Source organism: Passer domesticus, chromosome 28 (assembly GCF_036417665.1).
Source record: "Passer domesticus isolate bPasDom1 chromosome 28, bPasDom1.hap1, whole genome shotgun sequence".
In the NCBI taxonomy this organism is placed as follows: domain Eukaryota; kingdom Metazoa; phylum Chordata; class Aves; order Passeriformes; family Passeridae; genus Passer; species Passer domesticus.
In genome coordinates, this window is record NC_087501.1 from 3,434,332 (window position 1) to 3,570,647 (window position 136,316).

The 136,316-nt window shown below is 54.9% G+C and overlaps 8 protein-coding genes, 2 long non-coding RNA genes and 1 other non-coding gene across 16 annotated transcripts in view; 7 read left to right on the plus strand and 4 right to left on the minus strand.

Moving 5' to 3' along the window:
• The window catches only part of LOC135287188 (uncharacterized), a 5,385-nt gene extending 1,596 nt beyond the window's left edge, over window positions 1-3,789 (plus strand). Inside the window, exons 2-3 of the long non-coding RNA XR_010351011.1 lie at window positions 1,213-1,365; window positions 3,361-3,789. This is a non-coding gene — a long non-coding RNA (uncharacterized LOC135287188). The remainder of the gene's footprint in view (window positions 1-1,212; window positions 1,366-3,360) is intronic.
• A 22,249-nt stretch (window positions 3,790-26,038) lies between these two features.
• Window positions 26,039-33,098, plus strand: DUSP26 (dual specificity phosphatase 26). Its single transcript, XM_064400518.1, has 4 exons — window positions 26,039-26,178; window positions 29,319-29,591; window positions 30,750-30,958; window positions 32,752-33,098. The coding sequence occupies exons 2-4, from the start codon at window positions 29,413-29,415 to the stop codon at window positions 32,949-32,951; spliced, it is 588 nt and encodes a 195-aa protein (XP_064256588.1). The 5' UTR covers window positions 26,039-26,178; window positions 29,319-29,412; the 3' UTR covers window positions 32,952-33,098.
• A 2,250-nt stretch (window positions 33,099-35,348) lies between these two features.
• On the plus strand, window positions 35,349-43,561 carry RNF122 (ring finger protein 122). The gene is made up of 6 exons (XM_064400569.1): window positions 35,349-35,398; window positions 40,524-40,680; window positions 41,143-41,188; window positions 41,358-41,399; window positions 42,543-42,625; window positions 43,237-43,561. Exons 1-6 carry the CDS (start codon window positions 35,374-35,376, stop codon window positions 43,340-43,342), a joined length of 459 nt encoding a protein of 152 aa, XP_064256639.1. The 5' UTR covers window positions 35,349-35,373; the 3' UTR covers window positions 43,343-43,561.
• A 738-nt stretch (window positions 43,562-44,299) lies between these two features.
• On the minus strand, window positions 44,300-44,394 carry LOC135287230 (small nucleolar RNA U13). The gene has a single exon (XR_010351043.1). It is a non-coding gene; the product is annotated as a small nucleolar RNA U13 (small nucleolar RNA).
• Window positions 44,395-44,838: 444 nt separating this feature from the next.
• On the plus strand, window positions 44,839-49,375 carry TTI2 (TELO2 interacting protein 2). Of its 5 annotated transcripts, none has more exons than XM_064400444.1 (8): window positions 44,839-44,991; window positions 45,143-45,836; window positions 46,048-46,234; window positions 46,989-47,081; window positions 47,369-47,553; window positions 48,058-48,201; window positions 48,631-48,793; window positions 49,249-49,375. In XM_064400444.1, exons 2-8 carry the CDS (start codon window positions 45,265-45,267, stop codon window positions 49,327-49,329), a joined length of 1,425 nt encoding a protein of 474 aa, XP_064256514.1. In that variant the 5' UTR covers window positions 44,839-44,991; window positions 45,143-45,264; the 3' UTR covers window positions 49,330-49,375. The 5 variants fall into 5 exon arrangements, 4 of the variants coding, with proteins under 4 accessions (XP_064256514.1, XP_064256515.1, XP_064256513.1 ...); XM_064400443.1 differs by having other exon boundaries at window positions 44,889-45,112; window positions 45,154-45,836; XM_064400442.1 differs by having other exon boundaries at window positions 44,889-45,836.
• Window positions 49,344-54,018, minus strand: MAK16 (MAK16 homolog). Its single transcript, XM_064400446.1, has 10 exons — window positions 53,849-54,018; window positions 53,481-53,530; window positions 53,181-53,290; window positions 52,872-52,936; window positions 52,425-52,576; window positions 51,250-51,304; window positions 51,093-51,167; window positions 50,294-50,410; window positions 50,118-50,174; window positions 49,344-49,900 (listed from the first exon to the last, which is right to left on the minus strand). Exons 1-10 carry the CDS (start codon window positions 53,861-53,863, stop codon window positions 49,712-49,714), a joined length of 885 nt encoding a protein of 294 aa, XP_064256516.1. The 5' UTR covers window positions 53,864-54,018; the 3' UTR covers window positions 49,344-49,711.
• A 458-nt stretch (window positions 54,019-54,476) lies between these two features.
• On the minus strand, window positions 54,477-64,284 carry SLC18A1 (solute carrier family 18 member A1). Its single transcript, XM_064400447.1, has 16 exons — window positions 64,132-64,284; window positions 62,529-62,726; window positions 61,829-61,970; window positions 60,832-60,890; window positions 60,584-60,667; window positions 60,258-60,350; window positions 59,430-59,519; window positions 58,295-58,338; window positions 58,134-58,194; window positions 57,926-58,021; window positions 56,428-56,506; window positions 56,281-56,332; window positions 55,429-55,492; window positions 55,230-55,349; window positions 55,022-55,155; window positions 54,477-54,731 (listed from the first exon to the last, which is right to left on the minus strand). Exons 1-16 carry the CDS (start codon window positions 64,280-64,282, stop codon window positions 54,618-54,620), a joined length of 1,581 nt encoding a protein of 526 aa, XP_064256517.1. The 5' UTR covers window positions 64,283-64,284; the 3' UTR covers window positions 54,477-54,617.
• A 3,136-nt stretch (window positions 64,285-67,420) lies between these two features.
• Window positions 67,421-77,619, plus strand: ATP6V1B2 (ATPase H+ transporting V1 subunit B2). The gene is made up of 14 exons (XM_064400389.1): window positions 67,421-67,578; window positions 70,397-70,452; window positions 71,065-71,163; window positions 71,800-71,893; window positions 71,989-72,066; window positions 72,555-72,694; window positions 72,799-72,900; window positions 73,359-73,456; window positions 74,174-74,297; window positions 74,782-74,932; window positions 75,192-75,274; window positions 75,357-75,461; window positions 75,934-76,063; window positions 76,159-77,619. Exons 1-14 carry the CDS (start codon window positions 67,437-67,439, stop codon window positions 76,293-76,295), a joined length of 1,539 nt encoding a protein of 512 aa, XP_064256459.1. The 5' UTR covers window positions 67,421-67,436; the 3' UTR covers window positions 76,296-77,619.
• Window positions 77,620-82,127: 4,508 nt separating this feature from the next.
• LZTS1 (leucine zipper tumor suppressor 1) lies at window positions 82,128-101,200 on the minus strand. Of its 2 annotated transcripts, none has more exons than XM_064400399.1 (4): window positions 101,048-101,200; window positions 86,784-87,166; window positions 85,629-86,453; window positions 82,128-84,548 (listed from the first exon to the last, which is right to left on the minus strand). In XM_064400399.1, the coding sequence occupies exons 2-4, from the start codon at window positions 87,105-87,107 to the stop codon at window positions 83,889-83,891; spliced, it is 1,809 nt and encodes a 602-aa protein (XP_064256469.1). In that variant the 5' UTR covers window positions 87,108-87,166; window positions 101,048-101,200; the 3' UTR covers window positions 82,128-83,888. The 2 variants fall into 2 exon arrangements, with proteins under 2 accessions (XP_064256469.1, XP_064256468.1); XM_064400398.1 differs by having other exon boundaries at window positions 85,629-86,456; window positions 101,048-101,199.
• Window positions 101,201-101,298: 98 nt separating this feature from the next.
• LOC135287082 (splicing factor 3A subunit 2-like) lies at window positions 101,299-104,552 on the plus strand. The gene is made up of 2 exons (XM_064400400.1): window positions 101,299-101,590; window positions 102,933-104,552. Exon 2 carries the CDS (start codon window positions 103,488-103,490, stop codon window positions 104,394-104,396), a length of 909 nt encoding a protein of 302 aa, XP_064256470.1. The 5' UTR covers window positions 101,299-101,590; window positions 102,933-103,487; the 3' UTR covers window positions 104,397-104,552.
• Window positions 104,553-118,283: 13,731 nt separating this feature from the next.
• LOC135287204 (uncharacterized) lies at window positions 118,284-128,341 on the plus strand. Its single transcript, XR_010351030.1, has 3 exons — window positions 118,284-118,795; window positions 124,326-124,417; window positions 125,737-128,341. It is a non-coding gene; the product is annotated as an uncharacterized LOC135287204 (long non-coding RNA).
• The last annotated feature ends 7,975 nt before the right edge of the window (window positions 128,342-136,316 follow it).

Sequence of the window (136,316 nt, forward strand, 5' to 3'; positions counted from 1 at the left end):
GTTATCAAACCTGTTTTGGTGTTATCAAATCTGGTTTGGTGTGAAGAGCAGCTTTGGTGTTATAAAATATGTTTTGGTGTTACCAAAGCTGTTTTCGTGTGAAGGGCAGCTTTGGTTTCATCAAATCTATTTTGGTGGGAAGGGCAAGTTTGGTGTTACCAAAGCTATTTTCGTGTTATCAAATCTGGTTTGGTGTGAAGAGCAGCTTTGGTGTTATAAAATGTGTTTTGGTGTTACCAAACCTGTTTTGGTGGGAAGGGCAGCTCTACAGCCTCACAAGGTGAGATTTTGATGCCTCAAGATGGATTCAACACCAGGAGCTCCTGAGGTTACTGATGTGTAAAAAATCCACGATTTTCCAGAGGGGTGAGGATGACAGGAATTGTTTATTCCTGCATTCCCAGCTGCCCTGAGTGCTGGCTGGAATTATTCCAGCGTGGGAGCTCTGCAGGATCCAGACTCAGCTTCCAGCACCTCTCCTGGAGCACCCTCATCCCTCTGGGAATATTCTGCTGGGAATATTCTGGATTTTCCTCCTCCTGCCCAGGGCGTTGACCCAGACCCAGCAACATTCTTTTTTTTTTTTTTTTTTTTGGTTTTTTTTTTTTTTTGGTTTTTTTTTTTTTTTTTTTTTTTTTTTTTTTTTTTTGTTTACACAGCTCTGGTCTGCAGTGCTTGAGAGCACAAAATTGCCTGTAATAACAGCCATCAGCAGAGCTCTCAGGGTAATTAACAACCTGACACTCCAGGCAGACCCGGAGATCATTCCAGCACGGAATTCATGTGTTGTTCCTGCCCTTTCCCCGAGGAATCCTGCGAGGGTCAGCAGGGCCACCCCATGGCTTCGTTTTGGGCATTCATCAGTCAATAAATCCATTTATTGGATGAGTTTTTGCCGTGCCTCCTGTCGCCTCAAGCCCCATCTTTGTGAAAAATGCGTATTTTATGATTGCCTTTTCTCAAATATTAAAGTGAATATTATGTGTGTTATGGTAGAAAGTTGTGCTGTATTAATTTTCTTAAGTAGTGTGTTAAATATAGTTTCAGGTAATAACATAAAGTTAAAATAGAAACTGTATGTGGGATATTTTTTTAAAGAGGGAAATGAGGTACTCGCACCAGAGAGGAGCCACAGGACACCTAAATCTTTCAGAGAAAAAGAATTTATTGCCCTGTTATCAGAAGAAATTAACTTCTTCTTGCTTTGCTCAGCCCTGAAGATGCCGTCAGGATTCAGAAGAAGTTAACAGAAAATAAGAAAAATAATTTCTGTATTTCTCAAGCCCGTATGCATTTGAAAACTGGTATAGATAGAAATCTTGTTACAAGGCTGGCTCTCCTTTCTTCCCATTGACCATGAGAGAGGTTGGTTGGATTTTTTCTCTGGATCTCCAATATCCTTTTACACTGACATAAATTCTTTCTAAATAACACTGAAAACCCCATAATATTTTAAATAATCAGAGTGGTTTAGTATATTGGCTTGTGCTGCTAAATATATTAGTGTAAGTTCAGAACAAAATCAAAGTGTGGCTCTTCAGAGAATAAAATGAAATATTACTTAAATAGCCTGAAATCTTGTAAATTGTAAATAGTGCCTTTGTTCACTTGTGTAGAGCAACTTCAAACTTCTTTCTCAGATATGCAGCTCCCCTAACCACTTTTTAAGAATTACTCTTGTAAAAGTTACATGATCAGTGTTTTTCCAGCATTGAGAGTGATTTTTACTCATATTGATGAAATTTATTTATGTTTTTTTAATATATGTTTGGGAAAAAAGCACCAGTTCTTTACCAGTTGTTAAAATTTCTCAGGAAATTCTCTTCATGTTCCTTTGTTTGAATGGAATTTATGCATCATGAATGAGGTGTATGAGTACACAACAGGCTGTTGCTTGTAAGGGTTAATCCTCTGTTAATGTGGATCCTTTTTTGGGCTTATTTTGCCCAGAAAAAGGTACCCTGACTATCTGTAACTCTTTGTTTTTATTGTCTCATATTGTCCTAATCCTGATTGTCCAAATTTTTATTACTCTAATTTTATTACTGTTTTTGTAACCATTTTATTGGTTAAATTTTTAAACTTTAAAATTTTAAATTTTAAAAACAAGTGATTGGCGTTTTTCACACCTTGAACAGCACAAACCTTCAGTGTCCCACACTCCCAAGAACTCAGGAAAAGCTTTGCTGAACTGGGATTAGGGGTGAGGGCTGAGGTTGGAGCAGAGGAAGAACAAATCTGCGACCTCAGAACTGCTTTGGAACAAAACCAACACTGATGAGCCATGGCACTCTCACCAAAATGAAAATAACTTTTCAAAAAAAAAAAAATTAAAAATCAAATTTAAAATATAAATAATAAAATGAATAAAAATTTAAAAATAAATAAAGAAAATTATAAAAATAAAATAAATAAAATAGAAAGTATAAAAAATAAAATAAATAAAATTTAAAATAGAAAATATAAAAAATAAAACAAATAAAATTTAAAATAAATGAAAATATAAAAATTTAAATAAATTTAAAATAAAATAATTTTTTAAAACTCAAACAAAAACCCTGAGGCTTTAAAAAGTGTCATTTTCTTGCCCTTCTGACCCCTGTAATGCATCATTTTATCTCGCTGGCTGTTTTGCTGTCGCTGTGACCTGTTGTGCAGCTGGCAGAGGAGAATATTGCTTTATTGTGACATTTCAGATGAGAACTCCCCGCTCCTAACAGCTTCCCAAAGAGGCTCCTTCAGCCTGGCAGCTCTGATGTGCGCCAGCGAGGGGGAGGAAGGGGTGGGAAGGACAAAAAAAACCCCAAAATGGGCGCTGGGATGGTTATTTAGCAAATGAGCTGCTCCATTAGGGCAGCAGGGAGGGAGAATTGCCTCCCCAGCCTAAATGGCACTTGGCAGGGGGGTGCCTTTGTGCTGAAATTACAGCCGAGGCAAACAGCTCCCAGTTCGTGTGCGAGGCTGAATTATGCAGCCGGCAGAGTGTGTTTAGGGGGGAAAAAAAATACCACCCTGATGTCAATAGATTGCTAAATTGCCACGAGATTTAAGGATGAAAATAGCAGCGAAACGGGAAAATTGAAGCCCAGACAGGCATTAAACGCCAGGGTTCAGCGCTCAGGGGGAGCTCTTTGGCTCCTGAACGCCCCAGGAATCATTGCCTGGGATAAAATTGGCCAGAAGTTTCTGATTTTTGTGGTTTGGGTTTTCCCTGGGGTCCTGAAGTTCCCAGGTGTTTTAGAGAAATGTGGTCAGAAATGCCCAGGGTGTGGTGGGGAAGGGTTTGGTGGCGTTACTGGAGTGAGAAAACTTCTTTATTTGAGTCAAAAGTGAATCCCTGACTTGCTCTGCTTCCAACAGATTTGTGTCAGGAGGGAAAAAAATGGAAAATGACAACCAAGGTGCACTGGCAGAACATTTCCCTCCCATCTCACTAAAAATATTGATTAAACAAAGCAAAGCCTGCGGAAGGTGGTGGAAAACAAGGCCAAAGAAGCTAAACATTGATAAACTTAATTAAATTTCTAATGAAAACAGAGGCGGCCTGTGGTGATTACTCTGTGTAACTGAGACTAACACACCAATTAGGGTAATTCATCCCTTGGTGCTCTAAACACAGCTCGAAACGGAACCCGTGCTTCTTCTCACGTGTCACCAGCCCATTCCTGGCCCCTGCAGCTCCTGGCGTGGCCAGGGGAAGCTGCAGAGACTTTTCCACAGGAGCAGCTCCAGGAATTTGTTTCCTTTCCTTCATCTCCCACACTCAATGAAACCACTGCAAATATTATTAATTAGCGAGTCCAGCACTTGGAAAATGCTGTTTGTGCTGGGGAAAAGGCACAATGGATTGAGAAATTCCTTATTTTCTGGGGTGAGCGAAGCCTCCTGCACCAGGTGAAGCTCAGACCATTTTTTGATCTCATATTTTTGGGCCTGGTGTTGAAAACTTGGCCAAGACATCAGGGTCAGGCACAGCAAAACTGAGTTTATTTCTAATGATATAAAACTCATGGAATGTTGAAATGCTCTGGTTCCAGCTTTATTTCAACAAAATGTCTCTGGGGAGCAGCTCCTGGGCTGGTTTGGAAGGAGAGGAGCAGAAGTGCAGGAGCAGTTTGAGTTTGGGACCCTCACGGGGCAGCTCTGGGCCAGATCCACCCCCTTTGGTGATTCTGCAGAAGTTTTGGGAAGTTTTCTTGGAGCCTTTTCTGCACACAGATAAATCCAGCCCAGGTGGTGGAGAGCTCAGGGATGGCCTGAGGTACCTCAGAAACAAATCCTGGGTGGAGGAGAAGGAAAAACAAATTTATTTAGCAACTCTGCCTGTCAGTCTGCAAACTTAGCCCAGCCTCGGTGCAGTGGCTGTTCCAAACAAACACTATCTCGGGCAATTAGCAACACTTAATTTGGAAAATTAGCTAATAGAATCGATGATGTCTTTTAATTTGCCAGGCAGTATTTTACAGGGATTCATTTTCTGCCTCTCCACCTTTCAAATTATCTATCAGGTGCTGTTTGGAATGTTTATTTTGGAACGATCAGCGCTGAACGTGACCCCCCTGCAGCCCCCACGGAATGTCACAGGTCCCTGGGGGCAGGGATGGTCCTGGCCCGTAAAAGGGGCTCCAGTTTTTCCCTGTGCCACCAAAATTGGGGTTTTTCAGCTTTTTCAGGCTGGCTCTGAAGCTGCTCTACTGCTCTCCGCACCACGAGGCTGGTGTTGGATTTTCTCCATTTCCTTGAGGATTTTCTGCATTTCTTTGGGGATCTTTATTTCCTCCAGGATCTTTTCTGTTTCCTCAAGGACTTTCTTAATTTCCTCAATCATCTTTTCCATTTCCTTGAGGATTTTATCCATTTCCTCCAGGATCATTTCTGTTTCCTGAGGAATTTCTCCATTTCCTTGAGGATCTTCTCCATTTCTTGGAGGATTTTTTCCTCAAGGATCTCTTCCATTTCTTTGAAAATCTTCTCCATTTCCTCAAGGACCTTCTCTATTTTCTCAAGGACATTCTGCATTTCCTGAGCATCCTCTCCATTTCCTTGAAGATTATTTCCATTTCCTGAGGATTTTCTCCATTTCCTTGAGGATCTTCTCCATTTCCTCAAGGACCTTTTCTGTTTCTTCAAGGACCTTCTCCATTTCCTCAAGGACCTCCTCCATTTTCTCAAGGACATTCTGCATTTCCTGAGCATCCTCTCCATTTCCTTGAGGATCTTCTCAATTTCCTCAAGGATCTTCTCAATTTCCTCGAGGATTTTCTCCATTTCCTCAAGGATTTTCTCAGTTTCCTCAAGGATCTTCTCCCTTTTTCCCTTTAGGCCCAGCAGAAACCCCACCACAAACCCAAACCCACCAAACCTGCTCCACCTTTCCCAGCTCCTCATCCTGCCAGGCCCAGCCCAGCTCACAACTCCCAAGGACTTTCCTGTAAATTAAACCAAGAAAAATTCAATTTTCAGCAGGGAAAACTCGGTTTTGGCAGGAACAGGAACTCCTCAAACACCCTCAGACCAGCAGCTGCCCCAGAGGTCCCAGCCCAGCTCGGAGCCACCTCCCAAGCAGCTGCTGAAGTCAGGAACCCAGATTTGAGCACATTCATAATTTTAAGTCAATTTACAGATCTCCTAAACCACAGGAATTAGCAAGCAAAGCCCAGAGAATTCAAAGAAGAAATAAATAAATTCTCTGTCAGGATTGGGTGGGACTCCACCTGAATTTGGTGAGGAACAGAACACAGCATCTATTTTTATGATGACATCCTTAAGGTCAGAGCAGCACCGGGGAGGGGGAGGAATTAAAAGGTATTTCCTCTGAAGACACTATTTTACAACACTTTTCGCTTGTAGCTCGTTAATTTTCACAGCAGAGTTGCCTTTGCAACGTGAATTAAAGAAACAGATGAAAAAAGTCTGCTGCCTCTAACTGTACCAAGGGCCCTGTGCACACTCCTGTGCCTTTGATGAGAAACATTAAACATTTTTAATTTAGCACATCAATTTGAAAATCTAATTTTTTTTAATGCTTTGTAGCAGCAGACGCTTTTCACGGGGCTGTCACGACCACAGAAGAATTATGAGAAACTTGAACCGCGAAAAGTAAATTAGAAAAATCTCATTTCGGTTACTCTAAAAAAGAGGGGAAATTAGATTTTGATTAAAATCACTCACACATACAATTTTAGGTAAACTAATTTAGCAAGACTGACTATATAATTTTTTTTTTTTTGCTTGCCTCTGCGTCCTTTAACAGCGGCTGAATGGCCTTGGAATGGCCAAGGAGAGGAAGCTCCTGGTGTTCTCCTTGACCACGGCCTGGCAGGTCGTGGAAAATGGATTTAATTAAGGAGCAGGGAACAGGAACGGCGCTTGTTTATTATTAAAAAAAGTTTACGTCATTCCTTGACGTTTAAGGAGCAGTGAGGAGGAACCCTGAGTTCGCTGAGGGTCCTTGGAGATTTCCTGATCCCCGGGAATGCCACAGAAACAGGGCAATGAGGAGGAAGAGGAGGAAGAAGAAGAGGAAGGGGAAGGGGAAGAGGAAGAGGAAGAGGAAGAGGAAGAGGAAGAGGAAGAGGAAGAGGAAGAGGAAGAGGAAGAGGAAGAGGAAGAGGAAGAGGAAGAGGAAGAGGAAGAGGAGGAAGAAGAAGAAGAGGAGGAAGAAGAGGAGGAAGAGGAGGAGGAAGAGGAGGAGGAAGAGAAGGAAGAAGAAGAAGAGGAGGAGGAAGAGGAGGAGGAAGAGGAAGAGGAAGAGGAAGAGGAAGAGGAAGAGGAAGAGGAAGAGGAAGAGGAGGAAGAAGAAGAAGAGGAGGAAGAAGAGGAGGAAGAGGAGGAGGAAGAGGAGGAGGAAGAGAAGGAAGAAGAAGAAGAGGAGGAGGAAGAGGAGGAGGAAGAGGAAGAGGAAGAGGAAGAGGAAGAGGAAGAGGAAGAGGAAGAGGAAGAGGAAGAGGAAGAGGAAGAGGAAGAGGAGGAGGAAGAGGAATAGGAGGAGGAAGAGGAAGAGGAGGAAGAGGGGGAAGAGGAGGAAGAGGGGGAAGAGGAAGAGGAGGCAGAGGAGGAAGAGGAGGAAGAAGAAGAGGAGGACGAGGAAGAGGAGGAGGAGGAAGAAGAGGAAGAGGAAGAGGAACAGGAAGAGGAGAAAGAAGAAGAGGAGGAGGAGGAGGAGGAGGAAGATGAAGAGGAGAAGGAACAGGAGGAAGAGAAGGAGGAGGAGGAGGAGGAGGAAGAGGAAGAGGAAGAGGAAGAGGAAGAGGAAGAGGAAGAGGAAGAGGAAGAGGAAGAGGAAGATGCGCAAAGCTCCAGCACCACCCAAATTTGGGATTTCAGCCTCAAAGCAACTCCAGGGCTGCGAAAGAGAAGAACAATTCAACAATTTCCAGCTTTCCTGCTTGTTGGAAGCCCCACTGCCTTTTGGAAGCCGTTCCCATGGAATTACCATGGGATTGCCATATGTGTGATTCATGATAATCTATTATTTATTACAATACAGGAACGGTCCATACTGGGGCTGACCCCTCTGCTGATCACCTCCCCGGCCACTTTTATATTTCTGTTCCACACCTGCAATTAAAGCAAACAGACCCCGAAGCAGATCCCATCCCTGTTCCCATCTTTTCCCAGCCTCGCTCTGTAATGTCAGTTTTTGCCACTTAAAAACAAATTCTCGTTGCGATCATCTGGGACTGTTTCAGCAAAAACATCCCTGAATTTCACTGGGGAAAACTTCAATAATCCTCAGCGCTTACTGCTTAAATTCCTTCTCCTGGAAAGCCTCCCTGCTGCAGGTGTTTGCCTAAATTTGGGTTGGATTTACTCAAAATGTGCAATGGGAAATTGTTGGCCAAGTGTGAGAGGCTGGAATTTGCATTGGGAATGGGAAATTCAGGGAATGCTGTTGAAGAAAAAAAAGCTGCAGTGCCTTCAGGTGGAGTTCTGCAATATATATTATTAAAATAATCAAAAATATATTATATTATATTATATTATATTATATTATATTATATTATATTATATTATATTAATTACATTATATTACATTATATTATATTAATTATATTATATTATATTATATTATATTATATTATATTATATTATATTATATTATATTATATATTACATTATATATTATATTATATTACATTATATATTATATTGTATTATATTATATTATATTATATTATATTATATTATATTATATTAATTACATTATATTACATTATATTATATTAATTATATTATATTATATTATATTATATTATATTATATTATATTATATTATATTGGTATAATTATTAGATAATAATATTGTGTACTATTCTATTAGTAAAATAATCCAAATATTAATTTGAACACTGAATTCTGAATACAGCAAATCCTTCCCCACCTCCCTCTGCAGAGTCCCTGTGACACTTCCCTGCTCCTCCTCCCGTGTCCTTGTCCCTCCTCCCCTCCCAAACCCCGCGGTCTGTCCCTTCAGCAGCCAAAATCCTGAAATAAACGAAAGAAAAAAAATAAAAAAGAAGAAAATGAGCTCTGTCAGCGAATTCTCGTGGGCGTCACAGCACGAGCTGATGATTTAAAAACTAAAGCAGTTTCTGCTTTTGGAGGAGGAGACAGAACGCGGAGTTTTTTTCATTTTTCATGGTTTTTTCTGAGTCTTTCAAAACATTTTTTTAAACATTTTTTATTCCAGACTCTCTGCAAAGTGGGTTTGGGAGCTTGGAGCTCCTGGGTGACCTCAGGAGGCTCTGGAGGGTCGGTCCTGCCAGTGGGATTTGGGATCACAGCTGGCCAAGGAGCTGGGAATGTCACCTACAACCTCAGGAATGTCACTCTCAATCCCAGGAATGTCACACCTAGACCTGGGAATGTCACCCCCAATCCCGGGAATGTCAACCCCAGTCCTGAGAATGTCACCTCCAACCTCGGGAATGCCACCCGCAATCCCAGGAACGTCTCCCCCAGACCTGGGAATGTCACCCCCAATCCCAAGAATGTCACACCTAGCCCAAGAATGTCACCCTCAGCCCCAGGAATGACACCCTCAATCCCAAGAATGTCACCCCAATGTCCCCCCCCCACACCAATCCCAGAAATGTCAACCCGATGTCACCCCAATCCCAAGAATGTCCCCCCTCATCCTGGGAATGTCACCCCCAGCCCCAGGAATGTCATCCCAAATCCCGAGAATGTCACCCCCAATCCTGAGAATGTCACCCCCAACCCCGGGGATGTCACCCCAATGTCCTCCCCAGTCCCAGGAATGTCACCCCGGGAATGTCACCCCACTCCCAGGAATGTCACCCCCACGCGGCATGGCCAAGGCGCGCACGCTGGTGTCAGGCTTAGCTGCTGGAGCTTAGCAAGGCCCGGCTTTATGTCGGGCCCATCTCGTTGAAGTTTTCCTTCCCCAAATCCCCGATTTGGCGGAGTTTGGGACGGCTGCGCAGCGCCACCCAGGGGCGGCGGATGAAGATTTTGAATGATTTCACTCAAAAATTAATTCCCGCAGAGCTCCGGGATCCTGCCCGCAGCTCTGGGATCCTGCTCCTGTGTCCAGGAGTTCTGCACCAGGGGCTGGATAAACACAGATCCACATGGCTCATGCAGGGCTGGATGAACACAGATCCATGTGGCTGATCCCAGGCTGGTTCTGTCCCTGTGTTGGATGAACACAGAATTTGCAGCTCATCCAGGGCTGGTTCTGTTCCTGTGCCTGGGAATTCTGCCCCAGGAGCTGGATGGACACAGATCCACGTGGTTCATCCAGAGCTGGATGAACCCAGATCCACATGGCTCATCCAGGACTGGTTCTGTTCCTGTGTCTGGAATTTCTGCCCCAGAGTTGGATGAACACAGAATTTGCAGCTCATTCAGGGTTGATTCTGCTCCTGTGTCCAGGAATTCTACCCCAGGAGCTGGATAAACACAGATCCACATGGCTCATGCAGGGCTGGATGAACACAGATCCACGTGGTTTATCCAGGGCTGATTCTGTTCCTGTGTCTGGAATTTCTGCCCCAGGAGCTGGATAGACACAGATCCATGTGGTTTATCCAGGGCTGGTTGTGTTCCTGTGTCTGGAATTTCTGCCCCAGGAGCTGGATGGACACAGATCCATGTGGTTTATCCAGGGCTGATTCTGTTCCTGTGTCTGGAATTTCTGCCCCAGGAGCTGGATGGACACAGATCCACGTGGCTCATGCAGGGCTGGTTGTGTTCCTGTGCTCCCTGGGGTGGTTTGTGTTCGTGTGGATTTATCCTGCACAGTTCTCATGCTTGGTTAAGGATCTAATCCCTGCAGAACTCCCCGTGTACGTGGGAGTGTTTGCACAAACACCAGTGAATTTTAAAAACTCCAGCAGAAGTAATTGGACTCATTTATTACTGTCAGTGCACTCAGGGAGGGAGATTCCTGCCCACACCAATTTCTCCCCCTAAGAAACAGAACAAAACTCCAAATAAATGAAGGGAAACGCTGCTGCTTTTATTGGGAGAAGGTGGAATCCAAACCTTGTTAGCCCTTGCTCCTCCACACGGGCTGGAAGCTCACTAATCACCCCGAGCCCAGCCACAGGAGCGTTGCTAACAAGCTCCAGACTGACAGCAGGATTTGGCAGGGCTGCTGCTCCACCAGGCTCAAAGTCTTCAAACCTTTGGGGTCATTATCCCCTGACCCTGGGAAAAACCCTCCCCACCAAGCACGGGCGCTGCTGCCCGGCCCTCGGTCCTAATTGCACATTTGGGGTGTGAGGAGCAGCGGGGCTGGATGGACCCTGGGGTTCTCACGTGTCTGTGCTGTTCTTTTTTCCCAGAACAGAACAGGTTGTGCCCAGGGTGGTGGTCAGCCCCACACCAACCCCTGGGTGCCACCCCAGAAGTTCCCCTGGAGCCTGGCCCTGTCCCTGTGGGTGTTTGAGTGTAATAAACCCCAGCCAGACCTGGGGCTCGATGCCCACAGGATCTGCAGGGATCAGCAGCCCCCAAAACTCCTCAGGGTCACACCCAGCCCTGGGAGCTGCTCCCTTCATGTTCAGGACATTCCAGTCCTTCAGCTCCACCATCCTCGATTCCATCCCTGCTCCTCTCTAGTGTCCTCTGTCCTTCCTTCTTCCCAGAGTGGCTCTGACACCATTCCATCACTGCTCCTCTGTCCTTCCTTCTTCCCAGAGTGGCTCTGACACCATTCCATCTGTGTTTCTCTGTCCTTCCTTCTTCCCAGTCAGCCTCTGGATTCCATCTCTGCTCCTCTGTCCTTTCCAGACTGGCTCTGACACAATTCCATTCACTTCTGCTCTGTCCTTCCTTCTTCCCAGACTGGTTCTGACACAATTCCATCACTGCTCCTCTGCCCTTCCTCCCAGTCTGGCTCTGGCACAATTCCACCTCTTCTCCTCTGTCCTTCCTTCTTTCCAGACTGGCTCTGACACAATTCCACCTCTTCTCCTCTGTCCTTCCTTCCTCCCAGAATGGCTCTGGATTCCATCTCTACTCTCTGTCCTTCCTTCTTCCCAGCCTGGGGACAGGACACACCTTGAGAGCTCCCTCCCAGGGATGGGAAAGAGGGAGAAACTACTTCCAGACATTTTAAGGAAAAGAGGCATGGAATGAAGTGGAATAAAAGCTTCAGGACAGCCCTGACTGTTCTGCTCCGCTCAGAACCAGAGCCAGAAGCGCACACGAGTGCAGGAGCCATCCCAGGGATGTTTCAGGGAATATCCTGACTCCAAGAATTAGCTGGAATTCCACAGGGATGCACAAACAACCTTGGCAAAACGGCGTGAGCAAAAGAAAAAGGGGACGGTGGGAGAAAAAACCCAAATTCCAGGGCTTCAGAGCCTCTGATGCCATTTTGTTTTTGGTGTTTGTTTTCTGCACGGTGCCAGCAGTTTCTGTCAGCTCTGCTGCACGCTGCCAAGTCTATTATTCGGCCTGATTCCTGCTCTCAATATTTTTAGCAGCAGCGGATCTTTAATCACGGGGAAATTGTTTTTGGGGGCGGTTATTTTATTTTCTGCCTGCCCAGAAGCAGAGCTGAAGGTCCTGTCCGAAGGATCCCGCAGCCAGAGAGGACAAAGAGGGAGGGACGGGACAAGCTCAGAGGCTGTTTGGGAGAAGGATGTTTAATTTAGCTGCAATTTCATTCCCTGCCCTCTGCTCCATCCGCTGGAATGATGAATCCCATCTGTGACCAGGCAGAGCAGAGCCCCCTCCGCTACCCAAAAAGCTGGAAATTCACTTTTTATGCGACTGCAGGAGCAAATCCCAGCCACAGCCAGGACTTTGCGGCGCTCGGGGCTCCCATTGTTGTGTTTAAAGGCGGCGATGATTTCTGGGGGCTGCGGGGCTCCTCTCCTCCCCCGAGGGATGCAGAGTCAGGCTGGGCTTTGCATCCTTTCCTTTTCCAGATCCCGCAATCAGAGCCTGGTTCGAGGTTTAAAAACCTCAGCTAAGTGAGACGTTGACCTTGAATTTGTTCCCCTTTTAAGGTGAATCTCGCCCAGAAAACGCCGATTTTGGAGCACAAAGCTCCAGAAAATTTCATGGATTTTGCTGCTGTGTTGGTGTGCACGTGAGAAACGCGTTTAACAACGGAGCTCCGGGATCAGAGGCTTCAGAGGAGCTCAGAAAAATCTCCCGTGATTATCTGGTTTAATTCGGGAATGCGAAATTGGACTTTGCAGGGGCGCAGCTGCTCTGCCAGCCCATCTGCAGGGCTCCCATTGATCATTATTGGTGCGAAGGCAGAACCTGTTGGAATTCCAACCAGGCGTTTTTCACTCTCACACATCAAACCCACAGCCAGGCCCGGCTGCAGAGCCCAATCCTAGAAAAAAAAGGAGATTTTTCTCCTCAGAGCACCCACAGGCAGGTCCAATCTGGTAGGAACCAAGTTTTTAATTCCTGGTCGGTTTTGGTGGTTTTTTTCCTCTCAAAAAACCAAATTTTCTCCAGATGGAATTAACGCTGCTTTCAAGTGGCAGAGGGCAGGGATAAGATGGGATTTTGGGAAGGAATTCCTCCCTGTGAGGCTGGTGGGATGGAATTCCCATGGAATCCGTGGCTGCTCCATCCCTGGCAGTGTCCCAGGCCAGGTTGGAGCAGCCCGGGATGGTGGGAGGTATTCCCATGGGATGGGATTTAGGGCAGATCCACGTCCTGGAAGTGCCCCCTGCCCCCCCTGAACCCCAACAGTGGATCCAGCTTCTCCCGGGTAATTAAAAGGATAATTATCCCCTGTCCAGAACATTTCCCTTACTTATATATAGCCCGTGGAAGGATTAAAGTTGATTAAACACAGATGCTGCTGGTGGGGAGCTGCTCCAGTCCCAGATGGAGCGAGGAAGGGGCAGCAAAGGGAGGAGACATTTAACGGAATATTCTGCAAACACAGGAGAAAGGGCGGCTGAGAAAAAGCTGATCCTGACAGAACCAGAGGGGGAAAATGTTATTTGGAATTATTTCCCGGTGTTTTCCTGCATGGGGAATTTGCTAAGCGAGGTCTGAGGGGTGTGTATAGATATTTATATATAAATAAATCACATGTTCTGTGCACAAAAATCAGCACAAAGCTGTGGCAGTTCGGGCCTGAAGGAGAAGGAAACTTTGCAGGAGAGAAAGAAACTCATTCCCCACGGCTCTCAAAGACTTTTATTTAACCAGCGCGAAAACGAAGCCAAAGCAAAGCAATTTCCTCCTTCCCCAAACCTCCCAAGGCCCCCACAAATAAGGACCTGATGGATCCTGAAAGCATCAGAGGCGAAAGGGATGGAAATCGCCCTTTCTTTCAGCGGGTAATTGCCTGCACTCCGGCTGCGGAGGAACTGTGCCTTTTCTAATTTGCAGCGCTCGCAAAGTCTGGAATGCTTTGAAATGTCGCTTTTTTGGAAATGTCGCTTTTTTGGAAATGTCGCTTTTTTTTTTTTCTCTCGCCGTTCCCCGGCCCGGCAGAAGCGCTGAGGTGGGATTTTCTGTGCCCGTAAACAGGATGAGTTTTATCGCCCTGGCAGCAGCTCCGAGCGCTGCACAAAGGAGCAGAGCGAGGATCGGGGCTGGACAGGGGGACAAAGCCGCGCAGATTGGATTTGGGATTTTGGAGGCGGCAGGGGAAGGAAGAATGGGAGCGCCGGTGTGGAGTGAGGTCTGCGAGCACCTGAGAAGGTGCGGGAAGTGCAGAGAGGCTGATTTTAAACAGCTGGGGGCTGACAAAGAGCTGTCCTCGCTCAGAATTGACTGCCTTGGCTCCTTTTCCTCAGGAAAGTTCCCCAGAGGAGCCGGGAGCGCCCTCCTGCCCCGGGGACGCTTCTTGGGGTGCGTTCTGTGAGGTGGAGCTGCAGCAGCGGGGGATTGCTGTCCCTCCTCTGTGACCCCGCAGTTCCTGCCCCTCCCTGGCCGGGGTTATCCCAGGGCAGCTGGAAAGGAAAATCTCTGTCCCCACCTCAGCCCTGCACAGAGCCCGGGGATGTGGCAGCGGCTCTGCCCGGGCTGGGGACCAGGAGGGGACAGCAGGATCCATGGAGAGGGGACAGCAGGACCCATGCGTGGGGATCACCAGGATCCATGGATCCCCAGGGATCTCAGGGAACAGCAAGATCCAGGAGGTGAAGGAGAAGGAGAAGGAGAAGGAGAAGGAGAAGGAGAAGGAGAAGGAGAAGGAGAAGCCCTTCTGCTTTAGCTGAAGGCAGAACAGGAACAGACTGCTCTCTGCTTCCCTAAACAAACCCATCTGCAACACTTCCAATTTGAATCCAAATAATCTCTGGGCTTTGGGATCCGGCAGCAAACCAGCTCAGGGTCCATAATCCCAGAGCCTGATGTTTGGGGGTGTTGGGATTTGGAGCTAATTAATTCAGCCACCTGTAATTCCTGCTCAGATGTGCTGTCTGCCTTTTCCTTGGATGTATCGTATGGTTTGGAAGGCTGCAGACGGAGCTGGCCCGAATCCCAGTCCCTCCGTGCAGCTTTTTTCCCCCAAATCTTCCCCTTTTTTTGTTTATTCAAGCTTTTCCTCGTTCTTTTTTCTTTTCTCCCACCTCCCTCCTGCTGCTCTCTCCCTCTTCTGGGTCCTTGCTCAGAAAAAGCCCAGCAACAACAAAAAAAATCCGACATTTAATGAGCGGTTCAGCTTTTCCTGGATGGAATGGCCTTTTCCCTTCAGGGCTGGCCGCAGGATGATGCTCCCAGCGCTGTCCCCGTGCCCCTGGCTGGTTTTATCTCAGCACAAAAGCTCCAGAGTTCTGTCAGCAGCAAGGCTCCAGGTGATAAATATTGCAGGATTTAGAAAGCCCAGGAGTCCTGTCCTGATTTCCGTCCCTCGGCGGGGAAAGGAGGGGAGAAGAATGAAAAGATAATTAGTTTGGGGGTTGGAGAAATTAACTGGAAAAGGTTAATCCGTTCTTTTTAAGACTCAGGGAAAACTTGGCTGGAGATGCGTGGGCTGGAAGGTTCTGGAAGCTGAGATGTGGCCACAGGACTTTCTGCTCCTTATTCCCTGTGGGAATAAATCCTTCCAACAGCTAAAGCTGGAATGGGATTTCCCACAGCTGTAGAGCCTGGAACTGGCCTTTGCCAGAGCTCTGGTCATCCCTGGGGCCAGGAGAACCCAAATCTGGGGATATTCAATGAAATCCATCATTTCCCTGGTCTCTGTGCTGTGATGAGTTCCCAGAGTGATCCATGGCCATCCCTAGGCTCGGGAGAACCCAAATCTGAGGATTTGCCATGAAATCCATAATTTCCCCGTTCTGTGTGCCATGATAAGCTCCCAGAGCTGTCTGTGACCATCCCTGGTTTCAGGAGAACCCAAATCTGAGGATTTTCCATTAAATCCCTTGTTTTCCTGTTCCAAACCCTGGGGCAGGAGATCCCAAATCTGAAGATATTCCATGAAATCCATCATTCCCCTGGTCTCTGTGCTGTGATGAGCTCCCAGAGCTGTCCATGGCCATCCCTGGGGACAAGAGAACCCAAATCTGAGGATATTCCATGAAATCCATAATTTCCCTGTTCCCATCCCCAGGGTCAGGAGAACCCAATCCCACAGATATTGCATTAAATCCATCATTCCCCTGGTCTCTGTGCTGTGATGAGCTCCCAGAGCTGTCCATGGCCATCCCTGGAGACAAGAGAACCCAAATCTGCAGATTTTCCATGAAATCCATCATTCCCCTGTTCCCACCCCTAGTTTCAGGAGAACCCAATCCCATGGATATTCCATGAAATCCATTGTTCCCCTGTTCCCATCCCTGGGAAAGGAGCTGCTCCAAGGAGTCCTGGGCACATCCCAGGAGCTTTGGGAGCTCTGCCTGTTGGGCTCTGTCTGGAGCAACTCCTTCAGGAGGCTGCACTTAATTAAAACTCCCAAATGAAGCAATTAGCCAGGGCTGGGAACTTCCTGCGGCCCCGGCTGAGTGGAACAGCAGCTTCCCAATCTCCCCATTTATCTGGTGGTGGATCCACAACCATCAGCTCCAATAATCCTCCCGACTTTGATGGGTTCATTTGGAAACCACGCGGACGACAACGGGATCATTTCACTTTTAATTGCATTTATTTTGCCTCCCCTTCCCTCTCAGCGCTGCGGGGGGTTCGTGCTCTGCTCTCAGAGGATGCAGGGTGGGCACCAAGGCTGGGCAAAGGGCAGGGGGATGATTTGTGGCACTTTTCAGGTGAGTCCCAGCCATGCTGCTCCTTCCAGCTGAGGGAAAACACGCAGCAGAGTTTGGGGCTGGGAGCAGCAGCCGAGCTGTGGAGCCTTTGAAGGCCAAAAATTGATATTTTTCCAAAAAGAAAAAAGCTTCCTGTCAGCTCTCACTGCAGGCAGGGGCAGTGGGGGCATTTTGCTGTAGTCACAGCTGAAATCTGGACTAGGGGCTGGCAGGGCTGGCACCAGGCTGGCCTTGGCAGGGGTGGCACCAGGCTGTCACTGCTCTGTGTGCCCTGTCCCTGCTCCGTGTCCCCTCTCCCTGGCAGGGTGGCACCAGGCTGTGCCTGTTTTGTGTCCCTGGCAGTGGTGGCATCAGGCTGCTCCTGCTCCGTGTGCCTGGCCAGGGTGGCACCAGGCTGTCGCTGCTCTGTGTGCCCTGTCCCTGCTCCATGTCCTCTGTCCCTGGCAGTGGTGGCATCAGGCTGTCCCTGTTTTCCATCCTTGTCCCTGGCAGGGCTGGCATCAGGCTGTTCCTCCTCTGGCCAGAGTGGCACAAGGCTGTCCTTGCTCTGTGTCCCTGGCCAGGGATGACACCAGGCTGTCCCTGTTTTGTGTCCTTATCCCTGGCAGTGGTGGCACCAGGCTGTCCCTGCAGCAATCTCTGGGCTGGGATTTCACCTTTTCCTTTATTCCTCCATTCCTTCACTCCTTTATTCCTTTACTCCTTTATTCCTCTATTTCTCCATTCCTCCATTCTTTTATTCCTTCACTCCTCCATTCCTTCATTCCTTCACACCTCTATTCCCCCATTCCTCCATTCCTCCATTCTTTTACTCCTTCACTCCTCCATTCTTTCATTCCTTCACTCCTTTATTCCTCCATTCCTTCACTCCTTTATTCCTCCATTCCTTCACTCCTTTATTCCTCCATTCCTTCATTCCTTCACTCCTCTATTCCTTCATTCCTCCACTGTAATTGTTTCATTAAATTCTGCTGTGAGTTGTTTTGACTCTTGAATCAATCAGAGCCAAGCTGTGTCCAGACTCCAGAAAGAGTCACAAGTTTTCATTATTATCTTTTTAACACTCAGTAAATATCCTTTCTGTATTCTTTAGTATAGTTAATATAGCATTCTTTAATATATTATAGTATCATAAAATAATAAATCAACCTTCTGGAAACAGCAAGTCAAATTCATCATTCCTTCCTTCGTCAGAACATTCCCAACAAATACAATAGTGTCCCAATATCCCAACATCTAACAGGACTGCTCTGTTATTTTAGGACACAAAATAGAAAGGAATTTTTTAGGTAAAAAGAAAGAATTTTTAATTTTGATTCTAACATTTATAGATTTTTAAAAGTGACAGTGGATTGGAGGGTGAAAGTGCCACCTCTCCAAAGACACTGGACAAATTAACAGTTTATTAAATTTCTTTTCTTTTAGAAAAAAAATGCAAACCAATTAATTATTTACATAAAGCCTGTGAGAAAGTTCGTTACAAGAATATAAACATTAGAAAGTTTAGAAAAACTCAAAAAACCAAGGTAACACTGCTCTGTTCCAGGTGACAGCATCACCCAGGGAAGGTGACAGGAAAGGTGAAACCCCAAACTGCTGCAGCATCCACACCCAGCACAGCCCTGGCAGTGCTGCTGCTCCTCATTTCTCCCAAATATACATGGAGATGGGATGTAAAAACAAGAATTATGTGTCAGCATAAAGAGAAGGCTGATTCGGTGATCAGAATCCCAATTTATTGTGGACTACCTATGCTTATATTCTGTTTTAGGAACAGTAATTTTTAGTGATGTTTCCTCCAAAGGTTAGGTTAAAATCACACAAAATCACACACAAACTTATGCACATTACAGCATCTCTTGCTTGCAGAGATTTTCTTTTCCTGATAAACCTGATTTAATCTTCTTTTTATCTTCAAAGTTTGCTCTTGCCAAGGCATCAAATCTGTTATGCTAACCAGGTCCAAAGTCCATCATGTGTCTCGTGTCCCAATATCCCAATATCTCAACAACTATGGATTTCTGGCTGTGCAGGAACCCCCTCAGCAATATTTCCTGGGATGTCAGCGGCTTCTCAGTGAAATATCCGACACCTCCCTGCTGTAAATCCGCCTGGTGGCACGGGGGGAGCTGCTCTGATTTACACCAGCCTTCATTCATTATCAGGGCCCGAAATTAATCAAGCAGAGGAGTTCGGGATGCTGGGATGCTTTGCTGGGAGTGTTTATCCAAGCCAGACAACTTCCAGAAACTCGGGGAGAGGAAAACATTGGGCTGAGGCGAGGATGAGTAATTGAGGCTGGGGATGGGAAGGTGTAATTACAATTAGCTGCACAAGAGCGTTAATCACGGCAATAATTACACGTCAGCGCTTTCCAAAAGGAAGGAGAGCGGTGATGAAGTGCCCGAGTGGGTGACAAAACCCAGCAGGGAGGGGCAGGAGGGGAACAGAGGCCAAATCCTGGATATTTCCCCTTGCTTCCAAGGAGAGCAGAGGGTGGGTCAGGCCTGAGCTCTGTCCGGGGGTGCAGAGGGTTTTTCCAGCAGGAAATCGGGATTTGGGCTCCCGGCACTTGGATTTCTCAGCTTTGTTAGGCCGGGCTGCCTCAGTTTGCAGGAGGGTTAAGCTCGGACCTGCAGCCACCTCCCCTCCTAGGATTCTGCAGCCACATGAAGATTTTTTTATCCCAAAAAGAAGGCAGACCCAGGTTTTAGGAGATTTTTGTGCAGCACAAGCCTCAGTTCCCCTGGGCTGCTCTGGGGGCTCACTGGGAGTTTGGTGCTTTTTGCTTTTACAGGAATTTTCATTCCAGCTGGGGCTGGGTGCAGGCCCCAGAGCAGGGCCCTGTGCCAGGGATGTGACCCAGACCCAGCTGTGACCCTGGGTGACCCTGAGTGACCCCTGAGTAACCTCTGAGTTATCCCTGAGTACCCCCTGAGTTATCCCTGAGTTATGTCTGAGTTACGTCTGAGTTACGTCTGAGTTACCCCTGAGTTACCCCTGAGTAACCCCTGAGATTCCCCCGATTAACCTCCGAGTTACCCGAGTTATTCCTGAGTTATCCCTGAATTACCCCTGAGTTATCCCTGAGTGATCCCTGAGTAACCCCTGAGTTATCCCTGAGTGACCCCTGAGTAAACCCTAAGTTACCCCTGAGTTAGCCCTGAGTAACTCCTGAGTTATCTGTGAGTAACCTCTGAGTTATCCCTGTGTTATCCCTGATTGATCCCTGAATTACCCCTGAGTTATCCCTGAGTTTCCCCTGAGTTATCCCTGAGTTATGTCCAAGTTACCCCTGAGTATCCCCATAGTAACTCCTGAGTTATCCTTGAGTTACCCCGAGTAAACCCTGAGTTACCCCTGAGTAACCCCCGAGTAACCCCTGAGTTACCCCTGAGTTAGCCCTGAGTAACTCCTGAGTTATCTGTGAGTAACCTCCGAGTTACCCCTGTGTTATCCCTCAGTGATCCCTGAATTACCTCTGATTTATCCCTCAGTTACCCCCGAGTTACCCCTGAGTTAGCCCTGAGTAACTCCTGAGTTATCTATGAGTAACCTCCGAGTTACCCCTGTGTTATCCCTCAGTGATCCCTGAATTACCTCTGAGTTATCCCTGAGTTACCCCTGAGTTACCCCTGAGTTACCCCTGAGTGATCCCTGAGTAAACCCTGAGTTACCCCTGAGTATCCCCCGAGTTACCCCAAGCTCTCTCAGGTTCCAGGGCAGGCAGGGTCCTGTAATTCATCTTGCATGAAATGAGCCCTTCTGAACGGCCTCAAAAGCCAAGCCGTTAATTCAGAATCGCTCCTGGACTCTGCAGAGCTGCAATTCCGTTCTGCACATCCGCTGCTGTAAAAGTTATGGGATTTTAATGCCCTTTTTTTATTATTCTTTCATTTTTATTTTGTCCTGCTGCAGTCACGGCTCCGGCTGCCCCTGAAAGCAGCTTCACCTCAGCAGTCACCTGTGAACAATTGAATAAGTTTGCAGAGTGTAAATCCTCGTCTTTAAACTCGTTAAAGTGTGCCCAGCCTCTCCAGGAGCCATTTGACAAACTCTCCCGAGCAGCAAAGTCGTGTTTATTACGATTATTATTACTATTATTATTTTTCTCTCGGCTCCATCTGCAATATAAACACCATTACCTTTTAATTATCTGTTTGAAGAGGAGATTTGAGAGTGAATCCTGCGGGAACCTGGCCGGAATAACAATGGGAATGTCCCTGGAGGGGAGAGGGAGGCACCCAGACGTGACAGGGTGAAGGTCAGGGCCATAAATCCCGCGGAAGTGGGGCTGGAAGTTGAGGAATCCCCCCTTCAAGAGGGGTTTTCCAGCTTCATCCGCAGTTAGGGGAAGGAAGGGGCTGGCGGAGGCTGTTGCTGTGGTTCTGGTGAAGGATGATGAAGGTGATTTATGCATGACCAGAGCAGCCTCCAGTGGCTGCATCCGTGAACTTTTCCAGCTGCGCCTCCATCCCATCCATCCCATCCCAACCCATGGACCCCATCCCATCCATCCCACTGATCCCATCCCATCCCACCCCATCCCATCCCATCCCATCCCATCCCATCCCATCCCATCCCATCCCATCCCATCCCATCCCATCCCATCCCATCCATCCCACTGATCCAAATCATCCCATCCCATCCCATCCCATCCCATCCCATCCCATCCCATCCCATCCCATCCCATCCCTTCCCATCCATCCCATGGATCCCATCCCATCCATCCCATCCCATCCATCCCATCCCATCCCATCCATCCCACTGAACCCAATGATCCCATCCCATCCCACCCCATCCCTTCCCATCCATCCCATGGATCCCATCCCATGGATCCCAATCCCATCCCATGGATCCCATCCCATCCCATCCATCCCACTGAACCCAATGATCCCATCCCATCCCACCCCATCCCTTCCCATCCATCCCATGGATCCCATCCCATGGATCCCAATCCCATCCCATGGATCCCATCCCATAGGTCCCAATCCTATCCCATGGATCCCAATCCCATCCCAAATCCCATAGATCCCAATCCCATCCGATGGATCCCATCCCACAGATCCCAATCCTGTCATAAATCCCATCCCATAGATCCCAATCCCATCCCACAGATCCCGATCCCATCCCACGGATCCCAATCCCATCCCACAGATCCCGATCCCATCCCACGGATCCCGATCCCATCCCATAGATCCCAATCCTATCCCATGGATCCCATCCCATCCGTGGCCCCACCAGCCCCAAGGACCCGGCTGTGCAGGAAGCTCAGCCCTGGCACGGGTCCGGGCTCCTTCCCAAAGGGATTGGCCTGGAAAATCCCTGCACAGGGGAGGAATTCCCAGGATTTGGGGAAATTTAGGGTATTTCCTTGCCTTCCTGTCAAAGTTATGAGGGTGTTCAACCCATCCCATCCCATCCCATCCCATCCCATCCCATCCCATCCCATCCCATCCCATCCCATCCCATCCCATCCATCCCATCCCATCCCATCCCATCCCATCCCATCCCATCCCATCCCATCCCATCCATCCCATCCCATCCCATCCCATCCCATCCCATCCCATCCCATCCCATCCCATCCATCCCATCCCATCCCATCCCATCCATCCCATCCCATCCCATCCATCCCATCCCATCCCATCCCATCCCATCCCATCCCATCCCATCCCATCCCATCCCATCCCATCCCATCCCATCCATCCCATCCCATCCCATCCCATGGAGCAGAGGGTGCCTCTCCTTCCGTGGCCCCAGCCACAATTTTATTTCTTTACATTATCAATTAAAACAAAAATCTAAAAAATATTCTAAAAGTTTTATTCTAATTTTTATTGCTCTTTAATTACTATCAATAGATTTTTCTTTATACCCTTTTAAAGTTTTAAACCTACTTTACCTTTCTCCTCATCCTACCTCACAACAAAGAGCACACTAATAATTAACCAACACTAAAACCCACCACGCTCATTAATACACCACCCAAACAAACCCCAGAATTAACAAAATCTCAAATTAACAAACCAAAACCACCACACAAAATTAATATTTCCACCCCATTTCAAACTAAACCCGCCACCCCATCAGCTCTGAAATTCCGTTATCCGAGGAGCGCTCCCGGCCTCTGCTGGGGACTCCTGGCTGCCCCCCGAGCAATCCCGGCTTTGCCACTGCAACAAAACCAGAATTACCACTAATCCCGGGCCTAAGTGACCTCCAGCTCCCTGCTGCCAAAACATTTATCCGCCTCATTTTCTTCGTGTAGTTTTTTAATCTTTTTTTTTCCTCTGATTTTTGTTTTGGTTTTGGGGGTTTTGTTGTGATTGCTGTTGTGGTTTTTTTGTTGTTGGTGGTGGTTTTTTATTTGTTTGGGGGTTTTTTGTTTGGTTTTTTTGGTCTGTTTTTTGTTTTGTTTTAGGGGTTTTTGTTGTTATTTTTTTATTGTTGATATTGGTTTTTTGTTGGTGGTGGTTTTTTGTTTGTTTGTTTGGGATTTTTTTGTTTTGTTTTTTTTTGGTCTGTTTTTCATTTTGTTTTAGGGTTTTTTGTTGTTGTTGTTGGTTTTTTGTTGTTGGTTTGCTGTTGGTGGTGGTGGGTTTTTTTGGGTTTTTTGTTTTGGTTTTTTTTGGTCTGTTTTTTGTCTTGTTTTAGGGTTTTTTGTTGTTTATTGTTTTTTGTTGTTGTTATTGTTTTTTGGTGGCGGTAGCGGCGTTTTTTTGTTTGTTTGGGTTTTTTGGTGGTGGTGGTTTTTTGTTTGTTTGTTTGGGTTTTTTTGTTTGGTTTTTTGGTCTGTTTTTTGTTTTGTTTTAGGGTTTTTTGCTGTTGTTTTTGTTTGTTGTGGTTGTTATTGGTTTTTTGGTGGTGGTGGTGGGGTTTTGCTTGCTTGAGTTTTTTGTTGTTGTTGTGGGTTTTTTGGTTCTTTTGTTTTGTTTTGGTTTTTTTTTAAATTCAGATTTAACCTTTTGTGCCAGGCCTCGCAAACATTTCTTTTCCCAAACTGCAGGGAATGGAATTCCCCGGGGCAGGGCAGGCCCAGGGCAGCTGCTGCCACACCAGAGCTCCAGACAGAGCCCAGGGATTCCCTCCCGGTGCTGGCTTTTGTGAAAAACACCAATCGCTTGTTTTTAAAATTTTACTAGTTTAATAGTAATAAAATGGTTATAAAAATAGTAATATAATTAGAGTAATACAATTTTGAACAATTATGATTTAGGACAATATACAAGACAATAAAAACAAAGGTCCGGGTACCTCTTTCTGAGCAAAATAAGCCCAAAAAAGACACACAGGGGATTTGGGGCAAGGTTTGGGGGGACTGAGGGGGAAATGGGGCAGGAAAAGGGGGATTTTGGGTGGCAAAGGTTAACAGAGGATTAACCCTTAAAAACAACAGCCTGTTGCACATTCATACAGCTCATCCTTGATGCATAAATTCCATTCAAACACAGGATTCTGGCTGGTCAGCGCCAACTTCTTCCTCTGAATCCTAAAGCTGAGCCAGGCAGGAAGAAGTTTCTTCTGATAACGAGCAATAAATTCTTTTTCTCTCAAAGATTCAGGTGTCCTGTGGCTGCTATCAGGTGCGAGTACCTCATTCCCCTCTAAAAAAATATCCCATATACATAGTTTCTATTTTAACTATATTTAACACACTACTTAAGAAAATGAATACAGCACAACTTTCTACCATAACACATATAATATTCATTTTAATATTTGCCAAAAGCCAGTCATAAAATATGCATTTTTCGCAGCCAGGCAGACGTGAAAACTCCAATTTTCTGCAGGTTACGAGTAACCAACCACATTTCCCAGGGTTCAGGGGGGTTTTTCCCCAAACTGGAGCATCCCAGAGCTGCAAATCCCCATGGGCTCAGTGGGAACAGAGAAGCAGCCCCAGCCAGGACCTCAGGGATAATCCGGGATTAAATCCGGGATTAAATCTGGGATTAAATCCGGTATTAAATCCGGGATTAGATCCGGGATTAAATCCTGGGATAAACACAGGCTCAGCTGCAAAGAGCCAGGAGGAATTCCTGGCTTTCCACCAAGCACGAGTGGGGGAATCTCGGCATTCAGCCTGGAGCAGCTCATTTCCATTTTTCCCGGGCTTGTTTTTCCCACCACACCCCCACTTTCTGATCTGAGTCAAACTTTTCACGAGGAATGCAGCGCTTCAAAGGGAAAGGGGGAATATTCAGCCTGGAAAATGTTTAACTGAAACATTGCAGGGCTTGTGAAATCAACAAAAAAACCCCGCTTCAATCATTCCCTTTTTTTTTTTAATTTTCCTTTTTTAAAAATTGTTCTTGATTTTAAAAAAAAATTATTTCTTTTAAATTTTTTTAAAAATTTTAAATTTTTAAATTTCTTTTTTATTTTTCCCCTCTGGAAAAAAAAAATATTCCCTGCCTTTGACAGGAATTTGTAAATTGTCTTAATTTGGAATGGAAGCACAGGACCATGGAAGGAGGTGACCTTTAAGGTCCTTTAAGGTCATTCCTTGCTTTGACATCCCCACATAAATCCCGGGTTTATTTTCTTTGCACATGGAGAATTTTCTGCACAGAGAAGGGACAGGGGGACACAGGGAAGGGACAGGGGGACATGCTGAGCCATGGATGTACAAAAAGGGAGGGGGGGAAGGGGTCAGATGGGAAAAAAACCCAAGAAAACCTCTCCTGGGAAGGAAAAATACAAAAAAAAAATTTCCAAAATAAAAAAAAAATTGCCTTGGAAGGAAAAATGCAAAAAAATACAAAAAAAAAAAAAAGCAAAAAAACCCCCAGTGCCTGGGAAGAAAAAAATACAAAAAAAAAACCAAACAAACAAACAAAAAAAAAGAAAGGAAAAAAAACCCAATAAACATTGCCTGGGAAGGAAAAATATTAAAAATAAAATTAAAAAAAATAAAATTGCCTTGAATGGAAAAAAAAAAGATTAAAAAAACCCATTGCCTGGGAAAAAAACGTAATTAGAAAAACATCACCTTGGAAGGAAAAATACAAAAAATACACAAAAAAAAAAAAAAAACCACAAAAAAAACAAACACTGCCTGGGAAGGAAAAGTATAAAAAAAATACAAAAAACCCCAAGTGCCTGGGAAGGAAAAATACAAAAAAAAATTTAAAAAATACAAAAAATAATTACCCTGGAAGGAAAAATATATTAAAAAAATACAGAAAAATCCCAAAACGCATCTCCTGGAGACGGCTGGGAGGGAAACCACTTCCAGCAGAATCTGGAATCTCCTCCTGTCCGTTCTCCCCCGCGGCTCCGGAGGGATGCGGAGGAGCCCAGCGGACGATCCGGGGACGCTGTCGCTGTCGCGGGGCCCCGGGCGCTCCGCGGCGTCCCCTCCGCGCCCAGCCCGGCACGAACGCCGCTGCCTCTGGCCATGTCATGCCTTAAAATAGCTGCTGCTCCATCCGCCTCCCGCAGCCGCGGCAGCGAGACATGGCCGACCGCGGCTGATCCCGCCGAGCCCCGGCTCCCGGCCCTCGCCCAGGTACGCCCGCCTCGGCCGGACCCTCCCCGCCGCTCCCGGGGCGCGGAGCCCCGGCGGGGATCGCTCCTGCAGCCCGCGGGAGGAATGCTGCGTGCTACGGGGTTATTGCTGCGTCCTACGGGGTGATTCCTGCACCCCACGGGGTTATTCCTGCGTCCTGCACCCTTCCCTGCACGCCGAAGGATCATCCCTGCACCCCATGGGATGATTTCTGCACCCCATGGGATCATTCCTGCACCCCACGGGATGATCCCTGCACCCCATGGGATCAATCCTGCTCCCGACGGGATCAATCCTGCACCCCACGGGATGATTCCTGCACCCCATGGGATCAATCCTTCTCTCCACGGGATTATCCCTGCACCGCACGGGATCAATCCTGCACCCCACGGGATTATTCCTGTGTCCCACGGGATTATTCCTGTGTCCCACGGGATTATTCCTGCGTCCTGCACCCCTCCCTGCACCCCACGGGATCATTCCTGCATCCCTCACCTGTCCCTGCACCCCACGGGATCATCCCCCCCATCCCCCAGGACCATCCCCCATCCTCCAGGTAAATCCCCCATGCCCCAGGACTATCCCCCCCCCATCCCACGGGATCATCCCCCAGGACCATCCCCCCCATCCCATGGGACCATCTCCCCATCCCCAGAACCATCCCCTCCCTCTCCCAGGACCATCCCCCATCCCCCAAATCCACCCCCCCCCCCCCCATTCCCCAGGATCATTCCCCCCATCCCACGGCTCCATTCCCCCACCCCACGGGACCATCTCCCCATCCCCCAGCTCCATCCCCCCTATCCCACGGCTCAATCCCTCATTCCCCAGCTCCATCCCCCATCCCATAGGACCATCCCCCCCATTCCCAGCTCCATCCCCGCTCCCAGCCGGGCACAGGGGCGGGGGATCCGGGATAATCCTGCGGGGTTCAGGATCCCCGGCTCTGCCCCCGCCCGGGGCCAGCCCTGCCCGGGAGGTGCCGGGGGCCGCTCCCCGCTCCGGCCGCGGGGCAGAGCCTCTCCCGACCCTCGGGGGCTGCCGGGGCCCGGGCTGGGTGGGGATGGTTGTTTTCCCAGCCAGCTGTGGCCATGGGAGCGCTGGAATTCCGCCGCTCCAGCCCTCCCCACCATCCAGCCGCTGCCTCCGGCGCTGCCACCAAGGTCACACAAGGTTCCGGGAGCTCGGCCCTGCCCGGAGCCTGTCCCGGCCCCAATTCCCAGCCTGGAGGAGCCCAGGCTGGGTCACAGCAGGAGCAGCCGGCCCTGGGCAGGGCTGCGGGTGCCAGGCAGGGGCTGAGCAGGGAAGGGACAGGGGGACATCCCCGCGTCTCCCTGGGCTCCCTGAGCTCCCCCCTGCCCTTGCCGCGTTTCTCTCTGCGTTGCCAAGACATGGCTGGAGGCTCTGGGGGCTCCTTGCTCCTCCTCGGCTGGCTGGAACCCCGGGAATGTCACAGGGTGGGGACCGAGGGGGTCCCGGGAATGTCACAGGGTGGGGACCGAGGGGGTCCCGGGAATGTCACAGGGTGGGGACCGAGGGGTTCCCGGGAATGTCACAGGGTGGGGACCGAGGTCTCGTCGCGTCCCCAGCCCAGCCGGGCAGCGCTGCGAGGAGAGGCTCAGCTGCTCCAGGGCAGCTCCAGGGCAGCAACAGCGAGGTGAAAAGGAGAATTTCTCATTTCTCCTCGTGAGGGAGGGGCAGCAGCGAAGGGAGCCCCAAAAAGCCGCTCTGGCCACATCTGGCAGGGGAGCTGCCCGGCCTGGCAGGGTCCTTGCAGATGTGTGATGCAGGTCCGGGAGCAGGGCCGTGCCCTGCAGGAGCTGCTGCTCAAAGCAGCTTGCTCATGCCTGCAGTTAACCCTTCGCAGCCCACAGCAGCCCCGGGTGCTGCCGAGCAGGGCCCCTAGAGGGTTGATCCTGCCCGCCCTCCCCGTGGGGATCTGTGCCGGGGCCAGGCTGCCCGGTGCCATGTGGAATCCTCCACCTGTTCGGGGCTTTTCCTGCCCGCTCCTGGTGCCGTGCCCAGGCCTGGCCGCCTTTCCTCTCCTCCCAGTGCGGGTTGGCAGCGCCAGCCCCGAGCTGGCAGCGTCCCCTGGCAGCAGAGGCACGGGAGGGGCTCCTGGGCAGGGCAGCTCCTGCCAAGGTGGCCTCAGCCCAAAGCCGTGGGGCTGGAGAGACGCTGGGCCTCCGAAGGCTCTGGCAGCTGGAAGTTCTCCCCAGCCCTGGCAGCTGGAAGTTCTCCCCAGCAGTTTTCCTTCTTGGAAGTCTGAGAAATGCTACTTGTTTTCAAAAGATTTTAAAAGGTTTATTCAAGCCTTATCAAACAATACAGCAGAAGACTGGATAGAGAAAACATTACAGCGCTGGGAGCAGGGGATTTTCCCCACCATGTGCTGCTCCACACAGTGGAGGTTTTGCCTTTTAACCCTTTAGCCCCTCCCAAATTTCTGTCCAGGGGTGTCATTAAACCTTGATTGGAGGTCAGCTGTTGCCATGGTAACGAGCCAACTCTCCCAAATGTCCCAAACCCAGGGCACCCCATAATAAAAACACAAGGGGGTTAAAACATAAATATAAATCTATAAAACTTCCCCTAACACAAATCCATGCCATTTACCCTTTAATTGTGAGACTCAGCCATGGCATTGCTCACCTGTCACAGCGGGGATGTAGGGAATGCTCTGGGTGGGCATCAGCAGGGTGGGACCTGCCTGCCCTGGGCCAGATCACAGCACCACACAATCCAAAATCCCTGAGGCTGGAAAAGCCCTCCAGGATCATCGAGTCCAAGCTGTGCCCTTGTCCCCAGCCCTGTGCCACCTCCAGTTGTCCCTTGGTGACTCCAGCACCTCTCTGGGCAGTTCCTGAGCCCCCTTTCCATGCAGAAATTCCTGCTGAATCCACCCTGAGCCTGCCCTGGCCCAGCCTGAGGCCGTTCCCTCTGCTCCTGTCCCTGGGATAAGATCCCAAATCCCCCTGGCTGTCCCCTCCTGGCAGGAGCTGTGCAGAGCCACAAGGTCCCCCCTGAGCTCCTCCTCTCCAGGCTGAGTCCCTTCCCAGCTCCCTCAGCCCCATTCCCTGGACACCCCAGCCCCTCACAGAGCACTTTCTCCTGACAGCCTCTCCTCTGCTCCCTGACAGGACCGTGGGTGGCAGCAGCAGCACAAGTGACCCCCAGGCCCCCGTCCGGCCTCCCCGTCCCCACAGGCATGCCTTGTGGGGCTGGGCAGCGCCCATGGCTTTCCTGTCCAGGCTCTACAGGAGCAGCAGCAGGTCCCCGAGCCGCGCCCCGCGGGACGAGCGCGGCAGCCACCCCATCCTCAGCGTCTTCGAGCTGGAGCGGCTGCTCTACACCGGCAAAACCGCCTGCAACCACGCCGACGAGGTGTGGCCAGGCCTCTACCTGGGAGACCAGTAAGTGTGGCTGAAGAGACACGCGGGATAAACAGAATCCACGCCCTGAGGTAGTCATGGAGTGGGGATGTGTGTCAGAGCCTGGCACACGTGAGATAGGTCTGTGAAAACTTGTGCCCCGAGCTTCGGTCTGTGTTTGAGGGTGCCAGGACGAGGGAAGAGATGAGAATCTTGACTCCATGTTTTATTATATTATATTATATTATATTATATTATATTATATTATATTGCTATACTGAAACTATACTAAAAATAATAGAAAGAAAGGATGTCCCTCCCTGCTGTCCCTGAAGAGATTTCAATGGGACAAAGGAAGAAGGAGGTGGCAGAGCCGTACAGGGAGGTCACAGGTGGGGTGTCCATGGAGCAAGGGCGGTGAGATCTCCACAAAACCCACAAAAACCAAGAATCAAAAATCCGTCAGGTTTTTACATCCAGCTCCCTCAGCCAGAAACATTTACGCAGGACAGCCTTTCCAGTGTTCTGGGACACTTGTAGTGCTCTGAGGTGTCCCTTCCCTGCTGTGCCTGCAGAGATTTAGCTGGGACAAAGGAGGAAGGAGCTGGCAGGGCTGTGCAGAGACAGTGTCCATGGAGCCAGGGCCGTGAGATCTCCATAAAACCCAAGAATCTCAAAAATCCCCCAGGTTTTTACATCCAGAAACATTTATCCAGGACAGCCTTTCCAGTGTTCTGGGACGCTTGTAGTGCTCTTGAGCTTTCCCTCCCTGCTGTCCCTGCAGAGATTTAGCTGGGACAAAGGAGGAAGGAGGTGGCAGAGCTGTACAGGGAGGTCACAGGTGGGGTGTCCATGGAGCCAGGGTCATGAGATCTCCATAAAACCCAAGAATCTCAACAATCCACCAAGATTCATCTCCCTCAGCCAGAAACATCCAGGACAGCCTTTCCAGTGTTCTGGGACTCTTGCAGTGCTCTGAGGTGTCCCCTCCCTGCTGTCCCTGCACAGATTTAGCTGGGACAAAGGAAGAAGGTGGTGGCAGAGCTGTGCAGGGAGGGTGGCCATGGAGCCACCATAAAACCCAAGAATCTCAAAAATCCGCCAGCTTTTTACATCCAGAAACATTTACCCAGGACAGCCTTTCCAGTGTCCTGGGACGCTTGCAGTGCTCTGATCTGTCCCTCCCTGCTGTCCCTGCAGAGACATCGCATCCAACCGGCGGGAGCTGCTGCAGCTGCGCATCACCCACGTGCTGAACGCCTCGCACTGCCGCTGGCGCGGCGGCGCCGACTACTACGAGGGCACGGGCATCCGCTACCTGGGCATCGAGGCCCACGACTCCCCCTCCTTCGACATGAGCCCCTACTTCTACCCCGCCGCTGACTTCATCCACCAGGCCCTCAACGAAGGTCCCGGGGCGAGGGGAGGGGGAGGAGAGGGAGAAGGGATGGGGGGAGCGGCCCTGGGAAGGTGGGGAGGTGGGGTGGTGGTCTGGTGGTGGTTGTTGTTAAGGATCCTGGGAAACAAAGGTGTTTTGAGGCTGGGATGGTGTCCCATGGATGGGACCATCCTAATGGTGTGTCCTCATGGGATGGCTCCCATGGTGTCCCTTGATGGGATCACCTGGATGGTGTCTCTTCATGGGATAATCCCAATGGTGTCTCCTTGTGGGATCACCCCAATGGTATCTCCTCATGGGATGACCCCCAATGGCATCCCCGGGATGGGATCATCCTAATAGTGTCTCCTCATGGGATGACCCCAATGGTGTCCCCTGGATGGGATCACCCTGATAGTGTTTCCTCATGGGTTGACCTCTGTGGTATTCCCTCATGGGATCACCCGGATGGTGTCTCTCCATGGAATAATCCCAATGGTGTCTCCTTGTGGAATCGCCCCGATGGTGTCTTCTCAGGGGATCACCCTGATGGTGTCTCCTTATGCAATGACCTTGATGGTGTCCCCTGATGGGATCACCTGGATGGTGTCTCTTCATGGGATAATCCCAATGGTGTCTCCTCATGGGATGACCCAATGGTAAATCCTCATGGGATGACCCCGATGGTGTCTCCTCATGGGATCATCCTAATGGTGTCTCCTCATGGGATGACCTCGATAGTGTCCCCTGGATGGGATCACCCCGATGGTCTCTCTTCATGGGATCACCCCAATGGTGTCCCCTGAATGAGATCACCCCGATGGTGTCTCCTCATGGGATCACCCCAATGGTATCTTCTCATGGGATGACCTCAATGGTGTCCCCTGGATGGGATCACCTGGATGGTGTCTCTTCATGGGATCACCCCAATGGTATCTTCTCATGGGATGACCCCAATGATGTCTCCTGGATGGGATCACCCCGATGGTTTCTCCTCATGGGATGACCCCAATGGTGTCCCCTCATGGGATCATCCTAATGGTGTCTCCTCATGGGATGACCTTGTTAGTGTCCCCTGGATGGGATCACCTGGATGGTGTTTCCTCATGGAATGACCTCAGTGGTGTCCCCTGGATGGGATCACCTGGATGGTCTCTCTTCATGGCATCCCCCCAGTGGTGTCCCCTGCACGGCATCACCCCCTCTGCAGAGGGCACCGTCAGGATGAGAGCACTGTCCCCTCAGGTCACAGCCCCGGCCTGTGTCCTGAGCACTGCTGGGCCTGTTCTGTCCATTTTGGGCTGTCAGGACCCTCTGACACCCTTGGCCACGAGGTGATCTCAGTTCCTCACAGGCGTCACCCCCCACCAGCTGCTGCCCACCTGCACCTCAGCTCTGGGTGCTCCAGGGCACAGCTGGGTGCTCAGTAGGATTTTTGGGCTGAAAATGGGGGGGTTTTGGCCTGATTTTTGTGCTGAAAATATGGGATTTTTGGGCTGAAAATATGGAATTTTTGGCCTGATTTTTGGGCTGAAAACGTGGGATTTTTTTGCCTGATTTTCGGGCTGAAAATGTGGGATTTTGGGCCTGATCTTTGATCTGAAAACGTGGGATTTTGGCCTGATTTTCGGGCTGAAAATGTGGGATTTTAGGCTTGATTTTTGGTCTGAAAACGTGGGATTTTTGGCCTGATTTTTGGGCTGAAAACGTGAAATTTTTTGCCTGATTTTCGGGCTGAAAATGTGGGATTTTTGGCCTGATTTTTGGGCTGAAATCGTGGGATTTTCCTGGCTCTGCCGTGACGCAGCCGCCGTGTCCCCGCAGGGAGGATCCTCGTGCACTGTGCCGTCGGGGTCAGCAGGTCGGCCACCCTGGTCCTCGCCTACCTCATGATCCGCCACCACATGCCCCTGGTGGAAGCCATAAAGACGGTCAAGGACCACCGCGGGATCATCCCCAACCGCGGCTTCCTGCGCCAGCTGGTGGCCCTGGACAACGCCCTGCGGCTCAAGAGGAGCTCCTGAGGGGCTGGCACTGTGTGAGCTCTGCCTGTGGGTCCCCCCAAAGCCTCCCCCCAGCTCAGGGGGTCCCCCCGTGGTCCAGCCCAGACCCTCCACCTGCAGTTCTGCCATGGCCTCCTTCCCAGCCCGCTCGCTCCCAGACGCCTCCGGAGGGACTCGGCCCCACCTCTCCGCCTGCTCCATCCCCGTGGCCTCCAGGGAGCCTTCAAGGCTTTGTTGTCCCCCCTGGCGTTCGTGTCCCTCGCTGCCAGGACGGCTCTGTGTGTCCCCTGTCGTGCTGCCGTGTGTTTGTGGTGATGTCGGGTGTGGTGTGTGGGCTCAGGCCAGCTCCTGCCGCGGTGTTTGGGTGTTCTCCGTGCCTCGTGCCACCCTGTGAAAATAAAGGCAGAGCTAAGGAGCAGCCTGGACTCGCCTCGTGGGGCTGGGGACAGCTCAGAGTGGCAGCTGGCACGGGACTGGGGGACAGAGCGTCACCCGAGTGCTTGGGCTGAAGATGGACCCGAGTGCCCCCAAATTCTCAGTGCAGGGATCAAACCTGAGACCCTGCCCAAATCTGAGATCCCACTCAGTGCCCAAACCTGAGATCCTGCCCAAACCTGAGACCCGGCTCAAATCTGAGATCCCGCCCAAACCTGAGATCCTGCCCAAACCTGAGATCCCGCCCAAATCTGAGATCCTGCTCTGTGCCCAAATCTGAGATCCTTCCCAAACCTGAAACCCTGCCCAAATCCGAGATCCTGCTCCATGCCCAAACCTGATATCCTGCCCAAATCTGAGATCCTGCCCAAATCTGAGATCAATGCCCAAACCCAAGCCCCTGCTCAGGGCCTGTCCTGGGGTCACCCCCTCTTTTTCCCAGCAGTGGGGACAAAGTGGGGGTTCCTGGTGGGAGGCAGAGCTGGGCTGCCAGTCCCAGTGTCCCCCAGCTGGGCTGCCAGTCCCAGTGTCCCCCAGCTGGGCTGGCAGTGCCAGTGTCACCCATCAGGGCTGGCAGTGCCAGTGTCACCCAGCCGGGCTGGCAGTGCCAGTGTCACCCAGCAGGGCTGGCAGTGCCAGTGTCACTGTCCAGCACGAGGTGGCCGTGCCAGCGTCCCAAAGGCAGCTCCCAGTGGCCACCCCGGTGTGACAAACACGCCCAGGAGCAGCAGGGCTGAGCCAGGAGGTGCCAGCGCCGGGAAGGGGTGTCCTGGTGGCCCGGGTGGCCCCGGCCCTGGCGGCTGCCAGCCCTCATTGTCCTCCGGCTCCCGTTATAGCTCCATTCTTCCCGAGCTTCCGGAGAGCGCCCGAGCAGCGCTGGGCTGCAGCTGGGCCCTGCGGGGAGCCTGGAACGGGGACAGGGAGCTGGGAGCATGGAAAAGGGGGACAGGGAGCTGGGAGCATGGAAAAGGGAGCTAGGAGCCTGAAACGGGGGGACAGGGAGCTGGGAGCCTGGAACAGGGGGAACAGGGAGCTGGGAGGCTGGAAAAGGGAGCTGGGAGCCTGGAACGGGGGGACAGGGAGCTGGGAGCATGGAAAAGAGGGGGACAGGGAGCTGGGAGCCTGGAACAGGGGGAACAGGGAGCTGGGAGCCTGGAACGGGGGGACAGGGAGCTGGGAGCATGGAAAAGGGGGGACAGGGAGCTGGGATCATGGAACAGGGGGGACAGGGAGCTGGGAGCCTGGAACAGGGGGGACAGGGAGCTGGGATCATGGAACAGGGAGCTGGGATCATGGAACAGGAGGGACAGGGAGCTGGGATCATGGAAAAAGGTGGACAGGGAGCTGGGCGCCTGGAAAAGGGGGGACAGGAGCTGGGGATGTGCTGGGATCATGGAAAAGGGGGGATAGGGAGCTGGGAGCCTGCTGGGATCCTGGAAAGGGGGACACAGGGACCTGGGGACAGCTTCATGCGCTGGGGCACACCAGGACCAGTGCCAGCACCCCCTGTGTCACCGCTGGGCTGGCTGGTGTCCCCGAGCCTGGGCTGGGTGTCACAATGCCAGACTGGTTTGGGTTGGAGGGACCTTAAACCTCATCCCATGCCACTCCTGCCATGGCAGGGACACCTCCCACCATCCCGGGGATCCAGGGGCAGCCGCAGCTGCTCTGGGAATTCCGTCCCAGCCCCTCCCACCCTCCCCGGCAGGAATTCCCTCCTGCCTTTAGCAGAGCAACGCGGAGAGGAAAACCCTTCCAACAACGACATTTTCCGGAGTATCTAACTTGTGGCGTCCCAAACCTCACACCGAGCCCCCCGCGGACCCCAGAGGCCCAGGCCGGGCTGGTGCCACCTGCGCCAGGTGATGCCCTGGCACCGGGACCCGCCGGGGCCGCGGCGGGCCGGGGGCGGGCCGGGGGCGGCCCCGGGGGGGCTGCGGGGCCGGGGCGGGGTTTGGGGGCCCGGCCATGGCCCGGAGGAGCAGCCGCGGCCCCGCGGAGCCGCCCGATGCCCCCGTTCCAGTGGTGCCACGGTGAGCGCGGGGAGGGGCTGGGTGGGCAGGGGGTGTCCCCTCCCTGCTGCCCGGGGAGGGGGGCATCCCCCAGGCACCTCCGGGCATTCCCTGGGCATCCCCGGGCATCCCTCGGGCATCTCCGGGCGTCTCCAAGCATCGCGGGGCACCCCCGGGCATCCCCCGGCCATCTCCGGCCATCCCCTGAGCATCTCCGGGCATTCCCGGGTGTCCCCCGGGCGTCCTCGGGCATCTCCGGGCATCCCCGTGGGCATCTTCAGGCATTCCCCGGGCATTCCCCGGCCATCCCTGGGCATTCCCCGGGCATCTCCGGGCATCCCCGTGGGCATCTTCAGGCATTCCCCGGGCATTCCCCGGCCATCCCCGGGCATTCCCGGTCAGTCCCGGCCGCTCCGTGCTCCGGGCGCTCCCTCCCCGCTCCTCCCTCCGCCCCTCGGTGCCCCCGTTGTGCCCCCGTTGTGCCCCCGGGGGCGCGTCCTGCCCATTTCTCCAGGAGAAAGCACCCGGGGCAATGGGCTGGCTGCTCACACCAAAAAAAAAAACCCACCTCAAACCTTTGGTGTGCCCACAAAAGTGGGGCAAACTCATTTTTGGGGGCTCCTGGCCGGGAGGAGCCCTCAGGAACACGAAGCTGAGTTGAGCTCACGAGAGCCGGGTTATTTCAGTGAGCCAGGAGCTGCACTGGGAATTCCATCCGAGCCCCAGCAACAAAGGCTGGGCTGCTCGGATTTATGGAATGGCTGCAGCCTTTGAAGCTAAATATAAACCAAGCAGCAGCTCTTCCTGTGCCCTGACACGTCCCTGCCGTGTCCTGGTGGCGTGGGGGACACTGGGCAGAGTGGGGGACACGGAGCCACCGCTTCCCCAGGCAGGGAAGGCCCCACAGCAGCTCCAGGCTTGGCTGTGCTCAAGGATCCTCCAAAATCAGAGAGATTTTGGCCTTCCCTGGCTCAAGAATCTCCAAAATTGGGGACTCTCAGCTCTGTCTGGGCCTCCCGAGGCTCTGCGGACAGCAGGACAGAGCCCAGCCCTGTCCCCAGCCCTGTCCCCAGCCCTGTCCCCAGCCCTGTCCCCAGCCCTGTCCCCAGCCCCAGGCAGGGCTGAGTGTTCACCTTTGGCTTCCAGCCCCACAAATATTTGATAACTCAGAGCTTGGTGCTGTTAAAGGCCTTCACAGGGCTGCTGGAAAATCCCATTTTGACCTGAAAGGGTTTATTCAAGGGTTTATAGGGCCGAGCTGCTGCCTTGGAGCTCAGCTCCTCCCTCGCAGCCCAGCTCTCCCTCCTGCTGCTCACCTGCAGCTCAGGACTTTGCAGACCCCTGGGATTTTATTTGGGGGAATTTATTTATTTATTTTAGCTCCTTATCCCCGCGCTGGACTTGGCTTCGGGGCAGCTTTTTGCAGGGAAAAAGTTTTGGGTTTTTTTTTTCCTTCATCCCAGCAAAACCCATAGGGAAACCACGCTCAGATTTCTGGTGCAAAGCCCAGCTTTTGTGTGGGAGGAGAAGGAATGGTTTTGTTTAATGACCTGCTGAGCTTTCCATGGGTTTTACTGAACAAGAATCGGGGTGAGGGAGAAGCAAAATCCCTGCACAATGTGTGGGGGGGAATTTGTGTGGGTCCCGAGTGGAAATACATCAAAACGTGGGGTGTGAGGGGCCAAACTGGGCTTTGCTGGAGCTCCAGGGGTTTGAGGAGGGCTGGGCTGTGGGGTTGGGGTCGGGCTGTGGGGTTGGTGTGGGGGACGGGGCTGGGGCAGCTCTGTCAACACAGGGGGTTGGGTTAAATCTATGTGAGGAAGAGGAGGAGGAAGAGGAGGAGGAAGAGATGCAAACCACAGCGCTGATGGTTTGGCCTGGGCTCCTTCCACGAGGAGCTCTGGGAGTTTGCATGAAAAACACTTCTCTGGCCAAGCTGAATCTGCTCCCCACGAGCATCCTCAGTGCAGCAGCCCAGAGGGGCACCTGCGTGTCTGCAGATCCCTCTTTTCCCGTTTTAAAATAATTTTTTAAATTAAATTAATGGCTCCGGCCCTCGGGGGTTTGGTTCTGGTGCCAGACTGGGCACCTGGAGCTGGTGCAGGGGGCGTTTACTGGGTTAAACTGGATTTGATCCGTTCCCCTTGCAGTGAAACCACAGAGGGCAGGGGGGTTTAATCCAAACCAGCCGGGGAGGGAGAGGGGGCTGAGGGACCCCTGCCCCAGGTCCTGGAGCTGCAGAGGGAATTTCCCTGGAGCCTGGGAGCTCCTGGAGGCTCATCCCGCCCTGCCTGGGCTGGTGAGTGCCACAGGGGCCCTCGGGGGGTCACGGGTGGGATTTCTGCCCCAGGATGGGGCAGAGCACGGGGGCTGGAGGAGGAGAGGACAGGGGGTGCCCGGGGTGGTTTTTGGGGTCCTGAGCCGGGTTTGAGCCCTCAGAGGAGCCCAGAGGGATGTGCTGGCCACCAGGTGCTCCAGCATTGCCTCACATCTCACTCAGTGGGATTTTGTCAGAGCTGTATTTGTTTTGGTTTGTTCTGTGGTGGTTTTTTGGGTTTTGGGTTGTTTTTTTTTTTCAGAGCATTTCTCAATCATTTCCAGCAAGGAAACAGCAAAATATAATGAACCTTTCCTATTGTCTCACCCTGCACCTGGTGGCCTCAGGAGCAGCGGGACCTGACAAACAAACCCTCCCTTTCCCACTGTGCCTCGGGAGATGATGGATTGTCTCCGGTGACTGCAGGAGGCCCGGGGCAAGTGGCAGGAAAATCCCATTTCCTGCAGCCCCGTCCCCAGGGCCAGGTGGTGGCCAGGCTGGGACACGGCTGGGACACGTGAACGTGACACGGCTGGGACACGTGAACTCAGCCAGGCCACCACGGCAGACACCTGGCACTTGTATTTGCGGGGTTTCCAGACAAAGTGAGGAATGATGAATCCGACTCTGTGTTCTTAGAAGGCGAATTTATTATTTTATTATCTATATTTATTAAATATTAAATTATATTATTGTATATGATACTATATTATATATATTATATATATAATATAGTATCATAGTAATAATATTATATGCATTATTATATTATTATATATGATACTATATTTTATATATTAGATTATATATTCTTTTCTATTATATTAATATATTATATATTATATAATATTGTATATTAGATTTATATATATTATATTATATTATATTATCATGTTATATCATATCATATTATATATAAAAATACAATATATAACATATAAAATATAATATATCATATAATATATAAATATAATATATACTATAACATTAATATAATATAATATAATATAATATAATATAATATAATATAATATAATATAATATAATATGATATAATATAATATAATATAATATACAGAAAGGATACTGAAAGAAGGCTAAAAAGATAATAATGAAAACTTGTGACTGTCCTCAGAGTCCGACACAGCTTGGCCCTGATTGGCCAATAAATAAAAACAATTCACATTAAATTCACATTAAACCAAGGAAACAATCACCTGTGGGTAAACAATCCCCAACCACATTCCAAAGCAGCAAAACACAGGAGAAGCAAACGAGATAAAATTGTTTTCATTTTTCTCTGAGGCTTCTCAGCTTCCCTGGAGATAATCCAGGGCAAAGAGATTTTTCAGAAAATGTGACGGTGCCACCTGGGGACAGCTGGAATTTGGGAGTGCCAGCCCAGAGGTGCCACCTGCTTGGGGTGCCCTGGCTGGCCAGGTGTCCTGCTGTCCCCTGGCACGGCGGGGAGGGCACAGCAGCCCTGGGTGTCCCCCGTGGTGCCGGAGGCTCTGCTGCTCCCCCCGGCCCCTGCTGGCACATTCCAGCCTCTCCCAAGGAACGGGCTGTGATTAAATCCAGGAGGAATGGTGTAATTAAATGCAGGAGAGCTGCAGGAAGAGCTGTTTGATGAGGAGCAGGGTGCAGGGCAGAAGGAAGGGGCTGGGGGGGCACAGATGGGGCTGGGGGCTCCTCTCCTTTCCAGGGGAGCTGAGCAGAAACCAAAGCCCCCTCCAGGGGGGTCAGAGCCGTTCCCAGAGATAAAACTGGGCTTAGTCCATGTCAGGGCCCGGCTTTGCTCTGTGAGACCCTCCTGGGGTGGCTGTGCTGTCACCAGCCCTGTGTGACACCCCCGGGGTGGCACCTGTGGCTCTGCTGGGACAGCAGCAGCCGCTTGCTCCTCCTGGGGCGATGCCAGCCACGAGCTGCTCGTGGTTTTTGAGCTGGTTCTCAGCTCTGTCCTTCCCTAAATCCCTTCCTGGCCTCTGTGCATCCCCTGGAGATGGAAACGGGGCACCCCAACTGCCCGGATCCTGCTGGGGGTGCTGGTGGACAGGGGCTGGTGGCTGTGGAGATGCAGCTGCCAGTGCCACCCTGGGCTGCTCGGGCCACCCTGGCCCTGCAGGGACATTGCCACTCCCTGGGGACAGGACAGTGTCCTTGTGCTGCTAGTGCCACCCTGGGCTGCTCGGGCCACCCTGGCCCTGCAGGGAACATTGTCCTGTCCCCAGGCAGTGGCAATGTCCTCGTGCTGCCAGTGCCACCCTGGGCTGCTGGCCCTGCAGGGACATTGCCACTCCCTGGGGACAGGACAGTGTCCTTGTGCTGCTAGTGCCACCCTGGGCTGCTCGGGCCACCCTGGCCCTGCAGGGAACATTGTCCTGTCCCCAGGCAGTGGCAATGTCCTCGTGCTGCCAGTGCCACCCTGGGCTGCTGCCCTTGCAGGGACATTGCCACTCTAAAAACACAGGACAGTGTCCTTGTGCTGCCAGTGCCACCCTGGGCTGCTGTCCCTGCAGTGGACATTGCCACTCTCCAAACACAGGACAGTGTCCTCGTGCTGCCAGTGCCACCCAGGGCTGCTCCAGGAGCTGCTGGCCCTGCAGGGGACATTGCCCTCCATGAGGACAGGACAATGCCCTCGTGCTGCCAGTGCCACCCTGGGCTGCTCTGGGGCTGCTGCCCTTGCAGGGGACATTGCCACCCTCCAGACACAGCACAATGCCCTCGTGCTGCTCTCTGCCCGCTTGGCACGCTCCGCAGGGCACAGAGCCTCTCTCTGCTCTCACTTTTTCCCACCTAAACGCCGAATTTCTCCTCCCCACCAAGGGTGCTCCTGCAGCCTGGGGCTGGTTTATCCCGGTAAACCCTGCACGATGCCGCCCATCACCTTCCAGGACCTGCCCCTCAACATCTACATGCTCATTTTCGGCACCGGCGTCTTCATCTTCGTGCTCAGCCTCATCGGCTGCTGCTACTTCATGGGGTGAGCCGGGGGCTCGTTGTCCCTGGGCACTCCCAGATCCTGTTTTGTCCCAGAAAGCAGGGACAAACCCCCCGGAGCAGGGCAGGAAGCGCAGGAAGGGGCTCCTGTGTTCCAGGGAGCGTGCGGGGGCCGCATTGTGCGGCCAGGGAAGGGGAGGAGAGGGAGGATGTGCCTTTCCCTGCTCTCCCTGCTATTTTTAACCCCAAAAGCCGAGGCTGCAGCTGCTGCTCCTGCAGGGCCGGCTCAGCCCTGCCCTGCCTTGTCCCCTGCATCCCTCGGGCGGTTTTGGGGCCGGGGCTGGAGCCGATCCCGTGTCCGGTGCTCCAGCTCGGGCTGCCCCCGCGCAAACGGAGCCGCCGCTCCCAAATCCCGGGCGGGAGGGGCGCGTTCCCCTGGGTTTTGGGGAAATCCCGGGTATTTTTGGCTGCCAAACTGACGGTGCCTTTCTGTCCCCCCTCCCAGCAAGCTGCGGCAGCAGGCGCAGAGCGAGCGCTTCGGGTACAAGGAGGTAAAGCCGGGGATGAGCGGGGACACAGCGGGGACACGGCGGGGACCGATCCTGCTCGTTCCAAAGCGCTGGAACGGGACCCCCTGCCCGGAACCCCCTCTCCCGGGCTCATCCCGCTCCTGCCGGGGCCGTCCCGGTGTGAAATCCTGCCCCTCCTTCTCTCCCGCAGGTGGTTCTGAAAGGCGATGCCCGCAGGCTGAGCGTGCACGGGGTGAGCGGGCCGGGGATGAACCGGGATAACCCACGGGACAGGCCGGGGATGGAGCTGGGATGAACCGGGATAACCCTCGGGACAGGCCGGGGATGGAGCTGGGATGAACCGGGATAACCCTCCGGACAGGCCGGGGATGGAGCTGGGATGAACCGGGATAACCCTCGGGACAGGCCGGGGATGGAGCTGGGATGAACCGGGATAACCCTTGGGACAGGCCGGGGATGGAGCTGGGATGAACTGGGATAACCCTCGGGACACGGGACAGGCCGGGGATGGAGCTGGGATGAACCAGGATAAACCACAGGACAGGCCGGGGATGGAGCTGGGATGAACCGGGATAACCCTCGGGACAGGCCGGGGATGGAGCTGGGATGAACCGGGATAACCCACGGGACAGGCCAGTGATGGAGCTGGGATGAACCGGGATAACCCTGGGGACACGGGACAGGCCGGGGATGGAGCTGGGATGAACCAGGATAAACCACAGGACAGGCTGGGGATGGAGCTGGGCTGAACCGGGATAACTCACGGGACAGGCTGGGGATGGAGCTGGGATAACCCTCGGGACACAATCCCTATGTTCAGGAGCAGGGACAGGCCGGGGATGGAGCTGGGATGAACTGGGATAACCCTGGGAACAAGGGACAGGCCAGTGATGGAGCTGGGATGAACCGGGATAACCCTCGGGACACATTCCCTGTGTTCAGGAGAAGGGACAGGCCAGGGATGGAGCTGGGATGAACCGGGATAACCCTGGGAACAAAGGACAGGCCAGTGATGGAGCTGGGATGAACCGGGATAACCCTCGGGACACATTCCCTGTGTTCAGGAGAAGGGACAGGCCAGGGATGGAGCTGGGATGAACCGGGATAACCCTCGGGACAGGCTGGGGATGGAGCTGGGATGAACCGGGATAAACCTCGGGACACAGGACAGGCCGGGAATGGAGCTGGGGTGAACCGGGATAACCCTCGGGACAGGCCTGGGACACGCTCTGGGGATGTGCGGGCTCGGATCGGGAGCGAATCCCTCCCCGCGGCTGCTCTGGGGACTGGGCTGAGCTCGCGGCTGGCAATTCCCGGGATTTCCCGAGCCGCGGCGGTTCTCGCCCGCCCCCAGCCGCGGTCTCACCTCCCACAGCAGACCTGCGCCGTCTGCCTGGAGGATTTTCGGCTGAAGGAGGAGCTGGGGGTGCTGCCGTGCCAGCACGCCTTCCACAGAAAGTGAGTGCGCCGGGAGCGGCATCCCCGAATTCCTAACAGCAGGAATTCCCGGTGCGAATCGGCGTTCCCGAATTCCTAACAGCAGGAATTGCGGGAATTCCCTGCGGAATCGGCATTCCCCAATTCCTGCCCACAAGAATTCCTGGTGGAAATCGGCATTCCCGAATTCCTGCCCGCAAGAATTCCCGGTGGGAACCGGTATTCCCGAATTCCTACCAGCAGGAATTCCTGGTGGGAATTGGCATCCCCGAATTCCTAACAGCAGGAATTGCGGGAATTCCCAATGGGACCCGGCATTCCCGAATTCCTAATAGCAGGAATTGCAGAAATTCCTGGCGGGAATCGGCATTCCCGAATTCCTAACAGCAGGAATTCCTGGTGGGAATCGGCATTCCCGAATTTCTGCCGGGAGGTGCCTGCAGTTCCCGGTGGAAATCGGTATTCCCGCATTCCTGCCTGCTGGAATTGCGGGAATTCCCGGCGGGAACCGGCATTCCCAAATTCCTAACAGCAAGAATTCCCGGCGGGGATCGGCATTCCCGAATTCCTAACAGCAGGAATTGCGGGAATTCCCAGTGGGAATCGGCATATTCCCGAATTCCTGCCCGCAGGTGCCTGGTGAAGTGGCTGGAGGTTCGCTGCGTGTGCCCCATGTGCAACCAGCCCCGCACACAGCCCCGCGCCGGCATCGGGACCCTGCTGGACGAGCTGCTGTGAGCGGCCCCGCTCCGGGATCCGCCGGGATCCGCCCCGATCCGCCTGCCCGGCTCCCTCCGCAGGGATCCCGGGTGGAATTTTCACCCCCAAGGCTTTGGGGTCTGTCCCCGTCCGGGCTGTGCTCCCCGTGGAGCCGGAATTCCCGGCGGGACGCTGAGCCCCGGGTGCGGGTGGGGGTCTCAGAGCCCCCCTTTGCGGAGTTGTTTTTGTGTCCCCCGAGGTCCCCACGGGGCAGAGGGATTGTACAGTTTGGTGTAAAAGTGATTAAATGGGTGTTTTTTAGCCCGTCTGGGCTGTGGGTGCTGCGGGGATGGGGCAGGGGTCCCCCCGAGGGGACCGTGACCCCTGGACGTGGTGACAGAGTGCCCAAACCAGCATCAAATGCCCCCAAACTGTGCCCGAGTCAGGGCAGAACGCCCCGAACCTTCCCGATTTCCCCGATTTTCACACGTCCAAGAGGTGATGACGTCAGTGGTGACATCACTGACCCCTCCAGGGCCGGCCCCCCCCCCCCCCCAGGCTGTGCCCGCATCGGGGTGAACCCCCCGGATTTGCCCATTCCCGGTGATTTTTGACACGTCCGAGAGAACGTGACATCAGCGGTGACGTCACAGCCCGGGGACTGTGCACGCTCTCTTTCATTCACTCATTCCCACTGATTATCGACACGGGAAGGGGATGACGTGGGGGTGACGTCACAGAGCCGATCACCAGGCGCCTCACACACCATGAGGATGACGTCAGCAGTGATGTCATACACCCATAGCATCCTCCCAGCTATCAAATTTCACTGGTTTTGACGTGTGACATGACAGCAGTGACGTCACAGAACCAGTTACGTCGTCCCTTCACAGGGATGACATCAGCAATGACATCACCCATAGCAGCCCTATAGTTGGTCTGTATTTTACGTAAAGCCATTAAAATGACGTCAGGGTGACGTCAGGACCCCCCGGCGGTCAGATGGGACTGTGCAATGTCGTAACAGCAGGGCGCACACGTCACGCAGCCGCGTGCCGCTCCCATTCATCATTTCCATGAACCGGAAGGATCGCCGCGATGGCGGCCGCGCCCGCACCTACCGCCGCGCCATTGCTCTGGCGGTCATGGCGACACCGCTGCCCCACCCAGCTCTCCCCGGTTTTTGTTTTCTCCTCTCTAAGCCGTTCTTCCTGACCCTTCCATTCCTATTTTCCGTTCCTTTTTGCCCCGCACCGCCGGTCTTTCCCCGCTCCGCGGTCGCGAATTAGCAATGCTAATTTATGCACACAAAACCACGCCCGCTCCGCCGTCGGCTTTACGGCAAGCGGGGGGTTTTGCGACAGTTTGCGCGCGTGGTGCGGGTGGCGGCGGCGCCGCCGCGGTGACGGGACCGGGGGTGCTCGGGGGTCTGTGAGGGATCCTGGGGGTCTGTGAGGGATCCTGGGGGTCTGTGAGGGGATCCCGGGGGTGCTCGGGGGTCTGTGAGGGGTCCCGGGGGTCTGTGAGGAGATCCCGGGAGTGCTCGGGGGTCTATGAGGGATCCTGGGGGTGCTCGGGGGTCTGTGAGGGATCCCGGGGGTATTCGGGGGTCTCTGAGGGGTCCTGGGGGTCTCTGAGGGGATCCCGGGGTGTTCTGGGGTCTATGAGGAGTCCCAGGAGTCTCTGAGGTGTCCCGGGGGTTTGTGAGGGGATCCCGGGGGTCTCTGAGGCGTCCCGGGGGTGCTTGGCGGTCTCTGAGGGATCCCGGAATATTCGAGGGTCTGTGAGGGGATCCCGGAGTATTCGAGGGTCTGTGAGGGGATCCCGGGGGTCTCTGAGGTATCCCGGAGGTCTGTGAGGGGATCCCGGGGGTCTCTGAGGTGTCCCCGGTCCCCGCTGCCGCCGGACGCTGCTCTCGCAGCGATGTGTGTGTGCTCGTAGCGGGGTTTCGGTGCGAGGCCATGGCCGGCAGCAGCAGCAGCAGCAGCAGCAGCCCGAGCCCCTCGGCCGAGCAGGCGCTGCTGCGGGCCGGGCTGGCGCTGTCCGAGCGGCCCGGGGCGCTGCGGGAGCTGGGCGCGCTGCTGGCGGCGGCGGAGCCGGGCTGCCTGCTGGGCTCGGCGGGCCCCGCGGCGCTGGCGCAGCTGGCGGCGGCGCTGGTTGGGCTGGCGGCCCCGCCGCGCCGGGAGCAGGACGGGGCCGAGCCGCCGGGCCGGGACGCGGCGCTGGCCGCCGTGGCGGAGCGGGCGGAGCGCGTTGGCGCCGTGTTCCTGCTGCTCCTGCAGAAGCTGGAGGATGCCCGGAGCCAGCAGCCACCGAGCAAGGTGCTGGGACACGCGTTCATCTTTGCTGTCACGCACAAAGACGAGAGGCCCTGGACCACGGCGAGGAGTCGGGCGGTGGCTCAGGAGGTGCTGGAGCGGCTGGTCCGGGCTGCGGGCTGCGGGTCCGTGGAGGAATTCCTGCGGGGGAAGGAGGAGGATGAGGAAGGAAGATTCGGAGTGGTGATGGGGATCCTGAAGCAGGAGTTGACCAAGTGAGTGGGGAGGGGAGTGTGCCGTGGTTGGAGGGTCTCTGTAGGAAATACTGGGAAATTTCTGAGGCTCGAGATGTGATAAATATGAAACCAGGAGTTTTACAAATGGATGGTGCTGGGGGATGATTGTCAGGGTTTGCTGCCAGCCGAGAGCCTCAAGTGGAGGGTAAATGAGTACTGCATGTTCCCTGAGCTGTGCCTGTCTCCCCAGAGACACCTGGAAGCGTAACCCTGCCTCCAAAGACGTGTTCTCCTGGGCTCTGCTCCGCGTCAGCCGGCCCTGGCTGTGCCCACACCTGGAGCGGGTCCTGCCGCCCGCGCTGCTCCTCTCCGACGACTTCCAGGAGGAGAACAAAGTGCTGGGCGTGCGCTGCCTGCACCACATCGTCCTCAACGTGGTGAGGGAGGGTGAGGAGCCCTCTGGGCTGTTGTGTGAAGGGAGGGACAATCCAGAATGTCCTGAGCTGTGTGGGACCCACAGGGACCCGAGTCCAGCCCTGGCCCTGCTCAGACACCCCAGCAATCTCATCCACGAGCGTTTCCTGGAGCTCTGGTGGCCTCTGGGCTGTGCCTGTTCCCTGGGCAGTGCCCAGCACCCTCTGGGGAAAGAACCTGTCCCTAAAATCCAGCCTGATCCTTCCCTGACAGAGCTCCAGCCGTGTGGGTCAGGTTCCTAACTTCTCTTGCTGGTGAATGGCAGGGTTAACCTGTATTTCCAGCAGTTCCTTTCACTCCCCAGCTTTGGGAAGGCCCTGGCAGGGTTTATCCTGCATTTCCAGCAGTCCCTCACATCTCTCAGGCTTTGAGAAGGCCCTGGCAGGGCTAGCCTGCATTTCCAGCAGTTCTTTACACCTCCCAGGCTTTGGGAAGGCCCTGGCAGGGTTAACCTGCATTTCCAGCAGTTCTTTACACCTCCCAAGCTTTGGGAAGGCCATGGGAGGGTTAACCTGCATTTCCAGCAGTTCCTTTCACTCCCCAGCTTTGGGAAGGCCCTGGCAGGGTTAACCTGCATTTCCAGCAGTTCCTTTCACTCCCCAGCTTTGGGAAGGCCCTGGCAGGGTTAACCTGCGTTTGCAGCAGTCCCTCACACTTCACACAGGGTTTAGGCTCCTGTGGTGCCCAGCAGTCACGTCCTGCCCTCTGCTGTTGCAGCCAGGGGCGGATCTGTGCCAGTTCAACAGGGCCCAGGTGGTGTTCCACGCCCTCTACAACCACCTCTACTCACGGGAGGCCCCTCTCATCCAGGTAGGACGGCTGCCCTGGGCTTCGGGGTGCCTCGGGGTGGTGGCAGCCCCTCAGGTTGAGGCAGAGCCTGTTCCCTGTCACAGTGCAGCCAGGCTGTCACCAGCCTGTGGACAAAGTAACTCAGTGGATTCCAGGAAAACACCACAGAGGGAAGAGCTCTTTGCTCCTGCCCATTCCAGGTGGGCAGGGAGCAGCTTTGAAGCACTCAGCTCAGCGGGTGGCCACAGGGCTGGGATTTGTTTTTTGGAGAGAACACGAGCTCACATTCATCCCTGTCCCCAAACCAGGCAGTGCTGCTGTGCCTGCTGGACCTGCTGCCCGTCCTGGAGCGATGCCAGCGGCGCCAGGGCCACGGCAGAGCCACCTCCCCCTGGGACCAGGTGCTGCAGCTGGTGCTGACCCACATGGAGGCCGAGCACCGGCTGGCACTGCGCCGGGTCTACGCTGGGACCCTGCCTGCCTTTGTCACCAGGTGGGACAGAGGGGACAGCGGCACCTGGGGCCCTGCCCACCTTCCTCAGGGGGTGGGAGCTGCACCTCAGGGTCCTGGCCACCTTCCTGAGGGGATGAGAGCTGCACCTCAGGGTCCTGCCCACCTTCCTGAAGGGGTGGGAGCTGCACCTGGGGCCCTGGGCTTGGTATCCAAGAGTATCCTCCCTGCTCAGGGCATGTTTTTGGGATCCAGGGGATCTATCCTCCCTCCTCATGGTGTGTTTTTGGTGTCCAAAAGTATCCTCCCTCCTCAGGCTGTGGTTTTTGAATCCAAGGGATCTATCCTCCCTGCTGAGGGTGTGGTTTTGGGATCCGGGGGGGTCTATCCTCCCTGCTCAGGGTGTGTTTTTGGGATCCAAGGGATCTATCCTCCCCCCTCAGGGTGTGTTTTTGGGATCCAGGGGATCTATCCTCCCTGCTCAGGGTGTGTTTTTGGGATCCAGGGGATCTATCCTCCCCTCTCAGGGTGTGTTTGTGCCACCAGACTGGGCATCCTCATCGTGAGGCACCTGAAGAGGCTGGAGCGAGTCATCCTGGGCTACCTGGAGGTCTCTGATGGCCCCGGGGAAGAGGCCAGACTGGGAATCCTGGAGACCCTGCAGTGCACCATAGAGCATGCCTGGCCCAGGTACCTCTCTGGGGGGATTGCACACAGAAAAGCTGTCCTGGAAACCTGTCCTGATGTGAATGTTTCATTCCTATCCTGGATGTTTCTGCTTTAAGACCCAAAGTTACTTCTTCTTGAGGAAAATGCCCTGAAATCCTAAGGGAAAATTGTCCCAGGAAGTACTCACTGCTATTACTAAAAAACCTGGGTCCAAAATTAAGCTGGGTCCTCATTTTGACCCAACTTGTGCTTATTCCAAATGCAGAAATTAAACCAACATGGAGTAAACCCTGTGCTGTGGACTGGGCTGTGCAGTGCCAGCATCCCCAGCACCATCCCGAGGTTCCTGCCTGCCCAGGGCTGTCCTGGCAGCAATCCTGCCCCAGAGCAGCCCCAGGCTGTGCTGTCCCTGGCTGGGGACGGGTTTGGGATGAGCTGTTTCCCTTGCAGGATGCCCTGCAGGCTCCCCGTGCTCCTCAAGGCCCTGCTGAGGCTGCTCTGGGACGTTCACACGGAGCGGGGCCCGACCCCCGAGCCCGTCAGGGCTGCCCTGCTGCACAGGGCCACCCAGTGCCTCATCCTGCTGGACCGCTGCTGCCAGGGCCAGGTCAAGGTGAGCCAGGGCTCCCTGGGGCTGCCAGGGCCAGGTCAAGGTGAGCCAGGGCTCCCTGGGGACTGCCAGGGCCAGGTCAAGGTGAGCCAGGGCTCCCTGGGGATGCCAGGGCCAGGTGAAGGTGAGTCAGGGCTCCCTGGGGGTGCCAGGGCCAGGTCAAGGTGAGCCAGGGCTCCCTGGGGGTGCCAGGGCCAGGTCAAGGTGAGCCAGGGCTCCCTGGGGCTGCCAGGGCCAGGTGAAGGTGAGTCAGGGCTCCCTGGGGGTGCCAGGGGGCTGCCAGGGCCCTCTTCCCTCCCAGCCCACCAGGAGTTTGGATTCCCCCCCTCCCAGCAGCACTGAAAGTGGCTCGGTAGCTGTTGATGGGCTCAGTGGGTGCTGTGCTCCCCCACAGGGCTGGGGAGGGCGGGTGACACCATGAGTGCCAGGGCACTGGCAGTGCTGCTCTGCCCCTGCAGGTGCTGCTGGCAGGGGTGCACAGCAGCTGTGAGGAGGACCGGGTGCGGGAGTGCCTCAGGAAGGTGCAGGAGAGCACCTGACACTGCTCACCCCCTTTTGTACAATAAAATGTTGTATTTATTGAAAGTTCTGTCGTTCTTGTCCCACCTGTGAGCCCTGCACCTCCCCTAGACACAGCTGAGGTTTCTCCAGCCTTACAGGAGCAGCAGAGCCCCCCAGGCCAGGGGCAGAGGTTGGGCTCAGCTTTTTGAGGGGAGGTGGGAGATGTTCCCTCGAGCTGGGCCTCACCCAGTTGTACAAACTCACTGCAATTGCCTGGGCTCGGGACACAAACCCCAAAAAACATGTGGAGTATCAAACCAGGAGTTCTGAGGGTCTTGTGAGGTGGGTGACAGATGCTGGAGTCCCACTCTGGTGACACATCTGGGTTTGTCAGTCAGTACAAAATGGGGTCAGGGGGGCTCAGGCTGCTTTTGTCTTGGTGCTGGGCTCTGTTTCCTCTTCGTACTCGATCTCGATGTAGGGACGTTTCCTCCTGGCTGGGCCCTTCAGGGGTGTTTTCCCTTTAGATTTGGAGTGGGAGGCTTTCTTCTCTACTTCTTCCTCCTTTTCCTGCTCCTCTTCACTGCTTGTCTCCAGCTTATCCATGTCCTGAGGAAGAATTGAGTGAGCAGAGTGATGTCAGAGCAGGTTGTGCAACTAAACCTCCTCTTTCCCCAAAATCACCTCATTGCAATCCCACTGCACAATCCCTGGCTCCAGAGGAGCTGGGCTGGGCTCCCACTGTCCAATTCTCTTTGACAGCTGATTTTGCTGCCTCTTACCCATTCCCAGAGAGCCCCAAGGGTGGAGTTTGTGCTTCACCCACCTCGAAGTCGCTGAGCTCGCTGTCCTCTGCTTCCACAAACTCCCTTTTGTCCACGTCCTGCAAGGAACAGAGGCAGGGACTGAGCAGTGGCATGAAGAGCCACCAAAAGGTTTTTCTGAGCTGTCCCAAGTTCTTCTCAGCCCAACTCAGCACCAGGGCAGGGCTGGAAGCTTTACCTCATCATCATCATCATCTTCTTCCCTCTCTGCATCCGACTCGCTCTCGCTCTCTGCATCTTGCTGCTGGAGAGCCTTGTCAAAGGCGTGGATGGGGAAGTTGTAAATGTCTCCATACTGAAAGGAAAAATGGGATTTTCCATAAGCCACAGGAGGAAGATGGACTTTGGGCTGGGGAGGCACTGCATGGGGCAGCATCAGCCTGAGGTGTGGATCAGCCCCTTCCCAACCCTGAGCCCACACTCCTGCAGGAGGGGAGCCCTCGTGTTTTGGGGCTCAAGCAGGAGGGCAGGCCTTGTGTTTTGGGGCTCCCTGTGCACAGGACAGGAGGAGAGCCCTCGTGTTTTGGGGCTCAAACAGAAGGGCAGCCCTCATGTTTTGGGGCTCCGTGTGTTTTGGGGCTCCCTGTACACAGGAGGGGAGCCCTTGTGTTTTGGGGCTTCCTGTGTTTCGGGGCTCCGTGTGTTTTGGGGCTCCCTGTGCACAGGAGGAGAGCCCTCGTGTTTTGGGGCTCAAACAGAAGGGCAGCCCTTGTGTTTTGGGGCTCCCTGTGCACAGGACAGGAGGGCAGCCCTCATGTTTTGGGGCTTCCTGTGTTTTAGGGCTCCCTGTGCACAGGACAGGAGGGGAGCCCTTGTGTTTTGGGGCTTCCTGTGTTTTGGGGATCCCTTGTGTTTTGGGGCTCCCTGTGCACACAGCAGGATTGCAGCCCTTCCTTCAGGGGCTCCCTGTGTTTTGGGGAGCCAGGCACCCCATTCCCCCAGGGCAGCTGACACCGTGAGCTCCGTGTGACCCTCACCGTGTCCTGCTTCAGCCTTTCCAGCAGCTCCTTCTCGATGGCGTTGTCCAGCTGGGCAGCGATCAGGGCTTTCTCCTAGGGAACACAGAGCAGCTGTGTGAGGCCAGGGGCAGCGGGACAGCAGCAGTGGCACGAGGTGACACGGGGCACTCCTTACCTCGCGCCTGTTCTCGCGCCTCTCGATCTTCCTGCGCAGCGGGACGAGCTTCCTCCTGCAGGGAACACACTGGGAGTGGCACAGCCAGCAGCTGCAGCATTCCAGACGGGGGGAACCTCCTTATCTCCCAGGATAAGAAAGATCTAAAGCTGGTAGAGGGTGCCCAAAGGATGGGGAAGGGTCTGGAGGGGCCACAGGAGGAGCAGATCCTCCCGAGGGACAGCTCTGACCTCGGCGCTCTGTGACAGGGAGTGGCTGGAGCTGGGGCAGGGCAGGGTCAGGGTGGATTTTAGGGGAAGATTCTTCCTCCAGAGGGTGCTGGGCACGGCCCCGAGGCTGCCAGAGCTCCAAGATGGACACTGCTCCCAGGGGGGCACAGGTGGGGTTGTTGGGGTGTCAGTGCAGGGCCAGGAGGTGGGATCAATGATCCATGAACTGAGATCAATGATCCCTGTGGGATCAGTGATTAATGAGTTGAAATCAATGATCCATGAACTGAGATCAATGATCCCTGTGGGATCAATGATCACTGAGTTGGGATCAGAGATCCTTGTGGGATCAATGATCAATGAGCTGGGATCCATGATCCCTGTGGGATCAATGAGCTGGGATCAGTGATCACTGAGCTGGGAACAATCATCCCTGTGGGATCAATGATCAATCAGTTGGGATCAATGATCCCCAAGCTGGGATCAGTGATCCCTGTGCGATCCCTGAGCTGGGATCAATGTTTCCTGTGGGATCAATGAGCTGGGATCAATGGTTCCTGTGGGATCAATGATCTGGGATCAATGATCACTGAGCTGGGGTCAGTGATCCCTGTGGGATCAATGATCAATGATCTGGGATCAATGAGCTGGGATCAGTGATCCCTGTGGGATCAATGATCAATGAGCTGGGATCAATGATCACTGAGCTGGGATCAGTGATCCCTGTGGGATCAATGATCACTGATCTGGGATCAACGATCACTGAGCTGGGATCACTGATCCCTGTGGTCCCTCCCGCTCAGGACATTCCCTCAGGACATTCACACGCTGCAGCTCATCCGTGCCAGATCCATCTAAACCCCCCAGGAAAACAGGGACCAGCTCCGTGTCCCAGCGGCTCAGGAGAGGGGCAGTGGCTCCAGCAGCCACCACAGGTCACTCCACGGCCACTGGTGTGTCCCTTACTGTCTCTTGAGGGTCAGCTTGCGGATGCGGATCAGGTACTGCGTGATCTTGGTGAACCTCTGCTTGCACTTGTGCCGGATGAAGCGCGGCCAGTAGATGAGGTTCTCGTCGATCTGCTCCAGAGCCTTCTCGTAGTTCTTGCTCAGCAGCACCTGTGGGGACAGGGCAAGGGCTGGGTGACAGAGCAGGACGAAACAGGGACGCCTGGGAGGGGCTGCATCGCCTCCAGAGTCACGGAATCATTTAGGGAAAGCCCCCCAAGGGGGATCCCCACCTCGCCCCCAGCCCCGAGCACTCAGTGCCACCCCCAGGATGGGAATTCCAAACCTCCCTGGGCAGTTCCATGCCTGAGCAGCCTCTCCATGGAGACATCCCTGCTGCTGCCCAGCCTGTCCCTGCCCTGGAACAGCCTCCCTGCCACTGTCCCTGCCGTGTCCCCGAGCTCACCCGCTCCCAGAGGCGCCGGGGAAACGCCGCCCGCTCGATGGCCTTCATGTAGAGATAACAGCGACCTGGAACAGGCAACAGCCCCCTGAGCCCCTGCCCAGAGCCAGGCTGGGCAGGGGTGGCAGTGCCCGCGGGCAGGGCACTGCCACCCACTGCACCCCAGGCTGAAAAGACTCCCCAGATAAATCCAAGCTGTGACCCCCAGCGCCACATGCAGCATTGCCGTGGCACTCCGGGGATGGGGGCTCCAAACCCCCCTGGGGGCCCTTCCTAGGGCTGATCCCCTGTCCCTGCAGGTCCTGCTCCCACCTTTCTCCTCGCGCACTGTGGCGTACTGGCTGTTGGCCAGCGGGCAGGAGGAGCGGTTGCACAGCCCCGTCAGGTTGTACTCGTTCCTGCAGAAATTCTGCGTTTTGGTGCTGCGAAAAAAGGGCAAAGAGTTCATGAGGGGAGGGCAGGAAGACCCCACCACTTCCCTGTGACTCTCTGTGTGGCCGCGGTGGCGCAGAGGGGACACTTTGGGTGTACCCGAGCGTGTCCCTCCCGTTCCTGTCCCTGCTGGGTCCCCCAAAACCCTCCCGGCTCAGCCCGCCCCCAACCCAAACTCACGTCATCTTGTAGGAGCAGAACTGCCTGTTCCCCAGCATGCTCCAGACAACCTGCGGGGGGACAAACAGCGGGTGACACACCGCGACACGCCTGCCCCGCCTGTCCCCGCTCCGACCCCACAGACACCGCGGTTCTCCCGGTGTGCCCCGGCACGGAGAGCAGGCACAGCACGTGGGCTGCTGCCAGGTCCCCGCTCACACCCGCGGTGCCCCCGGAGCCACAGCGGTGCTGGGGACAGACACGGGACAGACAGGGGACAGACAGGGGGACAGACAGGGGACAGACAGGGGACCGCGGCCACGTGCGGCGGGGACACGGCCGGGCCCGCCGGGCGTCTGACACGGGGCCGAAAGAACGGTCGGACTCACATCGTCCGAATGCATGGTGGCGGTGACAGAGGTGGCGGCGGTGGCACAGGCGGCGGTGGCGGTGACACAGGTGGCGGTGACAGCGCGGACTGACGGTACCGGGAGCGCCGGCCGCGCGGGCTAGGGCGCCGCCATTACAGGAAGGGGCGGGGCGCGTGAAGTCTCGCGAGAGCGGCGGCCCTGAGGGAGGGGAAAAGGGCGGGAAGGAGGGAGGGCCGCGCTGTCATGGCGGCCGCGCCCCTCAGGGCGGAGATCACAATAACCCTTGTTTAAACAGGCGCTGAGGGGCCCCGAGCGGTGTGTTTGGAGCAGGTTAAATCTGCACTCTGGAGCCGTGGGAGAAAATGCAGTTTCTCTGCTAAGCTCTTCCCTCAGAGCTGACAAAGCCACATTAAATACAGTGATCTACCTGGCTCTGTTGGCTGAGTCTAAACCTTATTCCCACCTCAGTTCCTTTAGAGCTCTTCAAACGAGTAAATGAGTTTAATGCACGTTGGGAAGGACACACGAGCAGCACAGACACAGCACAATACATCAGACTACACCACAAACAAATTAATTGTTTTTAGCATCCTCAGAGGAGCGGTGACATGAGTGACATTTTAGTGCCGGCTGATTCCATGGCTGAGGGAATGGATGGAGCCTCCAAATCCAGGAGCAGAGGCTGGAGATTGTTGAGTCTGGGGCAGGCTGGGCCGGCAGTGGCTGCCCTCACATCCGTGTTCTGTCACCATAATTACAATTCCAAAGCAGGGCAGACATTCCTTGGCTATTCCACGTTTTCCGCCTCCCCGTCGCTCTCCTCCGTGAGGGGCGATTCCCGCTGGGCTTCCTTCGTGCTGTAGCTCTTGGGTTTCATGGCGCACTCCTGGCTCAGGATGGCCTGGGTGAAGCAGAGCAGAAATCATGCTTTAATAAAAGTAATTCTTAATTTGATCAGTTAACAGGAGCGTTACCACATTGGGAAAAAGCCAAAGCAGACTTTTCCCCAGGGAACACAAGCTGTGAGCGCAGGGAAGGACCCTCTAAACCTCCCTGCTTTTATCTCAGTTTTTTTGTCCATTTTTGAGGGCGGCACGGAGCCCAACAGGGAAGACACAACCCCTGGCAAATTAATTCTTAATTCCCTCAGATCCCTGTGATGTGGAACCCCAGGAGAACACCCTGACTGACCATCTTCTCCTCCGTGGCCGGGGGGCTGCGCAGGAGCCAGCAGAGCGGGGCGTAGGCCACGTTCAGCACGCCCACCATCACCATCAGCCAGGGGAAGCCCAGGGCTCGCGCGATCGCCCCGCCCGTGGACGGACCTGCGAATTCCGGTCAAAAAAAAGTGACAAAACTCCAGGGAGGTGCACCTCCACTGCGAGTAAAACTCTCCTACCGACAGCAAAGCCCGTGCAGAAGGCCACGTCGGCGATGGCGTAGACGGTGCCGTAGGCTGAGGTGTGGCGCAGGTCCACCAGGTAGCCCATGATGGGCATCATGGAGGAGTCCACCATGCCTGCCCGGGGCATGAGGGGCTCCTCAGTCCCCCTGCCCCGGGGAGCTGCGCCGGGGCAGCCACAGCACCCCCAGCTTACCTATGGCAAAGCCCAGGCCGGCGTTGGGGCCGATCAGCCCGTAAATGTTGGTGGCCAGAGGGACCTGGGGAGGAGAGAGGGGAGGAGTGAGGCCAGGAGGGCTGTGGGAGGTGGGAAGGTGGGACACAGGCCATGGAATTGTGGGATGGGAGCTTAAAGGTCTTTGTGTCCCAGCCATGCCATGGGCAGGGACATTTCCCACTCTCCCAGGGTGTTCCAGCCTGGCCTTGGGCACTTCCAGAGACCCAGGATCAACAGCTCCTCTGGGATATTACATACTTCTATTTAACTACACGCTTGTAATTTTAGTGTTATTACTTAATTTTGGAAGGTTTTTTTTATGGCTTTAGGTTAAATATACTATTCTCTTGGGAGTTAGTTAGTATAGAGAGTTTAAAATTTTTAGTATTTAGAACTCTAACACCATCCCAGCTCCTCACCACCCTCACAGGGAGGAATTTTTTCCCAATGTCCCACCTAACCCTGCCCTGTGTCACTTTGAAGCCGTTTCCCCTCGTTGTGTCCCTCCATCCCTTGTGAATCCAGGCTCCCTTTGGGTCCTGGACAGCCACAGGTCACCCCGCAGCCTTTCCCAGGCTGAACAATCCCAAATCTCAGCCTGGAGATCTGGAGATCTGCAAGCCCTGAGCACTGGCTGTGGCAGGAGGGTGAAAATCCCTGCAGGGACACCTCGGATCCCCTTTGTGGGGCAGGGCTGTGGGATCCCACCTCAGATCCCCCTGTGGGGATCCCACCTCAGATCCCCCTGTGGGGCAGGGCTGTGGGGATCCCACCTCGGATTCCCCTGTGGGGATCCCACCTCAGATTCCTTTGGATTCCCCCCGTACTCACACAGAGGAGGCTGATTCCCACCACAGCCATCCCAATCATGGAGCACAGCCACCTGCAACGTGAGCACAGGGCGGGAGCTCTCAGCCTCGAGCAGAACATGCTGAAATTTGGGCTGGGCTGAGCCCAAATCTTTAATATCCCGCTTACCTGCCCATCCTGTTGGCCAGAATCCCAAAGAGGTTGGTGCCAATGAGGTAGGAGATGCTGGCAGGCAGGAATGCCATCCCTGGGAGACAGAAAGGATTTAAAAGTGTCTCGTGCCCAAGAAAACACAGATATGCCCAATTTTTCACTCCCCAATGGCCTCATTTTGAGAATATAACGAGCTAGGCCAGGCACGTGCACATCTCCTGCCACAATTTCTCCCTCTTCCACCTTTCCACCTTTTCCCTCACTAAATAAACAGGAATAAAGCTGCTTAAGTAAAAAACTCAGGGATCATTATGTAGCTCACAATTAAATATTTGCTCTCCCTGCTGCTTTACCAGTTGTTTATTTTTCATATCCTCTCCTGCTGACAATAAATAAAAGTGAGCAGCTCCATTTCCCTGGACAGCTTCCTTATTGGAGCACGCTGATTCGTGTTTAATTTCCTCTCCTCTAACAGTACACAACCTGGTTAATCCTGCAGGTTTACCCCGAGCTCTTCTGGGTTATTTTTCTCAGAATTGTGGGTGAAAGAGACCCAGTAAAGAAGCCCCTTGAGTTCTGAACAGCTCGTGAGAGGGGTGGTGTTGAACTCTGAATCCAAACTGCTCTCAAATCTCAGGCACCTGAACACCTTAGTGAACATACTGGGATTTTCTTCTGTTAAATCACTTTGACAAAATCCCAAATACATTCCCCAAGGTGTTCAGGTACCTGTGATTTCCCATGGTGACGGGGGAGCCCTGAGTGCTTTTTCCCTGGGTTCTGCCCCTTCTCCCAGTGCCAGGATCCCTGGGTGCTGCTTTCCTTCCTCTCTCCAGAGAAGCTTTCAGCACCTGCTGTCGCTGAGGATAACTCAATCAGGAGCAATTCCAGCCCCCTGCTCGCAGCCTGCAATCCAATTTGGGATCTAAGTGCAGCCCAGGGGGTGATTCCTGCTCCGCTGGGGTTTTATCACCATTTCTGGTTGTTTCTGCAGCGAGCACAGGCGCTGTTATCTCCACATCCCATTTTCCGGGCAGCTGGCAATCAGCAGAGCCCGTCCTGCCCTGCCTGGGGTGCTGGGCACGGCCCCAGCTCGCTCTGCAGAGCCCATCTGGCCTCCCCAGCCCCGGCCCAGCACGAGCCCTGCACCACATGGGCTCCCTGCCCCGTTATTGCTCTGCCGGGCAGCAAATCCCACACAATTCTTGCAATAACAGAGCAGAGCAGCCACCACTGAGGACATTTCCAGCTGGAATTGGAGCCGTGCCCAGCCTGGGATCGCTCGCTGCACGGGCTGCAGGGCAGATGTTTCCTTCTCTTTTGGTGGAGTGATAGAAAAGATGATTCAACCCCTCCTGCAGTGCCCAGGCAGGGCCAGATCTTGGTCCCTGGAAGTGTCAGGGCTGGGATCAGTGACAGGCTGGACCTGGGGGCTCCTGGGGGTTTTTTCTGGGGTTCTGAGCTCTCTGGAGCTCTGGGGAAGAGCAGGGGACCTACCGAGCAGGGGACCTACCGAGCTGCCACTGCGGGGAGCACATGGTCTGCAGCATCCAGATGGGCAGCGTGGGCTCCAGCATGGCCACCCCCATGTTGGAGAAACAGAGGGCTCCTGGAAAAGGGAGAAAAGGGAGAAAAGCTCTGGTTTAGCCCTTTTTGTTGCTATTGCAATCAGGCACAAGGGAATTTTTAAAGTGGGGACAAATTTAAGGCTCCACCTTTACCTGCAGCCACCAGGATGTAGGGGTCTCGCAGCAGGGTGGATACAGGGGTGGCTTTGGTGCTCTGCAGAGGGGGTGACGTGGGCTGGGGGCTGTGCCCTGCTGGCCTGGCACAGCCCCAGCCCCGGGCAGTGCCCACCTCCCCCAGCCGGCGCCGTGCTCACCTCCGGGGAGATCCGCGAGGGCTGCAGGATGCACAGCTGCAGAGCTGGGGAGAGAACACGGCTGGGGGCTCCTCCTGCAGGCACCACTCCTTCCTTCCTTCCTTCCTTCCTTCCTTCCTTCCTTCCTTCCTTCCTTCCTTCCTTCCTTCCTTCCTTCCTTCCTTCCTTCCTTCCTTCCTTCCTTCCTTCCTTCCTTCCTTCCTTCCTTCCTTCCTTCCTTCCTTCCTTCCTTCCTTCCTTCCTTCCTTCCTTCCTTCCTTCCTTCCTTCCTTCCTTCCTTCCTTCCTTCCTTCCTTCCTTCCTTCCTTCCTTCCTTCCTTCCTTCCTTCCTTCCTTCCTTCCTCCATCCGTCTGTCCGTCCATCCATCCCCCTGTCCCTCCCCTCATCCCCACCCAGCCCAGAGCTCAGCCCCAGCTGCAGGAGCTGTTTGGGGCTGTGCTCGGAGTGGGCAGGGCAGGAGGAGGGAGCCCCAAATCCGCCTGGAGAGGTTTGGAAGGGTTTTGTCAACCCCGAATGCTCCCCTCGGGCTGGCGGCTGCGGAGCTGGAGCGGGACAGGAATGGGACGAGGAGAGGAAAAGGGTTCAAGCAGGAACTTTGATGGGCACGAGGCCCGTGTTTCATTCCCCGCGGCTCTCGCACGCTTCATTAGGGATATCTTGCTTTACAGCCAGACGAGGACGGTAACTGGGGCTGTAATTTAATTAGTTCCGTGCTTCCCACTGCAAATGCAGCTCCTGCTGGCTGGGACTTTGCCGTGGCACTCGGGAAGCTCCCGTGGCCTCTGTGCCATCCACGTCTGCTGGCAAAGCCGGGCTCCTTCGTGGCACCGGGAGGCTGCAGACAAGGGTGCCTTGCCAAAGAATTCAGAGTTCAGAGAGCTTCACTGAACGGGCTGCTGGAGCCATCACAGCAGTCAGGGGGTTATTGAAAAATGAGGGATTTGTTCCTGCTCTGCTGCTGTGCCAGTCAGCTGGAGATGGCCAAAACGGGATTTAATACTCATTAAATGATGATGATGATGGAATAAGCAGTGCTGGTGGTGTCACCCACCTGTGCTGAGGTGCCTCTTCCGCCCCACATCCACATTCCAATAATTTCCTTTATTTCTGGGGCTCCACCCTTTGGTTTCTCACCTCCATCCAGGAGGGCGAGGAAGGCCAGGACCAGGAAGGGCGACGCCTTGCCCACGAATTCGTACATGATGCTCCCGAAGGGCGCCCCGACTGCAAGGAAGGGCTGGGTCACACCCTGGCAGTGCCACCGTGCCCAGAGCCTGGCAGTGCCACTGTCCCCAGGGCCTGGAGGTGCCACCGTGCCCAGAGCCTGGCAGTGCCACTGTGCCCAGGGCCTGGCAGTACCACTGTCCCCAGGGCCTGGGGGTGTCACTGTGCCCAGGGCCTGGAGGTGCCACTGTCCCCAGAGCCTGGAGGTGCCACTGTGCCCAGAGCCTGGCAGTGCCACTGTCCCCAGAGCCTGGAGGTGTCACTGTCCCCAGGGCCTGGCAGTGCCACTGTCCCCAGGGCCTGGAGGTGTCACTGTGCCCAGGGCCTGGAGGTGCCACTGTGCCCAGAGCCTGGCAGTGCTACCATGCCTAGAGCCTGGAGGTGCCACCATGCCCAGAGCCTGGCAGTGCCACTGTCCCCAGAGCCTGGAGGTGTCACTGTCCCCAGGGCCTGGAGATGCCATTGTCCCCAGAGCCTGGCAGTGCCACTGTGCTCAGGGCTTGGAGGTGCCACTGTCCCCAGGGCCTGGGGCTGCTCTGAGTCCCTGCTGGGTGTTTGGGGAGGTGTCAGTCCCACATGCAGTGCCAGGGAGGGGACAGGGGGAGGGAGGGGAGCACCCAGCCTCTGGAAGGTGGCATTGCAGGTCCAGGTGACTCAGTGGAAGGTGGCATTGCAGGCCCAGGTGACGCTGTGGCCATGTCCCATTGGGGGGACACAGGGCACACAGGGGCTCCGTACTCAGCACTCCCAAGGCCAGGCCTCCCAGGGCGATGCCCATGGCGCTGCCCCTCTCCGCGTCGTCCGGGTACACGCTGGCCAGCAGCCCCAGGCCTGGGGGCACACACAGAGCCCACCTCAGCCTGGGGGCTCCTCTGCCATTCTGGGGGTTCAGCTGCTCCCTGGCTGGGGGTGGGGGCACTGAGGAGGAGGAGAAGGAGGAGGAGAAGGAGAAGGAGAAGGAGAAGGAGAAGGAGAAGGAGAAGGAGAAGGAGAAGGAGAAGGAGAAGGAGAAGGAGAAGGCAGCCAGGGGAGCTGATGCAGGGACGGAGGTGCAGAACCTTCACCTGCCACCGATGAGAAGGAGGAGCCGACGCCCTGCAGGGCTCTGGCGGTGAGCAGCAGCGTGTAGGTGCCTGAGAAAGCAAACACTGCAGAGGGAGGGCAGAGCTGGGCTCAGACTGGGCGAGGCTGGCCCCAGCCGGCTCCGGAAGGGGTGAGAGGGCAGAGGGATCGTCCTTGTCACCCTTTCCTGGGCCTGGGGGCTCTGCTGTGTCCTTTCTGACACGGAGCAGGTGATGGGGAGGGTACTCACTGATGGTGGAGAGGAACATGATGGTGAAGCCCAGGAACATGGGGATGTGGTACCCGATCCTGGAATGGGAAAAAAGAGGCCCCAGCTCAGGAGGGCTCCTTGTTCCCCCCTGGGGAATGTCTGTGGGCTGGGAAGCAGCTCCTGAGGGGGTGCTGTCCCCACAAGTGCTGCTCAGAGGGACCCCAGTGCCCCCCAATAACTCTGCAAACCCCCCCAGAGCCAGAGCTCTGCTCCCCACCCCTGTGCCCAGCCCAGCTCAGCGTCTGCAGGAGGGAAAGAAAACCTGAAAATAACATTTTATCCATCCACAGCGGGTTGAGAGGCTGCGTTTGTTTATCCCCTGCTTGCTGGTATCAAACAGCACCTGCCAGCACCTGAGGGGAGCATCAGAGAGCTTTATGCTGGGACACAAACCCACCAGGCACGTGCAGGCTGCCAGGAAAGCTGTCAGTGCTGCCTTTTGGGTGGATACATTTCACCTCTTGCTGTTTCCCTCCCGGCAATCCCTGCAGCTGCAGGCCATTCCTCAGCTCCTGCTGCTTCCAGCAGCCGAGGAATCGCGAGTGACAGGTGAGCAGTGCCACGGCTGAGCCTCACAGTTAAAGGGCAAATGGCATGGGTATGTGTTAGGGGAAGTTTTACAGATTTATAGTTGTGTTTTACCCCCTTTGTGTTGTTATGGGGTGGCCTGGGCTTGGATATTTTAGGGAGTTGGCAAGTTGGATATTTGGGAGTTGTTACCATGGCAACAACTGATCTCCAATCAAGGTTTCATGAAGTGACCTCCACCCCTGGACAGAACTTTGGGAGGGGCTAAAGGGTTAAAAGGCAAAACCTCCACTGTGTGGAGCAGCACATGGTGGCAAAAACCCTCTGCTCCCTTTAATATTTTCTCTATCCAGTCTTCTGCCGTATTTTTGATAAGGTTTTAATAAACCTTTCACATTTTTGAGAGCCACTGTCGTTTCTCACCCACGGAACCCCAGCTCTGACCTACCTGTTGGTCAGCACACCCACCCAGGGGTTGACCAGCAGCTGCACCAGAGCCTTGGAGGCGAAGAGCAGCCCCACGCGGGTGTTCTCCTGCGCCAGGAACTGCCCTCCCTGCAGGCAGCTCCTGCCCGGGGCTGGGGGGTGCCCTGGGGGGCTGCTCGGGGGGTGCCCGGGGCTGCTCTGGGGGTGCCCGGGGCTGCTCGGGGGGTCCCCGGGGCTGCTCGGGGGGTGCCCGGGGCTGCTCTGGGGGTGCCCTGGGGTGCTCGGGGGGTGCCCTCGGGGGCTGCTCTGGGGGTGCCCTGGGGTGCTCGGGGGGTGCCCGGGGCTGCTCTGGGGGTGCCCTGGGGTGCTCGGGGGGTGCCCTGGGGGGCTGCTCTGGGGGTGTCCTGGAGGGCTGCTCTGGGGGTGCCCTCGGGGGCTGCTCTGGGGGTGCCCGGGGCTGCTCTGGGGGTGCCCTCGGGGGATGCTCGGGGGGTGCCCTCGGGGGCTGCTCGGGGGGTTCCCGGGGGTGCTGCTCTGGGGGTGCCCTCGGGGGCTGCTCGTGGGGTGCCCTCGGGGGATGCTCTGGGGGTGCCCTCGGGGGATGCTCGGGGGGTGCCCTCGGGGGCTGCTCGGGGGGTTCCCGGGGGTGCTGCTCGTGGGGTGCCCTCGGGGGATGCTCGGGGGGTGCCCTGGGGTGCTCGGGGGGTGCCCTCGGGGGATGCTCCCCGTCCCGTTGCGCGGCCCCAGGGCGCTGCTGAAGCCCCGAACGGGCACGGTGGTGTTGTCAAAAGAGGAGGGCACGGAGGAGAAGGGAGGAGGAGCCCCCGGGGCTGCGGGGCTGGGCTCGGGCACGGCCGGGCTCGCGGAGCTCTTGGCGCCTTCGTACTCGGTGGTGTAGAGGAAGGTGGGGACGATGGGGACTGTCAAAAAAAGCCGGGGAAGGGATTAGTGAGGGATTGAGGGGTTTTCCTGCAGTTCCTGGCTCGGGTCCGAGCTGAGCGGTGCTGGCCAGGTGGGGTCCTGGAAGGTCACCTGGGCAGGAGCCCCTGGCATCGCCCAGGGACTGATGGAGCAGGGTAGCCAAGCCCTGAAGAGCTCCACGCTGTGTCCCCAAGACCCTCACACTGCCCTGAGACAGCCTTAAAAACCCTACAGTGTACCCTGAGACAGGGCCCCAAAGAAACCCACTCTGTGTCCCCAGAGAACCCCACAGTGGCAGCCCCAAAGAGCCCCACAATATGCCCTGAGACAGCCCCAAAGAGCCCCACATTGTACCAATGAGACAGCCCCAAAGAATCCGATATTGTTCCCACAAGACAAGCCCAAAGAACCCCACACTATACCCATGAGACAGCCCCAAAGAACCCCACACTGTGCCCCCAAAGAACCCCACGCTGTGCCCCCAAAGAACCCCACATTGTACCAATGAGACAGCCCCAAAGAACCCCACACCATGCCCAGGCAGCCCCAAAGGAACCCCACAATGTTCCTCCAAAGAATCCCACAGTGCACCCATGAGACAGCCCCAAAGAACCCCACACTGTGCCCCCAAAGAATCCCACACTGTCCCATGAGCAGCTCCAAAAGCACCTCACACTCTACCCCTGAGACAACCCCAAAGAACCCCACATTGTACCCCTGAGACAGCCCCAAAGAACCCCACAATGTGCCACTAAAGAACACCACACTATACCCAAGAGACAGCCCCAAAGAATCCCACAATGTGCCCCTGAGACGGCCCCAAAGAGCCCTGCTGTGTATTCACAAGCAGCCCCAAAGAGCCTCACAATGTGTCAATCAGACAACCCCAAAGAACCCCACAATGTCCTGTGAGACACCCCCAAAGAATCCCATATTGTTCCCACAAGACAAGCCCAAAGAACCCCATGCTATACCCATGAGACAGCCCCAAAGAACCCATGCTGTACCTCTGAGACAACCCTAAAGAATCCCACATTGTACCCCTGAGACACCCCCAAAGAACCCCACAATGTACCCCCAAAGAATACCACACTATACCCAAGAGACAGCCCCAAAGAGCCCCACATTGTACCTCTAAGACAGCCCCAAAAAATCCCATATTGTTCCCACAAGACAAGCCCAAAGAACCCCACACTATACCCCTGAGACAACCCCAAAGAACCCCACAATGTACCCATGAGACAGCCCCAAAGAACCCCACAATGTGCCCCGAAGAACCTCACACTGTGCCCCGAAGAACCCCACACTGTGCCCCAAGGACCCCCATGGTCCCCAAGTCCCCCCACAGCCCCAAGACCCCCCACAGCCCCCAGGCCCCCCAGCCCCCCGGCAGCCCCGCCGTACCCACGACGGTGAGCAGGATGTTGTCCAGCAGCAGCGCCACGAACACCACCCCCAGCACCAGGCGGGGAGAGGCCCTGCCCGCGGCCAGCCAGGGCTGCGACACGGCTGGGGACACGGCTGGGGACACCCCTGGGGACACCCCCGGGGACATGGCCAGGGCACAGCCAGGCTCCTGCGGGCTCCCGCGCTCAGGGCTCGAGGCTCCACAGACCTGCCAAGAGAACATTCCAGGTCAAACCTCCCTCGGGCCGTGGCTTCTCCCGTGGGAAGGCAGCTCCTGGGGTCACTCAGTGTGTCCCCAGATAAACAAACAAACAAACAAACAAATAAATATATATATAGATATTGTAGGTAATATATATGATTATAGATTAATTAAAATTATTACGAATCATTATGAATTATAATATATATAATAGATTATATATGTTATAGATAAATCAATATATTTTATTATAATTATATATTTTATTATTATATGTTTATTATATTTATTATAATATATAGATAATATGGAAATACAGATTATAGATTAATTAAAGTTAATTATTATTAATTATTATGGATTATAATGTATATAATATATTTTATATATTATCGATACATAAATATAGATATTATAGATAACATAAATATATAGATTATAAATTAATTATAATGAATTATTATTAATTGTAATATATAATAGAATATATATTATAGATAAATAAAGATTAAAATAAATCTAGATTTAAAATTAATCTAAATTTTAAATTTAGATTTAAAATAAATATAGATTAAGAAAAATGAAATATCTAAATTTATAAATAAATTCAGGACAGAGGGAGCAGAGGCAATACCGAGCCGTAGTTTAACGTGTCCAGCACAAGCCCCGTCCCTTTCCCTGCCCCGTGGAGCGGAGGAAAGGAGGGAATTGTTCTTACCCCGGGAATTGTCCCACCCCGGTGGGACCGGGAGCCGCTGCCGCCGCTCCCCGCTCCGCTCGCCCGGGATCGCGGCTCCCGAGAGCAGCGGGGGAGGAGTGGCCCCGGCCCCGCGGGTGTCACCGGAGCCCCGCCGGTGTCCGGGAGCTCCCCGCGCGTCAGAGGGGCCGGGCCGGGGCAGGAACGGACATCGGGGATCCTGCGGCGGGGCTGGGCACCGGGAATGAGCCGGGAACAGCCCGGGATGGGCACCGGGAACGAGCCGGGATGGGCACCGGGAATGACCCGGGATGGGCACCGGGAATGACACAGAATGGGCACTGGGAATGACCCGGGATGGGCACCGGGAATGAGCCGGGATGGGCACTGGGAATGACTCGGGATGGGCACCGGGAATAACCCAGGATGGGCACTAGGAATGAGCCGGGATGGGCACCGGGAATGACCCGGGATGGACACCGGGACTGCTCCGGGATGGGGCACTGGGAATGCCCTGGAATGGGGCACCGGGCATCGGGAACGACCCGGGATGGGCACCGGGAGTAACCCGGGATGGGCACCGGGCACCGGGAATGCACCGGGATGGGGCACCGGGAATCCTGCCGGGATCGGGCACCGGGTCCGGGATTCCGGAGCTCTGGGGCGCTGTCCCCAGGCGGTTTCGGTCCCCGCTGTCCCCGGGGCTGTCCCGGGATGCTCGCTCTCTGTCCCGGCAGATCCGGACGGGCAGTGCCCCTCTCTGTCCCTCACCACTCCTGTTTCCCCAAACCTCCGACCCCCGGCTCCGTGATTTCCCTCCCAAAGCCGAACCGGCTCCATCCCTCACCCAGGACACGGAGATCTACCGCGGGGAGAGGGAATAAATCCTAAATGCATTCCCACATAAATCTGCCACATAAACCCGGGGCCATTCCTCTGCCAAACCTGCCCCAACCCCCAGACGAGCACATTCCTGCCGGGAATGTGAGCACTGAAGCGGGATTTTGGAGCATTTTCGTGGATTTGGGGAGCGGAGGGCAGCGCGGCGGGGCCGGAGCGGGGCAGCAGCACCCTCTGCTGCGGGAGCGCGGAGCTGCCGCCGCGGGAGCGACCCCGTTCTTCCCCTTTTTTCATTTTTTCCACCTCTTTTTCTTCATTTAACCCTTTCTGTGCAGTTATCTGTTCCTTTCCCTCCGCCTCCTCGCTGCCCCGGGCAGGATCTCCCGGATCTCTCTGCAGATGTTTTCCCCAAATGTTTCCAGTTCTGAGCCAGCAGGAGCGGGGGATTGGTTAAAAACCCCAATCCCTTCTGTCTCACTGCTCTTTCTCACTTTTCCTTCCTTTTGATTTTTATTCTTCTTTTTTGCTATTTTTCTGTCTCTTATTATTTTAATGGGTTTTTTTAGTTCTTTCCTTTTCCTCGTTTTCCTCTTTTCTCTTGCTTTTTCTCCTCCTACCTTTCCCTTTTTGACTTTTCAATTTTTTATTCTTATCCATTAACCCATTCTCTTCCTCTTCCTCTTCCTCTTCCCATTTTCATCTTCCTTTTAATCTTCCTTTCCCTCTTCCCCTTTTCCCTTTCCCTTTCCCTTTTCCTATTTTCCTTTTCCTATTTTCCTTTTCCTCTTTTCCCTTTTTCCTTTTCCTCTTTTTCCTTTTCCTTTTCCTCTTTTTCCTTTTCCTTTTCCTTTTCCTTTTCCTTTTCCTTTTCCTTTTCCTCTTTTCCCTTTTCCCCTTTTCCCCTTTTCCTCTTTTCCCTTTTCCTTTTCTTTTCCTTTTCCTCTTTTCCCTTTTCCTTTTCCTTTTCCTCTTTTCCCTTTTTCCTTTTCCTTTTCCTTTTCCATTTCCTTTTCCTTTTCCTTTTCCTTTTCCCATTTTCCTTTTCCTTTTCCCCTTTTCCTTTTCCCCTTTTCCTTTTCCCCTTTTCCTTTTCCTTTTCCTTTTCCTTTTCCTTTTCCTTTTCCCCTTTTCCTCTTTTCCCTTTTCCTTTTTCTTTTCCTTTTCCTCTTTTCCCTTTTTCCCTTTTCCTTTTCCTTCTCCTTCTCCTTTTTCTTCTCCTATTTTCCTTTTCCTCTTTTCCTTTTCCTCTTTTCCCCTTTTCTTTTTCCTCTTTTCCCCTTTTCTTTTTCCTCTTTTCCCCTTTTCCTTTTCCTTTTCCTTTTCCTTTTCCTTTTCCTTTTCCTTTTCCTTTTCCTTTTCCTTTTCCTTTTCCTTTTCCTTTTCCCTTTTCCTTTTCCTTTTCCTTTTCCTTTTCCTTTTCCTTTTCCTTTTCCCTTCCCTTTCCCCTTTCAGGACCTGGGACAGCTCCGGCCCCGCCCCTCCCCGCCGGTGGGCGTGTCCCGCGCGCGAGTGGGCGTGTCCCGCGCGTCACTGGGCGTGCCCCTCTCCCCGCTATAACAGCGCATGCGCGGCCGCCCCCTCAGCAGCCGGTCCAACATGGCGGCGGTGCGGGCGCTGCGCGGGGCCGTGAACGGCGCCGGGCCCGGCGGGCCCCGCGAGCAGGCGGCGGCGCTGACCCGCGACTTCCTGTCCCAGCCGCGCCTCAGTGAGTGCGGGCCGTGCGGGGGAGCCCGGGGGGCTGCGGGAGGGGGGATCCGCCCGCCTCGGGGGCGCAGCTCCGGGCAGGCCGCAGCGCCGGATCGGCCGCCCGCTCAGAGCAGCCCGGGCTCGGGCTGTAATTAACACCGTGATTAACCCGGGCGGATGGGTTTAACCCGTCCCGTGTCGTTCTGAAAAGCCGTGGTTTGTTCCGGGAGCTGGGAGTGGTGGGGGTGGGATGGAGTCTGTGTTTAACAGAAATTGAGAAATCGCGTGAAAAAGGGGAAATGCGGGGCTCTGGTGAAATCCCTTTGCGGCAGCGCGGTGCGGAGAGATCAGAGCGCGTGAAGGTGTTTTTGCTGGCTGCAGTCCCGCAGAATGGCTTTACCTGGCCCCGAGTGGCAGCGGGGCCTGCGGGGCTGCCCTGGCTCACGGAGCCTTTGGGAGCCAAAGCCGTCACTGCAGCTCCGGGCTTTTCCAGGGGCCGAGGCTCCTGGCAGGGCTGGGGCCGAGGTGGCTCCAGCGTTTTCCGTGGAGATTCTGGATTTTCCCTGAGCTGGGGGTGGGGAATGCTCCGGGCTGCTTTGCTTTGCCGCGGAGCTGCCCGAGAGGCTGATTGAGGAAGGAGAGCTCACGAGGCAGTCACGGGGTGAATGCCTCACCCGGGGTCAGCTTTTCCATTCCCTCTATCCTGGTCCCATTGCTGATTATCCCAATCCCACTCCCTGTTCCCATCCCCTAGATCCCAATCCCATCCCCTAGATCCCATTCTCACTCCCATTCTGTGTTGCCATTCCCATTGCCACAGTCCCAATTATCCCAGCCCCATTCCCTGTATCCCCTTCCCAATATCCCAATCCCATTCCCTGTTGCCAACGCCATTCCCTATATCCCAGTTCCCAGCCCCATTCCCTGTATCTTGATCCCATTCCCTGTGTCCCATTCCTATATCCCAGTCCCATTCCTGGTTCCCAATCCTATTCCCTGTTGCCATTCCCAATGCCATTTCCAGTCCCTCTCCCAGTTCCCATTCCCTTTATCCTGGTTCCTTGTCCCATTCCCTGTTCCTGTTCCCAATGCCATTCCCAATCCCATTTCCTATGTCCTGTTTCTAATCCTATTCCCCAATCCCATTCCTAGTTCCAAATCCTATTCTCTGTGTCCAGGTTCACATTCCCCATTCCCAATGTGATTCCCCATTCCTAATCCTGCTCCCAATCCTATTCCCTATGTCCCATTCCTTCTGTCCTATTCCCATTCCCTGTGTCCCGTTCCTAATCCCATTCCTCGTTCCCAATCTGATTCCCCATTCCTAATCCCATTCCCAATCGCATTCCCTGTGTCCTGTTCCCATTCCCAATCCCATCCCCGTTCCCAATCTGATTCCTCATTCCTAATGCTGTTCCCAATCCCATTCCCCATTCCAATCCTAATCCCAATCCCATTCCCCGTTCCCATTCCCCCCCGGAGCCGTTTCCTCCTCCCGGCTGCTCCTCGTGACCCTCAGGGGGCTCTGACTCAGATTTCCCTCTCTGGGGCTCAGCTGATGCCTTTTCCCTGAGCTGACAGCAAAATCCTTCCTTGGAATCACGGAATCATGGAATGGTTTGGGTTGGAAAGGACCCAAAGCCCACCCAGTGCCACCCCTGCCATGGGGACACCTGCTGCTGTCCCGGGGGACACAAACCCCTCCAGCCCGAGCAGGGAATTCCTGTCGTGGGGAGTGAGCACTGGGATCGTGTCAGTGTCACCTGCAGGGAGCAGGGAAAGTGATCCAAGAATTCTGTCATGGAGAGGGAAACACTGGGATCGTGTCAGTGTCACCTGCAGAGAGCAGGGAAATGCTCCAAGAATTCTGTCATGGAGAGGGAAACACTGGGGTCACCTGCAGGGAGCAGGGAAAATGCTCCATGAATTCTGTCATGGAGAGGGAAACACTGGGATCACTTCTGGGAGCAGGGAAAATGCTCCAAGAATTCTGTCATGGAGAGTGAACACTGGGGTCATGTCAGTGTCACCTGCAGGGAGCTGGGAAATGCTCCATGAATTCCTGTCATGGGGAGGGAAGCACTGGGATCACCTCTAGGAGCAGGAAAAATGCTCCATGAATTCCTGTCGTGGAGAATAAAGACTGGGATTGCCTCAAGTAGCAGGAAAATACTCTATGAATTCCTGTCATGGAGAGGGAAACACTGGGATCACTTCAAGGAGCAGGAAAAATGTTCCATGAATTCTTGTCCTGGAGAGGGAAATACTGGGATTACAAAAGTGTCACCTGTAGGGAGCAGGAAAAATGCTCCATGAATTCCTGTAGTAGAGAATAAACACTGGGATCATGTCAGTGTCACCTGCAGGGAGCAGGAAAATGCTCCATGAATTCCTGTCATGGAGGATAAACACTGGGATCACCTCTAGGATCAGGGAAAGTGCTCCATGAATTCCTGTCATGGAGAGGGAAACACTGGGATCGTGTCAGCGTCACCTGCAGGGAGCAGGAAAAATGCTGGACACCCAATCCTGTCCCTCATCCTCCTTGTGGAGCTCCTAATAAACAGAAATCAGGTCCCAAATCTGAGCCTGGTGGCAGGGATGGAGTGGGAAATGGGATGTGGGCAGGGATGGAGAGGGAAATGGGATGTGGGCAGGGATGGAGTGGGAAATGGGATGTGGGCAGGGATGGAGTGGGAAATGGGATGTGGGCAGGGATGGAGAGGGAAATGGGATGTGGGAAGGGATGGAGAGGGAAATGGGATGTGGGCAGGGGTGAAATGGATTTTTGGATGTTCCTGAGGAAGTGCCTGACTCCTGCCTTGTGTTTTTTGCAGCTTACAAAACCGTGTCGGGTGTGAACGGGCCCCTGGTTATCCTGGACCAGGTTAAGGTAAATTCTCAGCTCTTCATGGAGATTTTGGGGGGAGAGTTGCCAGGAAAAGCTGGGAAAGGTAAAGTCCAGACTGCTTTGGAGTTCCCCAGAGCCATTTTGGTACATTTCTGACTGCTGGGATGAATGGGAGTGTGGGAATTCCTCTAAGGCAGGAGGGGAGGGAGAGTTCTTGGGGAAGGAAGGAAGCAGAGTTTGAGTTTTACCAAAGCCCTGGAATGCTGATGCAGTTCCAAGCTGAAGTGAAGTGTTTGCTTTGTTCCCAACCTTTCTGTTTCCACATCAGTGCCCTGCAAAAGGAAGCTGTGGAAACTCCTGGCTTCTTTTCAGGCTGCTCTTAAGGGCAAAGCTGCTGCAGGTATTAATTCTTGTGCAGAGGCTGCACCGGAGCTTTCTGCCACTATTTGGAGTTTTTAGAACTGATTCTGGCAGCTCCAACCATCCAAATATTATTTATTCCCACAAAAATAGCTTTAACCTGGGTGATTCCATATCCTGGGCAGGCGTTTGGTTCTGTGGATGAAATTATTCTTAAAACCTGAGTGGTTTGCAGGCTGGGAGTGGTGATTTTTGTTTGCTGGCTGGAGTTTGATGCCTTCTCTGCCCCCTCAGTTCCCCAGGTACGCCGAGATCGTGCACCTGACCCTGCCCGACGGCACCAGGAGGAGTGGGCAGGTGCTGGAAGTCAGTGGCTCCAAAGCTGTGGTTCAGGTAGGAGCAGGAGGCTCTTTTCCCCTCACTGATTAATCAGGATGAGCCCCAAACCAAATCAAACCTGTCAGGAGATGTGTTCTTTTTCAATGGAAACAGCAAATCACCTGCTTGCTCCCATTGCAGGTGGCATCGATAACTTTAGGAGATTTCTGGCAGTGCACAGTGACAATTTTATTTCCATCCCCCCTGGATGTATTTCCATCCTCCCCTCGATATATTTCCATCCCCCTGGATTTATTTCCACCCCACTGGATTCTTTTGCTGCTGGATTAAAGGAATCCCCAGGAATTTGCAGTGTTGGGTTCCACATCAGCCCTGTGCTAAGTGGGTGCTGGTGTTTCTCCTAAAAAGCTGTTTCTTGTTCACATTATTGCATCTGAAGGACTTGGCAGGAGGAAACACTTGAGATCAAAGGAGCTGCACCAGGTTTGGTGTTGTTGCCGATAGAATTATTTATTTTTTTTTTTTAAATCAGGGTTTTGTGGTGTTTTCTACCAGCTCTTGAAGCTCTTTCCAGAGCAGCTCCTGCTTTGTGCCCTGGGGCTGCAGGTGAAGCAGCATTCAGGAGGTACTTTGTGGAGCACAAAACTCCTGTCCTGTGATTAATTTTTCTTTTTCCTGCTGCATTTGCAGGTATTTGAGGGCACTTCAGGGATTGATGCCAAGAAAACCTCCTGTGAGTTCACCGGGGACATCCTGCGAACCCCGGTCTCGGAGGACATGCTTGGTGAGGATTTGCCTGTGGATGTGAGCAATGAACAGATTTATCCAAAATCAACTGCTTTTCACAATAATTCTCCTTTTTATTGCTGTTTCCTATAGGCAGAGTGTTCAATGGGTCAGGAAAACCCATCGACAGAGGCCCCATTGTCTTGGCTGAGGATTTCCTGGACATTATGGGTTTGTTTATAATCCTTTTCTGAAGGGGAGGTAAAGTCAAACCTGGTGTGTTTCAGCTTTCTGAATTTATATATTTGAACACAAGGGCTAACTCTATGTATTAGAACACAAAATCTAACTTGGGAGGAGCTTCATCTCATTTTTGAGTATGTGTATGGCACCAAATTCTAATTAAATTACCCAAGTGCAGGGAGATAAGGGAGCAGAAAATTTTCTGCAGTGTTTGAAAGATGCTCTTTGTTACTTGTAGACTTAATTCTACAACACCTAAAGGTGAAAAGCTGATAACCTGGCAGGGTTTTAAATCATTCTTACCACTGACATGAACATTTAACAGCAGTCCTGGGCTCTGGAAGGCTCAGTGTGACCAGGTGCAGCTGAAGATCTGTGGGTGTCACAGTGGGGTTTGTACCCATTTATCAGGGTGTTTGATAAAGCTCCCAGCATGTCCAGGGAGTAACATTGTGTTCTCTCCAAAAATCCCACAGGCCAGCCAATCAACCCCCAGTGTCGGATCTATCCAGAGGAAATGATCCAGACTGGGATTTCTGCCATAGATGGCATGAACAGTATTGCCAGGGGCCAGAAAATCCCCATTTTCTCAGCTGCTGGGCTGCCCCACAACGAGGTGAGGCCTCAGAGCTGCTCTGAACCTTGTGGGAGCCAAAACCAAATTTAATTCTGGGCTGTGGGACAGCATCAGGTGCAAACCCTGGGATATTTCTTGCCTAGATTGCTGCTCAGATCTGTCGCCAGGCTGGCTTGGTGAAGAAATCCAAAGATGTGATGGATTACAGCGAGGAGAACTTTGCCATCGTCTTTGCTGCCATGGGGGTGAGCCCACGGTGCTGGGGGAAGGTGGGGCTGGAGGAATCAGAGAGATTCTGAGAGTGGCTGAAGCCTGAGCAGCTTTTGTATGCGTGGAATTAAAGAATGGGTGAAAATCCCAAAGGCTGGAATCTGCCTCAGGAACAGCTGTGGCTGCCCCATCCCTGGAAGTGTCCAAGGTTGGATGAGGCACCCTGGGATAGTGGGAGGTGTCCCTGCCCATGGCACTGGAGGGGTTTTTGGGGTCCCTTCCCACCCAAACCATTCCATGATTCCAGCAAAGTGTGGCTGATCAGGATAAAATATCTCAGACTTGCTCTCCAGCCTGGAATTCCCGGAGTTCCTCACTCTGGGAGTGTAGAGGACCCTGATGGATGGAGATCTTTGCTGTGGGTTATTAATGAGCTCACCAGCCCTTAACTGGCTGGGAAATGTGCCAGGTCAAGCCCAGAACTGTGCTTTAGGTGAACATGGAAACCGCTCGCTTCTTCAAGTCGGACTTTGAGGAGAACGGCTCCATGGACAACGTGTGCCTGTTCCTGAACCTGGCCAACGACCCCACGTGAGTGCCACTGCCTCGGGGGAGGACAGCCCAGCTGGGGGCATGGAGCCTTGTGGGGGCTTTGTGCAGCTGCCACTTGGGGTGGGGTTTGGTGGCAGCAGTGCTGCAAGTGAGGTGCTGGTGGAGCTGCAGGTGCAGTGCTGCTGGTGGAGCTCTGGGTGAAATTCTGGTGGAGCTGCAGGTGCAGTGCTGCTGGTGGAGCTCTGGGTGAAATTCTGGTGGAGCTCTGGGTGAAATTCTGGTGGAGCTCTGGGTGAAATTCTGGTGGAGCTGCAGGTGCAGTGCTGCTGGTGGAGCTCTGGGTGAAATTGTGGTGGAGCTGCAGGTGCAGTGCTGCTGGTGGAGCTCTGGGTGAAATTCTGGTGGAGCTCTGGGTGAAATTCTGGTGGAGCTCTGGGTGAAATTCTGGTGGAGCTCTGGGTGAAATTCTGGTGGAGCTCTGGGTGAAATTGTGGTGGAGCTGCAGGTGCAGTGCTGCTGGTGGAGCTCTGGGTGAAATTCTGGTGGAGCTGCAGGTGCAGTGCTGGAGCTGCAGATGCTATGTTGCTACTGCAGCTAAAATGCAGCTCCAGGTGCAATGCTGGTGCAGCTCCAGGTGCTATGTTGCTTCTGCAGCTAAAATGCAGCTGCAGGTGCAGCGCTGGAGCTGCAGGTGGTGCCTGGCAGCTCCGTGTGGCCCCCAGGTGTCCCTGGCAGGTGACAGCAGTTGTGTTGCAGCATCGAGCGCATCATCACGCCCCGCCTGGCGCTGACCACGGCCGAGTTCCTGGCCTACCAGTGTGAGAAGCACGTGCTGGTCATCCTGACAGACATGAGCTCCTACGCCGAGGCTCTCAGAGAGGTGGGTGGGCCTTGAGGTGTTAATTAAATTAGTGTGTGTGTGTTGGCAGAAAAGGGTGCTGTGAAGTGAGGAGCCAAGCTGCTGCTCGAGCTGTTGGAGTTAATATTCGTTGGGAAGGTTGGGAGTAGCCAGGGAAGATTTTAGCTGATCCTGGTTGGCTGGGATTTATTTCTCTGGTGGAAATTCCACCCCTGGAAGTATCCAAGGCCAGTTTGGACAGGGCTTGGAACAACCTGGGACAGTGGGAGGTGTTCCTGCCATGGCAGGGGTGGGTCTGGATGATATTTAAGTTTCTTTCCACCCCATAACTCCATGAATCAGCAGTTTGATACCCTGATTCTGGAATTGCCTTGTCCTGTCACACAAGGCTGTGCTGCCAAACACCTGAGCGGGGTTTGTGTGGCTGCACTTGCCCTAAGCCTGGGCAGACAGCAGCTCCCTGGGCTGGGTGTGGCTCCCTGAGGACGTTTTGTGGCTGCCCCAGGTGTCAGCAGCTCGGGAGGAGGTGCCTGGGCGCCGTGGCTTCCCTGGCTACATGTACACTGACCTGGCCACCATCTACGAGCGCGCGGGGCGCGTGGAGGGCAGGAACGGCTCCATCACCCAGATCCCCATCCTCACCATGCCCAACGACGGTGAGTCACAGCCAGGGCCTGCCAGGGGCTGCCCTGGGGGCACCCAGCAGCACAGGAGTGCTCTGGCCTTTAGGTTTCCTTCTTATTGGCTGCTTTCTGGTAAAAATGCTTTGCCCTTTGAGGGCTCAGCCTTCAAGAGCACTTGGGCTTTGTGGAGGGAATAATTGCTGAAGTCACCTGGCAACAAAAAGCTGCAGCTCAGTGCTAAAATGGATATAAAAGGGCTGAAAATTTTCAAAACTTTTTTTTTTTTTCACAGATATTACTCATCCCATCCCTGACTTGACTGGATACATCACTGAGGGACAGATCTACGTGGACAGGCAGCTGCACAACAGGCAGGTGTGTGCCTCAGCTCTCACGAGGTGCTTAGGGTTATTCTGATTTTTAAGGATTCCTGTTAATTCTGGGTGTTTCCCCCCAGATTTACCCCCCCATCAACGTCCTGCCCTCCCTGTCCCGGCTGATGAAGTCGGCCATCGGCGAGGGGATGACCAGGAAGGACCACGCAGATGTGTCCAACCAGCTGGTGGGTACAGAACCCCTCTGGGAACAGGGGCTGCCCAGCCTGGATCAGCCAGGATCCAGAACGTTCCTGAGCCTGCTTTAATGCCTTGAGTGTTCAGTGGGAGGTTTTGAGTGTGACGAGGAATTGTGGATGGTTAGAGAGGAGGGAGCAGCTGAGCTGTGGGTGTTCACCTGGAGAGACCTCAGAGCCACTTCCAGGGCCTGAAGGGAGTCCAGGAGAACTGAAAGAGGATTTGGGATGAGGGGTGGAGGGACAGAACACAGGGAATGGCTTCCCACAGCCAGAGGACAGGGACGGATGGGATATTGGGAAGGAATTCCCAGAGGAGCTGTGACTGCCCCTGGATCCCTGCAGTGCCCAAGGCCAGGTTGGGCTAAGCTGGGACAGTGAGAGGTGTCCCTGCTGTGGCAGGGGTGATGTCTGAGGGCCCTGTCAGCCCTGCCAGGGTCCCTGAGCCCTGTTCCCCTCCCAGTACGCCTGCTACGCCATCGGCAAGGACGTGCAGGCCATGAAGGCCGTGGTGGGGGAGGAGGCCCTGACCTCGGACGATCTCCTGTACCTGGAGTTCCTGCAGAAGTTTGAGAAGAACTTCATTGCTCAGGGTAAGGCTGGCAGCAGCCCCCAGCGGGGCAGGGCGCGTGCCAGGGCGTTCCCTGTGGCCCTCCCTGCCCCACGTGCCCCCGGGCTGTCCCTGCAGGGCCCTACGAGAACCGCACGGTGTTCGAGACCCTGGACATCGGCTGGCAGCTGCTCAGGATCTTCCCCAAGGAGATGCTCAAGAGGATCCCCCAGAGCACGCTGGCCGAGTTCTACCCTCGGGATGCCAAGCACTAGCCTGGCTCCCCGTGCCCCTGCTCCGTGGTTTGGTTTCCTTTTCCATGTGTTGGTGTTTCCCTGTCGCCCTCCCAGCTCCGCCCAGCAGCAGGTGACACTTGTGGCAGTGTTCCCACTGAGAGCAGTTTGGAAAATATCCCTTCTCCCACAGCCTGCATCTCCAGGAGGATGCTCTGAAAATGTGCAATAGCCACCACGAGGTTTGGGCTTTGAAATGAGCCTTTTGTGGGGTTCTCAAGGCTGAGCATGGCCAGAAATTGCAAACCTTCACTTTGAAACCATGGGGTAAAAAACATGAGAGAGCAAATGTGACTTGCAGGACAACATTCCTTGGTGAAAAATGCAGGTTTTTAACCAGGGCTGCACATTCTGAAAGGGTTGTGTGAACTGAGGATGTGGAGGTGACACTGGGGACTTCCCCACCAGCAAAGGTGGAAAAGTCCTTGTCCTTTCAGAGGACAAAGGCCAGTGAGGTGCTGCCTGAAAGTAGCAGGATAAAGCTCAATTATTGAACTGCAGGTTTTAAATTGAAGTTTGCAGGGTAAATTTCCTCCTTCCCCCTTTTCTGGTTGGATTCTGGAGATGCCAGACAGAACCAGCAGCTCAGTCTGGGCTCAGGAGTGTCACCAGAGCTGCTGGTGGTTCAAGGCTTTGTGCTGCTGCTGAGGGGATCCTGAGAGGTGAAAACCAACCTAAAACCTGGCCTAGGTCTGCTGCTGTGAGCTCAGCTTTTAAACCATGGCCTGTACACACAAAGCAACAGGAGTTAATAATAAAAAGGCAGCTTTTAGTGTGAGAGGATATTTCCAACCTGCTCCAGGTGTGCTGGGCCCAAGCCCTGGCTGGAGCTGTTGTGGTTTGCACTCCAGGCACAGATTTGCCTCAGCCCTGAGCTCAGCATTCCCAAACTCTGCAATCCTGGCTGGGCAATTCCGTGTTGTTCCTTTTCCAGCGGGTTCAGCCGAGGCTCTGGGCCCACTGCTGCTGCTGCTGGCACAATTCCATGCTTTTTCCAGGCTTTCCTGTAGTCTGAGCTCTGGGCTGGCTCAGCAGGGCATGTTGCACCTCCCTGCACGTCTGGGAAGGTGCTAACATGACTGGAATGTGCTAATTCCAGCTTTCCCTGACGTGTCCATGTGCAGTTCTCTGGTTTGTTCCGTGTTCTCTGTGGCTGCAGCAGCGATTTTCTTCCAGTGCATTCCACCCAAAGCTGTGTCCAGTCTCTTTTTCCCGAGGTCAGGATGGGAGGGCAGAAGCGTTGGCATGAAAACACTTCAATGTAGAAAATCTCTAAATAAATTAAATATGGAAGGTGTTGAACAAACGGGAGCTTTTCTGGGGGTGAAAATTCACTTGGGCTGTTCAGCAGGGTGTTCCTGTCCCTGGGAATGGGCATGGAGCAGCTTCAGTGGGGATTAAGGGTCACTGGAGCCTCCCCCACATTGTCCTTGGAGCCTGAGGAGGAGGAGGGTCTGACCTTCAGCCCCAGTCACGGGGAAAGGCTTTGCAGGAATGTGCAGGGAATGTGATCCCTGTGTCCTCACCTCCCTCCCTCTGTTCCTGGGGGAGGCTTGGAAACCTTAAACTGCTGGAAAAGGAGCTTCAGGCCCCACTCTGGCTGGGATTTTGGGTGTGATCAGCAGTGGGGTGGGGGTCAGTCAGTGCCCCCAGCCCCTTCATCAGCCCTGGGCAGCTTCCAGGCTGAGGATAGACCCTGGCCCAGCTGGGGACAGCCTGAGCCTGCACAGGGCCCTGGAAAACCTGCAATGGGCAAACCAAAGCCAGGAATGCCCAAGTCAAACCTGGAAATGAACAAACCAAAGCTAGGAATGGCCTAAGCAAAAGCAGGAATGAGTAAACCAGGAATGACCAAACCAAACTCAGGAATGGCAAATGTGGGAATGGGCAAACCCAGGAATGACCAAACCAAACTCAGGAATGGCAAATGTGGGAATGGGCAAACCCAGGAATGACCAAACCAAACTCAGGAATGGCAAATGTGGGAATGGGCAAACCCAGGAATGACCAAATCAAGCCCAGGAATGACTAAGTCAAACCTGGGAATGACCAAACCAGGAATGAACAAATCAAACCCAGGAATGGAAAACGTGGAAATGAACAAACCCAGGAATGGGCAAAACCAGGAATGACCAAACCAAACCTAGGAATGGGCTGGGCAAAAGCAGGAATGACTAAACGAGGAATGACCAAACCAAACTTAGGAATGGCAAATGTGGGAATGAGCAAAGCTGGGAATGGGCAAACCCAGGAATGACCAAACTAAACCCAGGAATAGCAAGCCAAGGAATGACTAAGTCAAACCTGGTAATGACCAAACTAGGACTGACCAAATCAGGACTCAACAAATCAAACCCAGGAATGGAAAACGTGGAAATGAACAAAGCCGGGAATGCCCAAACCAAGCCCGGGAATGATCAAACCAAACCCAGGCATGACAAACTCAGGAATGATCAAACCAAGCCCGGGAATGGAAACCCAGGAACCAACAACCCAAATCCCGCTTTGGTTCCTCTCCCCGCAGCCCCTGGGGCTCAGCACGGCCTTTCCTCGGTGCTGCGGGCTGAACAAAGGCTTTGTGGCTGTCCGTCTGTCCCTGGCAGTGCCGTGACAGCTCCTGGCACGGCTGTGTCGCGGCTGGGGCCGGGGGACAGCAGGTACCGGCTCAAAGGGCCGTGCTGCTCTCGCAGCTGCCGCGCCTTTCCGGGCCGGCTGCTTTTTTAAATTCAGATTTTTGATCCCATAATGAGTAACGAGCAGCGCCCGGGGGCTCAGCCCCTCGCCGAGGGATGGCAGCCGGTCCCTGCCACGGGCACACGCCAGCTGTCCCCTGGCTGGGACGGGAGGGGAGGGGACAGCCCGGGCGGGTCCCGCCTGCCCCGGGGGTGGCAGATGCGAGGCAGGGCCAGCACCGGGCTGGTGGCACAGCGGCCGGGGCTCATTTGCACATCAAAAGCGGCGTTTTGCTCCCCAAAGCCGCCCTGCGAGCGCGAGGTGCCTCCGGGCAATTCCCGGTCCCAGGCAGCGCCGCGGAGGAGGATTCGGGTTCGGGTTTGGGTTTGGGTTTGGGTTTGGTTTGGGGATGCCTCTGTCCCGCACACAGCCAGACACGCGTGCGGTGCCGCGTTTAAAGGAGATGCAAATCGGCTTTCTCCGCTCCGGGCTGATTTGCATGCGCTCATTACGCTCATTAGCGCAACGATCGCGCTGCTCCCGCGGCAGCTGGAGCGGAGCAGGGACCCCCGGGCCGGGCCGTGCTCCGGCTGGGCTCGTTCTCCCGTTTGCCCCCCAAAACCAGCCTGGCTGCCTCAGCCTGGTCGTGCTGAGCCTGTCCCCGAGGGTGCTTTGGCTCCAAAAAATGATTTTCCCCTGGCCTTGCTGCTCCTTCCTGCTCTGTCTCCTGCGGGAGCAGGGTCCCAGCTGTCCCGGGGATCTCCCAGGACAGGACCAGTTCACATCCTGGTGCTCTCCAAGGAGCATTTCACATCCTGGGGCTTTCTCAGGACCAGTTCACATCCTCGTGCTCTCCCAGAAATTCACATCCTGGTGCTGTCCCCTGCCAGGTTTGTGCCAAGGCTGGCACAGCTCAGCCACAGTTTCAGGAGGGGTTTGCTGGAAAATGGGCAGGATCATCACCCGCTTTTGGGAGAAGCAGCCCAGAGCCCTCAGGGCTGGGATTTTGGGTCGCCAGTGAAGAGGTTTTGGCGCTCCTAAGAATTCCCTGGGGTGTTTGTGCCCTCGGGGGTGCTGCTGTCCCTGCTGGCCCTGGCCTGGCTCCTCCTGGCCCTGCTGAGCTGGGCTGTGACCTCTGAGGGACAGAGATGTCCCCTGGCAGTTCTCCCGGGCAGAGCTGGGGGCTCAGGGCTCTCCTTGCTGCTGCCTTGCCTGGATTCCCGGGAAGGAAGGGCTGGGAAGGGCTGGGCTGGCTGTGACAGGAGGGACCCTCAGGCACAGAGCCCTCATGGCGGGGAATTCCTGTCCCCTCCTCCCCAGCGGTTCCAAAATAAACTAAAAATCAATAAACTCTAAAAACCAATTTCCCTCACTCCTGGGGCAGCAGGAGCACAGCCAAATTTCCCTGGAAAGCAGCAGCAGGTGCCAGGTGCCTGTTTGGGGTGCCCAGATCCACCCCCTGCAGGCAGAATGAGCTGAGTTTCCTGAAATTGGAGAGTTTTCCCCATTTTCTGCTCCCCAAACCTCCCCCTTCACCTCCCCCCACGCTGTTTTTTCACAGAGTTGATTTGGTTTGGAGCAAAACAGCTGAAACAGTCAAAATACGAGCTCGGGTTTGTTCCAGCAGCCACGCTCCAGCTCTCCCTCGGGAATTGTTTTCCCTGGATCTCCTCGGGGTCGGGCCCTGCCTGCTCAGGGATGCTGGGGTGAAATCCAGGCCCACCTGCAGGGTGGATTATCCCACCCTCCCTGATCCACCCGAGCCCAATCCCTGCTTCTCCATGCTCGGGTTATCCCAGCTGCAGAGCAGAGATAACTCTGGGAAAAGCAGGGCAGGTGCAAGGATGTCCCCAGAGGGGACCCTGGTGGGCTGTGATAAATTCTGGTGGCTCAGGCACGGAAAATCCTCAAAACGCCACCGAGCACCCGCAGAGAGAGGCTGGGGAAGTTTTAAAAAATTTATTTATAAATAAAACCATAAAATTAACCAGTAGTTTACATCAGTCACCAGAAAGAACATCCAAAAAAAAAAAAAAAAAACAAAACCAAAACAAAATAAAAAGAAAACCTGCAGAAAAATAATTCTCTGTCCAGGCCGGGGCCTGGAGCGACACACCTGGAATGCGACGGGCACACACAGCGCGGTTGTGCAAAGGCAGCACGGCGAGGCCTCTGGAGATCACATCACAGAGCTGGGGGACCGAGGGACACGCCTGGGGACAAGGACGGGGACAGGGACGGTGCCACCGGGTCAGGAGCGGGGAATTGCCGCGGTGGGGCGAGGTCGGGACGGGCTCTGCTCCCTCGGCAGCCGGGCGGGGCTGTGCCGGCATCGGGGGTGCACGAAATCCCTCCTGGTTTTGGGGGGTGCACGAAATCCCTCCCGGCCTCGGGGGGTGCACGAAATCCCTCCTGGTTTTGGGGGATGCACGAAATCCCTCCTGGCATCGGGGGTGCACGAAATCCCTCCTGGCATCGGGGGTGCACGAAATCCCTCCCGGCATTGGGGAGTGCACGAAATCCCTGCCGGCTTTGGGGGTGCACAAAATCCCTCCCGGTTTTGGGGGGGTGCACGAAATCCCTGCCAGTTTTGGGGGTGCACAAAATCCCTCCCGGCATTGGGGAGTGCACGAAATCCCTCCCGGCCTCGCCATCCCCGATCCTTCAGCTTTCCGAACATCCTTCGGCAGGGGAGGGCTGGGACTGGGCAGGGCAGGGACTGGGACTGGGACAGGGCTGGGCTGGGCAGGGCAGGAACTGGGACTGGCACCGGGGGCACCCGCAGGAGCCTCAGGTTGGCTTTTCCAGCGGGCTGGGGGTGAGCATCGCTTGTGCCGGTGCCAGGACTGGATGGGCAGTGCCAGGACTGAATGGGCAGTGCCAGACCCAGCTGGACAGTGCCAGGACTGTCCAGGCACTGCCAGGACTGGATGGGCAGTGCCAGGACTGAATGGGCAGTGCCAGACCCAGCTGGACAGTACCAGGAGTGGCTGGGCAGTGTCAGAACCAGCTGGGCAGTACCAGGACTGTCCAGGCACTGCCAGGACTGGATGGGCAGTGCCAGGACTGAATGGGCAGTGCCAGACCCAGCTGGACAGTGCCAGGAGTGGCTGGGCAGTGTCAGAACCAGCTGGGCAGTGCCAGACCTGACTAGGCAGTGCCAGGACTGGATGGGCAGTGCCAGGACTGGATGGGCAGTGCCAGACCCAGCTGGGCAGTACCAGGACTGTCCAGGCACTGCCAGGACTGGATGGGCAGTGCCAGGACCAGCTGGGCAGTGCCAGGACTGGCCGGGCAGTGCCAGGACTGGCCGGGCAGTGCCAGACCCAGCCAGGAGAGCTGGGGCAGTGGTTTGGGGTGCTCAGGGCCGGGCGCAGAAGGCACAGACTGGTTGGTTCCTGTGTGTCACATTTCCAGGCTGGAGTGGCACGAGGGACTCGGAATTTTGCACAGCTCAGAGCCCATGGCCAAATTGGCAGTGTTGGGACTGTGCAAGAAACCCCCCCCAAGAGCCCTGGGATGGGGCAGTGGGTAAATAATTGCAGCAAAAATATCATTGCACTGGCACAGGGGGGTCCCCTGGAGCCCCCACCCCACAAACGGGGTCCTGCTGGTTCCCTCCCCAGCCAGGGGGACACGAGGGTCACCAGCAGCGCCACCTCATTATCTGTGGAGCCACTCGCTGGTGGCAGGAGGAACTTTTAAGAGCTGGGGTAGAAATTAAGGTGGAAGTGGTTGGTTTGGGGTGTTTAACAGCTCCCCTTGGCCGGATCCCTGGGATCAGGGCACGGGAGGAGATAAGGCAGCCAGGGACAGCCCTAGCGAGTGCAGGGGTGAACACAAACCCCCTTCCTTGGTCACACCGTGGCTGGGACATTGCTGGGAATCCTTGGATGCAGCTGCTGGCTGGCAGCCGGGAGAAGGGACAGAGTCCTTGTCCATGGGAGCTGGGAATGCTGGGCACAGGGAGGGCTCTGGGTGCGGTGCAGGGGGGCTGTGCTCGGGCTGAACGGGGATCTCAGGGTGATTTCGGGGTGATTTCGGGGTGATTTCAGGGTGATTTCAGGGTGATTTCATGGAGGTGGGCTGTACCAGGGGGGTGTGAGCAGCTGGGGACCTTCCTGAGGCCCTCGGGGCTGCCAGGGGTGGATGTGGCAGTGGCAGGAGGTGGCTCTGTGCTCCCACAGCGCCCTGGGATTGGCGCTGACGGAGGGTGAGGAGGAGTGGGAGCTTCCTCCAGGAAACTGGGGCTGATTCCTGCCACCATCAGTGGGCAGGAGTGTGCTGTGCCATCCTTAGAGCTGGGCACACACTGGGGCAGATTCCTGCCATCATCAGCAGGCAGGAGTGTGCTGTGCCATCCTTGGAGTTGGGCACACACTGGGGCTGATTCCTGCCATCATCAGCAGGCAGGACTGTGCTGTGCCATCCCTGGAGCTGGGCACACACTGGGGCAGATTCCTGCCATCATCAGCGGGCAGGACTGTGCTGTGCCATCCTTGGAGCTGTGCCATCCTTGGAGCTGTGCCACCCCCGGAGCTGGGCACACACTGGGGCTGATTCCTGTCACCATCAGCGGGCAGGACTGTGCTGTGCCATCCTTGGAGCTGTGCCATCCTCGGATCTGTGCCATCCCTGGAGCTGTGCCACCCCCGGAACGGGGCCAGGCCGGGTTCCCCAAGCCTGGAGCAGAGCATCCCCTGGGCGCTGGGCACGGATGGCAGAGAATTCCCTGGAGTCCTGATCCCTGCCCGGGGGCAGAGGGGGCAGTGCCGGGGCGGTGCCGGGGCGGGGGAGCTGCGGGCACGTCACCATTGGCACGAGTGGCTTGGTCACCTCTGGAACACGACGGAGGGACAGGGGGGACACGGCTCGGCTCGGCTGCGGGGCGGGGACAGCGGCTCAGATCTCGGTGGCGATGATGTCCTCGTAGGGCACGTCGGCGCCGGGGATCTCCAGCTCGATGGGCTCCTTGCCGTCCTCGCCCGCCGCCAGCTGCTGCAGCATCTTCTCCAGGCTCTGGTTCCTCTTGTACATGTGCAGGTAGCTCTGCTGCAGCTGCTTCTGGTAGTGGATCACCTTCTCCTTCTCCTCCTTCCACGTCTGCCGCTCGTGCTGGAAGCTGCAGCTCATCTGCTCGTTGTTGTCGCGTTCCGCCTTCAGCTCGGCCCGCAGCCTCTCCAGCTGCCCCTGCAGGGCCTGGGCATCGTCCCCGCCCGGCCGGGGCCCCTCGCGGGCCTCGCTGAGCTGCTGGCGGAGCGCGGCCAGCTCGGAGCGCAGCTCCACGATCTCCTGCTCCAGCAGGTTCACCTTCTCCCGCAGCAGCTCCGACTCGTTCTTCTTGCGCTGCAGCTCGTTCTCGCACACCTCCAGCTCCATGGCCTTGGTGCGCAGCGACGCCTCCAGCTCCTGGCTCTTCATCTCCAGCCCCTCCATCTTCAGCCTCACCTCCTTCAGCTGCGCCTTCAGGCTCAGGATCTCCGTGGTCTTGGTGGTGAGCTCGGTCTGCGACTCCTTCAGCTGCTGCTTCAGCAGCGAGATCTCCCCAGATTTCTGGCACACCTTGGGGGGAGAACACCTGAGTGAGGGCTGGACCATGGGGACGGGCAGGTACCCCCTGTGAGCCGGGCACAGCTGGGTGCAGCACGTGGAGACCCTGAATTTCACTTCCTTACCATTATTTCTTAAAATTTTGGACCCTGAATTTCACTTCCTTACCATTATTTCTTAAAATTTTGGACCCTGAATTTCACTTCCTTACCATTATTTCTTAAAATTTTGGACCCTGAATTTCACTTCCTTACCATTATTTCTTAAAATTTTGGACCCTGAATTTCACTTCCTTACCATTATTTCTTAAAATTTTGGACCCTGAATTTCACTTCCTTACCATTATTTTTTAAAATTATGGACCCCGAATTTAATTTCCTTACCACTAATTTTTAGAATTATGGACCCTGAATTTAACTTTTTTATCACTATTTTTTTGAATTTTAATTTAATTACAAGTATTATTTATAATTAATATTACATTAAATAACAGTACATATTATTATTTTTTATTATTACTATTAATTTGTAATTAATATTCCTCTTCCTAAACATTGGAATTTCCAGCAGATTAACAGTGTTTGCTCAGCAGTACCAAGGAGTGAGTAAATTAACATTAAGCAGAGAGTGGAAGGTTTTACTGCTCCCTAACAAATGGCCGTGGCAAGCCCAAGGAATTCCCACTTCCTTAAGGGAAGGCAGCTTCACAGCTCCTGTGGGGCAGGAAAACCCGAGCTGGAGGCCAGGAATGCTGAATTATTTTAACGCCTGAGGGGTTTGTGCTGTGCTTGTTCCTTTGGGTGAGGGGAAGGGTTCAGGGGGGCAGTGAGAGCCTCAATCCCACTCCCCTGGGGCTCTGCTGGGATTTCACATCCATTTCCTACAGCCTGGGATGGGATGGGATGGGATGGGATGGGATGGGATGGGATGGGATGGGATGGGATGGGATGGGATGGGAAGGGCTGGGATGGGATGGGATGGGATGGGATGGGATGGGATGGGACGGGATGGGATGGGATGGGACGGGATGGGGGGTTTGAGCTCTCCCCCTCCATGCCCCCCTTGCTCCTTGCTCCCCCTTTTGCCTCTCACCTCCCACTGCGTCTCCTCCAGCGCCGGGGCAAAGCTGGTCTTCTCCTTCTCGTAGGACCTCAGCTTGGTCTCCAGCAGGTTCTGCTCCTTCATGAGTTTCTCCAGCTCCTCCCGCAGCTGCTGCTTCTCCTGCTGCAGCTGGAACACCTGCAGGTGCAGCACCTGCTGCGTCCGCTGCGTCTTCTGCGAGGTTTGCTTGAGTTTGCTGTTGCACTTCTGCTTCAGCCCCTCCAGCTCCTCCTTGCAGCGCCGCTGCTTCTCCTCGTAGGCCTGGCAGGAGCTGATTTCCTTCTCCTCGAAGCTCGACTGCAGCTCCTGCAGCTCGCCCTCCCTCTCCAGCAGCTTCTGCTCCAGCTCCTGGATGGTGGATTCATCCGTGGCGATGGGCGAGCGCACGCAGACGCTCTTCTCGGCGGCGGCGCGGTGCTGGGGGGCCTTGCCGGGGTTCAGGATCTTGTTGCCGCCGTCGGAGAAGGACATGGCCTTGAGGCTCATCATGTTGCTGTCCTGGATGATGGCGCACTGCAGGATGTTGTGGGCAGAGCCCCCGAAGCGGCTGATGGGGCCCATGGGGGTGACCAGGGGCTCCAGCTGGTAGCTGCTGCTGGTGCTGTGCGTGGGCAGGCTGGACATGGAGTTGCGGCCGGAGTCGGACAGGCCCCCCGAGCACGGCAGCGGCCGCAGCTCCTGCTCCTTGCCCTTCTCCGGGGGGTGCAGCTGCTGGCCCAGGGGCCCCCCGCTCTCGGGGGACGAGTGCAGGATGGCCCCGGAGCGCGGCAGCACCGGCTTGAAGGCCGTGGGGCGAGGCAGCGGCTTGTCCCCACCCTGCTGGGGAGAGCAGAGCCCGTCAGCACCGAGCGAGCTCTGAGTGTCCTCCCGCCCCTTCTGCCCCCCGGGATGGCACCCCTGCAGTGGGACAGTCCCCTCGGGGCTCGGGGGAAGCTGCAGGCTAAAACTGGGTTTGGAAATTAAAGGCTCCTGTTGTTGATTCAAACTCCCGACAGCAGAGGTGGCAGAGTGCCCCCAGCTGCCCCTGCTCTCCCTGAGCTTCCTCAGGCACCACAACCAACACAACAACCCCGTGGTGGCACCTGCAGACACTTTGGGGACAGCGGGACATCCCCCCCGCTTCCAGGGCCGCTTTTCCACACTCACCACTTCCAGCTGGCTGGGAAAGGGCATCAGCTTCTGCGGCGTGGGCGTCCCGAAGTCCAGCCCGCTGGTCCCGGCGGGCACACCCAGCTCCCGCTGCGAGCCGTGCGCCTTCTGGCTGACCTTGATGTAAAAGAAATCCTCATTCTTGCTGCTCTTGGAGCCGGACTTGTGGCCGGAGTCCTGCGAGAAGCCGAAGCGGAGCAGCCCGTCCGAGTAGCGGTTGAGCTTTTTCAGGTGCGAGGACTTGCGCAGCTTGTACTGCGAGGCGCGGCAGTGCTTGCTGTGGAAGCTGTGGCCGGAGATGAGGCTGCTGACGCTGCCCATGCTGCTCCCGGCGCCGCCAGATCATAGCAGAGCCCGCCGTGCGGCCGGGAGCGGCGAGCCTGGGGACACGGGGACACGGCGTGAGCGGGAGAGGCCACCCGAGGGTGGCAGAGAACGCGGGCTGGGGGTGTGACAGGGCTCTGTGTGACAGGGACAGTGGCACGGTGATATCTTTATGAAAAATCCCTTCGCCAGGATTTTAATCCTGAGGAGCCTCAGAGCCTCAGAAAAGAGATGTTAGCAATGGACATTTTTTTTTTTCATGGGTTTTTTGCATTTTCTTATATTGTAAGCTTTGGTTTAGGGATATGGTAGGATTTGATGCTCTACAGGTGAAGAATCTCCTTGATCATTCCACATCAGCACTTGACTGAGGTTTTGATTGGCAACAGATAAACCTCTCGAGATGTGTTTGCTCTCTCTTCTGCAAGGGCCAAGCAGAAGGATTACAAACACAATTTTTAAAAATTTTTAATTGTATGAAAAGGCTGAACTGTCACTGTGATATTTTATGAAAAATCCCTTTGCCAGGATTTTTCTCCTGAGAAGATGAGAAGCCTCAGAAAATAAAAGTAAATAACAACTCTCTGCTGCTGTGGAATGGGGTCTGGAGGTTGTTTACCAACAGGTGCACCTTTGATCGCTCTCATGTGAATTGTTTTTACTTAATGACCAATCACAGCTGTGTCAATTCTCAGTCTGTCACAGGTTTTTATTTTCATTCCTTTCCTAGTCCTCTGATGTATTCCTTTCTCCCTATAGTTTAGCATAGCACTTTTAAAATATAAGATAATATAATATAATAAATATAATATAATATAATATAATATAATTAATATAATATCAGCCTTCTAAGAAATATGGAGTCAGATTCATCTCTTCCCTCATCCTGGGACCCTCAAACACATGGACAGGACAGCACCCAGAGCGCTGTGCCAGGAAGGCACATCCTGTTCCCACATTCCCCATTCCCACATTTCCCATTCCCACATTCCCACACATCCAGCTGGGCATCAGGGAAAGGCTCTTCTTTCCCCAGAGGGTGGTCGGGCTCTGGCTGTGCTTGGGACCACCTTGGATAAAGCCAGGAAATGGCTTGAAATGGCTTTAATTTATGATTAATTTAAATGGCTTTTATGGAATATTTCATTAATCTCAGTGGATTTTTATCCATCCTGGATAAAGCCAGGAAAGCTCTCTAAAAACGCCCGGAGGAGGAAAAGGGATCTGTGGCGATTTTTAGGTGTGATCCCAACAGGCGCCCGCATCTCCTGCTGGTTCCGGGACAGATCCTGGCTCCACAGCCTCTCCCGCATCCCGGCACTCCCGCATCCCTCCCCGCTTCCCAGCGCTCCTTTTAACTGCCTGAGAAGGGGCTCCGCGAGGCTTAATTAGCGCTAATGGGGACGAGAGGCCCTGCGAGCGCTGAGTGCTGCCATCAGAGGCACGCGGGGCTCCCCCGCTTTGTTGTGAGGGGAAAATATAAATAAAATAAAGCCCCAGCTCCTGGTGGCCTCCGCCACGCTCGGCTCTAATGGGGACCAGATCCATCTCGGTAATTAGCGGTGAGGAGGAGGAAGGCACGGAAATAAAACGAGCTGGGTCCTGTTTGCGCTGGAGGAGGAGGAGGGAGGGAAGGTTTCTGCTCCGTGCTGTGCTTGGAGCAGCTCAGAGCTCCCACTGGGTGCTCCAGAGCTCCCCAGGCCCAGGTCCGGCGGTCCAAGCGGGAATTTGGGGGTTAAACTGGAGGTGGGAGAGGGTTGGGTGGTGGAGGGGGTGCAGGAACACTGTGCCAGGGCCCCCTCACTGCCCTATCCTCAGTCCCAGAGGCAGGCCTCTCTTTTCCCACCCCTCTCTTCCCACTCCTCTCTTTCCCATTCCTCTTTTTGCCCACTCCTCTCTTTTCCCACTCATCTTTTCCTGCTCCTCATTTCCCACTCCTCTTTCCCCCCTTCTCTCTTTTCCCCATTTCTCTTTTCCCATTCCTCTCTTTTCCCACTCGTTTTTCCCACTCCTCTTTTCTCACTCCTCTTTCCCCACTCCCCTCTTTCCCCATTTTCTTTTCCCATTCCTCTCTTTTCCCACTCCTTTTTTCCCACTCCTCTTTTCTCACTCCTCTCTTTCCCTCCTCCTTTCTTTCCCATTCCTCTCTTTTCCCACTCCCTTTTCCCATTCCTGGCTGCTCCCAGCCCCACCTGCTCTCATCCCTCCCTTTATTTGTTTTCCTCTCCCCGTGCCCGAGGAGCGCGATGGATGAAGGGCGGGGGGAGGACAGACCGCCCGCCTAATCCCCAAATCCCCAAATCCATTTTTGGGAGATTAAGAGAAGCGAGAAAGGCCAGAGCGGCTGCCGGGAAGCTGCTGATACCGCACAAGGAGGAGAGGGATCGCGGGCGACGGACAATTGTCCCCAAAATGGTCCCGAGAATTGTCCCCGCAATGGTCCTGTCCGGAGAATTGTCCCCACCATTATCCCCACAACTGTCCCCACAATCGTTCCCAGAATTGTCCCCACAATTATCCCCACCATTGTCCCCACAGTTGTCCCCACCATTATCCCTACCATTGTCCCCAGTATTGTCCCCACAACTGTCCCCACAATCGTTCCCAGAATTGTCCCCACCATTGTCCCCACAACTGTCCTCACAATCATTCCCAGAATTGTCCCCATAATTTTCCCCACAATTATCCCCACCACTGTCCCCACAATTTTCCCAATTATCCCCACCATTGTCCCCACATTGTCCTCACCACTGTCCCCACAATTGTCTCCATGATTGTCCCACGATTGTCCCCACCATTATCCCCACAACTGTCCCCACCATTGTCCTCACAATTGTCCCCAGAACTGTCCCCGCACAGCCCGTGCCGGCGCCTGCGGGGGTGGAAGGCGCTGTGACAACGACACAGGTGACAACGACACAGGTGACAACGACACAGGTGACAACGACACAGGTGACAACGACACCGGTGCCACCTGCGGCCCAGCATCCCCGGCAGCGCTCTGCGCTCAGCCCATCCCATCCCCGGGCTGTGACACTTGTGGGAATTTATTTTCCCCCAGTGGGGTTTACACGCACCCAGGGGGGTTTGAGCCCCCGAAGAGGTCGGAGCTGCTCGCTGCCCCTCGGGCAGACGTGCCCGTGGATTTTTGGGTGCCCGTGGGAGATGGAGGAGCGGGGAGGCAGCGCTGGGACTTTCCAGCCTCTTGGCAGGAGGCGTTTCCATCAACCCCAGCCCTCCCACGCACGCCCGAGAGGGTTGGGCACGTTTTTCTTCTCCTTCCCTCTTAAAATGAACGCTTGGGAAGCCGTGGGGGAGTTGGAATTCACGGGCAACGGCGGCAAAAAGAGGAGCCAGCCGAGCTGGGAGGGCACAGGACCCCGAGAGGGGTCGGAGCTGTCTCCCTTTCCTGTTCAACACCTTCCCTGGGTGCCACGCGGGGATGCTGAGGCGTTTGCTGGGCCACCAAACCCCGTCACTGTGGACATCCACACACGAGAGCCGCGTGGATAAATCGGGGCTGGGTGTTTCAGGGGAGTTTGGCTGGGTCAGGGCAGGCGGCTTGTGAAGGCAAAAAATAAATGTGAATGATACTGAGAGCGCAGGGAGGGAAAGTGGGGGTGTCCCGTGGGCAGCTGTGGGTGCACAGCTGGAGAGCACTGGTCAGAGGTCACAAAAACCCAGAATTAAAAGAAAAGACCTTTGAGATCGAGTTCAACCTGTGAGCTGACAGTGAGAGGGGTGATTGGACCTGCGGGTGGGGTCACGGTGTCCTCGGTGTGGCCTGGCTGTCCCCAGAGCCCCTGGAGGTGATTACCCTGATCAATTAGCGAGCACAGAGAGCCACAGAAGACAGAGGTGTCCCTGTCACTCTGTGCCTGCAGCAAACCAGCCTTCCAAGGGTTTTTTGTGGGCATCACCGTGGTGGCAGCAGCACGAGCCCCGTGTCCCCACCCCGAGTGGATCTGTGAACCTTCCAGGGGCTTCCAGCTCCCCCTGGATCAGGGAATCCCGGGATGGCCACGGTGGCAGCCCTGTGTCCCCATCCCAAGTGGATCTGTGACCCTTCCAGGGGCTTCCAGCTCCCCCCGGATCAGGGAATCCCGGAATGGCCATGGTGACATCACCCAGAGCAGCGCCTGGCAGCGTGGGGGTCCTGGGGGGCAGATCCCGACAAACAGCACGGGCTGAACCCCGGGATGGGGGAGAACACGTGGATTCACCCACTCGGGCTTGTGCAGGGAGAGGGGGGAAAAAAATGAATGGCATCTCGTCAGCGCAGTCATGCCTACCCCGCACGTGGGAGCGCCGCTCTCCCCTGCCTCCTTCCCCCCGGAATTCACTCTTATCTCCCTCAATCTTATCTCCCCCAGCCTTTGAAGCGTTCCCCCTCGCCCGCTGCAGCAGCAGCAGCGTTCCCTGCGCCTCCCCGAGCAGGTTGCCCTGGCAGGAGCCGCGGTTTCCTCGCGGTGCCGCTCCGCTCCCTGCCGATCCTGTTCTTCCCCCCCTTCTCTGGAATGCCAGCGCTTCCTTCTTCCCAGCGAGCTCTCGCCCCCGCCTTTTCCCTCCTGGATTATTATTCATCCTCGCCGTGCAGATGCTCCCACACATTTGGGTGTTTGTTGGGAGATGCTGGGAGCAGCTGCCAGGAGCCCGGCTCGGGGCTCAGCCTCAGCCTTCCCCTTCCCCTGGAGCGCTGTGTCCCTGTCCCACCCGGCCATCGGGCCTTGGGGACACCGGGGATGTGGCCCTGGGGGGGAAAACGGGGATTTCCATTGTGGAAAGTGCTACCTGGAGCATCTGAGCTGGGCTCAGTGAAGGGAACGGCTCAGTGCAGATCTCGGAGCTGCACTAAACCCAGACTGAGCGTCCAGGACCCCCAAACGCCGCTGAACCCCCCGGGCTGAGGTGACAAAGCTGCCCTGGGGTGTGTGAGAGCATCTGCCCAGCTCTGCTCCAGCTCCTGCTGCTCTCCCTGTCCCCAGCTGGGCCCGGGCTCCCCAAACCCTGATCTTTTAGCTTTCCAAACCCTGTTCTTTTTACTCTCCAAACCCTCCTCTTTTTGCCCTCCAAACTCTGCTCTTTTTTCTCTCTAAACCCTGCTCTTTTTACCCTCTAAACGCTGCTTGTTTTCACTCTCCAAACCATGCCCTTTTTACTCCCCAAACCCTGCTCTTTTTACTTTCCAAACCCTGATTTTCACTCACCAAACCCTGCTCTTTTTGCCCTCCAAACCCTGCCCTTTTTTCTCCCCAAACCCTGTTCTTTTTACTTTCCAAACCCTGATTTTCACTCTCCAAACCCTGCTCTTTTTGCCCTCCAAACCCTGCTCTTTTTTCTCCCCAAACCCCGCTATTTTCACCCCCCAAACGCTGCTCTTTTCACTCTCCAAACCCTGCTTTTTTGCTCCCCAAACCCTGTTCTTTTTACTTTCCAAACCCTGATTTTCACTCACCAAACCCTGTTCTTTTTGCCCTCCAAACCCTGCTCTTTTTTCTCCCCAAACCCTGCTCTTTTTTCTCTCCAAACCCCGCTATTTTCACTCCCCAAACCCTGCTGGTTTTTCTCCCCAAACCCCGCTATTTTCACCCCCCAAACCCTGCTCCTTTTTCTCCCCAAACCCCGCTATTTTCACTCCCCAAACCCTGCTGGTTTTTCTCCCCAAACCCCGCTATTTTCACCCCCAAACCCTGCTCTTTTTTTCTCTCCAAACCCCTCAATTTTCCCTCCCCAAACCCCTCTCTTTTCGCTCCCCAAACCAGCAGCATCCCCCAGCGCCTGGCGAGCCCCGTGCCCAGCCGAGCTCGCCCCCAGCCCGTGCCCGAGCCCCTCCCGGCGCTGCCGGGGCTGTTTTCCGCCCCTGCCCGGGCAGGCTTTGTGCCTCGGGGCCCCTCAGCACGGCTTTCATTCACTGCCACCATTGTCCCCGCTCATTCAGCGACATCCACCGGGCCGGGTTTGATCGCGGCCCGGCACAAAGCGCTCTCCATGTGTTCCGCCCCGATTTGCCATTAGCGAAGGGGGGGGACACTCGTGGAGAAGAATAAGCCGCCTCGGTGACACGTTCCAGGCACTCGAGTGGCCCCGGAGTCCATCACACTTCGTGTTCGGTCAATGAGCAGCGGGAGAATTCGCAGCTCGTTAAGGGGAGACTCTGCCAGGGGCTGGGTGGGCTCCGTGCCAGAGTGGCTGTGCCACTGTGCCCTGGCAGCTGGGCACCACGCTGCAGGCCGGCGGGTGAAGGGGCGATTGCTCAATAGCAAAAAACCACAAAACCTAAAACCCCCCCCAAAAAAACAACAACAACAACAACAAAAAAACCAAACAAAAACAAAAACAAAAAAAAGGAAAAAAGGAAAAAAGGAAAAAAATTAAAAAACAGGAAAAAAAGAAAAAAAAACCCTAAATAAACAGGGGAAAAGGGGGAAAAAAAGGAAAGGAAAAAAAAAGGGGGGGGGAGGAAAAAAAGAAAAGGGGGGAAAGGCAAAAAAAGGAAAAAAGAAAAAAAAGGCAATTTGCATCACAGCAGTTCCTGCGGGAGGGTGGCTCAGGTCAAGGTCACTTAGAAAGCCCAAAATCATCTCTGAATTCAGCAGCAGCCTTGGGAAGGGCTTTGCAGGAGCCGCGGACACACAGGGCGAGCAGGGTGGAACCATCCCCGGGCGGCTCCGAGCCGCGTTTGGGGCAGAGCAGGAGGGATTCCCAGGCAGGCCGAGCTCCGGGGCTGCCTCCCCACCCTCCCCACCCTGCCCGGGGTGAGGCTCCCGGCCCTGCCCGGGGACGATTGCTCAACCCGCAGGAAATCGGTGTCAGCAGCAAGCCGTGATCCCCGCGGAGAGTTTGCTCCCTGCAGCCTCAGCCCAGAGAATCCCCGGCCTAGGGAGGGGATCTGTCCCTCTCCTCTCTGCCCCGCAGCCCCCGGGGACGTGGGGGTCACACAAACCCTGAGGGGCCCCAACCAGAACCAGAATCCCCTGGGATGGAAGCCCTGGGATGGATCCACTGGGATGCAACCCCTGGGATGGATCCACTGGGATGCAACCCCTGGGATGGAATCTCCTGGGATGGATCCCTGGGATGGATCCCCTGGGATGCAACCCCTGGGATGGATCCCCTGGGATGCAACCCCTGGGATGGATCCCTGGGATGGAATCCCCTGGGATGGAGCCCCTGGGATGGATCCCCTGGGATGGAATCTCCTGGGATGGAACCCCTGGGATGGATCCCTGGGATCCTGCAGGGTCACAGCCCCTGGGAAAGCCAGGCTGAGGTGAGGGCTGGGCTGGAAAAGGGTGGTGGGCACTGCCCAGGGAATGGGCACAGCCCCGGAGCTCCTGGGATGGGGTTGTTGGGGTCTGTGCAGGGCCAGGGCTGGGACTCTGATCCCTGTGTGCCCCTCCCAGCTCAGCACATCCTGTGATCCCAGAATCAACTGGGATGCCACCAGATGGTGATGATGAGGGACTGATCTTCACCTCCTCCCTGCCAGCCCTGCCGTCCCCAAAAGTCACTTTGGGAATCTGCTGCTGCCAGGCCAGCCCTGGAGCTGCCCTGTGTGCAATTCCCTGAGCGAGGAGGGATTCCTGGAGGCCAAACCCCAGCTCTCCCTACACAGCTGCAGTTTGAGAGCTGCAGAGCCCAGAAAATCGGGCTGGACACATTCCCGGCCCCTCCTGCCGCCCCTGTCCCCGCCTGAGCCCGGCCAGGGGCTGCTCCCAGCCGGCCCCAAGGATGGATGCTCCCTCCTGGACCCAGGGCAGCCTGGGAACATCCCAGGAGCTTGGGGATCCCTGCTCCACCCTCCTCGGCTCGGCCCCCAGCTCTCCCTGAGTCCAGCTGGGGCCAGGCTCCCCAAACCCTGCAATGTCTTCTCCCCAAACCCTGCAATGTCTTCTCCCCAAACCCTGCTCTTTTTGCTCCCCAAACCCTGCCCTTTTAGCTCCCCAAATCCTGCCCTTTTAGCTCCCCAAACCCTGCAATGTTTTCTCTCCAAACCCCGCTTATTTTGCCCTCCAAATCCTGCTCCTTTTGCCCTCCAAATTCTGCTTTTGGGTCTCCAAACCCTGCTGTTTTTTCCCCTCCAAACCCTGTTCTTTTCTTTTCTTTTGCCCTCCAAACCCTGTCCTTTCCATCCTCCCAACACCAACATCTGCGTGAACAACCCCCAGCCCTTCCCGCGAGAGCAGAACCCGAATTTTTCCTCCCTCTTTTTTTGGGTTAAATCCACTCCAGCTCCCCCCAGCTGGCACCACGTGCCAGAGCCTCCCAGTGCCACCCGGAGCCCCCCGGCTCTGTCCCCGCTGCTGTCGCCGGGCCTGGGGAGCTCGGTGATTCACGGAGCACCCACACGAGCCACATCAGTCATGCTCGGCTACAGAGGGAACGCGTGTGAGACACCGTTAAATATTCCTGGGGCGGAGAGAAAGATCCTTTCAGCTCCTCTTAATTCCTCCCAGCATCTGGCTTTTCGCGCTAATGAGCGACTGAGACGGCAATTAGAGCCCTGCTAATTGGCAAGGCAGGAACGCCGCTCGCTGCTTTGGTTTGGGGACACCTGAAGGGTGGCAGTGGCACCAGCCTGGGGGGTTCACCCCCCTCCATTAGTGGGGAGCAGCCACAGAGCCAAATTTGGGGACAATTTGGCCTCCTGGGGATGCTGTGGGGGACGCCTCGCTGGAGGTGAGGAGCGGCCCCTCCTGCCCGGCCCCGCCGCACTTTTTTTTTTGGGATATTTTGGAATATTTTGGGATATTTTGGGAGCCGTCTGGGGCTGGCAGGTGGTGCCGGGGTGGTGGCAGCTGAGCCCGGCTTTCACTCGGGAGCCGCCAGGCCCCTGCTCACACTTCCCTTCCCGACCCTGCCCCGCACAATCTGCCGCGCTGCCGGCTCGAATTCCCGGCTCCGGGGGCTGCTTTGCCCCGGGCACCTCCGGGAGGGTTCGGGGATGGATCCCCAAATTCCTGCCCGGGCAAAACCCACCCCGGCGGGGCTGGGGGTCCCGCAGCCTCCCACGCGCTGGCCCCGGGCTCTGCCTGGTGGGAAAGCTTTGTCTGTCCTGCTAAAAATAGCAGGAACTCGCTGTAACTCGGCATGAGCCCGAAATACTTCTCCTCCCAGCTTGCGCTGCTCACGTGGCTTCGGCCCTGAATTATGGATGAAACCGGGATGGGGACAGCAAACCCCTTCGCTGGTGGCACCCAGGGCTCCTTCCACGAGGCAGGCAGCTGCCCAAAAGCCGCAGGAAATACCTGGGCCAGGCTCTCGGTGCTGCACAACTCCCCCGGGCACAGGAGGGGAGCAGCATCCTCTCCACGTACAGGCAAAATTTAGCAGCGGTGCTCAGGCTGCCATGGAGACCGGGCTGTGTTTGCAATCCCCGCGCCTTTTATTGTCTCTCCCCCCTCTCCCGAGCGGCTGAAAAGCAGCCGGGAGCAGCGGGGCTGGCATTGCCCGGCTGGCATTGCCCCCCTGGCACTGCCCCCTCTGCTCCTGGTGGCCACGGCAGCCAGCCCACCCCCCCTGGGTGCCCCCTCTGCTCCTTCACCCCCTCTCAGGGCCACTTTGGGCACCATAAAGCAAATTTGGGCTTGCTGGGCTCGGGTGGGCACCATGAGGGGCACGGGCCCCCCTCTGCTGTCCCCTGCTCGCTGCGCCCTGGGGACGGCGAGGAAGGGGACAAGGGCTGGAATTGGGCTGGGTTGGGGCTTTTTCCTCCAGCCAAGGGCTGGACACTGCCTGAGGAACAGGAGGGGCAGTCAGTGGCCCTGGCAGCAGCTGACAGCCCCAAATCTCTGCCCCAGCCTGAGGAAACTGAGAGAGCCAGAGAGAAACCTCGGCCAGGCAGGGCCTAAAGATCCTCCTCAAACCAAACCCAGTGCCAGCTCCAGGCTGGGCTTCGCTGTGATTCCTCCCTTCCCTGTCTGTGGTACCAGTTACACCCAGCTTGCCTAAATTTGGGGATTTTTGTCCCTGCCTGGCAGCTCCTGCTCGTGGTGAGGAGCCAAGCTGGGTCCTGGCTGTGAGGAGCATCTGCTGCCGCTGTCTCCTCATCCCCAGCTCCTCTCCTGCTTCCCAGAGTGTCACATCCCATCCCAACGCTCCAATGCAGCGGCAGAAGTGGGGGGAAAAAAAAGGCAAATTCAGTTCTCGCTTCCTATTTTCCTCTTCCTCTCTTTCCCAGACTTGGCCCGTGGTGAAATCCACCCCTTTAATGCCTGGCTGCCAAATGGAGCAGCTCTCCCAACAGGGAAATGTGCATCAAAGTTGCAGGGAATATTTAATTAACCTTTAACGGAGCTCTTCCCTAAGTGGCTCACGGAGATGTCACTGGATTGCTCCGAAAATTGGGAGGAGCAGGAGGAGATGGAAAAAGAGGGATTTAAAGATCCAAATGTTCCCGGATCCTGAGCTGGAACCTCTGATCTTGGCTTGGGCAAGGGCCCAAACCCACAGCCCTGCCCCCAGGAGAGCTGGGAGAGCTCGGAGGGGACACCCTGGGATGGCAGCAGGGATTTTTGGGAGCTTTTCCTTTCCCAGGATCTCCCAGCTGGATCCTCTCCCTCTCCCAGGCCTCGGAGGATCCTCCCAGAGCCAGAGCTCGGGGACCAGGCTCTCCCAGAAATGATAAAAACTCCCTTCAGGCAGGAGCTGCCTTCGCTGCTGCTGCCACGAGGGGAAAATGGGAATATTTCAGCCCGGGGGGAGAAGTCCTGGCTGTGAGGAAGAGGAAGAGGAGGAAGGTCTGGCTGGGAGTGCTGCAGGGGCGCTGCTGCAGGAACCCCAGCGCTGCCGGGGCAGGATCTGGCTCCCCAAATCCAGGGAATGGCCACGCCTGGGAGCACTCAGGGCTTCCCACAAAAAAACCCAGGAATTCCTTGGCCCTTGCTGCTCACAGGGGCTTCTCCCAGCCAGGGGAGCAGCACAAAACGCCGGCAGCAGGGAAGGCCTTGGTGAGCCACGTGCGGAATCTTTGTGCATTCCCTGCTATTTTTAACTAATCCCGAATGGAAACCCTGCCCGGGGCTCCTGCTCCGGCCTCGCTCCTTCCCTGCAGCTCCTGGAAAAATCCCCCCAAGGGCAGCTGGTGAGCGAGGAACACCGAATAAATCAGGCAGGGGGTGGATTTGGGGCCTCCCAGGAGAGAGGAGATTTATAAACACGCCAGGCAGCGCTGAGGGCACAGCAAAAACCCCTCCAAATTTCCTGTGGGGGCTGAGCTTTCCCTGCTGGAAAGGATGGGGGTCCCACGGCTCTGCCACGGAGCCACAGCCGTGTCTGTGCCAGGCTGGGCTGCTCCAGGAGCAGCTTTAGGAGCAGTTTTAGCAGCAGGTTCTGCAGCAGGTTTAGCAGCAGCTCCCGGAATAGCTGCAGTGCTACTACGGTTTCACACTTGGCCACGCAGCGCGGGCACCCAGCTCTGCCGGTGGCCCCGGCTGACTCGGTGTCCCGGGAAGGGCCCCTGGTGTCCCGGGAAGGGCCCCTGGAGCTCGGCTCCGGCTCTCAGGGGTTCCTGGGATGGTCCCAAGGATCAGATTCCTGCCCCTGCTGCTCTGTGCTGCCCATCTCTGCGTGCCGTGGATGCCTCAGCTGAGCCTCACCTGAGCATGACCGGACCTGCCCGCTGCACACAGAGCCTTCCCCAGAGAGGGAAAAGAGGCATTTGGGGCCGAGGACGGAGCAGGGGGCGCAGGAGGAGCGGCAGCTCCCTGGCACAGACCCCTGTCCCCTCCACAGCCGAGCATCGCCCGCTGCCCCTCCTGCCCTGCACACCCGGGCACGGCAGCGCTGCCCTGGCAGCCCCGCGGCCGGGGGGCTCTGCTGGGGCTCTGCTGGGGCTCTGCAGGGGCGCTGGGCTGCTCTGGAGCTCTCATGCTGCTGCCTGAGCCTCGCCTGCCTTCGCCTCCCCCCTCGGCAGCGCTGCCTGCCAGGAGCGGTGACGAACGGGTGGGAGGGACGGAGCGGCTCCGGCCCCATCCAGCGGCCCCGCCGTGCCAGGCAGGGCTCGCCCGGGCACACAGGGCTCCCCCGGGCACGGCTGGGGGCTCCGGGGAGAACGGGGAGCATCCCCGGAGCCGCGGTTGTGCGGCTGAGTGCGCTTTTGCAGCTGCCATTAATTGCCCCCAACGCCGATTGCGAGCATTTCGCACTTTCAGCTCTTTTGTGCCGCTCATTAATGGCACTGGTAATTAATGACCCGGGCGGAGCGGCTTGGCAGCCCCGGGAAAACCTGGCTGGGGGCTCGGGGGTGAGATGGACACACGGGAGGGACAGAGTGTGACACTGGAGGAGCCTGGCTGGGGACAGAGGTGAGCCGGACACACGCAGGGGACAGAGTGTGACACTGGCGTGGGAGGCTGGGCTGCCCAGGAACCCCTGGCAGAGCTTCCCAGGGAAGGTAAATCAGTGTCTGGTTGATGGTGGGGGAGTTTTTTTCCCCGCTCCTTTTCCGCTCGCCACAGCCTCGGGTGCGGAAGAGGAGCTCTGGGGGGGGTTTGGGGGCTCCTGTGGAAACACATCGGCCTGCTCCCAAAAAATGGGGCCGGTGCTGCTCCCTCCTGGCTGCCCGAGGCCCACGGGGGAGGAGAAGGTCGCAGGATCCACTGTGAGCACGGGACACGGAGAGGAACCCCCCGGGCCCAGGGAGTGCCCAGGGCTGGGCACTGCCGGACAGGGCAGCCACGGAGGGGGGGTGGCAGGAGGGGACAGCAGGACACCAAGCGCAGCTCCCCGGGATGCAGCTGTGCCACCCCTGCAGCCGGGACCGAGGGATGGGGACACATCCCTGGTGGGGGCGGGGATCAGCACTGGGGGTCCCACACGACCCCCGGGCCCTCTGGTGGGTGTGGGACCCTCCTGCCACACCCGGGGGTCCTGTCCCGCGGGAGGGACCCCTGGAGCAGGAGGGAGAGCCCAGGGCTCTCCGGAGATGTCACAGAGCACACACGGCTCAGCAGCGCCGGGAATGTCGCCTGCCAGGACCTGCCAGGACCCGTCCCCGCGCGGGTCTGTCCCCGAGCTCCGCGTGTCCCCGGCTGAGCGGTGACAGCCCCGCGCCGCTGTTCCAGGCCAGATTCATCCCCGGCTTTCCAGGAGCCGCGCGGCCTCGGGGCGGCTCTGACCGCCCTCCCACGCCCTCCCCGCGCTGCAGAGCCCGGCCCGGAGCGGGGGCAGCCCCGGGCAGGGCCGAGCCCCGGGCAGAGGCGGCGGGACGGCGCTGCCGCATCCCCCCAGGTGCGGTTGGCATTTCCCGCAGGGGTCCCCCGCGCTCCTTCCTCCCCTCCCACGCAGCCGGCCCTGCCCGCGCAGCTCCAGCGGCGCAGAATTCCTGCAGGAGCAGGCAGCCCCTCGCCGGGATGGCTCCGAGCTGATGACAACAAACCAAAGGCATCCGCTCCTTGCCTTCCTTCCCCTCCTTCCCGGCAGGCCGGGGCTCTGTAACCTGAGGCAGCCCGCACCGAGGTGCTGAACAGGCAGAATTTTCTCGCTGCCGTGTGAAAAGAAGTTTTCCAGACTTCAGAGGGAAGCGAAAAGCCAGAGCTGAGCCCCGGGGGAGCCGCGGGCGGCTCCGAGCGGCCAAAGGGATGGGAGCCGGCAGCGGGGGCGAGCCCAGCCGCTCTCCCGGGGCGATCCCGACTCTTTGTCACCGAGCCCCAGCCCTGTCCCCGAGCCCCGAGCGCTGTCCCCACGGAGCCGGGCCGGTGCCGGCACCCCCGGGGCCGCCGTGCCCAGCGTGGGGGGGGTCACCCCAAAGCCATCACACTGTGGGGAGCCCCGACCGCGCAGCTCAGCCCCTCCGAGTCCCCTCGCTGTCCCGTCAGTGTCCCCGCACCTCCCCTGGCAGCGTCCCCCGGTGCCACCGACGTGTCCCCTCCGTGGCCCTGCCCGGACCCCCCCGGTCGCGGCCCCCCGGTGTCCCCCCGGTGTCCCCCCGTGCCCACCTCGGGTGGCCGCTGGCTCCTCGGCGCGGCGCGGGGCTCCGCGGGGCTCCCGGAGCCGGCCCGGCCGCAGCATCCCCGGCGCGGCGGCGGAGGAGGGGCCTGGACCCCGCGGCCGCGCACCGGGCCCGCCCCGGCGCAGCCCCCGGCTTTGTGCGCCGGCCCCCGGCCCCTCCTCTGCGCCCCCGGCCCCTCCTCTGGCCCGGCTGGGGCAGGAGCAGCAGCGGGGGTTTCTCCCGGATGCTGAGAGCGGCCCGCGGGTGGATCCGGGCTCTGCGGGAACCGAGCCGGGGCAGCAGGGCCGGGAAAGGTCCGGGCTGAAGTTCCTGTTCTGCTGGATTCCGAGCGAGGGCTTTGAGGCTCCAAAATCGCGGCCTGGGCTGTGCCCGGCTCATTCCGCAGGGATCCCCGCGCCTCTGACCCCCGGCAACCCCCTCGGGGGGCTGGAACGCTGGGCCGGGGGGGGACCCGACCCCTCCTGGGCTCGCCGGAGTGCCGGGGACGCTCCAAAGGAAAGCCCCGAAGGTCTCTGCTGAATCCATTCAGGTGGGCCCCGATTTCTGTAGCCCAGGCAGGCTGTGCGTGGCCGCAGGTGAGGTCTGTCCTGCTCCCGATTTTCCAGCTCCTGTTGCTCGCTGGCAGCCTGGAACGGGGCTGGAGGGGCAGCGACATTGCCACGTCCCTTCCGTCCCTGCCCACCGGCCCCTGGGGAGGGGGTTCGCCTCCTCCCCCTCACCTGGGAGCCGCTCCCTGCCCGGAGTTTTCCTGCCTGGAATTTCCCTGCCAGGAGTTTCCCTGCCCGGAGTTTTCCGCCTGCCCCGCGCGGGGTCGGGGCGCTGACGCAGCGCTCAGATATCCGCCGGGCAGCTGGAGGCACATCTGGGCTTGTCCCGGCCACATCTGGGCTTGTCCTGGGCACGGAGCGGCGGCGCTGCGGCCCGGTCCGGTGTGCGGGGAGGGAGGATCGCCCGAGCCAGAACAGGATCCCCAATTCCAGCCCAGGATCCCCAATTCCAGCCCAGGATCCCCAATTCCAGAACAGGATCCCCCATTCCAGCCCAGGATCCCCCATTCCAGCCCAGGATCCCCAATTCCAGAACAGGATCCCCCATTCCAGCCCAGGATCCCCCATTCCAGCCCAGGATCCCCCATTCCAGCCCAGGATCCCCGTTCAGTCTCACACCGGGCTGCTGTGTGCCCATGGGATTGGGATGGCATTCTGTGGGATTGGGATCGTGTTCCATGGAATTGGGATCACTGTGTTTTATGGGATTGGGATCGTGTCCCATGGGATTGGGATCATCATGTCCCACGGGGTTGGGATGGTGTCCTATGGGATTGGGATAGTTTCCCATGGAATTGGGATCATTGTGTCCCAGGGGGGTGAGATGGTTTCCTGTGGGATTGGGATCATCGTGTCCCACGGGGTTGGGATGGTGTCCCACGGGGTTGGGATGGTGTCCCCTGGGATTGGGATGGTTTCCCACGGGATTGGGATCATTTTGTCCCACGAGGTTGGGACGGTTTCCCATGGGATTGGGATCATCATGTCCCACAGGGTTGGGATGGTGTCCCGCAGGGTTGGGATGGTGTCCCACGCATGGATCTCCATCCCCTGGCACATCCCGAGGATCTCAGCACTGGGATTGGCCCCATTCCCCGCTGGGAGCCTCCAGCAGCCCGGGCCGGGCGGGAGGCGTGACCCCAAGCCCGGCCCTGCCCTCCCGGGCCCTGAGCGGAGGGAACGGGCCTGCGGGGGTGGGGCCGGCACGGGGAGCGGCGCTGGGATTTACGGGATTTATGGGGTTTATGGGATTTTTGTGATTTATGGCGCTGCCGCTCGGCAGAGGAGATCCACCCCCTGGCTTTTTTTTTTTTTTCCTGGCAGCTCCCTCGGTGTCTCTGCTGGGCTGAGCGGCTCCCACAGCAGAGCAGGCGGCTGGAGTCGGATATTGTGGAGCTCCGAAGGGAAGGGAGGAAGAGGAAGGAGGAGAAGAGGGAGAGGGAAGGAGGAGGAGGAGGAAGAGAAGGAGGAGGAGGAGGAAGAGAAGGAGGAGGAGGAAAAGAAAGAAGGAGGAGGAGGAAAAGAAAGAAGAAGGAGGAGGAGAAGGGAGGGAGAAGGGAGGGGGGAGGAAGAGAAGGAGGAGGAGGAGAAGGAAGAGAACAAGGAGGAGGAAGAGAGGAGGAGAAGGAGGAGGAGAAGAAAGAAGAAGGGGGAGGAGAAGGAAGGGAGAAGAGAGGGGGGGAGGAGATGAAGGAGGAGAAGGAAGAGAACAAGGAGAAGGAAGAGAAGGAGAAGAAGGGAGGAGAGCGAGAGGGAGAAATAGAAGTAGGAACAGAAGGAGGAGGACAAGGAGAAGGAGAGGAAGGCGAAAGCAAATTCACGTGAGCACAGAGAGGGTTTAGCAGGATTCCACAGGGAAAAAGGGCCAGGAAAACGGTGATGATTCATTTTCAGCAAGCTCGGTGTTTCTACAGCAAACCACAGACAGGAGGGATCTGCTCTAGCTGGGCCAGCGGCTGGAGCTCCCAGGAATCCTCTGGGCTGGGAGCTCTGCAGCTCCACCACTGTGGGGGGAAAGAGCCCCACAGTGTCCCCTGGCTGTGCCTGGGCTGTCCCCGAGGACGTGCTCGGCTCCTCCTGGGCTGGAACTCATCTTCCCTGGTTCCTCCTGGGCTGGAACTCACCCTGCCTGGCTCCTCCTGGGATGGATTTTGCCCTGCCCGGCTGCTCCATCCATCCATCCATCCATCCATCCATCCATCCATCCATCCATCCATCCATCTTTTATCCATCCATCCATCTTTTATCCATCCATCCATCATCCATCCATCATCCATCCATCCATCCATCCATCCATCCATCCATCCATCCATCATCCATCCATCCATCCATCCATCCATCCATCCATCATCCATCCATCCTTCCATCCATCCATCATCCATCATCCATCCATCCATCATCCATCCATCCATCATCCATCCATCCATCCATCCATCCATCCATCCATCCATCCATCATCCATCCATCCATCCATCCATCCATCCATCATCCATCCATCCATCCATCCATCCATCCATCCATCCATCATCCATCATCCATCCATCCATCATCCATCCATCCATCATCCATCCATCCATCCATCCATCCATCCATCCATCCATCATCCATCCATCCATCCATCCCATCCCATCCCAGTCGTGTCAGGACTCGCCCCGGGTGCTGCCTCCTCCCCCTCTGCCTCTGAGCCGCGGTGTTGCTTCACCTACCGAGTCACCTGGACGCCTTCCCAGGGCAAGGGAGCCCCGGAGAGGAACTGGAAAGGATCCCAGTGGAGGTTTGGGTTCTTGAGGAGCGTGGGGTGAAGGCCAGGTCCTGAAATGCCTCCCTGAATCCACCTGGATTTCCCCACGGTGGGACCTGACCTGTTGTGAAAATCGCTCCGCAAACATTCCACATTTTAAGGTTAAAAATTCCTCCAGAAAAACCCAACCACAAAAATAAAAGAAAAAAAAGGAAAATCACAAAAATCCACTTTTTGTCCTTTGGCTGCAAGTGGGGGGTGAGCCATGGGTGATTTGTTTCCCTGCAGGGAATTTGGGCAGGGAAATGTTCCCGGGCCTCGCTCAGTCCAGCAGCTCTGGGAGTGGCTCAGGTGGGGAGCGAGTCCCTCCCTCTTCCTTCCCACCCCTCATTCCTCCCTGGAATCACCCTGGACACAGCCCTAAGTGGATTTGCATGCTACATGGAATAAAATCCCTTATATTTTAATATAAAGGAAAAGCAGAAATGACAAAGACACGATTTCCACCCTCCCCCCCCCTTTTTTTTTTTCTTTTTCTTTTTTTACTACTCCCAGATTATTTACAAATCCGTTGAAATTGGATAGAACTCGGTTCACACTCGTTTGCTGCTCGGGGAGGGAATTACAAGATAATCAGATCAGTGATAAAAGCAAGAAGTAGGTGTGTATTTAATGACTTTTTCCCCCACAGAGCCATGAGGGAAGATTGGAGGAGTGAGGCAAAGGCTGGAAAAGGAAACAAAACCCCCAAAGGCTCCGCAGGGCTGGAGGGAAAGAAATTGTACCTTGATTTTTCCATCTGGATTTTCAACAGATCCAGGAACGGGATGTAGGGTGGGAAGGGTTGGGGGGATGGAAGGGACATCCCCTGGGGCTGGGCAGGGGCGTCACACGGGGCTGGCACAGCTCTCCTGCCTTGGAGGATGGGTGTGCTTCCCAAAACCACGGGGATGGGAATTTCCCTTCCAGGGGGGGAGGAAGCGGCTGTGGGGCTGCCCAAAGGATGAGCCAAAGGGTGATCCCAAAACCTGATCCAAAGGGTGATCCCAAAACCTGATCCAAAGGGTGATCCCAAAAGCTGAGCCAAATGGTGATCCAAAGGGTGATCCCAAAGGCTGAGACTAAAGGGTGATCTCAAAACCTGATCCCAAAGGCTAATCCCAAAGGCTGAGCCCAAAGGGTGATCCCAAAGTTTGATCTCTCATCCTGATCCCAAAGCCTGAGCTCAAGGCCTGATCCCAAAGCCTGAGCCTTCCAGAGGTGTCAGAGCAGGGATTTGGGACTCCAGGACTGGGATGTGTCTTTGGGATTGCTGAGGGCTCAGCTTCGGGCTCAGCTTTGGGGCTGGGAATATTCAGGAGCTCATCCCCAGCTGATGTCCCGGGATTTTGTCCCCACTGTGCTGCACAACAGGATTTCCAGCCAGGCCAGCCAGGATAATTCTTGTTCTGGTTGGGGTGGAGGGGGGAAACCATTCCAATCCATCCCAACCATCCTAATCCATCCCAATCCATTCCAATCCATCCCAACCATCCCAATCCACCCCAATCCATCCCAACCCATCCCACCCTGTCCCAACCACCCCAATCCATCCCAACCATCCCAATCCATCCCAACCCATCCCCATCCATCCCAACCATCCCAACCCATCCCACCCTGTCCCAACCACCCCAATCCATCCCAACCACCCCAATCCATCCCAACCATCCCAATCCATCCCAACCCATCCCCATCCATCCCAACCATCCCAACCCATCCCAACCCCCCCAATCCATCCCTGTCCATCCCAACCATCCCAACCCATCCCAATCCATCCCAGTCCATCCCCTCGGAGCAGAGTGTGTCCTTCCCAGCAGGAAAGGGGACTCCCACCAGCTCCTCTGTAATTTGGGGTAAAACCTGACCCAGAGCAATCCCAGAATGGTTTGGGCTGGAAGGGACCTTAAATTCCAATTCCATGGGCAGGGACACCTCCCATGATCCCAACCCGTCCAGCCTGGCCTTGGGCACTGCCAGGGGTCCGGGGCAGCCACAGCTTCCCTGGGAAATCCATGCAGCATTCCCAGGGAGTTCCAGCCTACTTAGGCCAGGCTTTGCTCCCGTTCCCATTCCTGGACGCCTGAGAAGCAGCTCTGCTTCCAATCCCAGCAAAAATAAAAACAAACCAACCCTCAAGAGGTCGTGAGAAAAAATCCAGAGGAAATCCAGTCCCATCCCCTGCTCAGAGGCAGATTGATGTTTCCTCTTCCACTTCTGGGATTCATCCGTGCCTTTGCCATTAGAATTAAACTGAGGGCTGGGCTCAGCTCCGGGGCAGCTCCTCAGCCTCCTCCTGTGGTCGATGCTGACAGAGCCCAGCCCCAAACAGGTCCCCAGAGCTCCGGGCTTTGGGAAAGCAGGAACGGGAGCAGGGAGGAGCTGGGTGCTCCCTGGGAGCCTTCCCTGTCTCATCCAGCTCGGACCCAACAGGAATTCCTGCAGAGCACCGTCCTGGGCTCCTCTGGCAGCAATTGCAGCTTCTGGGCCTCAGGGACAGAGGGAGGAGATGGAAAATTCGGCTTCTCCAGGCACTTGGGACAAAAGGCTAACCCAGAGTCTGGATGATCCGTGAGAGAAAGGCTCCAAAAAATCGTACTGCAAACCAAGCTCCAAAAAGCCCTGCTCCAAAACCCTGCTTCAAAATCCTGCTCCAAAATCCTACTCCAGATCCTGCTCCAAATCCTGCTCCTGGTCTGGGGAGGGAGCTGAGGGGTGGAATCTCAGGGGAGGAAGGTGGGAAGGTGAGGGGGGATCCCAAAATGCAGGAGGGAGCTGGAGTCAGGTGTCACATCTGGGGTGAGAAATGGGAATATCAGTGGGTGAGAAATCCCAAACTCTCATCCCAATCCAGATGTCACACATAGGATCAGAAATGGGAATATCAGTGGGTGAGAAATCCCAAACTCTCATCCCAATCCAGGTGTCACATCTGGGTCAGAAATGGGAATATCAGGGGGTGAGATATCCCAAACTCTTCATCCAGACCCAGGAGTCACATCTGGGTCAGAAACGGGAATAGCAGTGGATGAGATATCCCAAACTTTTCATTCAAACCCAGGTGTCACATATGGGAATATCAGTGGTTGAAATATCCCAAATTTTCATCCCAATCCAGGTGTCTCATCTGGGTCAGAAATGGGAATATCGGGGTTGAGATATCCCAAACTTTTCATCCCGGTCCAGGAGTCACATATGGGAATATCAGTGCGTGAGAAATCCCAAACTCTTCATCCTGACCCAGGAGTCACATCTGGGTCAGAAATGGGAATATCAGTGGGTGAGATATCCCAAACTTTTCATCCCAATCCAGGTGTCACATCTGGGTCAGAAATGGGAATATCAGTGGGTGAGATATCCAGATCCCTGTGTCATCCCAACCCAGGGGCTCTGGAGCAGAAGTTTTCTCTCCTTTTCAGAACAAAAGTTTTCTCTCCTTTTCCTTCTCAGCCTTTTCCTCCTCCTGCTTCTCCCCTCCTCTCATCACTCACCACTTACGCAATTCTTATCTCCCTGAGCCTGCCTGGCTCTGCCTGCCCGGATTCACCCCAGGACAGCCCAGGCCTCTCTCCTGCTGCTTTCCAGGGAACAAAACAGTGGGAAAAGGGCCTGGATTTCCCCACGGGTGTTCAGTGCTTCTGCTCCGTCGGCCTCCAGATCCAAATCCCCCTCAATAATTCAGCAGAGCTGCTGCACTGCGGGATTGAATAATTCATGCTGGAGCTGGAGGGGGGAGATGTGCTCACATCACCCTGGGACAGCGGGAGGTGGCCCTGGGCTGCGGCTGGATGAGTTTTGAGGTCCTTCCCACCCCCTGCCAGGATTCCCAGCTCTCTCCATGCTGGATGAAATCCTTTTTCCTCTGGAGGAGAGCTCAGGAAATGAGGATTTACCCCAGCTCCAACACGGGAGGCTGGAATTAGGTTAAAATCATCCACGGGGATGATTTGGGGGCTGGAGCAGGAACATCCCCAGTTTGGGGGAGCTGGGACACTTGGGGTTTGTTCATTTCCTTCACTCAGCTGTGGAAATCCCTTTTGGCTGCTCTGCTGCAAATTCGAAGCCCTTAAAGTGACTTAAATCACTGCTAAAGAGGAGCAGTAATTCCGGGATTTATTGAGCCCGGGGCTGCGTAAACACAGCTTTGAGCCGGTCTCACTAAATCACAGCCGAACCCCGAGCAGCTTTTCCTCTCTGCTGATTCTCCAGAGCCCTTTAAGTCGGTTTCAGGTTGATTTAAGCCTAGCCTGGGCCGGGGGAGGCAGGAGAACTGAAATTCCCATCCCTGGGGAAGCAGGGATGCTCCAGAATTTCCCATCCCAGCACACACCTGAGCCTTTAGTAAATAAAACCGGACTCGGCTGCAGAGCCCGCCTCGCCCGCCAGAGGCTGCTGCTGCCGTTTGGAACTGAGTTCCAGCCCCATCCTCTCCCGAATTCCAGCCCCATCCTCTCCCGAATTCCAGCCCCATCCTCTCCCGAATTCCAGCCTCATCCTCTCCCGAATTCCAGCCTCATCCTCTCCCGAATTCCAGCCTCGTCCTCTCCCGAATTCCCGCCTCGTCCTCTCCCGAATTCCAGCCCCATCCTCTGCTAAATTCCAGGATCCCCCAATCCCTTCCCAGGTTCTCCCTCATCCCTTTCCAGGATCTCTCTGAGTCCTTTCCAGGATTCTGTCTATCCCAGGATCCCCCAATCCCTTTCCAGGATCCTGTTGATCCCAGGATCCCCCAATCCCTTTCCAGGGTTCCCCAAATGCCTTTCCAGGATCCTGTCAATCCCAGGACCCCCCAATCCCTTTCCAGGATCCCCCGATCCTTTCCAGGGCAGTTTTGGAGCAGTGACCTCCGCAATGTCCCCGCTGTGCCTCTCCAGCCCAGGGTCCCCAGCCCGTGTCCTGCCCCTGCCCGGGACCCCTCTGCTCCTTCCGTGGGCACTTTGTCCCTCCGTGGCCCCTCACCCATTTTTGGGAGCGAGCCTGGAGGGGTTTGGTGGCCAAGGCACAAATTTGGGGTTTTGTGGCTTCCGCCTTCCCAGGAAGATCCCAAACCAGCCCCCAAAGCCCACCTGGGCAGGGCGGGGGGAGCTCTGAGCCCCCCAGGTAAAACCCCCCCGATTCCCCACTCAGGGCTCACCACGGCGACCCATGGGTGGGCACCCTGCAAACGGGAGCCCGGGGAATTCCCAGCAAGATTCCCGGCTGGATCGGGGCTGGTTGATGCTTTTTCTGCCAGGTAGGGCCCGGGCAGGCCGGGCTGTGTGTTCTGGGCTGTAATTAGCGGGCTGTAATTAGCGGGCTGTGATTGAGGCATTGCCATAGTTACTGTCTGCTCTGCTCCTGGGGAATCGATGGATTCATCCTGGAGGGATTCATCCCGAAAGGTTTTATCCTGGAGAGATTCATTCTGAAGGGATTTATCCTGGAGAGATTCACCTTGCAGGGATTCATCCTGGAGGGATTTATCCTGAATGGATTCATCCTGAAGGGATTCATCCTGGAGGGATTCATCCTGCCAGAGAATCATCCAGGGATTTATCCTGGAGAGATTCACCTTGCAGGGATTCATCCTGAAGGGATTCATCCTGGAGGGATTCATCCTGAAGGGATTTATCCTGGAGAGATTCATCCTGGAGGGATTTATCCTGGAGGGATTCATCCTGGAGGGATTCATCCTGCCAGGGAATCATCCAGAGATTCCCCCTGGAGGAATTTTTCCTGCCAGGGATTCATCCTGAAGGGATTCATGTTGAAGGGATTTATCCTGGAGAGATTTATCATGGAGGGATTCATCCTGGAGGGATTTATCCTGGATGGATTCATTCTGAATGGATTTATCCTGATAGGAATTTATCCTGCTAGGGATTCATCCTGCTAGGGATTCATCCAGGGATCCACCCTGGAGGGATTAATCCAGGAGGAATTCACCCAGGAGGGATTCACACTGGAAGGATTTATCCTGCCAGTCCTGCAGGGATTCATCCAGGAGGGATTAATCCAGGGATCCAACCTGGAGGGACTAATCCAGGGATTCATCCAGGAGAGATTCACCCTGAAGAGATTCATCCTGCCAGTCCTGGAGGGATTAATCCAGGGATTCACCCTGGAGGGATTCATCCTGCCAATCCTTCCAGGGATTCATCCAGTGTCCGGGGTCTCTGAGGATATTTTGGGTTTGAGACTCCCTGAACCTTTGTTCTGTCCCCCTGCATTCGTTAAACTCCCATGGGAAGGCCCCTGTGGAGGTTTGAGAGTTTCATCTTCCCAAAAATCATGGAAAAAGTAGTATTAGTGTCTGGCAGGGCTCATGGAAAGGGATTAAACCAAGAGCAACTGTTTTTGAGGGAAAAGGGATGTCTGGAGCAGACAGAGGGACTTCCAGTCCTCTGGAAAAGGAGGAATTGTCCAGGATTCAGGAAAACCCAGCTGCCTCTCCTTCCTCCCTCCCTCTGGAGCAGAAGAAGAGGGAGTTGTGGGGCTTGGAGATGGTTTCGAAACAGAATTGTTGGAGCACATCCAGGAGAAAAAAACAGGAGGAATTCCTCCAGGGGAAGGGTGGGCAGGAGCTGGAAGGGGCCTGGAAGCATCTGAGGAACCTGGAGGTGTCCAAGGAACCCCTGGATGTGACACTCCCTGCCCCAGGCTGGGGACAAGGCCGGGCTCAAAGGTTCGATTTGATGATTTGGGAATTCTTTCCCATCCGCACGGATTCCATGATCCAGCAGAGCCTCCCTCCTCTGCTGCCCAAGGAGATCGTGGAGGAAACTCCCAGATCCCAAAATCTTCCTGAAAATCCCGCGTGGGTTCCCTCAAAACCCAACTCTCCGAATTTCCTCGTGTTTCTCCTGCTGTGCTTTGGGTCTCCCCGGCTCTCCCTCCTCCTCCTCCTCCTCTCTCCCGCAGGATCGGGTTTCCAGCTCCGAGGTTTTATCGGCACCGGCAGAGCTTTCACTCCCAATAAACCTTTCACGACCCGCGATTAAACCTCAGTGATGGAAATGTTCCCTGGCCTGCCGAGGGAGGGAGGGGAGGAGAGGAAAAAGCGTCTCCTGGAGGGCTGGAAAAAGGCACTGGGAGGAGTTCAGAGCAGCCCTGAAATCATGGAATGGTTTGGGTGGGAATTCAATCCCATCCCATCCCAACCCCTGCCATGGGACAGCTTCCACTAGGCTGGGTTTGCCGCTAATTAAAATAATTATCATTAAAACGCTCATTCCTGGCAAGGAATTCCATTTGGTGAAAGACATTGAAGAGTGGAGGATCCTGAGAGGAATCCTCTCTTTTCCTGCTGGAATTGGGGGGATGTGGAATTTGAATTCCAGGAAAGGAAAAGGAAAAAGGAAAGGAAAATGAAAAGGGAAAGGGAAAATAAGGAAAAGGAAAAGGAAAAGGAAAAGGAAAAGGAAAAGGAAAAGGAAAAGGAAAAGGAAAAGGAAAAGGAAAAGGAAAAGGAAAAGGAAAAGGAAAAGGAAAAGGAAAAGGAAAAGGAAAAGGAAAAGGAAAAGGAAAAAGGGGAAAGGAAAAAGGAAAGGAGCCTGGAGGGGATTCCCAAGCCAAGCTGGGCTCAGGAGGAGCCGGGAATGTTCCTGCTGGGAGGTTTACTGGATGTTTAACAGCTCTGCCCATCCCCGGGGGTGTTTATTGGCTTTTCCTTGGATAACTCAAGCTGTTCCAGAGGCTTTCCGTGCCATTAGTGCCCTCGGAGGATTAATTAGGGCTCGAGCCAGGGATTTGTAAACCAGGCATGAGTTTGTCCTGGGAAAACTTCTCCGAGGGCTCCTCGCCAAAGGAGAGGGGAAAAACGGCATCAAAACGCTGCAGGGGGATGAGGGAGGAATTCCAGGCTGTGGCACCAGAAGGAGTCAGGATGGGTGGAAAAACCAACCCATTGATTTCTCCTTGTGCTGAAATCCGTGGAAAAGTGGAATTGAACACCTGGGCTCAGGTGGGAGCAGTGGATCCTGAAGCGCTGGGTGGGGAGCGCTGGGAATTCGCCTCTTGTCACACTCACATTCTCTGAAAAATCCCTTTGCACAGGATTTTTCTCCTGGGAAGCCGAGAAACCTCAGAGAAAAAGGAAAACAATTTTATCTCATTTGCTTCTCCTGTGTTTTGCTGCTGTGGAGTGAGGTTGGAGCTTGTTTACCCACAGGTGATTGTTTCACTGGATTCATGTGAATTGTTTTGACTCATTGGCCAATAAAGATCAATCTGTGTCAGACTCTGGAGAGAGTCACGAGTTTTCATTATTATCTTTTTAGCCTTCTGTAAGTATCTTTTCTGTATTCTTTAGTGTAGTTTAGTATTCTTTAATATAATATAGATTATAAAATAATAAATCAGCCTTCTGAGAACATGGAGTCAGATTCATCATTCCTTCCTTCACTGGGGCACTCCACAAATCCAACAGGCTCTGGCTGCTCCATAAATCCCAAATAACTCCTCAGGATTGGGGTGGGATCAGCGGCTGCAGGGACAGGGATTTCACGAGGGATTTATGGCTCAGCTCCCACGGGAAGCGATTCCTTAGGGGAACAAAACTCCCTCGCAGGTTTGGTCTCACCCTGATATTTTCACCCCAAATTCCCAACATTGGGATGGTTTATAACAGCAGAGTGACCCCGGGGCCAGACAAGGAGTGAGAGGGGAATGAAGCGTGGCTGTGGTGGCACCTGGGACACCTGAGGACACACCTGGGGACACACCTGGGCACACCTGGGGCCGTTTGTCACCGCCCCCACTCCTGGCACAGCACAGAGCTGCATCCCCTGCTGGAAATGCGGGAATTTCCCGGCTGGAATTCTGCCCCGCCCTGCAGGAAGATCGGTTCTGCTGGCAGGGAGGAGGGGTCGGTGCTCACCAGTTTTCCCCCGAATTTTCCGCCCTCCCCTCACGTTTTGATCCCTCTTTTCCTTGGTGCCTGTTATCTCCAGAAGTTCCCGGGCAGAATCCACAAGCAGTGGGATTATGGATTCCTCCTGCCTGGCGAGAAGTTTTTTTATGTATTTATTTTTTAATTCTTTACGAGGCTTTTATTCCTTTGATAATAAATTAAACTCCTATTTTCACTCCTCGCCCTTGAATTCCCCCCTTTTCACCTGAGTGGAATTTTCGCTGGAGGTGTTTAATGCCCCTCTAATCCCTGCATTCCCAGGGGGGCCCCAAAGCTGCTTTACAAACCCATAAATCCAGCAGGATAAAGTGCATTTTTATTATTCCTGTTGCCATGAAAGTCCGAAAAAAACCGTGGCCTTAATGCGATGCAGTCAATAACAAATTTACCTAATGGTCCCACTTATCCTGGAAAAGCACCTGGAAAGGGATGGGTTGGGATCGGGGGGGGGGGGGAGAATCCTGAGGGTGGGGGCATCAGTGGGGGTCAGCCAGCTGGGTTTGGGGTCACCCAGGTGGGTTTGGGGTCACCCAGGTGGATTTGGGATCACCCAGTGTGGTCTGGGGTCACCCAGATGGATTTGGGGGTCACCCAGTGGGGCATGAGGGGCACCCAATTGGGTTTGGGGTCACCCAGCCAGGTCTGGGGTCACCCACGTGGGTTTAGGGTTCACCCAGATGGGTTTGGGGTCACCCAGCCATGTTTGGGATCAGCCTATTGGATTTGAAATCCTCCAGCTGGGCTTAGGGGTCACCCCATTGGATTTGGGGTCTCCCACTGGATTTGGGATCCTCCAGTTGGGTTTAGGGGTCATCCCACTGGATTTGGGATCCCCCATTGGATTTGGGATCCCCCAGCTGGGTTTGGGGTCCCCCAGCCACGTTTGGGGTCACCCAGCCGGGTTTGGGGTCTCCCAGAGGGTTTGGGATCCTCCAGCAGGGTTTGGGGTCCCCCAGCGGGGTTTGGGGTCCCCCAGTGGGGTTTGGGGTCCCTGACCCCCGTTGGGGCAGCCCCGGCCCCGTTCCCCCCCAGCCGCTCTCCCCGCGCCCTGCCCGGGCTCCTCCCGAGCCCCTCCTGCCCAGCGGAGCCCGCCCGGGACTGCGGGGGCGGCCGGGCTGGGGGCAGCGGGATTGTGGGAATTGCGGGATTGCGGGAATTGGGGGAATTGCGGGAATTGCTGGAATTGCGGGAATAGCGAGATTGCTGGAATTGCAGGAATTGCGGGATTGCGGAAATTGAGGGATTTGCAGGAATTGAGGGAATTGCGGGATTGCGGAATTGCGGGAATTGCGGGAATTGCGGGAATTGCTGGAATTACGGGAATTGCGGGAAGTGCAGGTATTGCGGGAATTACGAGATTGAGGGATTTGTGGGAATTGCGGGAATTGCGGGAATTGCAGGAATTGCTGGAATTACGGGAATTGCAGGATTTGCAGAAATTGCTGGAATTGCGGGAACTGCGGGAATTGCAGGATTTACGGGAATTGCGGGAATTGCAGGAATTGCAGGAATTGCAGGATTTGCGAGATTGCTGGAATTGCAGGAATTGCGGAATTTGCGGGATTTGGGGCCGGCAGCAGCGCTAGGTGGCAGGAGTCAGTCGCGCACAGGGAGGGATGCGGGGAGAAATCCGGGGAAGGGATTCAGGAGCTCCTCCGGCCCTGGAATCGCTCCGGGCTGGAATTCTGCCCGCCCGCCCCGGGGATGCGCTCAGGAGGCCAAAACCGCTCCTGCAGCCCGACCCCAAACCCGCAAACCGCATTTCCCCCTTCCAGGGAACAGGGAAGGGGATTTGGGACCGTCCTGCTCCAGGATGGGGATTTGGGAACCTCGTGCTCCAGGATGGGGATTTGGGAGGTTTTGCAAGCTGGGTTTGGATCTGTGCTTGGGCGTGCTCAGGCTGCAGCTCAGGTTGGGGGTTGTGGGGTTTGGGATCTGTGGGGTTTGGGGTCTGTGGGTTCAGGATCTGTGGGGTTCGGGATCTGTGGGGTTTGGGGTCTGTGGAGTTCGGGATCTGTGGGGTTTCACCGGGGAGTGTTTTAGTTGAGATCTGTGGCTGGGAATCCCTGCAGAGCCTCACCCGGGCATTCCTGAGGTCTGGAATAACAGGAATTTTCACACACAACCTCAAAACCTTCTCCGGGGGATGTTTTTGTCCAGAGATGTGGCCGGAGAGCCTCACCTGGGCATTCCTGAGGGCTGGAATTACACAGATTTTCACACACAACCCTAACTTCCATCGAGCCATCATTCTATAACCACCCCATAAATTTGGGGACTCAAGCCTCCCCTCCCAAAGAGAGAGAAAATCCCGGAGCCAGAGGGGCCGAGTGCATCTCCAGCCCTTCCCTTTCCTTCCCCGCCTCAGCCAAGCATCCTTTTTTGAGGCACAGGGAGATTTTTCCATCTCTCCGAGTCTCGTCCGAACTTTTATCTCCTGGGGCTCGGCTTTCAGGACCGCTGGCAGCAGCCGTCACCCCTCCCGGCCCTAAAGGGGCTCCCCCGGAGCCGGAGCCGCCGCTCCGGAGCTCTCCGGGCTGTCTGTGCGATTTTATCGGGCCCCAGAGCCGGGGGAGAGGCAGCCGATGCAAAATCAATCCCCGCAACACCTGAAGGACGCAGAAGATCGGTGCCAAACGTTGTAGCGACAAGAGACGGAACGATTCTCTCTCCGGTTCCTCGCCTTGGGAATCTCTGCTGGGATGGAGACGAGGAGGGGTAATGGGAGGGAAGGAGGGAGAGGGATGGGAGCGGGATGTGGGGCAGAGCAAACCCCACGGAGCTGCTCCGGGAGCCGAGAGAGCGCAGGGATGGAGCAGGGGAGGCGGCGGGCGGTGATTGCTCCTTTCAGCCGCTGATTGCTCCTTTCATCGCGGCACAATGGCCTGGGATGGGATCCGGCCTCTCCTGCCAGCCGGGATTGAGGGGAGATATCCCAGTGCTCCCCATAGCCCGGAATCTGATCCATCCTTTCCTCCCAGCCCAGGAATAAGGGGAAATATCCCAGTGCTTCCAATAGCCCAGGATCTGATCCAGGCTCTGCTCCCAGCCCAGGAATGGGGGGAGACATCCCAGTGCTCCCAGTCGGGATCTGATCCATCCTTTCCTCCCAGCCCCGGGATTGAAGGGAAATATCCCAGTGCTCCCAGTCCCTCAGGATCTGATCCATGCTCTGCTCCTAGCCCTGGGAATGCGGGGAGATATCCCAGTTCTCCCAGTTGGGATCTGATCCATCCTTTCCTCCCAGCCCCGGGATGGAGGGGAGATATCCCAGTGCTCCAATCCCTCAGGATCTGATCCATGCTCTGCTCCTAGCCCTGGGAATGCGGGGAGATATCCCAGTTCTCCCAGTCGGGATCTGATCCATCCTCTCCTGCCAGCCTGGGAATCAGGGAGATATCCCAGTGCTCCCAATCGGAATCTGATCCATCTCCTCCTCCCAGCCGGAAATAAGGGGACCTATCCCACTGCTCCAATCCCTCAGGATCAGGAAATATTCTGGGAGCTGAATTTTTATCCATTCCCAGGCTGGGTTAAAGGCGCAAAATAGATTTTTTGGGATGCAAAACAGCCGGGCTGGGCAGGGTCCCGGCAGCCCGGTTTGGAAGGGCTGGAGAGGGCTCCAAAAGGAGTGGAAGCGTCTCCGTCCGGCACATCCCGGAGCAGGGAAAAGCCGGCTTGATCAGCGGGGCCGGGCGCTGTGGGAACCTCGTTGGGGCTCTCCGGGAGCAGCGCGGTTCCTCAGCTCGCGGAGCAGAGCAGCTCCGGAGCGGCTGCGGGAGCAGAGCTCCCTTGTGGAGGGAAACCAGAGCCAGAGGGCTCCGCCGAGGGCTCGAGGTGTTTTTCCGGCTTTATTTTAAGATAAAGATGGTGTTTGCTGCTCCCCTCCTTGCCCCGCGCCCGGGAGCGGGATGGAGATTGGGATCCTGGGGTGAGGGGGGATTGGGGCGGGGCAGGGGCGGCTGCGCCCCAAAAATGGGAGGGGAGCAGGGATGGGGGATGGGGAGTGAGGGAGGGGGGTCTGTGGGGTTGGCAGGAGGGAAGGGGAATCATGGAATGGTTTGGGTTGGGAGAGGCCTCAAGGATAATCCCATCCCAAACCCGGCCACCATCCCGGGCTGATCCCAGCCGGAGCTGCCAGGGACGGGGCGGCCCCAGGTTGGGTGAGGCTGAGGTTCCTCAGCCGGGTGAAGAGCTGGGATGGCAGGGATGAACTCCTGGAGAAGGTGGGAATGTGGGAATATCAGGGATGTGGCATGAACTGGGTAATGTGGGACTATCAGGGATGTGGGAATATTGGGGATGTGGGAATATTTGGGATGTGGGAATATGGGGGATGAACTGGATAATTTGGGCATATTGGGGATGTGGGAATATCGGGAATGTGGGAATATCAGGGATGTGGGAATATTGGGGATATTTGGGATGAACTGGGTAATTTGGGAATATCGGGGATTTGGGATGAACCCCTGGATAATGTGGGAATATTGGAGATATCAGGGATGAACCCCTGGATAATTTGGGAATATCAGGGATGTGGGCAGCCCCTCCCACCTGGATCTGCTGCTCAGCCTCACCTGAGGAGCTGCGAGGCCCTGAGGGAGTAAAACGGGAATTTGGGAGCTGAGGAAGGGAGGAGAAGCCACGAGGGGCGGGGATAAAAGGGAGGCTGCATCCTCCAAAAATGTGAGAGACCCCAGGGGAATGCCCCATGGCCTCTCCCTTTACTGGAATGAAGTTACAGGGCTCCTCTCTCTCCTTTTGGACATAAACCTCTGATGTTCGTGGATGAATTTTCCTGACACCCCTTGGCCCGGGGAGCAGCCCGCGGTGCTGGCTGGGGACAGGGGGAGGTGACCAAACCCAGCAGTGTCCCCACGCCAGCTCCACACCCTCACTCCTCAGCAGACTCCTCCCCGAATTTCCCTGCAGTCTCACCCCGCTCCCAGCCCCCCCGGGGTCCCCTGCTGCTGGGGTCCAGCCTGGCTGTCCCCGCTGTCCCCGTGCCACCCCCCAGCCGTGCCGGGGGGGTGTTTGCCTTGAGCCCGTGTTTGCTTTGAGCCCGTGTTTGCTTTGAGCCCAGCTCAGCGCAGCCCGGCACAAGCCGCCGTGATTGACTCGCGGATCAATTAAAGCAGCGCGCGGACAGATGGAGGGCTCGGATCCGGAGTTTCCCCCCCGATCTCCTCCTCTCTCGCTCTCCAGGGGCCTCTCAGGTTAATTGCCCTGATCTCTCTCTGCCTTTTTGCGCCGGCCCTCAAGGACTGCCTGGCAAATCCTGCCCTCCCGAATCCGGGCCGCGAGCAGGAGGAGGAGGAGGAGGAGGAGGAGGGAGAATTGATTTGCTCCATCAGGCAGCAGCAGCAGTTGCTGCCACTGTTTAATTCTCAGTTCAAGCCCCGTGGAGAATGCAAACGGCTCCGCTGCTCGGCCAATTTACAGCTCTGACAAGCTGCTAAACAACGTCTTTGTCAGCGCCCGGCGGCCCCGGGCTCGCCGCGGGTGGCGGGGGAGGCGCAGGTGAGGAGGAGGAGGGGGAGGAGGAAGAGAAGGAGAAGGAGAAGGAGAAGGAGAAGGAGAAGGAGAAGGAGAAGGAGAAGGAGAAGGAGAAGGAGAAGGAGAAGGAGAAGGAGAAGGAGAAGGAGAAGGAGAAGGGGAAGGAGGAGAAGGGGAAGAAAAAGGAAAAGGAGGAAGAGGAGGAGGAGGAGGGGAAGAAGGAAGAGAGAGGGACGGAGAAGGAGGAAGAGGAGGAGGAGAAAGGGATAGGGAGAGGGAGAAGGAGGAGGGAGAGGAGGAGAAGGAGGGGGAGAAGGGGATGGAGAAGGAGAAGAAAGAGGGAGAGGAGGAGGAGAAGGAGGAGAAAGAGGAGAAAGGGGAGGAGGAGGAAGAGGAGGAGGAGGATGAGGAGGAGGAGGATGAGGAGGAGGAGGAGGTTGTTTCTTCTGAACATCCCTCTCTGCCCGCACTGCCTCTCCCAAGCAGCCCCTCCTGCCCCTTCCAGGGATTTGGGAGAGGCTGAGGGATGGAAATGGGCCTGGGCTGGAGCTGGGGGCTGTGGTAAATGAGAGGGGGCTGCAGGCACCGCACAGTTCTGTGAGTGAGCTGAAAAATGACGAGAATCCAGCAAAACTGCCCAAAACCCAGTTGGGGTTGCTCCTTCGGGTTTGGGTGCTCAGGTCAAGGAGGAATCCTCCCAGGATTCACCCAGGGAAGAGCTGGGGAACCATCCCGTGCTCTGGGATGACTTTAATTTTTATGATAATTTTTTACACAAAACTCCTTTGCTCCAAGGCTCCAGCTCCTGGCCTGGGAACACCCTGGCCTGGCAGAGCCCCTGCTGATCTGACCAGGCTGCACTAATCCCAGGCTGGAACCCGGGCCTGATACCGGCTTTAGGTAAATTATCTCCCTAATAATGACAAATCAATTATCGGTGCTGCCCGCGAGGAGGGTGCACCTGTTCCAAAAATCACCTGTGGCAATGCAGCCAAAAACCTTGGGAATAATCCCAGCCAGAGATGGAGAATTAATGAATCCTCATCCTGCTGCTGGTGCAGCACAAAAGGGAAACAAACCCAGAATCCTTCTTGGGGTTTATTAAGAGATTTGATGAAGAGATTTTGCTTTTCTTCAGATCTTTTTCTGCCCCCCTTTTTTTTTTTATTTTTGCCATGAGCCTGGCTGGGAAGTGAGATTTGGGCTGGGATCTGTCCTCAGCACACAGAGCTCAGCCCAGAGCTGGGGATTGGTTTGGGGGAGCTGGAGAGGGGCTGGGAGGCTGCTGTGACATTTGTGTGACATTTGTCATCCTGGTGGGACACCCTGTCCCGTGGCTGGGCTGAAACAGATCCCGAGGGACCTGGGAGGCTCTGGAATTGCTGCCAAGGGCAGGGATGGCACCACTGCCACCAGCCCAGCCCTTTTCCAGCCCTGGGGGTCACCTCGTGCTCCCCTCCCTCCCTCTGCCCCTAATTCCCGCTGTGCCATTTGGGTGCCAGGTGGGCATCCCTTCTTTGGGGACATTATTCGTGCTGACAGCACTGATGGGACTTTTCATCAAGCAATTAAATTGAAAAAAAAAACCCCGAAAAAAAAAACCCAACAAGAAAGGGCCCAGCTTGTTCTGAAACACAAAGGCAGCAGCAGCCGGCATAAATTACCGAGTGGAGTTGTGTTTACTCCAGCGCATTCCCGGGGGGGATAATTAGGGAAGAGGCTGGTGCTGTGTTCCACGAGGCACCAGGGGATGCTGCCACGTCCCTGGGCTTGGCCGGACCCCGGATCTGAGAGGGGATCAGCGAGGGGAGAGCAGGGAGTGATTTCTGCTCTGCTCTGAGTTCGGGATCTGTGATTTCCTGGGGGGGTTGATCCTCATTAGCTCAGATCCCAATTAGCTGCCTGTGATCGGGGCTGGAGCGTCTGGCTCTGAGCAGGAATTGGGATGTGGGTGGCAGGAATTGGGATCAAAATCGGGTTTTTTTAAAGAATCGTTTGTTCTGAGCGGGAATTGGGATCAGAGGTGGCAGAAATTGGGATCAAGGCCGGAATCATTTGATCTGAGCAGGAATTGGGATCAGGGCTGGAGCAGTTTGTCCAGAGCAGGAATTGGGATCAGGGGTGGCAGGAATTGGGATCAAGGCTGGAATCATTTGATCCAAGCAGGATTGGGATCAGGGCGGGAGCACTCTGCTCTGAGCAGGAACTGGGATCAGGCAGGGAGCAGTTTGTCCAGAGCAGGAATTGGGATCAGGGCTGGAGCAGTTTGCTCTGAGCAGGAATTGGGGCTGGGAATAGATGCCAATGTTCCCACAAGTCAGAGGGGCTTTAATGAGCGCTTTGGGGTCCTCTCCCTGTGAGCCGGGCCTGCCCCTGCACCCCCATCCCTCCTGCAGCACCACCAGACCCCCAAAATCTGCGTGCTTTGATCTCCTGGTGGAATTCCTGTAGGGAATTGCCCTAAACAGGAGTTCTCTGCATCCTTACCTTGGTCCCAGAGGAGGAGGAGAGGAGCAGAGGCGATGCTGGGAGGGATCACACCCCCATGGCCGTGGGGTGACCTGGAGAGTGGGAATTCTGCTGGAAATGGGCTCAATCCATGCCCTGTTCCCTTGATCACGGAATCCTGGAATGGTTTGGGTTGGGAGGGACCTCAAAGTCACCCTCAAGGACACCTCCCACCACCCCAGGCTGCTCCAACCCGGCCTTGGACATTCCAGGGATGGAGCCACCACAGCTCCCATGGAAAACCATTCCCAGAGAGATCCCTCACAGGGTTAAACCTTGAGGCAGGAGGGATCCGAATGCAAAAAGCCAAGTGGTTCTCAGGATTTGGGGGTTTTTTGATTTTTTTTTTTTTTTTTTTTTTTTTTTTTAATTACCGTCCTCTGGCGAATTTTAATTTGAGGCATCAAAGGCAGGAGACAAAGCCGTGCGAATCTGGTGCCGTACCTGTGGTGGCCGGGCGTGTGGCTGTCATCTGCAGCCTTTGCTGGGGACAAACAAACCCTCTCCTCTTTGTTCTCTCTGCTGTTTTGTTCCATGCATTAATTTCTCCTCTAAAGTTAAAAAAAAAAAATTATTAAAAAAAAAATCCGCGAGATTTGGCGCTTTGCAGGAAAAATAAAGGTGGCGTTTAGGGGATTAAAAAGAAAATACCTCCTTTCTTTCAACTAAATTACAAAGTGCTTGTGCTGCTTTGTACCTGAGAGCCGGAGGAGAGGAGCAGGTGGGGTTTGGTGGCAGATGGGAGGCGGGGATTGAGGCTGAGCCGCGCTCCGGAGCCAAGGAGGGGACGCTGGAAATGTCCCTGCCGGGGTGGCCGTGGCTGAACTGGGGCTGGTTCTGCTCCTGGTCCTGCACGGCTCCGGGAGAGCAGGATTGTGGAATCACGGAAGGGAATCATGGAACCACTGAGGCTGGAAAACTCTCCAAGGTCACCGAGTCTGACCTTGTCCCCAGCCCAGAGCTCTGGGTTCCTGGGAGCCTCCAGGGATGGGGACTCCAAACCCCTCCTGGGCAGTGCTTAACATTTCTCCTTTTCCATGGAGAAATCCCTGTGGATGTCCCACCTGGCACAGCTGAGGCCGTTCCCTCTCATCCTGGGAGAAATCAGCAGATCCAGCCCCAAACGGAGGTGCTGAGCTGCACCTCCTCCCCTGCACCCCCTGCCAGTCCCTGTGACCTCCCCCTGAGCTTTCCTGAGCTTTTCCAGAGGCTGGGATCTGTCGTTTTCCCTTGGAACGAGCTCAGGGCGGCATTTGTTCCCCACCCTGAGCAGCTCCTGGCTCGAGTTTGGCTGTGCAGAGGCGCTGCTGCTTCCCAGAACATCCATCCCATGGAAGGGCCCCAAGGGGAGCAGAATCCAGAACTTCCATCCCATGCAATGGCTCCATGGGGAGCAAAATCCAGAACTTCCATCCCATTGAAGGGTCTAATGGGAGCAGAATCCAGAACTTCCATCCCATTGAAGGGTCTAATGGTAGCAAAATCCAGAACTTCCATCCCATAGAACGGCTTTACCAGGAGGAGAATCCAGAACTTCCATCCCATGGAAGGGCTCCAACAGGAGCAGAATCCAGAACTTCCATCCCATGGAATGGCTCCAACGGGAGCAGAATCCAGAACTTCCATCCCATGGAATGGCTCCAACGGGAGCAGAATCCAGGACTTCCATCCCATGTCTAATGGAAGCAGAATCCACACAGCTCTCCAGAACTTCCATCCCATAAAATGGCTCTAACAGAAGCAGGATCCAGAACTTCCATCCCATGGAAGGCCTCAAATGGAAGCAGAATCCAGAACTGCCATCCCATGGAAGGCCTCAAATGGAAGCAGAATCCAGAACTGCCATCCCATGGAAGGATCTAATGGAATCAGAATCCACACTTCTCTCCAGAACTTCCATCCCACAAAATGGCTCCAATGGGAGCAGAATCCAGAACTTCCATCCCATGGAAGAGTCTAATGGAAGCAGAATCCAGAACTTCCATCCCATGGAATGGCTTTACCAGGAGCAGAATCCAGAACTTCCATCCCATGGAAGAGTCTAATGGAAGCAGAATCCAGAACTTCCATCCCATGGAATGGCTTTACCAGGAGCAGAATCCAGAACTTCCATCCCATGGAATGGCTTTACCAGGAGCAGAATCCAGAACTTCCATCCCATGGAAGAGTCTAATGGAAGCAGAATCCAGAACTTCCATCCCATGGAATGGCTTTACCAGGAGCAGAATCCAGAACTTCCATCCCATGGAATGGCTCTAATGGGAGCAGAATCCAGAACCTCCATCCCATGGAACGGCTTTACCAGGAGCAGAATCCAGGTTCACAATTCCCACCGTGCTCCCCAGATCCCTCCGGGCCTTTCCCACGGTGCAGCCCGAGGCTGAGCCGCTGGAATTCTGCCAGCACGGGGATGGATCACCCCCTTGATTGCTGTCAGGGTGCTCGTAAGTGCCTCCATCCATCATTCCCGGCGTTTTCTGAGTGGGAATGAGCGCCCAGGTGCCAATCTCGGCTCCCGGAGCCTCTCCACGTGTCCCTTCCTTGGCTCCCCTTCTGTTTTAGTGCCACTCTAACGAGCTCTCGCTGCACAGGGCACAATGAAGCCACGGCCAATTAAGCACAATTAAGGAAATCAAGGAAAGGCCCCTGTCAGGTGTCCTCATCAGAGCCTCCATGGCAATTCCAGCAATAAACGGGATTCCAGCTCCGTAAAACTCCCCCACAGCCAAGAGGCGTTTGGGATCTCGGAGGCGCAAGCAAGGAAGGATTTGAACTTAAAATTTCAGGTTTTATGGGTTTGAGCTGAAATACGGGAGATTTTCCTGGGATATTGGGGTGGAATTCCTCTCTGGGATGGAATTCCCAGGGGAGCTGTGGCTGCTCCATCCTGGAAGCGTCCCTGGGATGGTGGAAGGTGTGGCTGCCCTCAGCAGGGGTGGAACGAGGGGATTTTAAGGTCCCTTCCCACCCAAACCAGTCTGGAATTCTGTAATGAAATACTCCTGCTGTTCCTTCGTTCCCTTAAGCTGCTTTTCTGTCCCAGCAGAGCTCCTGGCGGGAAAAACTTCCGTGGGTGTCCTCGGTGTGTTCAAGGAAACCATCCAAGCAGCAAAGGAGGGAATGGACATTTTTTAGTTGGTAAAAATGTTTAAAAGTCTCTTCCTGTGATTTAAACCACTGGAGGAGAGTTTGACTGCTGGGAAAATAAAATTTACATGGAATATTGGGCTTTTCCCATCATGGAATTCCCACCCAAAAGAGGCCAATCCCTGCTGAGTCTCACCCCAGCTTCGCCCGGGATCTGGCAAATCCCAAATTCCAGCCCCTCCCAACCCTTTTTGTCAACCTGGAAATGAAAATAGAGGTAATTTTAGTAAAAAGGAAACACAAAATGTGGATCTTCGTTTGAAGGTCTTCAGGGGCAGTTACAGAAAGGTAAATTCCACTCACACAAGGTCGATACCGTTATTTATTTAGTAAATTAGCATAATTGATAAAAAAAATTTAGAAGGACAAGAGTGCTTAAATCATACCTCAGGTCAAGTCCTTTTTTTTGGAAGTCTGGAATTTGTTGTGAGGAAAATTTGTGTGTGGAAAATTCAGGTGTGGAAAATCCCAGGAAAATGAGTTATTGATAGAACGGGTTACAGAATTGGAAATATCTGAGAAAAGAGAAAAGAAAAAGGGCAAAAATCAGAATGGCATCATGGGGGTCCCATTGAGGGTCACCGCAGTTCTGGGAGGAATTTTGGGTTTGCTTTGGGACCCATTTTGGGTTTGCTTTGGGATGGATTTCAGGATTGCTTTGGGAGGAATTTTGCGTTTGCTTTTGGAGGGATTTTGGGTTTGCTTTGGGATGGATTTTGGGATTGCTTTGGGATGGATTTTGGGTGTGCTTTGGGAGGAATTTTGGGATTGCTTTGGGAGGGGTTTTGGGATTGCTTTGGGATGGATTTTGGGTTTGCTTTGGGAGGGATTTTGGGTTTGCTTTGGGACCCATTTTGGGATTGCTTTGGGAGGGGTTTTGGGTTTGCTTTGGGATGGATTTTGGGATTGCTTTGGAATGGATTTCAGGATTGCTTTGGGAGGAATTTTGGGTTTGCTTTGGGACCCATTTTGGGATTGCTTTGGGACCCATTTTGGGATTGCTTTGGGAGGGATTTTGGGTTTGCTTTGGGACCCATTTTGGGATTGCTTTGGGATAGATTTTGGGTTTGCTTTGGGACCCATTTTGGGATTGATTTTGCAATTGCTTTGGGATGGATTTTGGGTTTGCTTTGGGACCCATTTTGGGATTGCTTTGGGACCCATTTTGGGTTTGCTTTGGGATGGATTTTGCAATTGCTTTGGGATGGATTTTGGGATTGCTTTGGGAGGGATTCTGGGCACTCTGCGATGGGAAAAGCGGCGGCGCTGGGGTTGATTACCGATGCTAAACGCGGAGCATCCCCTGACAGCCGAGCCCTCAGATCTCCGAGCCATCAAATCCCCGCCTGAGCTTCACCGCTCGGCAAGAAACGATGGAGAGGACGGGAAAAAAAAGGGATGAAAGTGAGGAAATCGCTCCTGGAGCTGCTCACCTCTGCCTCAACCCCGCCGCTTTCATGTCGCGCGGATTTGTTTTGATCGCTCTGAGCCGGGCTTGGTTTGAGTCCCGTTCCTGGGATTCATGGAAATGAGGAGCCGCTAATGAGCGCGGCTGCGGCTGCGGGAGCGGCGGATCCGGGGTGCGGGATTTGGGATTTGGGGTGCAGGATGAGTGATTTGGGATGTGAGATGTGGGATTTGGGATTCGGGGTGCAGGATTTGGGGTGCAGGATGAGTGATTTGGGATGAGTGATTTGGGATGTGAGATGTGGGATTTGGGATTTGGGGTGCAGGATGAGTGATTTGGTGTGCAGGATTTGGGATTTGGGGTGCAGGATGAATAATTTGGGATGTGAGATGTGGGATTTGGGATTTGGGGTGCAGGATTTGGGGTGATGGATTTGGGATTTGGGGTGCAGGATTTGGGATTTGGGGTGCAGGATGAGTAATTTGGGATGTAAGATGTGGAATGTGGGATTTGGAGTGAAGGATTTGGGGTGATGGATTTGGGATATGGGGTGTGGGGTGAGGATGTGGGATTTGGGGTGAGAAATTTGGGATGTGGGATGCAGGATTTGGGGTGTGGGATGAGGATGTGGGATTTGGGATCAGGGACTTGGGGTGAGGGATTTGGGATTTGGGGTGTGGGATGAGGATGTGGGATCTGGGATCAGGGATTTGGGGTGAGGGATTTGGGATTTGAGGTGCAGGATGAGTGATTTGGGATGTGGGATGCAGGATTTGAGGTGCGAGATGCAGGATTTGGAGTGAGGGATTTGGGATTTGGGGTGAGGGATATGGGGTGCAAGATTTGGGATTTGGGGTGTGAGATTTGGGATTTGGGATGGGGATGAGGGTATTGGGATGCAGGATTTGGAGTGAGGGATGCAGAGTGTGGGATGTGGGATTTGGGATGCAGGGTGCAGGATATGGGATGTGGGATTTAGGATGTGAGATTCGGGATGTAGGGTTTGGGATGAGGGATGCAGGATTTGGGATACATTATTTGGGTGTGTGATTTGGGATTTGGGATGTGGGATTTGGGATTTGGGATACTGTGCCCAACCCCAAAATGCCACAACCCCAAAGCTGTGCCAACAGGACCCTCAGAAACCAGGGCAGACACCAGAACTGCAGGAAATCCCATGGGAACCCCATCAAAACTGCATTTTTATCAAGGTATTTCACGTTTTGATGTAAATTTTAGACTTTTTTCTTTAATATCCTGATTCTAATGGGAAAATGGTGAAAATCCCATTCCTATGACTGAAGTTTTAGGGGAAAAAAAAGAGAAAAACTCAAGTTTTATAGAAAAAAAGAGGAAAACTCAAGTTTTATGGGGGAAAAAATGCACCTAATTTGGAGTTTGTTGGAATTATTTTCCCCAAGGACGCTGTCCCACATTAAATAGGAATTAAATTCAGTTTTTGCTTGGTGTGTTATTTCTAACAGAAATGCATTTTTACCATTTTTAGGGGTTTTTTTTCCCCTTTCCTATTCTAAATAATTCCCTGGCTCCTTGACTGTCAATGCACCCAAATGGAAAGAAAAGCTGATTTCCATCCACTTAAATCCACCTAAAATGAGCCCATTAGGAGCCACCTTCATCCGGTGTTTATTTTGAGGAGAAAAAACTCAATTTGGGGCATCTCCCACTGCTGAAAATTCACATTTTGGGCTTGCCCAGCTCTGCTGTCCTTTTGTCCCAAAGCTGTTTTTTTTTTCACGGCAGATGTTTTCAATTTCTCCCCAATTTGTTGGAATTGTCATTCCTGCCAAAAAAGAGGTCGGGAAAACTCAATTTTCCCCGGGAAAATTAATAAAATCTGTTCTCATGCAACCTGTTCATTAAGCTGCGAAATGAGAGGTAATTAAAAATAAAATTAAAATCTGGGGGCTTCTCCCAGATTTCACCTTTCCAAATTGTGGGTGCAGGAATTTTTTTGGGGCCAAAAAGCAAAAAGTCCAATCTGGCAGCTGGGAGCATTTCCAGCTTCCAAGAAATACCTGGGAGAGGAGCTGGTGCTTTGTCTGGCACGGACAGGAGAAATCCGGCTGTAAAAATTGAATTTTTTTCCTGGAATGTCATCAATTTTGGTTCCTTTCTCACAGGATTTGTCTAGCACGGACAGGAGAAATCAGGCAGTAAAAAATAATTATTTTTTTTCCCTGGAATGGCGTCATTTTGTCGTCATTTTTGCCGCCATATTTGGCTCCTCTTTCCTGGGATTTTAGGATGAAGCTGCGATGGGAATTCGGGGTTTTTATTTGGGTTTTGGGTGAGGAATTGGGGCTGGGGAGGAGGGGACATCCCGGGGACTTTGCAGCTCGAGGGCGTCACCTGAGGAATGACCTGAGGACTTTGGGAATTTGTTTTCCCATGAGGAAGTGGCAAATGGAAAAGGCGGATTTGGGCAATAACCTCGGTGTCTGGTTTGGTTTTTATTTCCTTTTGGTTAAAGCTGTTGAGAGGCATCCAAAGCAGGGAAAGGAAAAAAAAAGTTAATTTATTTAATTAATAGAATGTATTTAATATAATAATTACATATATAATTAATATGAATATTAATATTCATTAATTTCAATATAAAATTAATTTAAAACAAAATTATTTCAATTTAAAATTTTTTAAAAATTAGAAATGAAAGGAATTTTTAAATTAAAAAATTAAAAATTAGATGTAATCAATTAATATCAATAAATAATGAAATATAGTGTATTTAGATATAAACACTTTCTTTAATTATTATATTAATTTATTCTTTTAATATTCATATTAATTTATGTTCTTATAATACAATATTATTATTTGTTATACAGTTATTATATAAATGCATATAATATATGATATATTAAAATGAATTATTACTTATAAATAACTTATTAATTTATTGATTTTATATTGACATTACTATTATTTTATATTAATTATTTATAAATAAAACAGCCAGAAATTTGGGCTTTGGGTGCCACGGAGCATTCCCATCTCCACATTCCCTCTGGGATGGGGATGCTGCACAGGCCAGGGGTGGGGCTGAGCCCCAGCTGCTCCTTCCCATCGAGGCCTTGAAACACTCAATTAATTCCAATTTTAGCAGCAGCTCTTTGTTTGTTCAATTAAAACCAGCTGCTTATTGAAAGAAACAGATTTATTGGGAATTAGCAGCCATGTGCCGGGTGGATATTTCCCATCTCCTTGTCAGGCCTCAGACACAAAGCTGTGTTTAATAATAATTTTTTATTTTCCCTTTTTCAATTATCGCAAAGGGGGGGGAAAAAATCATCCCATTAATTCCAAATTAAATGAACATTTGGAAAGGAACATTTGGAAATGAACCTTTTGGAAAATCTCAATTCCCGGCGCTGGTGGTGTCGTGCTCCAGCTGGCTCTGAGGAAGATCCGCCAGGATTTTCCACTGGAATTTTCTCCTGGATGATCCAGGCAGGGCTGAGACCTCCAGAGCTTCAGCTCTGCCCTCTCCAAACCCTCACTGGGGACGCTGCGAACACCTCCCCTCTTTCCCAACAAAAAAACTCCAGGAAATTCAATGTTTAGCAGAAAATGGGGATAATTGGGTCTTCCTGGAGCAGGCAGGGAGGGCCATGAATGATTTAGAGGGAGCTGGATCAGAGATTTCTCCTGTGCTGCTGAAACATTTATTGCGCCTTCCTCCAGCGCCTGGCGCCGGGCCGGGCTTTGCTTGTGTGGATCTCTGAGGAAAAAGTGTTTATCCACCCCAAAACATGGGCTGGGGGAAGGAAAAACTTCCCAGGGGCACCCGGATCTGGGATTTGGGGTGGTTTTGTCTCAGACTTGCAGCTCGTGGGATGGTTTTGGGTTACAGGGCAAGACGTGGCCTTGTCACTTGTGCCCTTGGATGGGTTATTACCATTTTTTGTTCCCTTGGATGGGTTATTATCTTTTTTTTTGAACCCTTGGATGGGTTATTACCATTTTGTTGTGCCTTTGGACCGGTTATTCCCTATTTTTTTGTGCCCCTGGCTGGGTTATTCCCTTTTATTTGAGCCCTTGGATGGGCTATTCCCCATTTTTTGAGCCCTTAGACAGGATATTCCCTTTTTTTGTACCCTTGAATGCATTATTCCAATTTTTTTGTGCCCTTGGACAGGTTTTCCCTTTTTTGAGCCCTTGGACAGGTTATTCCCTTTTTTCTGTGCTCCTGAAGGGGTTATTCCCTTTTTTTGAGCCCTTGGATGGGTTATTCCCATTTTTTGTGCCCTTGGACCCATTATTCCCATTTTTTGTGCCCTTGAATATGTTATTCCCTTTTTTCCGTACCCTTGGATGCATTATTTCCTTTTTTGTGCCCTTGGACAGGTTATTCCCATTTTTTACGCCCTTGGACGCATTATTCCCGTATTTCCGAGCCTCATCTCCAGGATCCCGCCCCGCTGCAGGAGCCCTTTGCTCCCCGAGCACAGGGAGCCTTTGACAGGCGGCCCCGGTGCCCCGGGGAGGGCAGCTGGTGTCTCTCCATCCCCAGTTTCACTCAGTGGTGCCTTTTTTCCCCGAAATCCGAAGGTGTCTGCGCGCTCTGCCCGGCCCCAGCGCCCGGGGCCAAGCCTGACCTTTGCTGCTCCCTCTCCGCTCGGGGAAAAAAGGGGATTTTTGAGTGAAAAACAACTTGTGAGGAGCGATGGAAAGAACAAAAAACCCCTCTGAGGGCGGGGAGGGAGCAGCGGCATTCCCGGATCTGTCCCTGCTCCAGCGGGAGCCGTGCCAGGGTGGTGGCACTGTGGTGGCACTGTGGTGGCAGGGACAGGGAGGCCGGGCAGAGGGCACCCCACTAGGTGGCAATGCCCATCCACGCCTCAGCCCCGGATTTTGGGGATGTGCAGAAGCCTGGGATTCCTGGAATTCCGTGCCCTGGCCCTGGCAGGAGGTGGCACCACGGCAGGGTGGCGGTGGGTGAAGGGACACCGGGGCGGGCTCGGAGCTCTCCCCACGCACGGCTCCTGCCCCTGCTGGGGGAACAAGGCCCTTCCTGCATCCAGACATTCCCAGGATCCAGGAAAGGCATCTCCAGACCCAGCACAGACTGGGCACAGGCTCCGGAGAACCTGTGCCCAGTGCAAGCTCTGCCCTCCCACGGCTCCCCTGTGACAGGCACTGCCCTGTGACACTGACAGCTCCGGGGACAGCCACAGGCCCGGCAGGATCATTCCTGAGCTGATCCCAATCCATGTTCTCCTGCAAGATCCTCCCGGGCTGATCCCACTCCATGTTCTCCTGCAGGATCCTCCTGGGCTGATCCTAATCCATACCCTCCCAAGGATCTTTCTAGGCTGATCCCAATCTGTATCCTCCCAAGGATTCTCCTGGGCTGATCCCAATCCATATTCTCCTGCAGGATCATTCCCGACCTGATCCCAATCCATATCCTCCCAAGGATCTTCCTGGGCTGATCCCACTCCATGTTCTGCAGGATCCTTCCCAAGCTGACCTCACTCCATGTTTTGCTGCAGGATCCTTCCCGACCTGATCCCACTCCATGTTCTCCTGCAGGATCCTCCTGGGCTGATCCCAATCCATGTTCTCCTGCAGGATCCTTCCCGACCTGATCCCACTCCATGTTCTCCTGCAGAATCCTCCTAGCCTGATCCTACTCCATGTTCTCCCTCCAGGCCTTTCCTGCCCCTCCTGCCTGCCCCAGCCCCTCCTGGGGACACGGATGAGAGGTGGCCTTGGCCGGGTTCCTGGTTGGACTCGATGATCTCAAAGATCCTTTTCCACCTAAAAATCTCCGTGATTTCCTCAGGGAATGGCGTTCCTGTGGCATTGACACCCATGGTGTGGTTTCCTTCCACCAAACTCCTTAATCCAAGATCCTTGGGCACCTAAATCCCGAATCAGGGCAAGAAATCAGATTTGGAAGCAACAAACAGAGATCCATAACCCGCCTGGATGCACAAACGACCCGAGATGTTTGCTGCAGCCATTTCTGCTCCTCGGCCCCACCACTCCAGCAGCCACGGGGCAGAGCAGGAAAGCAGCCCCTGGGTCGGGATCAAGGGCGAGGCTGCTGCTTTTCCCAAATTCCCAAATCCCGGCCCTGCCATCCCCCCCTTCACCCTCTCTGTGTTATTTCAGCCTGATTTCCAAAGGGGAACGTTTCCAAAGGGCAGATTTTTGGAGAATGGAGAGGAGAGAGGGAGGGAAGGAGAGGAGAGAGGGAAGGCAGGAGGGAGGGAGAGAAGGAATGAGGGAGGGAAAGAGGGAGGGAAAGAGGGAGGGAAGGTGGGGGGAGTCAGGGAGGGATGGAGGGAGAGAAAGAGGGAGGGAAGGCAGGAGGGAGAAGGCAGAAGGGAGGGAAGGAGTCCGGGAGGGAGGGAGGGAGTCAGGGAGGGAAGGCAGGAGTCAGGGAGGGAATCAGAGAGGGAGGGAGTCAGGGAGTGAGGGAAGGCAGGAAGGAAGGCAGGAGGGAGGGAAGGCAGGAGGGAGGGAAGGCAGGAGGGAGGGAGGGAGGTGCCTCCCAGCCCGCTCCCTGCCCTTATCTCAGTTTTTTACGGCACAATCTGCAGCGCTGCCTTTAGATAAGGGGGGCGATAGCGAGGGCGTGCAAAGTTTAGAGCCTCATTTTTCTCCTTTCAGGCAAAGGCAAAGGATATAAAACCAAGAGCGAGGCACCAATAAAAGGAGAAAGTTGTATTTCTTTAAATAAAAACCCCAACCGCGGCTGCTTCCCTCGGCCTCAGCGCCGGGATGAGAAGCTGTAAACCCCATTTTGGCAGCTCCGAAATCCTGGGATGCCGCTGCCATTCCCGGGCTCTCCCCAGCTCGGGAATCACTCCAGCTGCGGCAGGTTCCTGCCGTAAATCCGGGATAAGGGCTCTGCCGTGCCGTGGTGGGATCCCGGGAAATCAGGGATGCTCCAGGGGCTGTCCCAGTGCCACCATTCCCGGCCCGGCTGGGGACACTCCTGGCTGAAAGAACAAATTAATCAGTCCCGGCTCGGCTGTTGAAGCCACGGGCAGGTCTGGGGTGAGGCAGCTCCAGGAGCAGCCCCATGGATCTTCTCTGCCCCCTTTCCCCCTGTTTACCAATAAAACAGACACAGAAATGTTGAAAAAACCCGATTTTTTTTGTAATTCCAGCCCTCGCCGTGGCTCAGACTGATTTAACAGTCGCGGGGACATTCCTTTGTTTACAAATCAATATTTCGCTGAGGAACAGCAGGACCTGCCATAAATATCCTCATAAATATCCTCATAAACATCCTCATAAATATCTCCATAAACACCTTCCCAGCCACCTGAACCCCATCCACAGGTTCCCCTGGCATGGATCCCATAAGGAGCCCCCCACTGGCTGGGCCTGGGGGGATTTTTGGGATCTGCTGGGATCCAGGTGGATTTTAATGTTAAAATTAAAAAAAAAAAAAAAAAAAAAAAAAGGCCCAGGGAAAGCAGAGCCTTGCAGATAATTCCTGATTCCAAGCTTGGGAATTGCCCCTGCTCATTATTGAATCGAGTGGGTTTGGGAAATTCAGGGAATTTATTTGCTTTCGCAATGGAAAATCGAATACAGATAAATTTACAATAAATAGGAACGCTCTGGGGCTCTCGAGCAGGAAAGGGAACAAGTGGAGGGAAAAGTGGAGAAACAAGAGAGTAGGGGCTGCCAGCCTGGGGAGCTCTGTGGGTCTTCCAGGAATCCCATTGGATTTGGGAATGTGCTTCCAGGAATCCCATTGGATTTGGGAATGTGCTTCCAGGAATCCCATTGGATTTGGGAATGTGCTGGGAGGAACTTCCAGGAATCCCATTGGATTTGGGAATGTGCTGGGAGGAACTTCCAGGAATCCCATTGGATTTGGGAATGTGCTTCCAGGAATCCCATTGGACTTGGGAATGTGCTGGCTCAGCACTTCCAGGAATCCCATTGGATTTGGGAAGGTGCTGGGAGCTCCCTGCTCCTGCTGAGAATTCCTTTGGGTTTTTTGGATGTTTTCAACCCCTGGAAGTGTCCGAGGCCAGAGGGTTTGGGGCACGCTGGGATCGTGGGGGGCGCCCATGGATGGGATTTGTGGTCCCTTCCCACCTCATCCATCGTGGGATAATGCTGGTTTTGGGGTTAAATGGCTCCAGACTGATCCCAAATCTCCATCCCAGCCCTGCCTGGGCTGTGGGAGATTTCCTTGGGATGGGGAGGTCCCAAATGTCCCCCCTGAGGTGGCAGCAGCTCCTCCCGGTGCTGCCAGGCCCCTCCTGGCACGGTGGAACCCCAAAACCACCGGTGCTGGGCAAACAAGAGAAGAAAGGAGCAGCAAAACACCCCCAGCATGCAATTGTCGCTAAACACAGGATTTTATGATCCTCCAGAAATAAAAAAATACCAAAAAAAACCCCCAAAAAACCCAACAAAACCCCCTAGCCGGCAGAGGAAGCGAGGAGGAGGCAAAGTGAGCAATCGGGGAATCATTCTCGTCGCAAATTGCCCTCGGGGAAGGAACGTGTCAGAGCAGATTGAGGGATGGTGTCATCCCAGCGGAGACGAAACAAATCCCGACAGGGAAGCTCTGGAGCTGGGGGAGACCCGCGGGATCCTCCTCTGCTCCCCCCTCCCCTCCGCAGAGCCCCGGCCGCCCTTTATGAGCAATAAAAGCCCAAACAGCACGAGGAGGGTGGAGAAATGACAAAGAGGAGGTTAATGAGGGGAGGATTAATTGCCGGAGAACCCCACGGCGCCATAAAGTGCTGCTGGGCTGTCCCCAGGGCTGGGCTTTGATTTGTCACCGCTCGCTGAGGTGTGACAGCCCCTGTGCCCCGGCCCTGTGCCCCCAGTGCCCTCCAGGTGCCCAGGAAGGGCAGATATTCCCTATAAATCATCGAGGGATGAGCCAGCCCTGAAAGCAGCACCTGCCCTTCCCAAGAGCTGCTTTTCCCCTTTCCCAGTGCCTGTGGGGGGGAGGATTTGGGATGTGGAGGGGATGATTTGGGATGTGTCAGACACATCCCACGTGGAGGGGATGATTTGGGATGTGGAGGGGATGATTTGGGATGTGTCAGACACATCACACGTGGAGAGGATGATTTGGGATGTGTTGGACATGCCCCAGGTGGAAGGGAGGATTTGGGATGTGGAGGGGTGGATTTGGGATGTGTCGGACATATTCCACATGGAGGAGAGGATTTGGGATGTGTCAGACACATCCCATGTGGAAAGGAGGATTTGGGATGTGGAGGGGATGATTTGGGATGTGTCAAACACATTCCACGTGGAAGGGATTATTTGGGAAGTGTTGGACCTGTCCCAGGTGGAAAGGAAGATTTGGGATATGGAGGGGATGATTTAGGAGGTGGAAGGGATGATTTGGGATGAGCTGGACACATCCCACGTGAAGGGGAGGATTTGGGGTGTGGAGGGGAGGATTTAGGATGTGAGAGCTCCAGGAGAGCCAAAGCCGCTGGATTTCACGGGTTTTGGGTCAGGATCTGAGGTGGGATCCATCATGTCCCTGATTTGCACCAGCACAGCTTTGGGACCTTCATCCAGGTCAGGTTTCCAAGAGGAGCAGGACAATTCCATGGGGGGGGGGGGGGTTCGCCAGAGGTGGGATGAGGAGTGGGGTGAGCTCTGCTGGACCTGTGGGGTGGGCTCTGCTGGACCTGTGGGGTGAGATCTGCTGGATCTGTGGGGTGAGATCTGCTGGACCTGTGGGGTGGGCTCTGCTGGACCTGTGGGGTGAGATCTGCTGGATCTGTGGGGTGAGATCTGCTGGACCTGTGGGGTGGGCTCTGCTGGATCTGTGGGGTGGGCTCTGCTGGATCTGTGGGGTGGGCTCTGCTGGATCTGTGGGGTGGGCTCTGCTGGACCTGTGGGGTGAGCTCTGCTGGATCTGTGGGGTGAGCTCTGCTGGACCTGTGGGGTGAGCTCTGCTGGATCCGTGGGGTGAGAAGTGGGATGAGCTGGATTTGAGGGATGAGCTGTGGGATGAGCTCTGCCCAAGCTGCAGGGGCTGGTGGCCTCCGTTCCTTGGAAAAGCAGGATGGAGCTGGAACCCCTGGAGCGGGGAATGAGGGTCAGAGCCCCCCAGGCTCCACACCTGAGTTGCAGGAGCCCCATTTTCCTGGAAAAGTGGGATGGAGCTGGAACCCCTGGAGCGGGGAATGAGGGTCAGAGCTCTCCAGGCTCCATCCCAGCTCTGCCCCATCTCTCCAAGAGGAGCTGGAGCAGAGCCCGGGCTCTGACAACGGATATTTAATGATTTCCCCCAGGGCAGTGCTCAGGCAAACAGGTTTGTCATTTATTTCCACAGATTTCCTGGAGAATTATTAATTTCCCAGGATAAACTCCATTAGGAGAAGGCATTAATTTCTGGGATATAACTTATTCACAGCTCTGCAGACAGGGATTCCACCGGTTAAGAATTACTCAAATATTGATCTGGACATTTCTAATTAACTTTGCCCATGTGTTAATATGCAT

Coding starts and splice junctions, on each gene's coding strand:
- DUSP26 (XM_064400518.1), top strand. CDS start 29,413: ATGGCTTTCCTGTCCAGGCTCTACAGGAGCAGCAGCAGGTCCCCGAGC. Junction 29,592..30,749: donor GGCCTCTACCTGGGAGACCA/GTAAGTGTGGCT, acceptor CTGTCCCTGCAG/AGACATCGCATCCAACCGGC. Junction 30,959..32,751: donor CCACCAGGCCCTCAACGAAG/GTCCCGGGGCGA, acceptor GTGTCCCCGCAG/GGAGGATCCTCGTGCACTGT.
- RNF122 (XM_064400569.1), top strand. CDS start 35,374: ATGCCCCCGTTCCAGTGGTGCCACG. Junction 35,399..40,523: donor CCCGTTCCAGTGGTGCCACG/GTGAGCGCGGGG, acceptor CTCCCCACCAAG/GGTGCTCCTGCAGCCTGGGG. Junction 41,400..42,542: donor GCAGGCTGAGCGTGCACGGG/GTGAGCGGGCCG, acceptor CACCTCCCACAG/CAGACCTGCGCCGTCTGCCT.
- TTI2 (XM_064400444.1), top strand. CDS start 45,265: ATGGCCGGCAGCAGCAGCAGCAGCAGCAGCAGCCCGAGCCCCTCGGCC. Junction 45,837..46,047: donor CTGAAGCAGGAGTTGACCAA/GTGAGTGGGGAG, acceptor CTGTCTCCCCAG/AGACACCTGGAAGCGTAACC. Junction 48,794..49,248: donor GCTGCCAGGGCCAGGTCAAG/GTGAGCCAGGGC, acceptor CTGCCCCTGCAG/GTGCTGCTGGCAGGGGTGCA.
- MAK16 (XM_064400446.1), bottom strand. Junction 52,577..52,871: donor CCCGGCGCCTCTGGGAGCGG/GTGAGCTCGGGG, acceptor CTGTCCCCACAG/GTGCTGCTGAGCAAGAACTA. Junction 49,901..50,117: donor GCGAGCTCAGCGACTTCGAG/GTGGGTGAAGCA, acceptor ATTCTTCCTCAG/GACATGGATAAGCTGGAGAC.
- SLC18A1 (XM_064400447.1), bottom strand. CDS start 64,282: ATGTCCCCGGGGGTGTCCCCAGGGGTGTCCCCAGCCGTGTCCCCAGCC. Junction 59,520..60,257: donor CCTGGCCTTGGGAGTGCTGA/GTACGGAGCCCC, acceptor CCTTCCTTGCAG/TCGGGGCGCCCTTCGGGAGC. Junction 56,507..57,925: donor CTCCCCGCAGTGGCAGCTCG/GTAGGTCCCCTG, acceptor TCTGTCTCCCAG/GGATGGCATTCCTGCCTGCC.
- ATP6V1B2 (XM_064400389.1), top strand. CDS start 67,437: ATGCGCGGCCGCCCCCTCAGCAGCCGGTCCAACATGGCGGCGGTGCGG. Junction 71,894..71,988: donor GGTCTCGGAGGACATGCTTG/GTGAGGATTTGC, acceptor TGTTTCCTATAG/GCAGAGTGTTCAATGGGTCA. Junction 72,901..73,358: donor TCGTCTTTGCTGCCATGGGG/GTGAGCCCACGG, acceptor ACTGTGCTTTAG/GTGAACATGGAAACCGCTCG.
- LZTS1 (XM_064400398.1), bottom strand. CDS start 87,107: ATGGGCAGCGTCAGCAGCCTCATCTCCGGCCACAGCTTCCACAGCAAG. Junction 86,457..86,783: donor TTCCCAGCCAGCTGGAAGTG/GTGAGTGTGGAA, acceptor TGCTCTCCCCAG/CAGGGTGGGGACAAGCCGCT. Junction 84,549..85,628: donor TGGAGGAGACGCAGTGGGAG/GTGAGAGGCAAA, acceptor TCTCCCCCCAAG/GTGTGCCAGAAATCTGGGGA.
- LOC135287082 (XM_064400400.1), top strand. CDS start 103,488: ATGATTCATTTTCAGCAAGCTCGGTGTTTCTACAGCAAACCACAGACA.